The sequence below is a fragment of the Mauremys reevesii genome, linkage group 15 (assembly GCF_016161935.1).
Source record: "Mauremys reevesii isolate NIE-2019 linkage group 15, ASM1616193v1, whole genome shotgun sequence".
Taxonomy (NCBI): Eukaryota; Metazoa; Chordata; order Testudines; family Geoemydidae; genus Mauremys; species Mauremys reevesii.
Genome location: NC_052637.1, coordinates 10,094,444 through 10,238,622, shown reverse-complemented (window position 1 = coordinate 10,238,622; position 144,179 = coordinate 10,094,444). Strand labels below are relative to the sequence as shown.

Here is a 144,179-nt window from a genome sequence, read left to right as displayed (position 1 = left end):
TTGTTTTCTTCTTATTTATATGGCTATAGAACCTTTTACTATTGGTTTTAATTCTCTTTGCAAGGTCCAACTCTACATGGCTTTTAGCCTTTCTCACTTCATCCCTACATGTTCTGACCTCAATAAGGAAGCTTTCCTTGCTAATCCCGCCCATCTTCCACTCCCTGTAGGCTTTCTGCTTTTTCTTAATCACCTCTCTGAGATGCTTGCTCATCCAGCTTGATCTACAACTCCTGCCTATGATTTTTTTCCCCTTTCTTGGGATGCAGGCTTCTTATAGTTTCTGCAACTTTGACTTGAAGTAATTCCAGGCCTCCTCTGCCTTTAGATTCACAAGTTCTTCAGGCCAATCCATTTCCCTAACAAATTTCGTTATTTCTTTAAAGTTAGCCCTTTTGAAATCAAAAACCCAAGTCCCAGATGTATTTTTGTTTATCCTTCCATCTACTTTGAACTGAATTAACTCATGATCACTCGAACCAAGGTTGTCCCCTACAACCATTTCTTCTATGAGGTCCTCACTACTCACCAAAACCAAATAGAAAATGGCATCCCCCCTTGTTGGCTCTTCAACTACTTGATGAAGAAATCCATCAGCTATCACATCCAGAAAAATCTGAGCCCTATCACTACTACTAGCACTTGTCCTCCAGTCTATATCTGGGAAGTTAAAGTCTCCCATGATCACACAATTCCCATTAGTGTTTACTTCATTAAAAACATTAAAGAGGTCTCTATCCATATCCAAATCAGATCCCAGCGGTCTGTAGCACACCCCAAGCACTATCTCAGGGAAGGCTCTAGTAGCTTTCTTTCCCAATGTGATTTTTGCCCAGACAGACTCTGTCTTATCCATTCCGTCCCTTCTTATTTCTTTACAGTTAACCTCATCATTGACATACAATGCTACTCCACCACCTTTGCCTTTATTTCTGTCTTTCCTAAACAGCACATAGCCTTCAATACCCATATTCCAGTCATGACTACTATTCCACCATGTTTCTGTTATCCCTATAATATCCGGTTTCACTTCCTGCATCAGTAGCTCTAGTTCCTCCATTTTGTTTCCTAGGCTCCTCGCATTAGTGTACAGACAGCTTAATTTTTGCCGTTTGGCTTCACTGACATTCTTTATCTGGTTAGGCACAGACATTCTACCACCAGTATCACCTATTAGACTGGTATCTACACTACCCTTCCTCCTTATGTCCATTCTTCTGCTCATGGCTGTACCCTCTCTTAGTTTGTTTTCTTCCCTCTCGGTGTTAAATTCTGGCATGGAGATTACCTGGAGATCTCCCAACCATCTCCCCCAAATTCCTAGTTTAAAGCTCTCTTAATCAATAATGAAGGTAAGGCATTGAATATACTAAAGGCAAGCTGGCTCTATGAGCTACACCACTCCCCAGTGTTGTCAGAGTGCTACCGATGTGGTGCTCTGCTCTGTTCAATGTTGATATCACTCGGCTGTGTGCGTATGTTCCTCTGTGTGCTGTCCCAGCTCTTTGAAGATAGCTGACACAGCAGACCCGAAGAGAACCCCCAATGACCACAGAGTCTAGTAAGGTACGAAGGTACTTCGGCCAGGTTTATTGCCATATTGGACACAATAATAATTCCTTGTAGATTTCTTAGTCTAACTCGGGGCATACTACGTGTATGCGCCCACGGTCAATGGACTTGGCTCAGTCAGTGGCGGGATTTTCCACTGCCCCCTCGGCCGGACCAAGACACCACCCCAGGGATACATTCTTATACACAGGTACAAACAAGTTACACATCACTCCTGACGTATTGAGGTGCAACCCCTCTACGCAGCAAGGTACAACCCCTCTACATGGTAAGGTGCTGCCTCTCACCTAGTACATGTTGGTTCGATCAAAACAACTCTATCCATCATATTACCCTTTTGGCCTTGTCATTGGGATGGGTCGGCCTGTTCCTTGTTATCTGTGGAATGTTCCAGTATAGTGTGTTCTGGTACTGTGTTTATACTTTACTACACTAGGTGAATATATGTTTATGCAACATCAGCCCTTTTCTTGCCAGCTTCTGTGAGCAGGGCCTGCCTCTGGCTCACAGCTTAACTTTGCTTTATGTTAGCAAAGTCTTGACCATTACTTTAGTTCAGGTCTTAGGCCTCATACCAGGCCTTCCTCTTACTACACCCAGTTCCATGGGATATTTGGAAGACTATCAATTTCAGGAACTCAAAAAGGGCAATCAGGGCCAAGGGGCAAACCTGAGTCTCTGGGTAGCCAAGGAGTTCATAGTCAGTTCCAGGCCAGTGTCAATACCGAGTATCAGAGCCCAAGTCATGTTTCAGGGTCTGAGTCAGGAGAAAAAGTCCAAAACAAGCCACAGTCAAGCCAGGAGTTCAAGAACATAGAGCCAGAACAGTCAGAGCAACTACAGAAGATCTATACTGTTTCCTGGATCACCCCTTGGGTTTATATAGGGCAGGGAGCCAGTCAGGAGCCATGTGGTTGCTCCCTATCAAACTCTTGATGTGGAACTTCCCATGGTCTGTCTCCACCACAGTCATGGGAAGTTGCATGCAGGCTGGTTACACCTGCTGTTGTGTAGCATTTTGAAGTGCTTAAGTGACTAATAACTCTGCAGACCTGGGTTCTGGACCCATGGGGTTTTACCTTCAAATAAATAGAAATAAGAGTCTTGGTCTGGTTTAAGGTTTTAAAGTCAATGGGAGAATTAATAGGATTTGAGCACCTCTCTTACAATCCTTTAAAATACCAAACCTGATATCTCTAACAATCAGAGTAATCTTCGTTGCTCCTGTAGGCTGAACTGAGTGTTTTCAGTGCAAATGGCTTCTTAGGTTTTCTGAACACACAAAACCAAACAAAAACCCCACAAATGTATACAATAAGAGTCAATGGATGTGACCTATTACTCTGCAATGGATCCATTTGGGACCTCAGGACTGCAAAACCTAGCTAGGCAGGTTGGGCCAGAGTGGGAGTAAGGGGCTTAGCTAGGGGGTGGGGATCAGAGTAGGGGTGAAAGATGTGGCTGCGGGGCCATTTTTCACTTGATTCTAACCAACAGGGAGGAACTGGTTGCAAATCGGAAGGTGGAAGGTGATTTTGGGAGAAAGTGCTTGTAAAATGATAGATTTCATGACTGTAAGGAAAAGAAGGAGTTCTGCAATTTCATATCTGAGTTTCTTCAGGACTCTTGGATGAATGCCATCTGGTCCTGGTGACTAATTACTTTTTAATTTATCATTTTCTTCCAAAACCTCCTCTATCAACAGCTCGGTATGGGACAATTCCTCTAATTTATCACCTAAGCTGAAAAGATCTCCCTCCCATCCTCTGAAGTGAAGATAAATGCAAAGAATTCAATTAGCTTTTCCACAACAGTAATGTCTTTCCTGAGTGCTCCTTTAGCATCTTGATCGTCCAATGGCCTCACTGATTGTTTGTCTGGCTTCCTGCTTCCAATGTACTTAAAAAATTGTAGTTAGTTTTTGTGTCCTTAGCTAATTGTCAATCAGTTAGTCCCTGACTATGTGAGCAAGAACAGTGTAGGCAAATATGTGTGAGAGAGAAAACTTAGTAAAACCTCAGAGCCTTGTCCCATCCCATCCAAGATCCTATCTCCAACTGTGGCCATCCCTGATGCTTCAGAGAAAGGAGAAAAAAAAAGGAAAAAAACCCTCACCCTCCCAGAATACATTGGTGGGAGGAGGAAGGATTCCTTCATGAACCATGGTGTCCGGCTGAAACCCTGAAGCATGTCCTTTAGGAACATAAGACATAAACCAGAAGTGAGCACCAGGGTTGCTGAGCCCTGCCCCATACCATCACACCATCATAATTTTATCCAACACTTTCTTAAAACTAATTAAGTTGTGCATCTCTACAGCTCCAATTAGAAGTTTATTCCAGAACCTCACCCTTCTGAGGGTGAGAAACCTTTCTCTAATTTCCAGCCTGAATTTGTTCATGGCCAGTTATATCAATTTGATTTTGTGGAAATAGGAAGACAGAATTAGGAAGAGGAGCTCCAGTATAACTTTTATCCCAGTGGTTATGGTACTCATTTCAAATGTGGGAAACCCCCGCTTCAAGTGTCTGATGAGGAGAAATGATTGAAACAGAGATCTGTCCCCTCCCAGGTGCATGCCTTGGCCACTGTGTTATGGGATATCTCTCAATTTCTCCTGTTCAAGACCCTTGGTGGGTCTAACTCCAGCACCCATTGGTTCCAATGGACCTATGCTGATTTGCACATGCTAAGGATCTGGCCAATTGACGTCAATGGATCTGCACTGGATCTGTGGAGGATTTTGCCCAAAGTGTCATTTAATTATCTGAGCTGAGAATGTCTCAAACACTAGTTACCCACAAATCTATGCTTTCTGACATTAAAAAAATGAGAGAATCAACACTAATTGAGAAACCTGAATTTCCCCAATATATTCCTTAGAGCTGTTTTCACCTCCTTGTTTTTCAGGCTGTAGATGATGGGGTTTAACATGGGGGTCAAGATGCTGTACTGGATGGAGAACATTTCATCCAGAATCACAGAGGAGACTGAGCTGGGTTTTGTGTACTGGAGAAAACCTGTCACGTACAACAAGGCAACCACAATCAGGTGGGAGCTGCAGGTGGAGAAGGCTTTACGCCTGCCCTCTGCCGAGCGTATCCTCAGGATGGTGGAGATGATGTGAATGTAGGAGATCAGGGTTAGGAGGAAGGAGCTCAACCCAAATACCAAAGCAGAAATAAGAAGCACCACTTGATTGGTGAGGGTGTCAGTGCAGGACAGTTGTAACAGAGGAGGGAGCTCACAGCTGAAATGGCTGATTTGATTGGGCCCACAGAAATGCAACTTGAGGGCAAAAACTGTGTTAAGAAAGGCACAGAAGAAGCCCATGGTCGATGCACCACTTATCAGCTGAACACAGATCCCTTTGCTCATTGTCTGCACGTAATGTAATGGATCACAGATGGCAGCATAGCGGTCATAGGCCATGGCTGAGAGAATGAAAATTTCAGCACCAGCCGAGAGGATAAAAAGGAACATCTGGGCAATGCAGCCATTGACAGAAATAGTTTTGTGCTCTGCTAGGAAGTTCATCAGCATTTTAGGCACCGTGACTGAGTAATAGCAGATATCAACAAAGGATAAATGGAAGAGAAAGAAGTACATAGGGGTGTGAAGGTGAGAATCAGCTCGTATCACCACCATGATCACTATATTACCACCCAGAGTGATTAGGTAAATAAATTAAAAAAGCAGAAAGAGGAAAATCTGCATCTGTGGGTCACTGGAAAATCCCAGGAGGATAAATTCGGTCACTGTGGTTTGATTTTTCATTGTCAGTTATTAGGAAATCTGTGACCTAGAAGACCAGAAAAAAAAAGAAATTAACACTTATCATAAAAATAAATTAAAATAGTATGTGGAGATCATCTGTTCCATAGGATGAAAGTAAAGAGAGTCCTATTCCATTCTGTTAAATATGTATTTTAACTATACTAAATTTAGAGAGAGAGAGAAAGAGAGATGGTATTTGTGTGTTTTAAATAGACAAATTAGGTTGGATACACAAAAGGACTTTGGCACCGAACCACCACTTTACATGCCTAAGTCCCAGAATCAGGTCCTACAGGTATTCACAAATACCCTGCTCAGCTCTGACTAAGGGTTTGTCTGATGTGGGGCTCCCTCAGTCTCTCCTCTTGAAGTTGTACCTCGGTGGATACATCATAAAAGAGGCAATACAGGCTTACTGGATACTTGGTCTTCTGCATGTGGGGTGAGTGTTCAAGCCACCAGGCTATAGAGGAATTTATTCTCTCTTTGCAATCTGGCCTTATGACTTCAATAGAGCTACAGCTGTGTCACACAAGCATGGGATCAGGCAGACTGGTTGCAATGAAACTATGGCCAATTTACAATAGCTGGAGATCTGGCCAAATCTATAAAGATAATTACACTCTGTCAGTTGTTCTAGACTATTTTGTTGAAAACACTATTTAATATCTGTAGTATATAATTGGATTCTTACCTATTACAATCATTTGGATTTTTCAAGAAGAAGAAAAATCACAGAACTGGATGGGACCTCGAGAGGTCACCTAGTTCAGACCCCTGCACTCAAGGCAGGACTAAGTATTATCTAGACCATCCCTGACAGGTGTTTGTCCAACCTGCTCTTAAAAATCTCCAAAGATGGAGATTCCACAACCTTCCTAGGCAATTGATTCCAGTGCTTAACCACCCTGACAATTAGGAAGTTTATCCTTATGTTCAACCTAAACCACTCTTGCCTCAATTTTAGCCCATTGCTTCTTGTCCTATGCTCAGAGATTAAGAAAAACAATTTTTCTCCCTCCTCCTAGTAACAACCTTTTATGTACTTGAAAACTGTTATCATGTCCCCTCTCAGTCTTCTCTTCTCCAGACTAACCAAACCCAATTTTTTTAATCTTCCCTCATAGGTCATGTTTTCTAGACCTTTAATCATTTTTGTTGTTCCTCTCTGGATTTTTTCCAATTTGTCCACATCTTTCCTGAAATGTGGCACCCAGAATTGGACACAATACTCCAGTTGAGGCCTAATCATCGTGGAATTGAGTCGAAGAATTACTTCTCGTGTTTCACTTACGTCACTCCTGCTAATACATTCCAGAGTGATGCTTGTTTTTGCAACAGTGTTACATTGTTCACTCATATTTCACTTGTGATCCACTATGGGCCCCAGATCCTATTCCTCAGTACTTTTTCCTTGGGAGTCATTTCTCATTTTGTATGTGTGCAACTGATTGTTCCTTCCTAAGTTTAGTACTTTGCATTTGCCCTTATTTAATTTCATTCTGTTTACTTCAGACCACTTCTCCAGTTTGTCCAGATCATTTTGAATTATAATCCTATTCTCCAATGCACTTGCAATCCCTCCCATCTTGGAATTATCCTCAATTATCCTCAAGCTTTATAGGTGTCCTCTCTATGCATTATCATAAACCGAACCAAGAACCGATCCCTGTGGGACCCCACTAGTTATACCCTTCCAACAGGGCTGTGAACCACTGATAACTACTCTCTGGGAACTGTTTCCCAGCCAGCTATGTACACACTTTATGCTAGCTCCATCTAGTTTGTATTTCTCTAGTTTGTTTATGAGGTTATGAGAGACACTATTAAGAAGAAATGAATGTGACCATCAAACATTATCTCGATATAGTGACATAATTTTAAAAAGAGGGACCTGATAGAAAATCAGTGAGACTTTTGCTCCTAAGTCACTTAAACTCCGACTCAATGGGATTTGTGACTCAATTTTCTGCATGTCTGAATATCAGGCTATACATACAGTAGAGAAGTTATCCTGCCCTCCTGGAAGTGAATGGCTATTTTGACATCAGTTATTAATGGAAAAGGCAATGAAATCAATGTTCTGTCCAATGTCAAAATTATGTTTGTCCTCATACAACCCTAGAGAGAAACTGAACCTTTCCTCCATTATCAGCTCATAAGACAAATGCCTAAGCAAAGAGATAGACCTTGTACTAGAACCTGAATGTTAACACAGGCAGTTTCTGTGAACAGGAAAATTCAATTCCAAGGGCATTTTCCAGAGAATGCCCTTCCCCTGACCTCCCTCCCACACATACAAACACCTACTCTCCTCTATCTCAGTGCTGCCTTGAGAAAGAGAGAGCTGGGGGACTCAAGTAAATCAGTTTTGCCAACCATGGTCCCTGTGCTGTAACTGAGTCTGTGTCAGCAGACTGCTTCAGCTAGGCAGAAGTCAATGGGACTGAAGATACTCACCCCTAGATAAGGGGGGCAGAATCTGGTCCTTTGAAATGAAAAGGATACAAAAATTTAAAAGAAATAAAAATATGAATCAACTCACCTGCTTTTAAGCACAGATTATAAATATGGTGAGAACATTCTGGCCTGTGATTTTCTCTTTTCTTAGTCTACCTACCTCCTTATTGATTTGTCTATCTAGTCTGTCTTTCTCTGGGATACAGCATCCACGGAGATCAAATATTCTTTTCCCAGAGCAGTGAAACCCCTCAAGTTGTGTTGGGTTATCAGTGGGAGTGAAGCAAAGAACTTTTCCTTAGCTGACTCCAAAGCTAGGAGGTGATTCTCGAGAGTTGTTTAAATACTGTCTTGTTCCCTCTGGGACAAACCCTGGAGTTCACTCTCTGTGACAAGCCCCCAGTAACATTGTGCTGTGTCAGCCCTTGAGCAATGATATATTGTACCTTAGAATGAGAGCATTGAGGCTTGGGTCATCATATGCATCCAAGTGACAGTCAATTTAGGCTCGGATTCATAAAGCAGCTGAAGGAGTTAGATGCACAAATAGCAGCACATTTCCTCTCCCTTAAACTCCTTTGAAAGCCCTAGTCTTAATGTATAATTACCACAAGAGCGTAGTGGAGGAGAATGAATGGGTACTGGCCTGCCATCCTTAAAAAATCACCAACAGCTTGATACACAGGTTAAGGAATGAGAAAGGAGCAAATAGACTGTATAAGATGGTAGGAAAGAACAGGAGATGAGACAAAGGAGGAGCTTCTCTGAATACATCTGGGTAAAATTTTTCAGACAAGTAATATATTCACTGAAAAATACAGTTTGGTTGACCCAATACTATTTGTGAATTAGAAAAAAAAAGCCAAATTGTTTCATCCAGGGCAAAACAAACAAACAAAAAACCCAAGTAAAGTCACAAAGCAGCACAGGGCACCTTAGTGCCTCCCCAGTACCTTTAACCGAGTGGTTAGGGAACTCCTCATGCAATTCCTTCTTGGTCTGATGTAGAGCAGAGATTTGAAGTGAGGTCTCTTATCTTTCAGGAAAGTGCTTTAATCTCTTTTTATAGGCCTTGCTGGAAACCTAAGCCTAAGTAACTATTAATCAAAGGCTGGGAACCAGGGTTGGCCGGGCTTTGACAGAATAGTAATGCACCAGGTAGGCCCATTCCTGACCACAGGGTATGATACAAAAACACACAGATCTCTCAAGTAACTATGTAAACACATTCCTAAGAATTGGTACAAGAGCACACTGACCCCTCATAAAATAAGGATGGGATGACAGGATAATGGGTGAGGATATTTTGTTCTATCTAGCAGGTACCAGGATAAGGGTGGTAACTAACAGCATCCAGAGTGTAATACGTCACTTGTTTGTATCAATGGATAAAAGAAGAAGTCCTATGAGGGGCATATTTGTATCAGCTGAGGGGACAGGACCCTGGTGTCCCATCTTGTCACAGAAATACACGTGTTAGTGTCCCTGTGACCCCTTGGACAGGACACTAGTGCCGTGCTTTGCTGACAATAGACCTGGCCAAGGGCCTTCGCCACCAAACCGAGCCTGTGGTCTTTCTTTAGGAATAAAATTGAGGTCTGCTGAATCGGTAAGCTACATTCCCTGCTCATTCAGCTGGCACCGGAGCTCGAAGAACAGCAGCACTGAGCAGCCTTAACAATTTAGCAGCCTTAACACCTCTCCTCAGCACTAACAACTTGGTCTATAAGGTATTTTGGGGCAGAGTTTTCTAAGCATCTCTGAAGCTGGTTTGCTTTGTAAAGTCATCAGCACATCATAGCAGCAGAAACACATGGCTCTAATGCAGCCATGGTGGCACGTGGAATGGCTTTCCATCTTGAATGGTCCTTTTCAAGTCTTCTTTCTTTCACAAGAGTCAGGATGGGATAATTTAGGTTTCTTAAATCCCACAAAATTACATCTTTCAGTCTCATTCATGGTTACACTGGTGCTCTACATCCTTCTTCCTCATCTCTACAAACCTTCTGTAAAAGCATACTGTCTCCTGAACATTGCACATAACCCCACCATTGCAGTCGTCTTCTTCTCAACTAATGCAAGACTGCATCTTGCTGGGATTGTTTAAGTATCTTCCTGCTTGTGACAAAATCAAATCAATGGATGTCAAGGATATGTCAAAACTTTTGACACTGAAAACTGTTTAATTTCCTCTCCTGAGCTGTTTTTACTGAATATGTTTCTGCTCCATATAACAGAGTTGTCATCACTATCATATTGAATACTTGTCTCTTAGTTTTCACATACATTCTGCCTCCCAAACAGAGGCCCTTGAAGATGCTGAAATGTCATTGGCACAAGACCCATCAGATGTGTGACTTCTTCAGATACAGAAACTCATTCCATCAAACAACTACCCAGATAGAAAAATCTTTTCACCCATTCAATGTGGTTGCCATCTATATGCATCATCAGCAAGTCATGAGTAACCCCATCGCAAAAGAAATTGCCCACCCAAATTGTTATGTTTATAAGTTACCACATGGCTCTTTCTAAGCAAGTATGTTTTATTCATAACGTTAAAGCACTACAGAGAAAACATATTAAAAATAATAAAATAATCAAGACATATGCTAATAGGCTTACCAGTGATCACCACCAACTACAGCCTGGGCTCTGGCAGAAGCTCTCCTTCAATCTCCACCAGGATTTTTCCTGCTGTTTCAAGTACATCATATCCTCAACTCAGAACAAGAACAACTCCTGACTCTGTGAGTGACTCATTTATCCTCTTTAGCTCTTTCAGGAGACCTTGAAAATGTAATCAGCCAGACAATAGGTCTCTGCTCAAAATGCAGCTTCAAAATGCAGGATTCCAGGGGAGTCAGTCACATTCCCTTCCCGTCTTCCCAAGAATTTCCTTGAAAATCCACTTCACATGCCTTGTCCCCAAATGTCCCTTGAAGTTCCTAATGTCTCCCATAGATTGCACTCATCAGAACTTCCTCCTAAATGAGCTCCATAAAATACTGTAGGAGTACATAAATATTCGCATTTTTAATACAACCAACTTCAAAGATATTTACCTTAATTCAATAAGGTTTAACTTAATTCGTTAAAGTTTGTGCAGGATGTTACAGGACACTTTCATATCTGTCACAGTGACAATCTTGAAATATAGTGTCTCAACATTTTAATGCACTTACTGGACTCAATCCTTCTTCCAGCCTTACTCCTGTCTATATGGGATTGAGTCTGTTTCCTTCTAATCCATTCCAGTCTGTCTTTAACACTATTCCTTGGAAACTCTGCAGCTAATGAAATAATTTACTATGACATCCATCTACCTAGTTCTGGGTCTACCTCCCCTCCCCTGTTATCTGATATTCTTTCCACATGGCCAAACCCTCTAAGCCTGGACTCCCTCAGCTTTTCTGTAACTGGTTCCACCTTCACACATCCCCTACTTTTTTCATTCCAAACATGGTCAATCCTTGTAACTACAAGGCCCCATCTTAATGTTTTTATTTTTCCAATGTATTCAAGATCTGCTCCTGTCTCTTGCTCATTACTCAGCATTCAGAGCCCTACCAAAGTGCAGGCCTAATTATCGACTTGTAGATCTCACTCTTCACTTCCATAGGGTTCGTGAAACCTCAGATGTTCATATAAATATTCACATAGTGCCCAGTCTTGCAAAAGGCTTACTCCAGTGAACAGGTAGAACAAATTAAGTGTGAGTACGGACCACTGTCATCACTGTGAATCTCTCTGCAGGATTGGGATGATACACAGTGTTGTTTGGGCTCAAGGCTACAGGTGGTCCAAAAGTGAAAGTCCTGCTCTCCTCAGATGGATATCTACATGCAGAAAGGCTATGGGGATCTGTGCATTTAGTCTAAACACTCTAGTGCATGCAGTATCATGTCTACAGAGAAGAAGAAATGCAAAAAACCCAGAATAGCTGAATGGAAAAAGCCCATTCAGTCAGGTCATCCTTTCTTTCTTTCTTTCTTTCTTTCTTTCTTTCTTTCTTTCTTTCTTTCTTTCTTTCTTTCTTTCTTTCTTTCTTTCTTTCTATAGAATCTGCATAAGATGATGGGGGTGATTTGGTGCAGTAGTGTTGGGATGGTTTTCCATGCATGTGCAGATGGTATGAAGAAGACACATGATTAGATTTTGGTACTCCTTGCCACAGGGATACACTGAGACCATAAATGTAGCAAAATTAAAAAAGAGATAGGGTACGAAAAAACATCCAGCTTTATTATGATTAATTATGATAACATTACTGAAAGGGATATTAAATATCATGTCTATTGTAAGGTTCTTGAATCTTCCTCTGAACATCTGTTCCTTGTCACTGTTAGAAATGGGATAGCGGATTTAGATGGCAGGTCTGTCTCAGCATGGCTATTTTTATGGCTCTGTGACACAGATAATGACATTACAAGAAGAGAGCAGTGTTCTTCAGTAGCATCCTTGCCCCAGAGATCTCAAAATACTTTATGTGCATTAATATATTAACCTCTGCAATACATCTGCGCATTTATTTTCCTCAAATTACAGAAGGTTATTGCTATCAAGCATCTGTTAAACACCAACCAACTTCTAGTCTTTGTGCTTCAGATAAAATTAAAGAAAGTCCATGACCCAAAGGACTTAAATATAACAAATAAAGAACCTGGAAATACCGCTTCTTCTTTTATTATTATTTATTTTATATTACAATTAGGTGAGATTAAGGCCTTGTCATGCTCGGTTCTGTACAAATGTTAGAGATGGTCAGAAAAACAAATTTCCATCACCCAGTAAATTCCATATTTCATCATTTGTTTTAAACCCAAAATAGGACAGAAAGTTGAAATGTCAATGTTTTTTTGACAGCAAAAATCATAAAATATTGGAATGTAGAAATAGCTAAACATTTCATTTTGTCCTTTTTTATTGAAACAAGCCAGCTTTTTGAAGTGTCAATTTCATTCTCAGTCAATATTTTGATCTAAATTACATTGAGATGAGTAATTTTGTAATTTTAAATCGAAATGTTAACTCATTTTTTTTTTATTTCAGCTTGACATTTTGAAAGAAAATCTATGATTTTATTTTGAGAGGTCAAATTGAAATGAAATTTTTGTTTAGATTTTCTGTATGAAAAAATGAAATATTTTACTTCAAAATTCAGATTTTCCAGCCTACACAATGAACACTACATGCAATACTCATTGCCTCATCTCACAAAAAGATATATTAGAATTGGGAAAAGTACAGTGAAGGGCAACAAAAATGATTATGGGTATGGAACAGTTTCTATATGAGGAGGCACTAAAAAGACTGGAAAAGTTTGGCCTGGAAAAGAGATAACTAAGGGGAATGTGACATAGGCCTATAAAATCAAGAATGGTGTGGAGGAAGTGAATAAGGAAGTGTTATTTACCCCTTCACATAATATACAAATCATGGGTCCCTTGATGAAATTAATAGGCAGTAGGTTTAAACCAAACATAAGGAAGCACTTCTTCACATAACACACAGTTGTTACCGAAATATCGGGTCTGCCTAGCTGAGAGCCAATAACAGCCTGACAGGGATAAGGAAAAAATGCTTTATTCTGCAGAAGAAAGGAGAGCTCTGTAAGTAAGTGGCCCTGGAGGTTTTTCGCCTTCCTCCGAAGCATGGGGCAGGGGTCGCTTGCTTAAGGAGTGGGTGGATCGGCTTATGTGGCCTGCATCTTGCAGGAGGTCAGACTAGATGATCATAATGGTCCCTTCTGATCTTGAATTCTATGATTTTATGATTGTATGATTAATACAGGAGACTCTACTGCACACAAGTTTCACAAGCTTTTTATACACTTTCAGACAAAGACCATGCCGTGTTAACACTTCATTGGTGGGTGTCAATCCCCGTAACACCATTATCTGTTCAAGAAAGACTGCCTTGAAGCGGAATCTTTCTCTGTCTCTGACAGAAACAGAAAGATTAGTTACAAAGTTCAAGGCACTGTGTACGTGAGGCCTTGTGGAGGCTTCTGCCTCCACCTACTGGCCGTTTGCAAAACTATGAAAAGGCGGGGGGAGGGCTATAGCTTTCACAGTTCCCCCATTCGGGCCTTACAATCTGAGCTATCAATCTGTCAATCCCTTCCGTGTCCTGGCCGGGTGAGGTTTCCCGGGCCCCCCCCAGCTCAGATTGTCAGGCCCGTTATGTAACTTACGATCAAGCTGAAGAGACAGGTATTGGGTTGTCTTACAGACAGCAGAGCTTTTGGTTACAGTAGTACACAGACATTTTGCACATTGAATCATCATCCAACTAACATATGGGAAGAATAGACAGAAAACAATCCATTTAACAATTGTACGGAAACGGTCAGTGAACCAAGACCCAAGGTCTGGGAGGAGGTCCTCAGAACTAAAAGTGTGATCAAGAGATACAGCATGAAATACAAAGCAGCATTCTTAATAGCTTTTAAATCCCTTTCAATTAAGCCAGAGTGATTAACATAAAAACAACATTTTTCCCCAAGGCGAGCACAAGCCCCCCCCCCCCCATTTCAGCATTCATAGCATCTAACACACGTCTATTTTGCAAAGCCACTTCTGGATCAGTCGCTGCAAGGATTCAACCGCTGGGTGGGGGTTGGCATGTACAAAGGGCAAACTAAAAGCAAGCAACCATTGTCTCACCACCCAGAAATCCATAGTCAGTAAAAGTCTCAGGGCTTATTCCGTCCAAACAGGAGCTTTAGTCCCTCGAGAGGCTCAGCCTTCCAGGTATCGTCTGCTTCAGGCTCTCCCAGGTCGCGGTGGGAAGAGCTGGCGGGGCTCCCCTCGAGGTCCGAAGTCGTCTGCTTCTGGCCCCAGCCTAGGGGCTAGCTTGACTCGGGTGTAATGAATCCAAGTGGTACGCTCTTGCACTCGAACATATCCCTGTGGTAGCCAAGTCCAGGTCAGTTATTCTGCTCTCCCGGTCTCTGGGTCCGTCTGCTGGAATGGCAGTCAGAATTGTGAGAGGATTAGGTATCACATTGTGCCTAGCCTGAACAACTGTATTCACTGCACGCAAGTCCTGCACAAATCGGTATATCGGTTTTCCTTCTGGATCCAGGTCAGGTTTTCTAACAGGCAGAATGGGGGTGTTGAAAGGGGATGAAGTACGAACAAGCACTCCCAACCGTAGGAATGTGTTGATAAGATTCCGGAGGCCAAGCAGAGCTTTTTGGAGGATGGGATATTGTCTGGCTTCAGGGTTATTTGCACAGGCTCTGTCCGGAGAGTGCCAAGGTTTGTTTTGGAAGTCTTATGTGGCCTGCATCTTGCAGGAGGTCAGACTAGATGATCATAATGGTCCCTTCTGATCTTGAATTCTATGATTCCGGAGGCGTGTACCTCTCGCCTGAGTCGTTCAGGCAGGTTCATCGGGCTCGCAGGCAGGATTGGGTCCTCGGTAGCCTGGGTTAATGCGGCACATAGCTGGGGGAGTTGATTTTGAGGCAACCTGAGAATGATTTTATCAGCTGAAGAGAAAATGTGAGCACGTAATTTACACAGCAAGTCTCTGCCTAGAAGATTAACTGGGCTGTCAGGAGCTAACAAAAATACACGGGAGGCTGAAATACCAGAGATTTCTACAGCAGCCTCCTGCAATACAAAACACTCAAATGGCTTTCCGCCTATAGCATTACCGGAATGCTTTTATCTGTGAGGCTTCCTTCCTTTGGCTTGGCAATAACAGTGAAAAGGGCAGCACCCGAATCCAAAAGACAAGAATAAGCGGTTCCTCCCAGAGTTAAACGGACCTGGGGGTCTGTGGAGGAACAAACATAAGTGGTAAAGTCATTTGAGTAAGTAACAAGTGGGCCCCCGGGTCGCCGTCATTCCGCATTATTGACAGCGTCTGTTCTTTCTACTTCCATCTGATATCGAGGTCGGGGCTGTTGTCTGGTACGTCCATTTGGGCACTCTCTCCTCCAGTGACCAAGTTGCTTACAGTAATGGCATACATCATTTGCACGGCTTGGGCCCTCCCCCCAATCTGCCTTTGGTTGCCACTTGGGGGGGTCCCCACCTCCCTCCTTGTCTTTCGCTCCCCGCGTTCACAAGGGCTGCTAGCATTCTCACCTGTTTGGTCTCTTGAATTTTATCTCTTGTGTGATACACACGGGTGGCTACGCTTACCAGTTCCTCCAGGGATTTTCCCTCAGCGCCTTCGAGCTGCTGCAGCCACTTCTTAATGTCCGGAGCTGACTGAGAGATAAAAATAAGCCTGACCGTGGACTGTATGTCCGCAGCCTTGGGGTCTATATTAGTAAAAGTACAAAATGCTTTACAAAGTCTCTCATAAAAGTCAGAAGAGTGTTCTTCTTTCCCTTGCACAGTATTATGGACTTTTGACCAATCTAGAGTTCTTTCTCCTGCTTGTTTTATACCTGTCAAAACATGGGTTAAAAATGTCTTTAAGTTTGCCTGGCGGGTTGAATTATTCGGATTCCATTGTGTGGGTTTAGTGAGAGCTATCAAATCACGCCCGTCACCAGCAGCCTCCGCTGCCTCCCGCGCCCCCCCTTAGGACCCGCTCTTTCTCCTCCGTGCTCAGTAGGCAATCTAAAAGTTGGCCCACGTCTTGCCAATCAGGATTATGAGACTGAAAAATAGCACGGAATCGCCTGTGAACGACGTCCGGGTCATCTCTGAGGCGAGGTGTAGTGTTTTGCCAGTTCATAAGATCTGCTGTAGTAAAAGGGACATAACGGTCTACAACCTCTCCATCTGTAGTGGGTACCAGGATGGTCCGAAGGGGTGCCTGGATTTTAACTGCATCCTCCCCATAGATTACTCCCTGTCTCGTACAAGATGGACTAATGGCGGTAGACAGAACAGAAGTGTACCCACTACCCGTCGCCCCACTAGTGGATTCATTAACTTGAATTGTGGTTTCCTCAATCTTCAGTGGGGGAATCACTGTCTTGGGCCCCGTAGACAAAGAAACCTGATCTGTCACAGCCTGTGATATTGCTGCCGAGGGTGGTCATGGTCTAGGACAATACATTGGGGGGGGGGGTATCTTCCCAACAATCAGCTTCACTTGGGGCAGAAGCTTTCGGGAATAGAGGGGCCTGGATTTTTATCTTCTGTAAACGACGATGAGCCTCATCGTCCCACAAAAACCAATAGTCCATTTGACCAGGCGCTTGAGTCTCTAATATCAGGCGCAAAGGAGTTAAATAAGTCAGAATATCAAAGGAGCCAAATTTGGGTCATGCAGTCCCCAGGGCTGGCCAGTCCTGGGTGCAAAGTTGTACAAAGCGCTTCCTTGATATACCTTTCTGAACACCGGGTAAAGGCCATCTACTTAACATATAATCTAAAGGGCTATCCTTAGAGGGTTTTTCCAGAGACCCACCCATCTGTCTGCTGACACTCAACCTGAAAAGAGAACTACTCAGAGATCAGTGGGAATTACAGTCTAATCCAGGTTTTCCTACTTCTATTACACTGTCCGTTACAGGGGGCGGGACAGAAGGATCTCAATACAACCTCAGAGCTTCATCGCACACATGGCTTCCACTCTGGGGAATTACGAACGAGAAGTTCAGTTCCGCCCACACACCTAACGCCCAAATGAACAGAGCAGAAAAACAACAGTAACCGGTTAAACAGAACAGAACAAAACCAGATAGTGCACGAAAACCAGATAGTGTTTCCTTATTCTATTAGGGCTCACCTTATCGGAACACGAACCCCAGGGGCCACGGTGAAGCAGAGAAAGAGGGGCTAAACACCCCGTTGGCGCCGTTCCCAGTTTGCCGCAGCCGTCTGGAGTCCAATGTCCGAGCTAGGAGAGTCCCGTCTGGAGTCGCCAAAAATTGTTACCGAAATATCGGGTCTGCCTAGCTGAGAGCCAATAACAGCCTGACAGGGATAAGGAAAAAATGCTTAATTCTGCAGATGAAAGGAGAGCCCTGTAATTAATACAGGAGACTCTACTGCACACAAGTTTCACAAGCTTTCTATACACTTTCAGACAAAGACCATGCCATGTTAACACTTCATTGGTGGGTGTCAAGCCCCATAACACCGTTATCTGTTCAAGAAAGACTGGCTTGAAGCGGAATCTTTCTCTGTCTCTGACAGAAACAGAAAGATTAGTTACAAAGTTCAAGGCACTGTGTAAGTGAGGCCTTGTGGAGGCTTCTGCCTCCACCTACTTGCCGTTTGCAAAACTATGAAAAGGCGGGGGGAGGGCTATAGCTTTCACACAGTCAGCCTGTGGAACTCATTGCCACAGGCTGTTGTGAAGGCCAAAATAATAATTGGGTTAAAAAAGAATTAATTGAGTTAATTAGGGTAATTGGCTATTAGCCAAGGTGTCCAAGGACTCATCCCCACTCTCTGAATGTCCCTAAACGTCTGACTGCTAGAAGCTGAGACTGGATAAAAGGGAATGGATCACTTGATACATTGGTCTGTTCTGTTTACTCCTTCTGAAGCATCTGACACCTGCCACTGTTGAAAGACAGGATACTGGGCTAGGTGGACCAGTATGGCCATTCTTATGTTCTTAATAAAGTTAAGAGTCTTCTCCAGATAATGCCTTACCCCTAACATACTCATTCCCTTAAAACAAACACACACACATACACACTGACTCTCCAAAAAAAGAAACTACAGCTGTCGTGCACCAAATGAACTCAATTTTCTCAGTGCTGCCTTGAAAAAGAGAGAGAGAGAGAGATAGAGAGAGGAATTATTCAAGTAGTAGATATGCTCTCATCCATGGCCCCTGTGATGCAACTCACTCTGTGTGAGCATACAGTGGAGTTGTATCTGTCTTGGTCTCAGAATATTCAAGAGACAAGGTGGGTGAGGTAATATCTTTTAATGGATCAACTTCTGTTTTTGAGCCACACAGAACTCTTCTTTCTCATCAACAGAAGCTGGTCCAATAAAAGATATTACCTCACCCACCTTGTCTCTGAGTGAGCAGACTGCTGCATCCAGGTAGAAGTCAATGGGACTCTTACCCCATTAGGTAAGGCAGGGGAGAGGGAAGATAATCTGATCCTTTGGAATTAAAAGGATGAAATAAGATTAAAAAGGAAGAAAAAAATATGAATCAACTCAGCTGACTTTTCAGTGTGGATCATAAATACGATGAGATCATTCTGACCAGTGGTTTTCTCTTTCTGTTTTCTTAGTCTATTTAGACAGACAAATCAATAAGTAGGTAGATAGTCTCTCTATCTGCCTCTGCAATACACCAGGTCAGGATATCAACTCTTCTTTACTACAAACACTTAAATCTGACAAGGTAGGTAGGGTTATCCCTGGGAGTGGAGCAAAGAGCCTTTCCTCATCTGATTCCAATAAGCCCTACCTTCGCCAAATATCTCCCCAAGTCCCTAGACCCCCTTTCCTGTGGAGGCTTGAGAATATATTCTCACCAATTGGGGCAGGTGAACACAGACCCAAACCCTTGGATCTTAAAACAATGAAAAATCAATCAGGTTCTTAAAAGAAGAATTTTAATTAAAGAAAAGGTAAAGGAATTTCCTCTATAACATTGGGATGGTAAGTACTTTACAGAATAACAAAAGACTCAAGATCATAGAGGATCTCCCCTCTAGGGAAAACCTCAACATTACAAAACCAGGGATAAACCTCCCTCCTTCTACAAAGGAAATCACAAGCCAAAATAAAAGTAAGCTAATGCATTCCTTTGCTGGTACTTACTAATACTAATGGAGTTGGATTGCTTGCTTTCTTGATCTGTCTCTGGCAAGCACACACAACAGACAGACAAAGCCCCTCCCCCTCCAGATTTGAAAGTATCTTGTCCCCTTATTGGCCCTTTTGGTCAGGTGTCAGCCAGGTTACCTGAGCTTCTTAACTCTTTACAGGTAAAAGAGGAGTTAACCCCTTACAGGGTAAAGAGAGATTTTATGCTACACTTAGCTGTATGTTTATGACACAGGCTCAGATTTTTAAAGTGTCCTAGGAGCTAGACACCTAGACAACAAACCATTTCATCTCCCATACGCTCCTTTGAAGATGCTAGCCATAATGAGAATGGAGTAAATAGATTGCATGAGGTTGCAGGAAAAAATAGGTGATGAGAGAAAGGAGGAGTTATAGTGTGTAGAGCTGGACAAAATTTTTCAGAACATTTTTTTTGTGAACAAACTAACAGTTTTGGTTGACCTCATATTAGTTGCAGATTTGACATCTATTCACCAAATATTTTCATGGAAGGGGAAAAACAAAGTCTAAATTGACAGCCCAGCATATGGACCCTTAGCACTCACTCTAATACCTTGTGTCTATTGTTTGGGGTATTCGGATGTGGGAGAAACTCATTCACTTTCCACTTCTGTTTGCTGTGGAGCAGAGATTTGAAGCTAGCTCTCCCATCTCTAAGAAAAGTGCTTTATCTTTGGGCTATAATGCAATTCAGGACAGGGCTTTCTCAGGCTCTCCAGATGAAGCTGTTCACATTGTATAAATCAGCAGCAGGAGATATACATCACGATAATGCAGCTATGGTGGCATGTAGAATGGATTATCATCCTGAGGCGTTCCGTGCAAGACTGCTTTTTTCCAAAAGACCTGACCAGAGGAACCAATGGGGGAACAAGATGTTTCAAAAGGAAGGAGGGAAGGAGAGTTTTGTTGAGAGTTTCAGTTTTAGCTGGAGTGAAAAAGATCAAGCAACCAGCCTCTTATCAGAGTAGTAAGTTTAGAAAGGGATAAATAGGTTTATGTTTATTTTCTTTGTAACTTGTCTTGGTACCATTAAGGGAATTATCAAATTTGGGGTATTTTTTGTGTAACTAAATTTGTGCCCAGGGGAACATCCTCTGTGTTTTGAATCTGTTGTCTTTGAGAGTAGCTGGTATGCTAATCTCTCGCAGAGGGTTTTCTCTTACCTTTCTTTTCTTTAATTAAAAGAATTTTTCTTAATACCTGATTGATTTTTCCTTGTTTTTAGATCCAAGGGGGTTGGATCTGGATCCACCAGGAATTTGTGTGGGGAAAGGAGGAGGGATGGTTAAATTCTCCTTGTTTTAAGATCCAAGGGATTTGGATCAGTGTCTACCAGGGAAGTGGTGGAGGAGTCTCTCAAGGCTACCCAGCGAGGGGAAGGTTTTTTGGGGGGTGTTAAGGTTTCCTCCCCCACTCTGAACTTTAGCATCCAAAAGGTGGGGACCTGCATGTACCCTTCTAAGCTTAATTCCTAGCTTAGATCTGATAGCGCTGCCACCAACCAGAAGTAGTGTCTGGTACACTCCCTGTCCCCCCAAAACCTTCCCTGGGGAACACAGACCCAAATCCCTTAGATCTTAACACAAGGAGAAATTAACCATTCCCCACTCTTTTTCCCCCCAGACTTTCCCCTCCCTGGGTTGCCTTGAGAGGCTTTACACAGATCCAAACTCCTTGGATCTTAAAACAAAGAGTAATTAACCATCCCCCCTCCTTTTTTCCCCCCACCAACTTCTGGCGAGTTCAGACCCAATTTCCTGGATCTTAAAACAAAGAAAAATCAATCAGGTTCTTAAAAAGAAAGCTTTTAATTAAAGAAAAAGAAAAGGTAGAAATTATCTCTGTAAAATCAGGATGCTTAGAGGGTATTTAAATTATATAGCCAGAGAAATCCCCCCTAGCTTCAGGTTCAAAGTTACAGCAAACAGAGGTAAAAATCTGTCCAGAAAAATAAACATTTACAGCTTGAGAAAACAAACAGAAGACTAACACGCCTTCCTGACTATGTACTTACAAATTTGAAACATGAGACTGATTCAGAAAGATTTGGAGAGCCTGAATGGATGTCTGGTCCCTCTCATGTCCCGAGAGCGAACAACCCTCAAACAAAGAACACAAAACAAAGACTTCCCTCCACCAAGATTTGAAAGTATCTCATCCCCTTATTGGTCCTCTGGTCAGGAGTCAGCCAGGTTTACTGAGCTTCTTAACCCTTTACAGGTAAAAGAGACATTAACCCTTAACTATCTGTTTATAACAGGGGGGAAAGGGAGTGATCCAGATACTCGGAAATTCTGGATGGTGGCAGCGATACCAGATCTAATCTGGTTATTAAGCTTAGAAGTGTCCATGCAGCTCCTCACATCTGTACCCTAAAGTTCAGAATGGGGAAGGAACCTTGACATAAGGTAATATCATCCTCGTCTTTAAGATCCACTCAAGATGAATCTTTAAATAGTACACCTCTACCTGGGCCACAATCAGTCTTGTCGTCTGATAGTCTATTATAACATTAAATACCAAGGTTTGGAGAAACATACCTGATGCACCCCTGAGTCTACAGAAAACCAGTCTATAATACAACCATTGACCCTCGCACAAGTCAGTGTACCATAGTACTCAGGAGCGCTGGCAGCCTTTTTGGTGCCCTAGGCAGTGGAAGCTCCCGCTCTCAAAATGGTGCCCCCGACAGAGGCAGCAGAAGGTCCCACCCCAGAAATTCCGCCGACAACCACAGTGGCCGAATATCTGGCCACTGCGGTTGCCGCCCCCCAAATGTCAGCGCCCTAAGCCACCACCTACATTGCCTAATAGATTGCACTGGCCCTGATAGTACTGTTCCTCTATTTGGCACACTAAGCCCTCATACACCCCACAATGGTGAAGCCGTATCCACAGCACTGATTGATGCAGTGAGTCAAAACCAGCGACAAAGCCTATAAACATGATGGTAACATCCTTTGGTCACTCTAGGAACTTTTCAGTAACATTCTATCAAGTGTGACACCTGGGTTTTCTCTTTAGTAATTGTAAAGATTGTTTCAGGATCTGTCACTACTATGGTGCTTTTTGTATTACATAATGGAATGTGTATTTCACCCAACAGGTGGAACTACTCCTAGGGGGGAAGGGGAGGAAGAGCCAGTTTAACAACAACTTTGTTACACTAGTGTGTGTGTATAAGTTTCATGTATGCCCAGCTTAGCTTATCTCACTTCACTCACTCATTGTAGCTCTCATTGAGGTAACTCACTCAAAATAGTAATGTAGCTGCTGTAGTACTGTCAGTGGCACGTGTTGGCATGGACTAGGTATGTCAAATACATACCCATGAGGTCTAGTAGTGAATCTCTCCACTCTCTGCACTGCTGTCCATGATACTACTGCTAGCTTTTTAAATTTGCTAGCTCAATGAAAATGGAATCCCTAGCTAGCTCATAGTCTAGCCTTAGCTAATACACTGTTGTGAGTCAATGTTTTTAGGCTGCTGCATGCATGATGGGGGGGACACTGGAAACAGTTTGAACAGGCTGGCTCACACTGGGGTAACCACACTCCCACTGACACACAGGAGAATCTGGGCAGGCCAAGAGGAAGAGAAATCAAATCAGTTGTGTTTGTGTTTTTTTCCTGTAATTTAAAAAGTCAAATTTTTTTAGCTTTTGTTTTAGTGATGTTGAGATTATTTAAATATGTTGCAGGGCTGGGGCAGCTGTCCTTCAACCCCCCCCCAGGGGGTTTTTTTTTTTTCTTCATTCATCAATCATATCACAGCTCAATCTCAAAATCATCTCCTGTGACTCTCTTGACTTCTTCTCAGTATTCTTCTTTTAAGAGACCTTGACTAGGTAACACTTATTTTACAATTTTTGAGAAGTTGAGATAAAGAGATATTGTGCTATTATTTATTATTTATGTATTGTGATGAAATAAAACATGACAATTAAAACAACTGCTACTGTTTCTAAGGTATTTAAATTATTTTTGATTTTTTCTTTGTATATTATGTATATAGTAGAGTTTTAAATAATAAATGTAAGCCTAGATCTTTTCATATGTTTATGGTTTTTTTACATGATAATATTTCACCGGGTCCTTTTATATAACACTAAAAAAAAATCAGCAAAGGTTATATATAAAAAAATTATTATATGAATCAAAAAAAAAAACTATTATGTACATGGTTTAGTCCTATTCAGTGTCTACTCGGAGCTTCTTCGCTTGTCTCTTGTATTCATTAAATGGAACATCTCTTGTCACTGTCCAGCAATAGTCTGCAAGCATTAATGGGCTCCATTTGCCCTGATAGCGTTTCTCCATTGCTGCAATGTCCTGGTGAAATCCTCGCCGTGCTCGTCGCTCACTGCTCCACAGTTCGTTGGAAAAAAATCTAGATGAGAGTGCAAAAAATGTATCTTTAGTGACATGTTGCAACCAAGGCTTTTGTATACCTTGAGGAGGTTTTCCACCAACAACCTGTAGTTGTCTGCCTTGTTGTTTCCGTGAAAATTTATTGCCACTAACTGGAAGGCTTTCCATGCCGTCTTTTCCTTGCCACGCAGTGCATGGTCAAATGCATCATCTCGAAGAAGTTCACGAATCTGAGGACCAACAAAGACACCTTCCTTTATCTTAGCTTCACTTAACTTTGGAAATTTTCCATGGAGGTACTTGAAAGCTGCTTGTGTTTTGTCAATGGCCTTGACAAAGTTCTTCATTAGACCCAGCTTGATGTGTAAGGGTGGTAACAAAATCTTCCTTGATTCAACAAGTGGTGGATGCTGAACACTTTTTCTCCCAGGCTCCAATGACTGTTGGAGTGGCCAGTCTTTCTTGATGTAGTGGGAATCTCTTGCATGACTATCCCATTCGCAGAGAAAACAGCAGTACTTTGTGTATCCAGTCTGCAGACCAAGCAAGAGAGCAACAACCTTCAAATCGCCACAAAGCTGCCACTGATGTTGGTCATAGTTTATGCACCTCAAAAGTTGTTTCATGTTGTCATAGGTTTCCTTCATATGGACTGCATGACCAACTGGAATTGATGGCAAAACATTGCCATTATGCAGTAAACCAGCTTTAAGACTCGTCTTTGAATCAATGAACAGTCTCCACTCATCTGGATCGTGAATGATATTGAGGGCTGCCATCACACCATCGATGTTGTTGCAGGCTACAAGATCACCTTCCATGAAGAAGAATGGGACAAGATCCTTTTGACGGTCACGGAACATGGAAACCCTAACATCACCTGCCAGGAGATTCCACTGCTGTAGTCTGGAGCCCAACAGCTCTGCCTTACTCTTGGGTAGTTCCAAATCCCTGACAAGGTCATTCAGTTCACCTTGTGTTATGATGTGTGGTTCAGAAGAGGAGGATGGGAGAAAATGTGGGTCCTGTGACATTGATGGTTCAGGACCAGAAGTTTCATCCTCTTCCTCTTCCTCGTCTGACTCAAGTGAGAACGATTCTGGTGCATCAGGAACTGGCAGTCCTTCTCCGTGGGGTACTAGGTGTATAGCTGATGGAATGTTTGGATAATGCACAGTCCACTTTTTCTTCTTTGACACACCTTTCCCAACTGGAGGCACCATGCAGAAGTAACAATTGCTGGTATGATCTGTTGGCTCTCTCCAAATCATTGGCACTGCAAAAGGCATAGATTTCCTTTTCCTGTTCAACCACTGGCGAAGATTTGTTGCACAAGTGTTGCAGCATATGTGTGGGGCCCGCCTCTTGTCCTGATCTCCAATTTTGCAGCCAATATAAAGGTGACAGGCTTTCTTAACCATAGTGGTTATACTGCGCTTTTGTGATGCAAAAGTTACTTCACCACAAACATAGCAGAAGTTATCTGCACGGTTCACACAAGTACGAGGCATCTCTGCTCACTTTGGCGAAACAGAAATGTGTCCCTTTGCAAAATCAAACATTGACAAATAAGAGAGCACGACACTGTATGATTTCAAGAGCTGATATAGGGCAATTTGTTCAGCACAGTGATGTAAGCTTCGTTATGATTGCATCATCCATGACTTCTAGGAATAGCATGATGCAATTCATATCATGTATGACGCAATACCAGCTTCAGATTGAATCATTAATTGTTTTGCCTAAAAAGCAAGTACTGTCCAAATCCAGTCATAGATTTATTCATAGATCCATTCAAAGATGTATTTTAGTCATTTCTGGTTTAAATTGAGATCCCTTCCCTTTATAATTCACTTATCCTTCGCTATTCCCAAGTCAAGGGTCATTTATACTGACCCAATAGCATATCTTGAAAACTAGAACCAATCAACAATTTTAAGCATCATTTTCGTTCTCAGTGACCCAGAATTAGTAAAGTTAGACTACATTTATTTCAGAAGCATTTTGGCTGTAGAGCAGTGTAATAAGACAAACAGTGGGTATCTGCTCAAAGTGTAGCTTAAGAAGAATGGATTTTAGGTGGGTCCACCCTGAAGAATTTCCTTGAAAATCCACTTCAAAATTGCCAGTGAAATGAAAAATCTATTATTCGCCCAGAAAGCCCTTTGAAGTCCCCAATATCTCCCAGCAATTGCATTATTCATGTCTTCCTCCTAAAGAAGTGTTGTGCAATCCTACAGAAGTACATAAACATTTGCATTTTAAAGCAATGAAGTCCAAGGATGTGAAACTCAATTCAATAACATTTGTTCAAGGATCTTGTTATAGCTGCAATATAGTGTTTTGCACGCATGCACTCTATATTGCACTCTTGTAATATAGTGTCTGAACATCTTGATGCATTTACTTAACTGGAATCTTCTTCTAACCTTACTCCTATCTATATGGGGTTGGTTCATCACATCCTTCTTCCCGGTTCCAGTCTGTCTTGAATGCGATTCTTTGGAAACTCTACAGCTAATCATGTTCTTTAGTATGACACCCATCCATCTAGTTCTGGGTCTGCCAACCCTTCTCTTTCCCTCCACTTCTAAGTTTCACTCCCTGTTTCCTATATATTCTTCCAATTTTCTTTCACATGGCCAAACCATCTATGCCTTGATTCCCTCAGACTTTCTATAACTATAATATTTTCCCTACCTCTTAGTTCCAAGCAAGGTCCATCCATGTAACTCCAAGTATCCATCTTTACATTTTCATTTCCATTGTATTCAAGATCTGCTCCTGTCTCTTCCTCAATGTCCAGAATTCAGAGCCCAGTGAAAGTGCAGGCCTAATTAATATCTTGCAGATAAGGTTTGGATAAGACAAATATTCAGGGGTATTATAATTAATTATGACAATCTATTTTGAAGGGATATTAAACATCATGTTTCAGGGATTAAGCCACATAACTCAGTCACTGTCCCACATTAAACAGTTTTAAACAAGGTTCAGAGTTCGCTTTGCAGAGACGTCAGTCTGCTTAGTACCTTGGCAAACACACCATTAAAAATCTCTACTTATAAACTTTTATTAAAGACAAGAAGTAAAAATGCATTTGAATTGTAAAATATGAAATCAGGCTTTCATTTTAACATCTCTTGTTCGCTTTTTCTTGAGCTGGAGACAGTTTTTAAAAACAATTAGATAAGTTCATGGAAGATAGGTCATCAATGGCGATTAGTCCAGAAAGTCAGAGAGGCAACCACATGTTCTGTGTGTTCCTAAACCCGAAGCTGGGACTGGGTGACAGGAGATGCATCACTGAATAAGTGTCTGTTCTGTTCATATTCTTTGAAGAATCTGGCACTGGCCATGGGCAGAAACATGATACTGCGCTTGATGGACTGTTGGTCTGACCTGGGATGGTCTTTCATTTGTTCTTATGTTCTAACATGATAATAGGTGGTTCCCTAGTCAATGGGAGATGCTGAGGAGTGGGGTGTGTTATAAGCCCTGCAGCTGTCAAAGAGTTCAGTCTCTATATGACTGTGAGGGAGACAAATCCTTTTGATTGTCATTCTCAGCTAGGAACCCTCTAAGCCCACCTAAGGGTTTTTGTTTCTTTCTTATATGAAGATGCAGCTTGAGGAGGAAGAAGAAGGAATTAGAAGGAGGAGACCACTCATAACTTTTATGCCAAAGGTCAGGGTAGTCACCTGGAATATGACAGCCCCACTTGAAGTGCCTATAAAGAGACAGGATTTAAAAAGGGAATCTCTCCCCACCCATGTGGATGCCCTAACCACCGGGATACGCTTATTTGGGCCTCTCTCTAACTCTCCTGTTCAAGCCTAAATTCCCTGGGGAGTAAACCCATTGGCTCCAATGTTTATTATGTTATCCTTATTAATTACTATTGAAAATCCTTGAGATTTTAGTAGTATAGACTTCAATAAGAGATAATAAATGGAGTTTCAATAAATTAGTCAAAAAAATCAAAATAACGGAGATTACTAGATCAAGAGAGATTATGTTTTTATAGAATTAGCCAGAATCTCAGATGGCATAAATTAGCCATAGATTAAAGAGCTATGGAGATAGAGGAAATGTGTGAGTGACTCTACAGCCAGGTGATCAGAGCACTCACTCTGGATTTAGGAAACCCAAGATCCAGTCCCCCATGCTCCAGTGACTCTTGTACAAATGGGAATCTGGCCCGCAGACTTCAGTGGAGCCACACTCATTTAGACCAACTGAGGTTTTGTCCCAGTTTGTCTCAGTTACCTGAGCTGAGAGTTTCCCAAACACCAGTTATTCACAGTTCTATGCTCTCTGATGTAAAAATATGTAATTTAATTTATTTAAGATCATCAACATTACTTGAGAAACTTTAATTTCCCCAACATTTTCCTTAGAGCTGTTTTCACCTCCTTGCTTTTCAGGCTGTAGACGATGGGGTTTAACATGGGGGTCAAGACACTGTACTGGATGGAGAATATTTCATCCAGCACCACAGAAGAGACTGAGCTGGATTTTGTGTACTGGAAAAAAGCTGTGAAATACAACAAGCCAACCACAATCAGGTGGGAGCTGCAGGTGGAGAAGGCTTTACGCCTGCCCTCTGCAGAGCGTATCCTCAGGATGGTGGAGATGATGTAAATGTAGGAGATCAGCATGAGGAGGAAGGAGCTTGACCCAAATATCACAAAAGAAGTAAGAAGCACCACTTGATTGGTGAAGGTGTCAGTGCAGGCCCGTTGTAACAGAGGAGGGAGCTCACAGATGAAATGATGGATTTGATTGGAGCCGCAGAAATGCAACTTGAGAGTAAAAACAGTGTTAAGAAGGGCATAAAAGAAGGCTGTGGTCCATGCCCCACTCACCAGCTGAACACAGATCCTTTTGCTCATTCTCTGCATGTAACGCAATGGGTCACAAATGGCAGCATAGCGGTCATAAGCCATGGCTGAGAGAATGGAACTTTCAGCTGTACCTGAGAGGAGGATAAAGAACATCTGAGCAATGCAGCCATTGACAGAAATAGTTTTGTGCTCTGCTAGGAAATTCCTCAACATGTAAGGCACTGTGACTGAAGAATAGCAGATATCAACAAAGGATAAATGGAAAAGAAAGAAGTACATAGGGGTGTGAAGGTGAGAATCAGCTCTTATCACCAGCATGATCACTATATTAGCACCCAGAGTGATTAAGTAAATAACTAAAAACACCGAGAAGAGGAAAATCTGCATCTGTGGGTCACTGGAAAGTCCCAGGAGAATAAATTCTGTCACTGTGGTTTGATTTTTCATTGGCATTTATTCAGGAAAACTGTGATCTGGAAGACGAGAGAAAACAAATGAAATGAACAGTTTTAATAAAAGTAAAATGCATGTGAAGTTAATCTCTCTGTAGCATGAATGTAAAGAGAGCCCTATTACAGGCTGCTCAACGTGTATTTTAAATAAAATAAAATAAAGTTGTATCATAACAGTGAATTGAAATGGCATATAGAGATCATCTCTTCACTTGGATGAATAGAAAGAGAGCCCTATTGTATCCTGTAAACTATATATTTTTAAATAGACAAGACTTAAAGAAAGCAACAGTTATAAGCTGGCTGGAATTTGTGTGTTTTACAGAGACAAAATAGGCCAGATGCACAACAGGACTTAGGCCCCTAACTGCCACTTTACGTACCTAAATTGCAGAATTAGGCCCCAAAGATATTGACAAAATCTGCACCCAGCTGGGACTATGGGACAGTCTGATGTGTGCCTCACTTTGTCTCTCCTGTTGAATCGGTTCCACTGTGGTTAAATAATTAAAGAGACATTGGAGAGAGGGGGTCTGGATATTGGATCTCCTGCATTTAAGGTGAGGGCTCTAACCACTGGTACATAAAGCAATTCTCTCACTTGCTGTTTCTCTCCAGCCTTAAAACTCTTTCATCTGTCCCTCTAACATCAGCAGAGATACAGCTGTTTTTACTCCAGCTGCGGATCTGGCCCCTTTACTCCAGTGGAACTATGGCTGAGTCACACCCACTGGGGATCTGGCCAATTCTATAAGTAGCTCTTTGTCTATTAGATTTTGTAATTTTTGTAGGTCAGTGGTTTTCACCCTTTTTTTATTTTGCGTACCCATAAAAATTTTTGAATGGAGGTGCGAACCCATCATCAGTGGACTCCCAGGGGTCTGCAGACCACAGTTTGAAAACCACCATTGTAGAGTATGTAATATCTATAGTATATTATTGGATTCATACCTATTAGAATATCTAGGATTTCTATAATAATAAAATAATAATAAAAAATAATGAAAAAAATAAACCCCCAAGACCTAGAAATATATATTTCCTTAAATATAAAAATAATTTAAGGAAATGTGGGGGAGGAGGGGAGGACTGCCCTCTAGTGGATGGAGATAGATCCTGTCAAATTGCCCTCTTCCACTAGTATCTAATTCAAGTATTCCAGAACTCAGATACTGGTCTGTGCTTTGAGCAGAATGACCCCAGATTTACCTATTCTCTTTCCATAGGAACATCGGAATTGCCAGACTGGATCAGACACTAGGTCCATCTAGTCTAATATCCTGTCTAACAGAGGCCATAACCAGATGTTTAAGAGGAAGGTGGAGGAATCCCATAGGAGGTAGAGGTGGGATAATCTGCCCCCCATATAGCTCTCACCTTGGTCTCTGTTACTTAGAGATTGGCTCAAGCCCTAAAGCAAGAGGTTTAATATCCCTTCCAGAATGTTGGTTGTCATTAATTATGATAACTCTGGACATTACTGATAAATAATAATAATAATAGGGAGCTGGACTCGATGACCTTTCAAGGTCCCTTCCAGTTCTAGGAGATTGGTATATCTCCAATTATTATTATTATAATACTGATTTGGGCATAGGCTGACACCCAATCAAATACTGAGAATACAGGCAAATTAATAAATATTACAAATGGAATAAAGAGGGCCTCAGAAGTGCTTAGCTTATGACAGGCTCCTCCACTGCCAAGGTATGCATGTGGATGTGGGTAACCCCAGGTTCATATCATGCAACTGTCCAAACAATTCAAGAAACTCAGAGATCATTTTGAGCCAAACAGTGGAAAGGACTCATAGTGCAAACCAAGAAGTGATCTAAGGTTGAATTTTGGCAAAAGCAGAAGAGAGAGGCTGGCGGACATGAATGCTCCAAGACTGTGAAGGAGAGAAATGACAACACCGAGAAAGAAATGATTGAGCATAGACTCTCTGGGCAACTGAGAATTTCATAGGAAAGTGGAATTATTGACTCAAATGGAGACTGAAAACCTGAAAAGGGAGATTAGTCGTGTTGACTCACATGCAATTATTTTGGTAGAAACAGGATCAACAGTAGTGTGGTACACTTCCGGGGTGATCAAGTGGAATCAAGGGGATAAGTACAAATTTGAAATCCAGACAAGACAGCTGCTAGTGCTGCAATGAGTACTGAATAGCAATCAAGACATGGACTGGACATTCAACAGTGTGATATGTGAAAAAGTCTGCCATCTGTGGAGGAAGAAGTTGATCATTAAGAATACAACATCAAAACATATTAAAAGTGAGACAGAGAAAGAAGTAATCTTGTGGTGATAAAAACCAATGATCGTGAGTGCATCTCAGCCAAAGATATCATGACAGACAGTAGAAAGGAAATCCCCGCAGAAAGATTCCAAAGTTTTACACAGAAATGAGTGCATGGACAGTGGTGGAGAGAGATCAAACCTATTAGGGATAGAAGATGAATAAACTCATGGCTTCTACAAGGATATCGGAAAAGAGAGATAAAGTGCCTCAATATGAGTGCACAAGTCCTTAAGGGTTATTTATACAGAAGAAAGATCAACCAATGTAACTGCTCCCTGAACTGCAGAATGTGTTCTGAAAAGGAAGAGACTGTGGAGCGCCTGCTGAGCTTGACTAGGAGAGAACAGACACATGAGGCCACCAAGTTCCTGCACTGGAGTCTCTGTGGAAGTGCATATTTAAATGAATTTTGTTTTATTACAACCACCAAATCAAAAGTACTCTAGAGAATGAAGAGGCTAAGATTTTATGGGATCTGGCAAATGTCACAGACTGAGCAGTGCAGAAAAATAGGCCACTAGTTACTAGATAGCACCATACCAGCAGACAGTGTCTTAAAAAAGAAACAAGAAGACAAGATTGCAAAGTATGAACACTTCCACAAAGTAGATTGAATATGGAAACATAGAACACAGATGATCCCAGCAATTATTGGAATACTTAGAGTGATCCCTTAGGGTATGATTGGGAAGCTGAAAAACACATGACGAGTGCAAGACATCATGGTCAGTGACTTCAAGCATACAGTGCTCTTAGGCTTTCTTCTTTTTCTTAATCACCTCTCTGAGATGCTTGATCATCCAGCTTGGTCTACAACTCCTGCCTATGATTTTTTCCCCCGCTTTCTTGGGATACAGGCTTCTGATAGTTTCTTCAACTTTGACTTGAAGTAATTCCAGGACTCCTCTGCCTTTAGATCCGTGAGTTCTTCAGGCCAATCCATTTCCCTAACTAATTTCCTTAATTCTTTAAAGTTAGCCCTTTTGAAATCAAAAACCCTAGTTCCAGATCTATTTTTGTTTATCCTTCCATCTAGTTTGAACTGAATTAGCTCATGATCACTCAAACCAAGGTTGTACCCTACAACCATTTCTTCTATGAGGTCCTCACTACTGACTAAAACCAAATCTAAAATGGCATCCCCTCTTGTTGGTTCTTTAATTACTTCGTGAAGGAATCCATCAGCTATCACATCCAGAAAAATCTGAGAACTGTTATTATTACTAGCACTTGTCCTCCTGTCTATATCTTGGAAGTTAAAGTCTCCCAAGAGCACACAAGTCCCATTAGTGTTTACTTCATTAAAAACATTGAATAGGTCTCTATCCATATCCAAATTGGATCCTGGTGGTCTGTAGTACACCCCAAACATTATCCTAGGGGAAACTCTAGTAGCTTTCTTTCCCAATGTTATTTTTGCCCAGACAGACTCTGTCTTATCCATTCCATCACTTCTTTTTTCTTTACAGTCTATCTCATCATTGATATACAATGCTACTCCACCACCTTTGCCTTTATTTCTGTCTTTTCTAAACAGCACATACCCTTCAATACCCGTACTCAAGTCATGACTACTATTCCACCATGTTTCTGTGAAACCTATATCTGGTTTCACTTCCTGCACCAATAGCTCTAGTTCCTAGGCTCCTCGCATTAGTGTACAAACATCTCAATTTTTGCCATTTGACTTCACTAACATTCTTTACTTGAATAGGCACAGACATTCCACCACCATTATCACCTATTAGACTGTTATCTACACAACCCTTCCTCCTTATGTCCACTCTCATACCCACGGCTGTATCCTTTCTTACTTTGTTTTCTTCCCTCTCAATGTTAAATTCTGGCATGGAGATGTGGAAGTAGGAAAAGAATTAACAAGGATTTGAAGCGGATCTTAATGCATGTCAGTCAGTTTGCAAGAGTCAGGCTAGTAGTTAGCAAGAGTTAGGCCACACTGTAACCCTAATGACGTGAGACTTGTAGAAGCGATGATGGTGTGAGGCGAGAGGGAAAGAACTATGTGAGAAGTTATTACAAACTTGCAACTGATAACCAAATATGTAGACTTGCATCTCCTAGAAGTGAGAAAAATAAGATAGCAGGATGGCTTATGTATAAACAAAATGCAGTTGTTGCTCATTATTGTCTGTATTATTGTTTGTTATTGTCTGTAATAAAGGTATAAATGCTTGCTGTAATTGTTTATCTGTTGAGAGACCTGTCTGGGACTGGGGCGACCCTGTGTCCTAGGGCACTCCCTCCCTCTACTGTAATTACTGGAGAAATAATAAAGTATTTGATTTTGCTGCACCCAAAGAAAAAGCAAGAACTGAGTTTTTCTCTGACAGAGATTACCTGGACATCTCCCAACCATCTCCCCCAAATTCCTAGTTTAAAGTTCTCTTAATCAGTTGTGCCAGCCTCCATCCTAGAAGTCGATTTCCCTTCTTACTTAGGTGAAGTCCATCCTGAAATAACAATCCCCTGTCCACGAATGCTTCCCAGTGGCCATACATCCCAAAGCCCTCCTTATAGCACCACTGCCTGAACCATCTGTTGATCACCATAATCTTGTCATACCTTTGTTTCCCTTCTCTAGCAACAGGCAGAATTCCACTGAAGATCACCTGAGCCTCGATTTCCTTAAGTGTCTCCCCTAGCCTGGAATAGTCTCCCTTGATATGTTTCAGCGAGAATCTGGCCATATCATTTGTTCCCACATGAAGGACAATCAGCAGATTCTTTTCCGCTCCCATTAGGATCCAGCCTCAGGTCCACATCCCATATCTGTTCTCCAGATCAGCACACCCTTCTGTTCTCCAGATCAGCTCTAGTTACAGGCTTGTCTATTCTTCTCAGTAAGGAGTCCCCAATCACGTAGACCTGCCTTTTCCTGGTGATGGTGTGATTCTCTGGTCTATCCCCAGTTCCCTCTGGCTGCAAGTCCTCTTGATTCTTATTGTCCCTTGCAATCCTCTGCAACCTATCCCAGGAGCTCATATTTGGTGTTGTTATCTCCATTGACTCATCCCTTCTTCCTATAGAACTAGCTGCTCCTCTCCTCTTCCTTGCCCTCTCACCTTCAGCTACCACCTGCTGTGCCCCTTCTTAATTTTCAAACTCCAGAAACCTGTTCTTGAGCTCTATTTCTCCTTCACTAGCCCATCTTTTCCTCTGCATGGTTCTCTTAGTCGCGTGCTTCCACTGTCCACTTTCCTCACTCAACAGTCTCCCCTCAGAGTTTTTTGGTCTTGCTTCCATCTGCAAGTCTGAGCTGTTCCCTTCAGCCTCCTCATATCTTTGCTCCATCATCTGCTCAAACCCCCTTCTAAACTCAACCAGAGCTTCCACTTGTGTCTCCAATCTTCAGATCTTTTCTTCCATCAGCTCTATCAGGCAGCACTTCATCCAAATGAAACTCTTTTCAGGTACCCCCTCCAGGATCGTGTACATGCAGCATGCTTCCACATTCAGTCATCTTCATTGTGTCTTCCACTGCTGCCTTTGTATCTGTCATAGCCTTCCCACCTAAAACCTGTTAGTCCAGGAAACACAAACCAAACCAATACACCACCACCTACAGCAACACAAACCCCCAACAGGCACCAGAACGCTGGCAGAACACCACCTACTCCCTTCACCAGCCTATCTATTCCTCTGCCTGGCTCTCTTAGTCTTCCCCACAAACTCCACTTGAAAACTCTCACTGAAACTCCCGTGTTTACATCTCTGTTCGATGGCTCCTGTGCCACTGCAGTTGTCTGAAAGAATTAAATAGACTGTAATATGGCAGGAAAGACTAGGAGATGAGACAAAGGAAATGCTATATTGTATAAAGCCGGGGCGGGGGGAATTTCAGACAAACAGTCAATTCACCAAAAACTGTTGTTTTCATTGACCACATACATTTGTGAATTTGAAACAAGCTTGCCAAATAGTTTCACCAAAGGCAAAGGGGGGGAAAAAGGCTAAATTCACAAAGAAGCACAGGGGACCTCATTGACTTCCAGTACCTTTAATACAATGGCTAGAGAACTCATCACCTGTCACGTGGGAGAAACTCATTCATGACTCACCTCTGTATGTTGTGGAGGAGATCTGAAGTTTGGTTTCCCATCTCTCAGGAAAGTGCTTTAATCCCTGAGCTATACAGTTTGTGGCATTTTATCCTCTTGAACCTGTTCACTTTGTATTAATCAGCAGCACATCAGCATCAGCAGATACGCATGGCTATAATGCCACCATTGCAGCATGTAGAACTGGTTTCCATTTTAAATGGTTCCTTGCAAGTCTTCTTCCTTCTGCAAGAATCAGTATGGGAGGATTAAGGTTTCTTTAATCACACAAAATTGCATCTTCCAATCTTCTTCTTACTCTGCCTTGTGCTCTATTTCCTTTGACCCCAGATATAAAAAGCTTCAGTAAAAGCATAACTTCTGTGAGGTGAACATGACTCCACTATTACAGTCATCTTCTCAGCTGATGCCAGACTGCAACTTGCTGGAATCATCTAAATATCTCCTCATTTGTGACAAATCAAACAAATGGAAGTGAAGAATACATTGTAACTTTTGACAATGAAAACTATTTAGTTTCCTCTCCACACCTATGTTTAATGGATAAGTTTCTTCTGCATATAAGAGAGATGTTATCCCAACAACATCTAACCCTTGTTTCTTAGTTGTCACAGAGGTAATAACAAAAGGTAATAATTGGAGACATACCAATCTCCTAGAACTGGAAGGGACCTTGAAAAGTCATTGAGTCCAGCCCCCTGCCTTTACTAGCAGGACCAATTTTTGGCCCAGATTCCTAAGTGGCCTCCTCAAGGATTAAACTCACAACCCTGGGTTTAGCAAGATAATGCTCAAAACACTGATCTAGCCCTCCCCCCTGCACTGAGCTAACCCTGCAGCCTGCTATGCAAACAGAGGCCTTTGAATTATGCTGAAATACCACTGAAACAAGACCCATCAGACCTGTGACTTCTTCAGATATACACCTCCTGCCATCATCTGACTACCCAGATACATAAAACTATTCACCCATTCAGTGTTGTTGCCATTTACATGCTCTATCAGCAGATCATGAATAACCCTGGGCAAAAAAAATTGCCCATCTAAATTATTTGTCACAGCATTCAGTGAAGTTAGAATGAGTTCACAAATAACTTAAGGGCACAAAACAAGGCCAACATTCACAGCTAACTTTTGACTGATTAATGAAAACCATGGACATGGGTCTATGACTTTTTCAAGAGATCCGAAACTGCCCCCTACATTTTGAACGTTTCCTGATGTGAACAGTATACATTTTTATTAATTGTATAATGTGTTACATCCTCATAGACTTTCAGATTTATTTCTGTGTCATTTATTGTTCCATCAGCATCTCTCTGTCTGTCTGTCTGTCTGTCTCTCTCTCTGTCAAGTCAGACCACTTTTATTAGTAAAAAAGACAAGCTTTCAAGCAACCCAGAGTTCTTTTTCATGTCATTGTTCAATGGGTAGAACATCCTCTGTGGGGCAGGGACTCCATAACTTGTGGACATGAAGTGAGCCAGCACCATACGGAAAATAAACCTGCACCACAAGGACATTGTTTTCCCTAGGAAAGGGAACATGGGACTGGGAGCCAGGAACCTAATGGAGATTCTCAGGGTCTGCTGAGAGGGGTTTGCTCCTTACCTGGGGCTGAATGTGCAATGATTGGTCAAGGTCAGGACAACTGCACATGCATTCCCACACTATGGTCCAGTGAGGCCACCCAGTCTCAGGCTTCCTACTACCCAGCCATTACCTCTCTTGGGTGGAGACCCGCATTGCTCTTCCTTCTGACAGGGGTATTCTCTGGTTGACCAGTTACCTGCCTTCACTGTGTTATTCCTAACAGATCATCTTCACTTCTCTCCTCAGAGATGGTACACAGTGTAAATGCTATGCTTGTAAGTCACCACACGGCTCTTTCTAAGCAAGCATATTTTAGTCTTAAGGTAAATCACTAACTAGAAAAATACATAAAAAAGAATAAAAGAAACCTATACAACAAGCTTAGCAGAGATCACCCTGACTGCAATGTGGGCTTTGGTAAGAGCTGTCCTTCAACCCCACTCAGGGATTTTCCTGTGGATTCATGTCCTTCACACCTTCACCTCAGAACAAGAACAATTCCTGACTCTGAGAGTGACTCATTTATCGAGTTTATCTCTTTGAAGAGACCTTGCATATGTAATCAGCCAGACAATCTCTGCCCAAAGTGCAGCTTCAAAAGAAGGGTTTCCAGGTGAGTCATTTGCATAGACCAAATGGAGCCCCATGCGAGAACCATCTTTGCTGCTCCCCTCCAAATGTTAAACTTTTGAATACATTATTTTTTATTGCATTTGTAGCACATTTCATTACTTTGGTGCATGATTTGCATGAATGATTTATCCCTGTCTTATAAGAAATTATATTTGCACACTAGGATATGTAAATCTGTATTTTGTCACTGACAACAAAAACAGCACCCCGAGCCAAGTACTCCCCAAGCCCTGGGTCGCCTGCCCCTGAATCTGGGCCTGCATTTGCATTCCCTTTTCACCCACAAAATGTCCTAGGACATCCACTTCACTCGTATTGTCCCCAATAGTCCTTTGAAGTTCCTAACAGTTCCCAGAGATTGCATTATTCATTGCTCTTCCCTAAAGAAGCTCCATGCAATCCTACAACAGTACATAAATATTTGCATTTTTAATACAAAAAACACCAAAGAAGCATAAACTTAATTCAGTAATGTTTTTCCAAGATATTACTGGATATTGTAATTTCTTTCATAATGACAATCTTGCAATATAGTGTCTGAACCCCGGCTGAGGTCAAATCCTCTCGGCCTACTCCCATCTATATGAGGTTTATGAGGTTGTGTCTTCAAGTTCTTCTTATCCATTCTAGTCTGTCTTGTATACATTTTCTCTGAAACCCAGAAGCTACTTTTACTTTGACATCCATCCATCTAATTTTGGGTCTTCCAACACATCTCTTACCCTCCACTACTAAATTTAACTCCCTCTTTCTATAAGTTTTCCTGATTTTCTTTTTGCATAGCCAAACCATCTAAACCTGGATTCCCTCAGCTTTTTTTTTAATTGGTATCACCTTCACACTTCCCTAGTTTGTTCTGAACATAGTCCATCCTTGTAATTCCAACCACCGACCTTAAAATTTTCATTTCACTGTATTCAAGATTTCCTCCTTTCTCTTCATCGGTGCCCAGATTTCAGAGTCCTGCAAAAAAAAACTTGTAGATGTTACTTTTCAATTTGGTTGGCTTAGTGAAAACTCAAATGCTCATGTAAATATTCATATAGTGACCAATCCTACAAAAGTGTGACTATGGACCACTACCAAGATTCTGAATCTGTCTGCAGGACTGGGATCACACACAATCTCGATTGGGCTCAGTCCCTCAGGAAGTCTAAAAAAGGAAGTCCGGTTAGCTTCCATTGGGGTTCTGAATGAAGACAGGCTGTAGGGATGCAACCATTTAGTCTATTGCTGCATCTGAATTTAGTCTATTGCTGCATCTGAAGAAATTAGGTTTTTTACCCATGAAAGCTTATACCCAAATAAATCTGTTAGTCTTTAAGGTGCCACCGGACTCATTGTTGTTTTTTTGGATACAGACTAACATGGCTACCCACTGATACTTGAGAATGAGAATCATATAGTCTAAACACTCAAGGGCATGCAATATCATGTCTATAGAGAAGAAGAGATGCATATAAACATAATAGATGAATGAAAAAGCCCATTCAATCAAGTTAGACTTTCTTTCTTTAGGATTTGCTTTAGGTGAGGACGTCTGTTTGGTGAACCACTGTTGGGAGGATGTTCTATGCACAAATAAGACACATAATTAAATAGTAAGCTTCAGGGCTTAAACCAAACTCTAACAATTAGAGACTCTGCTATGGGGGCAGATTATCCCACATCTGTGTACTGACAGGTTATTGAGTCTTCCTCTGAACAGCTGGTTCTGCTCACTGCCAGAAAGAGGATTCTAGACTAGATGGCAGGTCTGACTCAATATGGCAATTCTTATGTTCTCATGACACAGACAATGTCAGTACAAGAGGCAAGCAATTTTCTTCAGCAGCTTCCTTTATCTGAAGATCTCAAAGGACTTTATGTGTATCACTGTATGTTCTATTAATTTAGATGGAATATATGAACCCAAATCTGTTAAGATAACTCAGTTACTGTACAGCATTAAACAAGCTTCAGAATTTGGTATACAGAGAGCTCAGCCTACTTGTTACCATGGCAAACACACCATTAAACATCCTTTTTAGCTTTTACTAAAGACATAGAAAAAGAGGACAATTTATGTCTTTGAAAAGGAAAGTGTAAAATAAGGCTTTTATTTTAATAACATCCATTATTCCCCTCCGCTTTAGCTGAGGGAAGTTTTTTGAAGGAAAAAAAACACACCCTTGTTCGACAGACTTTTTGATGGAATTAAAGATTATAATAACTGTTCTTTTGAGGAAAAGAGGAGAAGTTAGTAGAGATGGGCAGGAGCTATCATTGCTGTTCTTGTTGAAGTCTGATCCCGTTTACTAGATGACAAAACAAGAGAAAAACATACACAAGGGCAGAGAAGGGAACAGCAAAGATAGAAAATGCATCTTCAGTCTTTGGGGTTGACTCTCATTTGCTACCTCACAGCTGGAGAAACACAGACACTGCCCAAAGTCTTATTAGTCACTTAAAGACCTGGCAACCTTGTACCAGCATCCAGCTGTTTAGGGCATTACTTTCAGTGACCTCTTTCTGGTCACAGGCTCACAGCAGTGCTGCAAACTATACAGCCTTGTCCTGCTAAGCCAGACTCTCATTGGACAGAAGGGAAAAGGGGAGGGCTAGGAAAGAGAAGAAATAAAGTGGCGAAGGAAAAGGAGGCAAGGCAAAGGGTAGGAAGTCGGAGTGAGAGAAAGTCTCTCATCTTAGGCAGTATTTGGGATTTAACTGGAGGTAGTGGTGGTGTCATCTTCCTCCCTCTCTCTGGACCAGTCTAGTCAGGACATCTCTCAGGATTAGGATGAAGAAGTTCTAGGATCCCAGGAAACAGTGGGGGTGTCAGCCATGATGGTGACGCTCACTCCAGTAGCCAACTTTTCTACCCTCCAGTAGCCAACTTTTCTACCCAAAGTCTCTTTCTTTAAGAACCCCAAAAGAGACTGCTGGGTGCAATAGCCCATCCCCTTATTACTTTGCTCACCTATTAAGCCTAGTTTGATACACTGATTTTGGTTCACTGATTTTTCGGTCTCACACTGTCTTATTTATGAGGCATGATCTTAGCAGTGTTTGTGAGTTCTATCAGAAGACCTTTTCCTTTGGACGAATTCAGTCTTTCTTTCTCCTTCCCTTTAGTGTCTTTTTCCATCATCATTTGCTGTTATAGGCTATTGTAACATCTGAGAAACTGAAACATACTTTTTTACAGTTGAGCTCACAATGAAGGTAAGTTTGTAGGCCGAATTATTACAAAGTGTATTCAACTCTGCAGTCCATCTGTGAGGTTCTTTCCCCCAAATTATAGAAACTTATTACCACTAATCTGTTAAGCACCAACAAAATACCACTCTGTGCACTTAAAATGAAAGTAAAGAGAGTCTATGACCCAGAGGGCTTAATTGTAATAGACTGACACACTGGAGAAACCACTTATTTTTATATATATATATAATCTGTCCTATGTTCTACAGGAGGTCAGACTAGGGGATCACACTGGTCCTTTCTGGCCTTTGAATCTATGAAATCAGTTCCTTGTTATGCTTGACAGCGTACAAATATTAGAGATGATACAGAAATTTCCATCACACAGGAAGCTCCGTACTTTGACATTTCATTTAATCCCAATGGGGGCCCAAAAGATAATATATCAACATTTTCATGAGATTAAAAATGCTAAAAGGTTTGGATGCAGAAATGTCTAAACATTTCATTTTAAAATTTAATTGTAATGAAACATTTCCTTTTTAAGGTTTCATTTCAAACAAAATCTTTCTTATTGAATGAATATTTTTATTTATAATGAGATTGAGAGGAGTCATTTGATTGTCAATTTAAGTGACAATATCAATTCAAAATGAAAGTTTTTATTTCAGTTGGACATTTTGAAACAAAACCTCTCATTTCATTTTGAAATGTCAAATTGAAATGGAATCTTCCCCCCCACAACAAAAAAAGAAATATATTTATCCAAAATTCAGATTTTCCCACAGAAGATGCCTCTCTTGATGTAGAGGGAGGCATAGCTCAGTGGCTTGAGCATTGGCTTGTTAAACCCAGGGTTGTGAGTTCAATCCTTGAGGGGGCCATTTAGGCATCGGGGGCAAAAATCACTACTTGGTCCTGCTAGTGAAGGCAGGGGGCTGAACTCAATGACCTTTCAAAGTCCCTTCCAGTTCTAGAAGATGGGTACATCTCCAATTATTTAAAAAAAAATATGATGAGATAACCAGCTTTGTGGATGAGGGGAAATCAGTGGATGTGTTATTTCTGGACTTTAGCAAAGCTTTTGATACAGTCTCCCACAGTATTCTTGCCAGCATGTTAAAGAAGTATGGGCTGGATGAATGGACGGTAAGGTGGATAGAAAACTGGCTAGATGGTCGGGCTTAACGGGTAGTGATCAATGGTTCCATGTCTAGTTGGCAGCCGGTATCAAGTGGAGTGCCCCAAGGGTCGGTGCTGGGGCCGGTTTTATTCAATATCTTCATTAACGATCTGGAGGATGGTGTGGACTGCACCCTTAGCAAGTTTGCAGATGACACTAAACTGGGAGGAGTGGTTGATACGCTGGAGGGTAGGGATAGGATACAGAGGGACCTAGACAAATTAGAGGATTGGGCCAAAAGAAATATGATGAGGTTCAACAAGGACAAGTTCAGAGTCCTGCACTTAGGATGGAAGAATCCCATGCACTGCTACAGACTAGGGACCGAATAGCTGGGCAGCAGTTCTGCAGAAAATGTCCTAGGGGTTATGGTGGACAAAAAGCTGAATATGAGTCAACAGTGTGCCCTTGTTGCCAAGAAGGCTAATGGCATTTTGGGTTGTATAAGTAGGGGCATTTCCAGCAGATTGAGGGATGTGATCATTCCCCTCTACTCAGCACTGGTGAGGCCTCATTTGGAGTACTGTGTCCAGTTTTGGGCCCCACACTACAAGAAGGATGTGGATAAATTGGAGAGAGTCCAGCGGAGGGCAACAAAAATGATTAGGGGGCTGGAGCACATGACTTATGAGGAGAGGCTGAGGGAACTGGGATTGTTTAGTTTGCAGAAGAGAAGAATGAGGGGGGGTTTGATAGCTGCTTTCAACTACCTGAAAGAGGATTCCAAAGAGGATGGATCTAGACTGTTCTCAGTGGTAGAAGATGACAGAACAAGGAGTAGTGATCTCAAGTTGCAGAGGGGGAGGTTTAGGTTGGATATTAGGAAAAACTTTTTCACTAGTAGGGTGGTGAAGAACTGGAATGGGTTACCTAGGGAGGTGGTGGAATCTCCTTCCTTAGAGGTTTTTAAGGTCAGGCTTGACAAAGCCCTGGCTGGGATGATTTAGTTGGGTTTGGTCCTGCTTTGAGCAGGGGGTTGGACTAGATGACCTCCTGAGGTCCCTTTCAACCCTGAGATTCTATGATTCTATGAACAATACTTTCTGATTTTGTTTTCCAAACATCGGGAAAAGGATTGACCAGAACTAATAAACATAGAAGTGGTCATCATTCCTGTTCTAAAGAAATTACAGTCCAGCAGATTGATGCTTAGTAGGCAGGACACCCTGCAAAAGCAAGAGGGGCCAATTGTTAAATCATGCTATTTTATATTTGATGAGCTGGTTGCAAAAGTTGGGAATTTTAATGAGAAAGAGGGACATGATTAGTTTGTTCATGAAAATATTCCAATTTTCAACCAGCTCTATTTATTTTTTGTGAAAAATGTGAAAGAAGAAATTCTCCCTTGAAACTGGGAGAAGAGGGTGGTATCTTTCTTAGCAGGGACAGGGAGTGCATTCTGTTATTACTAGGCTGATATGGGATTACCAGTGGCTCATGGATCAAGCTTCATTATCTTGCTCTCCACTGACTTTCTTACTGTCCCTGGGCATGTCACTGGGACGACATTTTCCCCATCCAACAGACCCTTAATTCCTTTCTGCATCTTGGCCTAGCTGGGGATCACACTCATTATTAATTATTATTAGTGGAGACAGAGACATTAATAGTGATGAATCCTAAAAGATACTACAGCTATTAAGTAGGGTTTTCAACAAAACACTCAAGAAGAGCTACAGAATGCAATACTCAGAGATGTTTTTTTCCTAGAAGTGGCCAGATACTCAAGTGGTATGAACTAGCCATAGGTCCATTGCAGTCAGCGGGTCACATTGAAAGAAATATTGGCCTGGGGATAAAGAAAACATCTGCATTAATGGCTCTAGATACTGGTGCTTCTAGTACTCAGCCTAGATGGAGACCCAGGTTTGACAGGTTTGGATCACAGAAACCTCCTTGGGACTGTCAACTGATGTGCCAAGTCTACGTCTGTCCCTCCTCCCCTGACCGGGCAGCTTGGGACTTCAGTTTCCTGCCTGGCTTGAGCCAGACCCACTAGCCTGCTGCAAACCCAGACCGAGGTCTGAGCCACATCCCCCAACACCTGCAGGCTTGAACTGAAAGCAGCTTAAGAAGTGTTCCTGTCCTCAACACTCCCAATGGGGTCCAACTCCCAATGGGGTCCAAACCCCAAATAAATCCATTTTACCCTGTGTAAACCTTTATACAGGGTAAATTCATAAATTATTCAACCTCTGTAACACTCTCTCTTGAGCCAGCTGAAGACAAAATGGAGGAGCTCCCAGGGGCTTAAATAAACTCTCCTTTGTAGGTGGATACCCCTCCATCCCCCTGTGTAGAATTTCAGCTACAAGATGGAGTTTTGAAGTCACATGGGCAAGTCACTTGTCCATGCATGACTAAGCACTTATAGGTAGCAGCTATGGTTCACATGCTACCTTGAACGTCCTCATATAGAATTCTGTGGATTGGAGCCTTTCAAGACCCATTTTCCGTTAAGTGCTTCTTGACTGGGAACTTAACTTGCAAATTCTTTTCTAAAAAAGCTGACCAAATGCCTTACTAAGGCTATTTAAAAACCAAACAAATATACAGCCAATATTCATAACTTTGAATACAACAATTACACCTCCTTGTTTTTCAGGCTGTAGATGATGGGGTTTAACATGGGGGTTAAGACGCTGTACTGGATGGAGAATATTTCATCCAGAATAACAGAGACAGAGCTGGGTTTTGTGCATTGGAAAAAAGCTGTCAGGTACAACAAACCAACCACAATAAGGTGGGAGTTGCAGGTGGAGAAGGCTTTACGCCTTCCCTCTACAGATCGTATCCTCAGGATAGTGGAGATGATGTGAATGTAGACGATCAGGATGAAGAGAAACGAGCTTGATCCAAATATCGCAATAGAAGTAAGAAGCACCACTTGATTGGTAAAAGTCTCAGTGCAGGACAGCTGTAACACAGGAGGGAGCTTGCAGCTGAAATGGCTGATTTGATTGGGCCCACAGAAATGCAACTTGAGGGCAAAAACTGTGCTAAGAAGGGCATAGAAGAAGCCCATGGTCCATGCACCACTTACCAGCTGAACACAGATCCCTTTGCTCATTGTATCCACATAACGCAATGGGTCACAGATGGCAGCGTAATGGTCGTAACCCATGGCTGATAGAATGAAAGCTTCAGTAGCAGCTGAGAGGGGTATGAAGATTATCTGAGGAATGCAGCTAATGACAGAAATAGTTTTGCGCTCTGCTAGGAAGTTCCTCAGCATATTATGCACTGTGACCGAGGAATAGCAGATATCAACAAAGGATAAATGGAAGAGGATGAAATATATAGGGCTGTGAAGGTGAGAATCAGTTCTTATCACCACCATGATCACTATATTACAACCCAGATTGATTAGGTAAATAACTAAAAACACCAAGAAGAGGAAAATCTGCATCTGTGGGTCACTGGAAAGTCCCTAGGCAGTCTTTTCCCTTTTTGTATGTGTTCAACTGATTGTTCCTTCTTACGTGGAGTACTTTGCATTTCTCATTCTATTTACTTCAGACCATTTCTCCAGTTTGTCCAGATCATTTTCAATTATAATCCTATCCTCCAATGCACTTCCAACCCTTCCCAGCTTGGTATCATCTGCAAACTTTATGTGTTCTCTCTATGCCATTATCAAAATAATTGAGGAAAATCTTGAACAGAACCGGACCCAGAACCGATCCTTTCAGGACCCAACTAGTTCTCCACTTCCAACATGACTGTGAACCACTGATAACTAAACTCTAGGAACTGTCTTCCAATCAGCTATGCACCCACCTTATAGTAGCTCCATCTAGGTTGTATTTCTCTAGCTTGTTTATGAGAAGGTCATGTGAGTCAGTATCAAGAAGAAAAGAATGTGACCAGCAAACATTATCTCGACATAGTGACATAATTTTGAAAAGAGGGGCCTGATATAAAATTAAGGGGATATTTGCTCCTAAACCACTTAAACCCTGACTCAATAGGATTTTTTACTCAACTTTCTGCACGTCTGAATATCAGTCCGTACAGACAGTAGATCCTGCCCTCCCAGAAGTGAATCGCTATTTTGACATCAGTTATTATTGGAAAAAAGAATAAAATCAATGTTCTGTTCAATGTCAAAATTTTGTTTGTCCGCGTACAACCCTAGAGAGAACCTGAACCTTTCCTCCATTATCAGCTCATGAGACAAATGCCTAAGCAAAGAGATGGACCTTGTACTAGGACCTGAATGTCAATACAGGCAGATTCTGTGCACAGGGAAATTCGATTCCAAGGGCATTTTCCAGAGAATGCCCTTCCCCTGACCTCCCCATACCCCTAGAAATAAACACACACACACACACACACACACACACACACACACACACACGTGCTCTCAGCTATCTCAGTGCTGCCTTGAGAAACAGAGAGAAAGAGAGATTCAAATAAATCAGTTTCACCAGCCATGATCCTTGTGCTGTAATCGAGTCTGTGTGAGCAGACTGCTGCATCCAGGCAGAAGTCAGTGGGACTCTGCAGAGACTCACCCCTAGATAAGAGGGGCAGAATCCAGTCCTTTGAAATGAAAAGGATACAAAAAATAAAAAGGAATAAAATTATGAATCAACTCACCTGCCTTTTAAGCGCAGATCATAAATATGGTGAGATCATTTTGGCCTGTGATTTTCTCTTTTCTTAGTCTATCTACCTCCTTATCAATTTGTCTATCTGGTCTATCTGTCTCCAGAATACAGCATCCAAGGAGATTCAATATTCTTTACCCGGAGCACTGAAACCCCTCAAGGTGTGTTGGGTTATCAGTGGGAGTGAAGCAAAGAACTTTTCTTTAGCTGACTCCAAGACTAGGAGCTTATTCTTGAGAGTTGTTTAAATGCTGTCTTGTTCCCCCTGGGACATTCCCTGAAGTTCACTCTCTGTAAGAAGCTCCTAGTTACATTGTGCTGTGTCATCCCTTGAGCAATGGTACCTAAGAATGAGAGCATTGAGGCTTGGGTTATCTCATATACATCTAAGTGATTTAGGTACCGAGCCTCAGTGACAGTCATTTAAAAAGTCAAGTATTTAGGCTGAGAGTCTCAAAGCAGCTGAAGGAGTTAGATGCACAAATAGCAGCACATTTCCTCTCCCTTAGACTCCTTTGAAGGTCCTAGTCTTCATGTATAATTAAAACAAGAGTACAGTGGAGAAAAATGAATGGGGACTGGCCAGCCATCCTTAAAAATTCACCAATAGCTGGATACACAGGTTAAGGGATGAGAAAGGAGCCAATAGACTGTATAAAATGGCAGGAATGAACAGGAGATGAGACAAAGGAGGAGCTTTTCTTACTACAACTGGTTAAAATTTTTCAGACAAGTAGTTTAGTCACTGAAAAATGCAGTTTGGTTGACCCAATACTATTTGTGAATTAGTAAAAAAAGTCAAATTGCTTCATCCAGGGCAAAACAAACAAACAACAACACAAGCAAAAGTCACAAAGTAGCACCGAGCACCTTAGTGCCTCCCCAGTACCTTTAAGCTAGTGGTTAGGGAACTCTCCTGGGTCATGGGACATCCTCATGCAATTCCTTCTCGGTCTGAAGTAGAGCAGAGATATGAAGTTAGGTGTCTTATCTCTCAGGAAAGTGCTTTAATCTCTGTGCCATAGGCCCTTCTGGAAACCTAAGCCTAAGTAACTATATTAACCAAAGGCTGGGAACCAGGGTAGGCCGGGATTTGACAGAATAGCAATGCACCAGGTAGGCCCATTGCTGACCAGAGAGGATGGTACAAAACCACACAGATCTCTTGAGTATCTATGTAAATGTATTCCTTAGAGAAGGTACAAGAACACACCAACCCCTTGTGAAGATAAGAATGGGATGACAGGATAATGGGTGAGGATGTTTTGTTCTAATTAGCAGGTACGAGGATAAAGGTGGTAACTAACAACATCCGGAGTGTAGTACAGAACTTGTTAGTATCAATGTATAAAAGGAGAAGTCCTATGTGGGGCATCTTTGTATCAGCACAAGGGACAGGACCCTGGTGTTCTATCTTGTTACAGAAATACACGTGTTAGTGTCCCTGTGACCCCTTGGACAGGGTGCTAGTACTGTGCTTTGCTAACAGTAAACCTGGCGGAGGGCCTTCACCACAAAACCAAGCCTGTGTTTTTTCTTTACGAATAACATTGAGGTCTGCTGAATCTGTAAGCTGCATTCCCTGCTCATGCAGCTGACACCGGAGCTCCAAGAACAGCAGCACTCAGCAGCCATAACAACTTAGCAGCATTAACAACTGTCCATAGCACTAACAACTTGATCTACATGGTGTTTTGGGGCAGGGCTTTCTCAGGCTCTCTGAAGTTGTTTTGCTTTGTAAAGTCATCAGCACTTCAGCATCAACAGAAACACATGGCTCTAATGCAGCCATGGTGGCATGTGGAATGGGTTTCCATCTTGAATGGTCCTTTGCAAGTCTTCTTCCTTTCACAAGAGTCAGGATGGGATGATTTAGGTTTCTTAAATCCCACAAAATTGCATCTTTCAATCTCATTCATGGTTGCACTCATGCTCTACTTCCTTCTACCTCAACTCTTTAAACCTTCCATAAAAGCATACGGTCTCCTGAACATTGTGCATATCCCCACCATTGCAGTCGTCTTCTTCTCAACTAATGCAAGAACGGTACTTGTTGGGGTCATTTAAGTATCTCTCTGTTTGTGACAAAATCAAATCTATGGACGTCAAGTATATGTCATTATTTTTTACACTAAAAAATGTTTAATTTCCTCTTCTCAGCTGTTTCTAATTAATATGTTTCTGCTCCATATAATAGAGTTGTCATCACTCCCATATTGTCTCTTAGTTTTCACATAAACATTCTGCCTCTCAAAGAGAGGCTTTTGAAGGTGCTGAAATGTCATTGGCACAAGAACCATGAAATGTTTGACTTCTTTAGATATAGAAACTCATTCCATCAAACAACTACCCAGATAGAAAAACCTATTCACCCATTCAATGTGCTTGTCATCTATATGCACCATCAGCAGGCCATGGGCCACCTGTAGCCCTAAGGATTAATCCGTTGGTCTGTATAAAATATTTTTTGATAAATTTAAGTGTGTAGGCTTTATAGATTATAGATTTTTGCAATAGCTGAAATGCAAGACAGACATTCAGGTCAGACACCCAGGTCAGACATCCTGTGTAACGCTGAAGGCAACCTTTGAGGACCCTTACTCAGAAAAGTAATAATAGGACAAATTACCTACGCAAAAGTCTGGAGACCTTTACCTAAGCCAATAGCAGTAAAGGGTGAAAAATGGGGATTTTTTGCCCACAAATCTAACAAGTACACCACAAATGTGTACATATCTGTCACTCATACGCACACATATGTTAGCTTATGAGGCATGTGTACCCTAAAATTTCCGTGGGGGAAAGACGAAACTTGGGCATAAGAGGGAGGATTTCCGAATAAATGCTCTATAAAAAGGTGTGACAATTCACCATTAGGCAGGCGATACACCCATCTTTCAGTTCCTGTCTCTCCATTGCCTCAACTATGCATCGATGCCCCCCCCCACCTGTGAAGGCTGTTAACTATTGACAGGTTGTAGTATTATTTCTTTTCAAAGCTGTAAGTATAAAGAAATCTAATTTCTGCTTTATCTTTAAAAAGCATCTAGTTTATATAGGGTTAAAGTCTTACCCATTTTCTCACTTCCTTTATCATAAGTGTAAACAGCACCCAAAAGTGCTACTGCACAGAGTGAGGTTATAACAGTATTATCATAAATATATCTCTTAAAGAACTGTAATATTTGTAACTTTGTGATCTCAAACTCTTTTTAACATTTTTACATTTACTTATTGTTTCATTGATTTTAATAAAAGGTCCTTATGACTATTTCTGTCTCAGTGTAAGTTCCTGTCATATACCCCGAAGCTCCTTGTATAAACTCTGTAAAGCCTGATTCAAGACAAACTTTATCTTCTGATCACACACATTGGCAAGCCATACCCATATTATTAATATCTATTAATTATTATTAATATTACTAATTAATTAGAAAATTAATTATCAGATAAAATAAAATTAAGTAGATAAATTCCACCAACCCTACTAACCCACCCCAAATCAGGCTACACACCCCTGGGCAAAAGAAACTGGCCATCCAAATTATTTGTCAAAGCATTCAGAGAAATCAGGATGACTTCAGAAATAACTCAAGACCAACATTCACCGCTAACATTTGACTGACTAATGAACGTGTCTATGCGTTTTTCAAGAGATCAGAAACTACTCCATACATTTCTGAGCATTTTCTCATATGATTGCTATGCATAACTGTGAATTGTATAATATGTTACGTCACAGTACACTATCAGCATTATTTCTCTTTGTTCCTCTCTGTGTGGCATTTATCCTTCCATCAGCATCTATCTATCTAATGTATCTATCTTCCTCCTAAATGAGTTCCATAAAGTACTGTAATAATACATAAATATTTTCATTTTTAATACAATCAACTTCAAAGATATTTACCTTAATTTAATAAGATTTAAGGTAATTCATCAGGGTTTGTGCAGGGTGCTACAGGATACTTTCATATCTGTCACAGTGACAATCTTGAAATACAGTGTCTCAACCTTTTACTGCACTTACTGGACTCAATCCTTCTTCCAGACTTACTCCCATCTATATGGGATTAGCTCTTTGTATCCTTCTAATCCATTCCAGTCAGTCTTGACAGCTATCCCTCGGAAACTCTGTAGTTAATCAAATCCTTTACTATGACATCCATCCACCTAGTTCTGGGTCTACCTACCCTCCCTTTCTAATTTTATCCCCCTGTTATTCTATCTTCTTTTCACATGGACAAACCCTCTAAGCCTGGACTCCCTCAGCTTTTCTATAACTGGTTGCACCTTCACACTTCCCCTACTTTCTTCATTTCAAACATGTTCAATCCTTGTAACTCCAAGCACCCATCTTAATGGTTTTCTTTCCACTGTATTCAAGATCTGCTCCTGTCTCTTTTTCAGTACCCAGCATTCAGATGCCTACCAAAGTGCAGGCCTAATTATTGACTTGTATATCTCACTCTTCACTTCTACAGGCTTCATGAAACTTCAGATGATCATATAAATATTCACATAGTGCCCAGTCTTGCAAAAGGCTTACTCCAGTGAACAGGTAGAACAAATTAAGTGTGAGTATGGACCACTGCCATCACTGTGAATCTCTCTGCAGGATTGGGATCACCAGGGGCGGCTCTAGGCCCCAGCATGCCAAGCACGTGCTTGGGGTGGCATGCCGCGGTGTGCGCTCTGCCGGTCGCTGGGAGGGTGACAGGAGGCTCCGGTGGACCTCCCGAAGGCATGCCTGCGGCAGATCCGCTGGTGCCGCGGCTGGGGTGGTCCACAGGAGCCGCAGGACCAGCGGACCCTCCCCAGGCACGTCTGCGGGAGGTCCGCCATAGCTGTGGGACCGGCGACCAGCAGAGCGCCCCCCCTCGGTGTGCCGCCGTGCTTGGAGCGGCGAAATCGCTAGAGCCGCTCCTGGGGATAACAAACCGTGTTGTTTATACAAACCTGCAGATGGTCTAAAAGTGAAAGTCCTGCTCTCCTCAGATGGATATGTACATGCAGAAAGGCTATGGGGATCTGTGCATTTAGTCTAAACACTAAAGTGCATGTAGTATCATGTCTATAGAGAAGAAAAAATGCACAAAACGCAGAATAGCTGAATGGAAATAGCCCATTCAGTCAGGTCATTTTCTTTCTTTCTTTCTTTCTTTCTTTCTTTCTTTCTTTCTTTCTTTCTATAGCATCTTCATAAGATGGTGGGTGTGATTTGGTGCAGTAGTGTTGGGGTGGTTCTCCATGTATGGGCAGATGGCATATAGAAGACATATGATTAGATTGTGGAACTCCTTGCCACAGGCACTGAGACTGATACACTGAGACCATAAATGTAGCAAAATTCAAAAAGAGACAGGGTATGAAAAAATATCCAGAGTTATTATGATTAATTATGATAACATTACTGAAAGGGATATTAAATATCATGTCTATTATAAAGTTCTTGAATCGTCCTCTGAACATCTGTTCCTGGTCACTGTCAGAAATGGGAGAACGGATTTAGATGGCAGGTCTGTCTCAGCATGGCTATTTTTATGACTCTGTGACACAGACAATGGTATTACAAGAAGAGAGCAGTGTTCTTCAATAGCACCCTTATCCCAAAGATCTCAAAATACGTTATGTGCATTAATATATAAACCTCTGCAATATATCTGCCCATTTATTTTCCTTAGATTACAGAAGATTGTTACTATCAAGCATCTGTTAAACACCAACCAACTTCTAGTCTTTCTTCTTAAGATAAAATTAAAGAAAGTCCATGACCCAAAGGGCTTAAATATAACAAATAAAGATTCTGGAAATACCGCTTCTTCTTTTATTATTATTTATTTTATATTACAATTAGATGAGATTAAGGCCTTGTCATGCTTGGTTCTGTACAAATGTTAGAGATGGTCAGAAAAAAAAAATTCTATCATGCAGTAAATTCCATATTTCAACATTTGTTTTAAACTCAAAATAGGCCAGAAAGTTGAAATGTCCACGTTTTTGTGAAAGGAAAAATAATAAAATATTTGAATGCAGAAATATCTAAACATTTCATTTTGTCCTTTTTTTATTGAAACAAGCCAGCCTTCTGAAGTGTTAATTTCATTGTCAATCAATATTTTAATCTAAATGACATTGAGATGAATAATTTTGTCATTTTAAATTGAAATGTAAAATCTTTTTTTTTAAATTTCCGCTTGACATTTGGAAAGAAAATCTATGACTGCCACTGCATATTGAGCCAATGTTTTCAGAGAATTATCAGAAAACAAATTTGATTGTGGCCCAGGTAGAGGTGTACTATTTAAAGATTCATCTTGAGTGGATATTAAATACGAGGATGATAGTGCATTACTTGGAAAGACTACTAACCATGAGCTGAGAAAAACTGCTTTATCTATGATGATAAAACGCAAACTATCCATGCCTCCGATAAAATGGAAATGAATGACCAGGTGATGTGTATGAAGGTGGTAAAGACATTGAATGGGTGAATAGTTTTAACTATCTGGGTAGCTGGTTGACAGCACGAGGGACTATGTTCGAAGAGGTCACATGTATGATCAGTCTTGCATCAGTGGCATTTAAGCATCTTCAAATGTCTCAGTTAGGGCAGCAGAATGTCTATGTGACAACTAAAAGATGAGTGTTCAACATGGTAGTGATGGCAACTCTGTTATATGGAGCAGAAACATATCCATTAGATAGCTGAGGAGACAACATTAGACAGGTTTCAGTGTCAAAATTACAGAAGATTCTTAACATCTACTGGTTTGATTTTGTCACAAATGAGGACATGCTTAGATGATCCCAGCTAGTTGCAGTTTTGCATCAGTTGAGATGATGACTGCAATGGTGGGGCCATGTTCAATGTGCAGAAGAAGGTACACTCTTACTGAAGGTTTAGAAAGCTGAGGTAAAGGCAGTAGAGCATAAGGGTGACCATGAATAAGATTGGAAGATGCAATTCTGGGACATTTAGGAAATCTAAATCCTCCCATATTGACACTTTTGGAACCAAGAAGTCTCACAGGGGATGACTCAATATGGAAATTCATTCTACATGCAAACATGGCTGCATTATCATGATGTATATCTCCTGCTGCTGATTTATACAATGTGAACAGCCTGGGAAAGCCCTGCCCTAAATTGCCTTATAGCCCAAAGAGAAAGCACTTTCCTAAGAGATGGGAGACCTAGCTTCAAATCTCTGCTCGACAGCAAGCAGAAGTGGAAAGTGAATGAATTTCTCCCACATCTGAATACCCCAGCCAATAGACACAACTATTAAAATGAGTGCTAGGGGTCCATATTCTGGGCTGTCAATTTAAACTTTGTTTTTCCCCTTGCATGAAAATAATTGGTGAATACATGTCAAATTTGTAAATACTGTTAGTTTGTTCACAAATGATAGGCCTCTGTCACATTCCCCTTAGTCATCTCTTTTCCAGGCCAAACTTTCCCAGTCTTTTTAGTGCCTCCTCATATAGAAGCTGTTCCATACCCATAATCATTTTTGTTGCCCTTCACTGTACTTTTCCCAATTCTAATATATCTTTTTGTGAGATAAGGCACTGAGTACTGCATGTAGTGTTCATTGTGTAGGTGCACCATGGATTTATATAGAAGCATTATGATAGTTTCTATTTTATTCTCGCTCCCTTTCTTAATGGTTTCTAACATTCTGTTACTTTTTTGACTGCCGCTGCATATTGAGCCGATCTTTTCAGAGAACTATCCACAATAACTCCAAGACTCCAAGATTGGTAACAGCTAATTTGTTTTCCAATGCCTTTTTTTACTTTGCATTTATGAGCATTTAATTTCATTTGCCATTTTCTTTGTCCAGTCACTTACTTTTTTGAGATTCCTTGGTAACTCCTCATAGTCTGCTTTGTATTTAATTATCTTGAATAATTTTGTATAATCTACAGACTTTGCTACCTCATTGTTTAACATATTCATAAATGATCTGCGAAAAGGGGTAAACAGCTGGTACTGAATCTTTCATTCTCTCAGCCATGACTTATGACTGCTACTCTGCCATCTTTGACCCACTGCATTACATGAAGCCATTTCAGCTGTGAGCTCCCTCCTCTGTTACAACTGTCCTGCACTGAGACCTTCACCACTCAAGTGTTGGTTCTTACTTCTGCTGTGATATTTGGATCAAGCTAGATCCTCCTCACCCTGGTCTCCTACATTCAAATCATCTCCACCATCCTGAGGATACGCTCTGCAGAGGGCAGGCATAAAGCCGTTTCCACCTATAGCTCCCACCTGATTTCGATTGGCTTATTCTTCCTGACAGGTTTTGTCCGGTACACAAAGCCCAGCTTGCTCTCTATGATTCTGGATGAAATGTTCTCCATCCAATACAGCATCTTGATCCCCAGGTTAAACTCCACCCTCTACAGCCTGAAAACAAGGAGATGAAAACAGCTGTAGGGAAAATGTTGGAGGAAATTTAAGTCTCTCAATTAGTGTCATTGTTCTTAAATCTCTTCTCCTCATCAGGCCGTTGAACCAGGCGTCTCCTCCCTCTTGAGTGACTACCAGAACCACTGAGCTAAAACTAAGGAGGGACTTCTTCCTCCTAATTCCTTCTCAGTCTTCTCTGTCACACGACACTCCGGCTTATTGCAAAATACACCTTACTGGGGATTAGAGGTTTCACAGATGGAAATCTCAAGCAGAAAAATTGTTTCCCCCACAAGGATTAAGGCAATACACACCTTGAAAGATTGGGGTAGCTAGGACACACCCATCTCCTCAGCATCTCCCATTGGCTAATTTAGGAAGTGACCCACCAATCAAGCTGGCTTTTTCAAATCCCATTCTTAGGCACCTATCTGTCCTCTTCCATTGTGGAGGGAGCCAGGGTGCCAAATTCTGGCTTTGTGAATCTCTATGATTTTCCAGGCACTTCAAAGATAGGCACTGCAATGCTCAGCATCAGAACATCTATGTGCCTTTGTGAACCTACCCCTTGGTGTAAATTGACATGGTGCTGTTAAGTCAATGTAGGTATATGGATTTACATCAAATGAGGCTCTGACCATAGTGTTCATGTACTAAAGTGATTTTGTTTTCCTCAAATTTCACTCACTGTCAAGTTGGAAAGCCCTGTGTATTGCTGAGTGTCCACTGACATCATAAACATAGTAGGAAGTGGTGCAGCTACTCTGCAACCATGTGAAATTCACCTTCAGATGCAAAATCCCAGCTGGTGAAGAGCAGCATAGTTCCACTGAAATAAACTGGGCTACTCCACTACCTGCCAGCTGAGGATCTCATCTCAGTGAAAAAAGATATGACTTTGAATTCGTCCATAGCCAAAGTTTGGATTATAGAGATATGGTCTGATCTAAATGAAGTCTCCATCAATAGCTTGAGCTATTTGAAAGAGTCTAGGGGAGTCAGGTGCCCAACTCCTATTGGATGGGAACAACTTAGTCCCAGCCTCGTGCCCAAGGTCAGTCAGAAAGTCTGTGGAGAACAAGATATGGAATCCTGATCTCTTCATTCCTTGCCTAGAGTGTTCAGCCACAATTCCATGCATGTGCCCACTTCCATCACTCTTCCCATCCCATCCTAGTACTGATAGCATCCACTCTCTGCCCCATTTAAGAAAGACACCACCCTCTGCTCCCATTTTCACAGGGAGAATTTCTTCTTTCAGATTCTTCACACAAAGTAAATAGAGCTAGTTGAACAATGGGACTATTTGTCCATCTTTGTTATCCAAATTCAAAACTTTTGCAACCTGCTTACTAAGCATCACTCTCTTTGTTTTTCAAATTTCAAAATGTGATTTCACTATAATAGAATGTTCTTTTTTTTTTTCTGGAAAATCTATTATAATATTAAATATCAAGGTTTGGAGAAACATACCTGATGCACCCTTGTTTCTACAGAAAACTAGTCTGTAATACAACCATTGACCCTTGCACAAGTCAGTGTTCCATAGTATTGTTCCTCTATGTGGCACACTAAGCCCTCATGCACCCCACAATGGTGAAGCCGTATCCACAGAACTCATTGTTGCAGTGAGTCAAAACTGGCAACAAAGTTTATAAACATGATGGTAACATCCTTTGGTCACTCTAGGAGCTTTTCAGTAACATTCTATCTATCAAGTGTGACACATAGGTTTTCTGTTTAGTAACTGTTAAGATTGTTTCAGGATCTTTCACTACTATGGTGCTTTTTGTAGCATATAATGGAATATGCATTTCACCCAACAGGTTTATCTAGGAACTAGAACCTACCTCCTTAGGGGAAGAGGGAGGAGGCCCTTTCTAACAGTTGCTTAAAACCTTACACTTAGTGTGTCTACAAATCAGCTAGGGGTGTGATTCTCAGCTTATGCAGACTCACTCACTGTAGCTGTCATTGAGGTAACTCACTCAAAATAGTAATGTAGCTGCTGTAGTACAGGCAGTGGCACGTGTTGGCATGGGCTAGGCATGTCAAATACATACCCATAAGGTTCAGGAAGGTTTCTACTCAGTGAAACTAGTCTGTGCCTCCAATCACTGCTGTCCATGATACTACTGCTACACTGCTAATTTTGGAATGCTAGCTTGATAAACTGGGAATCACACATCTAGCTCATAGTGTAGACGCAGCCTGAATGAACATTGTGAGTCAATGTGTTAAAGGCTGTAGCATGCTGCCTGGGGGGCACTGGAAATAGTTTGAACAGGCTGGGCCACACTGGAGTAACCCACTGAGAGTTATAGAGACACACAGGAGAATCTGGGCAGGCCAGGAGAATGCAAATCAGACAGATTGTATTCCTGTAATTTAAGAGCAAAGCCAAATTAATTTAGCTTTTAGTGTAGTATGAGATTAGATGAGTTTAAGTATCTGTGCAGGGCTCTGGTAGGAGCTGTCCTTCAACCCCTATCTTATGGTTTCAAATTCATCATATCTCAACTCAGACCAAAATCATCTCCTGACTCTCTGCCATTGACTTCTCCATTTTGGCTCTTTGAAGAGACCTTGACTAGGTAATCAGACAGACAATTGGTATCTGCTCAAAGTGTAGCTTCAGAAGAATGGATTTTAGGTAGGTCATTTGCATAATCTACACCCCCAACAATTTCATTGAAAATCCACTTCACACGTATTATCCCAAAAAGTCCTTTGAAGTCCCCAATATCTCCCAGCAATTGCATTATTCATGTCTTCCTCCTAAAGAAGCACCATACAACATAAACATTTGCATTTTTAATGCAATGAAGTCCAAGGATGTGAAACTTAATTCAATAACATTTGTTCAAGGATCTTGTTATATCTGCAATATAGTGTTTTGCACGCTTGCACTCTATATTGCACTCTTGAACCTGTTGCTGAACTTACTTAACTCAAATCTTCTTAACCTTACTCCAATCCATATGGGGTTGGTCCTTCACTTCCTTTTTCTCCATTCCAGTCTGTCTTCAATGGTATTCTTTGGAAACTCTGCAGCTAATCATGTCCTTTAGTATGACACCCATCCATTTAGTTCTGGGTCTGCCAACAATTCTCTTTCCCTCCACTTTTAAATTTAACTCCCTGTTTCCTATATATTCTTCTGATTTTCTTTTCACATGGACAAACCATCTATATGCCTTGATTCCCTCTGCTTTTCTATAATTGGTACCAACCTCACATTTCCCCTACTTCATTCGTTCCAAACATGGTCCATCCACGGAACTCCAAGTATCCATCTCTACATTTTCATTTCCATTTCCATTGTATTCAAGATCTGCTCCTGTCTCTTCCTCAGTGCCCAGAATTCAGAGCCCTGTGAAAATGCAGGCCTAATTAACATCTTGCAGATCTCACTTTTCAGTGTGGTAGGTTTAGTGAAAATACAAATACTCATATAAATAGGCATATAATGCCTAATCCATCAAGAACATTACTCCTGTGAAGATGTTATACACATGAATAATTTTACTGAAATTACGTTTGAGTACCGACTCCTAGCACGATTGATTAGATTCAGTCTTGCAGGTGGTCTATAAGTGGAAATCTTCTAAGCCTCAGTTGGAGGCAAACAGGCTGTAGGGGTATGTCCATTTAGTCTAAACATTCAAGTGCATGCAGTATCATATCTCTAGAGAAGAGATTCACAAAAATATAATAGGGAAATGAAGAGCCCACTCAGTGGTGACCTCCTCCCTTTCTTCCTGTAGGGTTATTATAATTAATTATGACAACATATTTTGAAGGGATATTAAGCATCATGTTTCATGGATTAAGCCACATAACTCAGTCACTGTCCCACATTAAACAATTTTAAACAAGGTTCAGAGTTCGCTTTTCAGAGACTTCAGTCTGCTTAGTACGTTGGGAAACACACCAAAAAAAAATCTCTTTTTATAACCTTTTATTAAAGACAAGAAGTAAAAATTAATTTGAACTGTAAAATTTAAAATCAGGCTTTCATTTTAACAACATCTCTTTTTCTTGAGCTGGAGACAGTTTTTAAAAAAACAATTAGATAAGTTCATGGAGGATAGGTTATCAATGGTTATTAGTCCAAAAGGCCAGAGAGGCAACCCCCTGCTCTGGGTGTCCCTAAACCTCTGACTGCCAGAAGCTGGGACTGGATGACAGGGGATGTATCACTCAATAATTGTCTGTTCTGTTCATTCTCTTTGAAGTATCTGTCACTGGCCACTGGCAGAAACATGATACTGGGCTAGATGGACCGTTGGTCTGACCTGGGATGGTCTTTCATTTGTTCTGATGTTCTAGTATGATAATAGGTGGTTCCCTAGTCAATGGGAGATGCTGAGGAGTGGGGTGTGATCTAAGCCCTGCTGCTGTCAAAGAGTTCAGTCCCCCTGTCCCGATGAGGGAAACAAATCCTTCTGCTGGTCATTCTCAGCTAGGAACCCTCTAACCCCACCTAAGGTTTTTTTCACGTGAAGCTGGGGCTGGAGGAGGAAGTAGAAGGAGGAGACCACACATAACTTTTATCCCAATGGTCAGGGTAGTCACCTGGAATATGAGAGAACCCCAATTCAAGTGCCTGATAAAGGGACAGGATTTAAACACTGGATCTGTCCCCACCCACATGAATGCCCTAACCACCAGGATATGCTTATGTGGGTCTCTTGCTAACTCTCCTGTTCAAGCCTAATTCCGTTGTGGATCTAGTCCTCCCTGGGGAGTAAACCCATTGGCTCAAATGATTATTATATTATTCTTATGAATTATTATTGAAAATCCTTGAGATTTTAGTAGGATAGAATAAGATAACTGATATTAAATGGAATTTCATCAATTAGTCAAAAAAAAAAAAAAGAACAGAGATTAATAGATTAATAGAACTTGCCAGACTCTCAGCTGGCATGAAGTGGCCATAGATCCCCTGAAGTCAGTGGGCCAGATTAAAGAGATATGGAGATAGAGGAAAGGAAGAAATGTGTGAATGACTCTACTGCCAGGTGCTCAGCGCACTCACTCTGGATTTAGGAGACCCAAGATCCAGTCCCCTGTACTCCAATGGCTCTTGTACAACTGGGAATCTGGTCTGCTGACTTCAATGAAGCCATGCTCATTTAGACCAACTGAGAATTTGTCTGAATTACCTGAGCTGAGAATTTCCCAAACACAAGTTATCCACAGTTCTATGCTCTCTACGGTAAGAATATGTAATTTAATTTATTTAAGATCAACAACATTACTTGAGAAACTTTAATTTCCCCAACATTTTCCTTAGAGCTGTTTTCACCTCCTTGTTTTTCAAGCTGTAGATGATGGGGTTTAAAATGGGGGTCAATACACTGTACTGGATGGAGACTATTTCATCCAGCACCACAGAAGAGACTGAGTTGGGTTTTGTGTACTAGAAAACAGCTGTCAGGTACAACAAGCCAACCACAATAAGGCGGGAGCTGCAGGTGGAGAAGGCTTTATGCCTGCCCTCTGCAGAGCGTATCCTCAGGACGGTGGAGATGATGTGAATATAGGAGATCAGCGTGAGGAGGAAGGAGCTTGACCCAAATATCACAACAGAAGTATCAAACACCACTTGAGTGGTAAGGGTCTCAGTGCAGGACAGCTCTAACAGAGGAGGGAGCTCACAGCTGAAATGGCTGATTTGATTGGGCCCACAGAAATGCAAATTTAAGGTAAAAACAATATTAAGAAGGGCATAAAAGAAGGCTGTGGTCCATGCCCCACTCACCAACAGAACACAGATCCCTTTGCTCATTCTCTCCATGTAACGCAATGGGTCACAGATAGCAGCGTAGCGGTCATAAGCCATGGCTGAGAGAATGAACATTTCAGCACCAGCTGAGAGGAGGAAGAAGAATATCTGAGCAATGCAGCCATTGACAGAAATAGTTTTGTGCATTGCTAAGAAGTTCCTCAGCGCGTTAGGCACCGTGACTGCAGGAATAGCAGATATCAACAAAGGATAAATGGAAAAGGAAGAAGTACATAGGTGTGTGAAGGTGAGAATCAGCTCTTATCACTCCCATGATCACTATGTTACCACCCAGAGTGATTGATTAGGTAAATAACTAAAAACAAAAGGAAGAGGAAAATCTGCATCTGTGGGTCATTGGAAAGTCCCAGAAGAATACATTCAGTCTCTGTTGTTTGATTTTTCATTTTCATTTAGACAGGAAATCTCTGACCTAGAAGACCAGAAAAAATGGAATTAACACTTATTATGAAAATAAATTGAAATAGTATGTGGAGATTATCTGTTCCAGAATGCAATAGACTCTTATTGCATTCTGTAAAATGTGTGTTTTAACTATACTAAATTTAGAGAAAGAGAGAAAGAGAGACGTGAGATGGTATTGTGTGTTTTAAATAAGCAAAATAAGTTGGATACACAAAAGGACTTGGGCACCTAACTGCCACTTTAGATGCCTAAATCCAAGAATCACATGCTATTGGTATTCACAATTTCCCTGCTCAGCTGTGACTAAGGGATATTCTTATGCGAGGCTCCGTCAATCTCTTGCCTTGAAGCTGTACCTTGGTGGATACATAATAAAAGAGGCAGTGCAGGGTTACTGGATACTTGGTCTTCTGCATGTGGGGTGAGTGTTCAAGCCACCAGTCTATAGAAGAATTTATTATCTCTCTGCAATCTGCCTTTATGACTTCAGTAGAGCTACAGCTGCATTACACCAGCATGGATCTGGCAGACTGGCAGCAATGAAACTATGGCCAGTTTACAATAGCTTGACATCTGGTCAAATCTATAAAATAATCTCCTTCTCCATTACAGTCGGTCAGTAGTTCTAGACTATTTAGTTGAAAACAATATTTAATATCTGTAATATATAATTGGATTCTTACCTATTAAAATTATTAGGATTTTTTAAGAACAAGTGTAATAGAATCATAGAACTGGAAGGGACAGTCCAGACCCCTGCACTCATGGCAGGACTAAAGTTTTATCTAGACCATCGCTGGCAGTATTTGTCCAACCTGCTCTTAAAAATCTCCAATGATGGAGATTCCACAACTTCCCTAGGCAATTTAACCCAGTGCTTAACCACTCTGACAGTTGAGAAGTTTTTCCTAATGTCCAAACTAACCCCCTCTTGCTTCAATTTAAACCCATTGGTTCTTCTCCTCGCCTCAGAGGTTAAGAAGAACAATTTTTCTCCCTCCTCTTTCTAAAAACCTTTTATGTACTTGAAAACTGTTATCGTGTCCTCTCTCAGCCTTCTCTTCTCCATACTAAACAAACCATATTTTTTCAATCTTCCCTCATAGCTCATTTTTTCTAGACCTTTAATAATCTTTGTTGCTGTACTCTGGACTTTTTCCAATTTCTTCAAATCTTTACTGAAATGTGGCACCCAGAACTGGACACATTAGTCCAGTTCAGGCCCAATAAGCGCAGAGTGGAGTGGAAGAATTACTTCTTGTGTTTTGCTTACAACACTCCTACTAATATATCCAAGAACAATGTTTGCTTTTTTTGCAACAGTGTTACACGGTTGACTCATATTTAGCTTGTGGACCACTTTGACCCCCAGATCCCTTTCTGCAGTACTCCTTCCTAGGCAGTCCTTTCCCATTTTGTATGTGTGCAACTGACTATTCATTCCTAAGTGGAGTACTTTGCATTTGTCCTTACTGAATTTCATTCTATTTACTTCAGACCATTCCTCCAGTTTGTCCAGATCATTTTAAATTATAATTCTGTTGGTGTCATCAGGCATCTATACTAGGCCTGAATGAACCAAAGTTATTTTAGGTTTGTCCAGAGTGCTTCCATGTTAAACTCTGATTAACCTTGCAAGTCAGAATTAAGAATGGAATGTGTAACTGCTCCTTATCAGTGCAACACTGGTACCGGGAGATAATAAAGAGGCCTGTTTGTATCTGGCTTAGAGGGAGGAGGGGGGGGGGGGCAAAGTAATAAATTCAAAAGTAAACCAAGCTAACAGCCTTGAAAAGTTACTAACAAGATGAATTGTTTGCTGATCTAACCTGCTTAGTGTAATTACTATACAGTGTGTCTACTATATGGGAGGGGATTAGAGGAAGGGGGGAAAGGTGGGGGTGATGAGAATGCCTAGCTGAAATCATGTATAAGAAGGGAGAAACAGCTTGTGTGTGGGTGCTTGATTTGAGACGTGTGTGTCTCCTTGCATGAGCTTTGAGATCTCAAATAAATTTTGCCTGCTTCTCCACCTTGGTGTGTTTATTGGAGTGAAGCACACCGGGCAATGAACCACTGTTGCTGCCTTGAGCATTCTGTGCTGGCAACAGTTTTGGCGTCCCTGGGTGGGCTCGAGGCTAAAATCTAGCCTTGCCCGGACCCCTCCTGGAGGTCGACGGATTGCGGTGATGACCGACACCCAGTGCGCTCCGATGACTTCATCGTGGGCCTCAGCAGAGACGCAGTGTGGTCGACCCTGGAGGGCATCACGGTGCAACGCACTCGAATAGTGGAGAAACAGCTGTGGGCGACGGTGGGGAACCGGTCTCGTGGATAAGGTAGGAACAGTCCAGTGCTGTTAACCTTTTGTTTGCCTGTTAAGACCTGGGGACGCCCAGTGTCTTCCCATAGGTATGGGGCAGGGACAGAGTACAGGTAGGACATGGTGTACACCCTTAGAATGCATTCTATTAAATTGGAAAGTGTTTGAAAAAGATCCATTGACTAAAAGTAAACTGAAAAGATTCTGTACAGTAGACTGGCCTCCGTACCAGCTAGAGGGCTAGGAGAGGTGGCCACTGGAGGGATCACTTAATTACAACACGATCCTTCAATTAGCTTTGTTTTGTCAGCGAATTAATAAATGGAATGAATTTATGTATGCACAGTTGTTTATGACGTTAAGAGATAAGTCAGATCTCTTGTTAAAGTGTAATTTGACTCCGACAGGTTCGGTAGTCACTAGTGTTAGTTCCCCAAACCCCTCCCTGGTTGTAATTGCAGAGTCGGTGTCCCCTTCGGCTCCTATACCCCCACCATATAAAGAACAGGTACTCCGTGCTCCGGGGATTTCCCCCTCAGTGGGACTTTATCCGTTGATCACTGAGACTGTGGTAACCCGCCATGGAGCAGAAAATTGCCAGGCCACCACTATGCAGGTCTACATGCATGTGCCTTTCAACCCGGTGGACCTAGCAGCCTTTAAGGCACAGGCAGGAGAATTCTCCACGAACCCCAGCAAGTTTATTTCGGTTTTTGAGGGATGTTTTCCCAGCCATAAGCCTGACTGGGATGATTGTAATAGCCTTATGAGGACTCTGTTGTCTGAGGTGGAAAGGAATCAGGTTATAGCCAAGGCAAGGGAGGAGGCACAGCAGAGGCATGATCGGGATCAGGTTCATGTCCCCATTCCTGCCGACATGGTCCCCACGGCAGATCCTGGGTGGAATCCTAATGATCCTAATGTCAGACCCGCCTCACCGTGTAAAAGGAGCTGCTTTTGCACGGACTCCGACGCTCAGCTGTTCGCCATAACAATTGGGCCAAACCTTACGAGCTCATACAGGAGCCTAAGGAAAGTCCGGTCGCTTTTCTGCAGCGCATTCGGGATGCCATTCGGCAACACACTAATGCAGACCCTGACGCTGAGGCAACTGAGGCAATTATAAAGGGTATCTTTACCAGCCGTGTGGCCCCTGACATTAAAAAGAAATTGCAGAAGAAGGAGGATTTAATGGGCATGTCTATGGCTCAGATTTTGGAAACTGCAAACAGGGCTTACAGCCTTAGAGAGGGAGAGAAGGAAAAGAGGCAAGTGAAAATGATGGTTGCAGCAGTACAGGCTGGTGGCAGAAGAAAGTTTCAGGAAGGAGGTGGAAGGGGCAGGGGAATGAGAGGCCGTGGACGTGGGCACCCTGGCCCACAGGAAAGGCGTTTGGGTTGCAACCAGTGTGCCATATGCCGGAAGGAGGGACACTGGAAAAATGAGTGCCCCGAAAGGGGAGATACCCCTATGATGGCAGCAGAGAATCAAGACTAGGGGTGTCAGGGGAGACGGACTATCCTGCCCCCAGAACCCGAGTAAAAATGCGGGTGGAAAATTCGGAAATAGACTTTTTAACAGACTCTGGAGCAGCTTGAACCGCTGTAAATCAACCCCTTCAGCTGCCCGTAGCAGATTCCCTCACTGTGGTAGGTGCCACAGGGATAGGAACCAAGTGTCCAGTGTATGCCCCAGCAGAATGTGCCTTGGGAGACAGAACTCTATCCAACAAGCTGGTTTACCTCCCCGACTGTCCAACGCCTCTACTGGGACGGGATTTGCTTTGTCACTTAGGTGCCACCCTGCACTTCACCCAAGATGAAATCACCCTTACCCTGCCCCCAGAGAATTCCTGGATAATGACTCTTGCAGTTGAGCCCTCAGCCATGCAAGCCCCAGAGTGGAGCCAGTGGGAGGACCAGGTTTTTCCTCTAGTATGGGCATCGGGGGTCCCAGGAAAGGCAGCCCATCACACCCCCATTAAGGTTCAGCTCCTGCCAGGAAAAGGTCCAGTGCGGATCAAGCAGTACCCGATCAAAAGGGAAGCCAGAGAAGGGCTGCAGGAAACTATAGATCGGTTTCTGAAGTATGGGATACTGCAAGAATGTCAATCAGCCTGGAACACCCCCATCCTGCCTGTTCTAAAGCCCAATGGCACATATCGGCTGGTCCAGGACCTGAGGGCGGTTAATGAGCGGGTTAAGACTCTGCACCCCCTTGTTCCAAACCCGTATACACTGTTGGCATCTATAGGGGGGCAGTACACCCACTTTTCGGTCCTGGACTTAAAAGATGCTTTCTTCACAATTCCGGTTGATACTCAATCTCAGGAGATTTTCTCCTTTGAGTGGGAGGACAAGAAAAGGGTTAAAAGGCAGCTTTGCTGGACTGTATTAGCTCAGGGGTTTAAAAACTCCCCCACCCTTTTCAGCCAGGCTCTGGCTAGAGACTTGGAAGAATGGGATAATGCAGACAAAGTCCTCCTCCTGCAGTATGTAAATGACTTGTTAATTGCTGCTGTGGGTCTAACTCCTTGGCTTAAGGCTACTGTGAGCCTCCTGAACTTTGCTGGACTCCGAGGATATCGGGTAGCTCGGAGCAAGGCTCAAATTGCCCTCTCAGAAGTACAGTACTTAGGGTTTCACATATGGCAGGGAGAGAGACAGCTTTCAAATGAAAGGAAGGAAGCAATGTGTCAAATTCCTGTCCCCAGCAATCGTAAATGGCTCAGGGCTTTTCTGGGCATGGCAGGCTTCTGCAGAATATGGATCCCAGAGTTTGGACTGTGGGTTAAACCTTTGTATGAATGTGTTAAGGGAGCGGACCACGACCCCTTTCACTGGTCCTCAGAAGCCGACAAGGCATTTAAAGTGTTAAAGAGAAAACTAATGGAAGCCCCCGCCCTCGGTCTGCCAGACCTCTCTAAGCCATTTCAACTGTATGTGCATGAAAGAAAGGGAATAGCCCTGGGAGTGCTTACTCAATTACTAGGCACCTGGAAATGTCCTGTGGCATATTTCTCTAAACAACTGGATCAAGTTGCCAAGGGGTGGCCAGCATGCTTGCGGGCGGTTGCGGCGACTGCCCTAGTGCTTGGGGAAGCAGAGAAACTGACTTTGGGGGGAACTGTGCAGGTGTATACCCCTCATATGGTCCAAGCCTTGCTGGACACTAAGGGTGGTCTCTGGCTCACCCAGGCTCGGGTGGCTCAGTACCAGGCTAAACTGCTAGAAAATCCTGAGGTTTCCCTGCAAACCTGCCCCTCTCTTAACCCAGCCACTATGTTACCAGAAACAGAAGAGCAGGAACACGACTGTTTAGAAATCATAGATACCCAATACTCCAGCCGTCCAGACTTAAAAGATCAGCCACTCCCGAATGCAGAGTATGAGTGGTACACTGACGGCAGCAGCTTTGTCACAGACAGACAAAGGAGGGCGGGTTATGCTGTTGTAACTCTCCACGAAACTGTGGAACCGGAGTGTTTGCCTGCTGGAACGTCAGCCCAGCTGGCTGAATTGGTAGCTTTAACCCGTGCACTTGAACTGTCAAAAGGAAAAAGAGTTAACATTTTTACTGATTCCAGATATGCCTTTGGAGTGCTACACGCTCATGCAGCTCTGTGGAAGCAAAGAGGAATGCTGAAAGCTGAAGGTTCTCCGGTTAAGCATGGGACACAGATTCTCCGGCTTCTGGAAGCAGTACAGCTCCCCTCAGAGGTAGCAGTTGTACACTGCAAGGCTCATCAACGAGAAGACCAAGATGTGGCCAAGGGCAACGCCAGGGCAGACAGGGAAGCCAAGCGAGCTGCCACCCTGGAACCATTGGGAGCTGAGGAGACTCATTTGCATGCCCTTATCCCATCAGTGGGTGAGCTCCCAGCCCCTCAGTACTCTCGCGAAGAAAGGAACCTGGCTAATTCACTTGGGCTCCAGGAGAAGGAGGGATGGCTCCACTCCACAGAAGGGAAAATCCTCCTACCTAAAAGCCTAATATGGCCAGTGCTACAGAAACTACATCAGACCACTCATGCTGGAAGGAAGGCTCTCACTCAGCTTATGAATAAGTATTTTCTAACCTCTGGACTTAGACCCCTGGCTTCTCAGGTACAGGCTGAGTGTTTAGTCTGTCAAAAGAACAACCCTCGACCAGGAGTGTTAGTGCCACCCACCACTCTGGAACCTACCCCAGGGCCAGGATTAGTATGGCAAATAGATTTCACTGAATTCCCCCGGACCCAAGGGTTCAGATACCTCCTCGGCTTGGTGGATCGATTCAGCGGATGGCCTGAAGCCTTCCCATGCTGTAACAACACTGCCAAAACGGTGGCTCTCAAATTTGTCAAGGAGATCATTCCTCGCTTTGGAATCCCCCAGTGGATGGAATCTGACAACTGAACACACTTCACATCGCAAGTCATTCAGGGGATTTCAGATGTCCTACAGATCCCCTGGAAGCTCCACGCTCCATGGAGACCACAGGCTAGTGGAGTAGTGGAACGCACTAATCAGACACTCAAGCGGCATCTCTCAAAGGTCTGCCAAGAGGCTTCTCTTCGATGGCCTGATGCCTTACCCCTTGTTTTGCTCCGAGTTCGCGCTCTCCCAAAGGGCAGGTTAGGGCTTAGTCCCTTCGAGATTATGTTTGGGAGGGCATGGCCTATGAATGGTACACCGGTTCTGTTAGGGGAGTGGGAGGTAGGCTGCGGTTTCTTATCTCAGTACATGTGCTCTCTGTCTGCTGTTCTCTGTTCTCTCCACAGGTATACCAAAGATTTGCAGCCTCTCCCGCTGGATGCCCCTGTCCACTCCCTGCAGCCCAGTGACTCTGTTCTCGTTCGTACCTGAAAGGATGAGCCTCTTCAAGAGAAGTGGAAGGGACACCACACCGTCCTGCTGATCTCCCACACAGCAGCAAAGGTCGAGGGATACAAGAACTGGATCCACCACTCTCGTCTGAAAGCAGTGCCAGCTCCTGAACGGTGGACCGTCCAGCCCGCGGAGAAGACTGCCAACGACGATCTGGGACTTAGACTGTTATTTAAGCGGCAGTAAGGCCTGCTGGGAATGCCCTGTGACCCCTTTGGACAGTTACAGCACACTCCCCATGAAAACTCTGAGCGTTGGCTGTGTTTATTTTCACAGGGCCAGCCTAACTTGTGGGCCTTTGTTTTTTAATCTGTTTGTTATTGGTAGTTGTTATATTGTGGGTATTTGGGGAATTGTAATTGTTAGGCCTTAGAGTTATTTGCCCAGTATGGATTCAGGCCTAAGGTTTGCCATAGTGTTACTCTTTGCTATGGGAACACTCCTCTCGTTAACTCCCGTTTCTCCTCAGGTACATGCGGGATGGAGGGGAATCCCTAACAAATTAGAAGCAAATATGTACGAGGGCCTGAAGGTTTGCTTTGCCCAAGAGTTTAATCTCTCTAACTGCTGGATATGTTCCCAAATCCCGCACCATGCAGCTGGGTTGCCCTGGAGGGTGGTCCCCCAAAATTGGTCAGATCTCTGTTGGGGATGGTTCAGTAGGGGAAGAAACACCTCGGGTACCCCCTTGTTACAAAACTGTACTATTGAATCCCAATATGCATTGAGGGATGACCCCTGGGAACCGCAGGCCAACTCTACGCATATTCCTACCCCATTAGGCTGCGGTCAGTGGACCCCGGGCTGGTGTGCTATCGACAGTTCCAGTCTGACAATCACACCTGGTCCGCTGGAAATAGCACCTGTCAGTATTATTTTCCCCCTGACAGGAATGATTCTCTCCCGGTCTAAGTTAATGGCAAATCTAACTCTATCGCCTGGTTTGGAACTCTTAGTGTGCCCAAGCAGAAAAATGGAGTAGTGGTTATAATGGGTTTGTAGGAAATGGCCACTCCTTTTATGTTTCTGGTACCTCTGCCTATAAGTGGCTACCGCATCGGTGGTATGGAAGCTGTTACGTAGGATATCTTGCCCCTCCCCTTCGAGTGCTCCCTAAACTGCCTCCTGGACGCCCCAGGCAGCGTAGGTCCTTGTATGCCACCCCAGAGCCCATTAAGGAGGGAGACAGACTTGGCATGATCCTCCTCCCATCTTCTGGGGTGGGACGGCTGTCTCAAATTTATCGTAGGCTCTCTACGTTTCTCACTAAGTTTGCCATTGAGACCCTGGCCATAGAGAAAAGCCTTAACTCAGAGCTTTATGAGCTCCAGTTGCTGGCCTTGCAGAACAGACAGGCCCTGGATTATGTTTTAGTCTCCCAGGGCGGGGTGTGTGCCCTTATTGGGAACGAATGTTGTACTTATATCCCAGAAAACTCACAGGACATTAACAAACACACCCTGTCAGCTGAACAGGCTTTCAAGCAGTGGAAGGCCCAGGAAGGGCAACCCACAATTTTCGATTCCCTTTGGAGTTGCTTGCCCAACCTAGGAGGACTGGGAAGTGGCCTTGTGCGTCTGCTCCTCACAGGTATGTTACTGTGCCTGGTCACCCTCCTCTTAATTGTTTGTTTTAAACTGCTCCTCCGTAATCTTTGTGCCCCCCGTGCCCCAAAGGTTCCTATGTACCCTCTCATTGAGAGCCCCAGCTCCAGGGCACTCAATCACATTTTGTCCACAGTATATGAGAACACTCAGCCAAAGGTTTGTTGAGTATTCTCAAAGGAGGGAATTGTTGGTGTCATCAGTCATCTATACTAGGCCTGAATGAACCAAGTTATTTTAGGTTTGTCCAGAGTGCTTCCATGTTAAACTCTGATTAACCTTGCAAGTCAGAATTAAGAATGGAATGTGTACCTGCTCCTTATCAGTGCAACACTGGTACCAGGAGATAATAAAGAGGCCTGTTTGTATCTGGCTTGGGGGGGGGGGGTGGGCAAAGTAATACATTCAAAAGCAAACCAAGCTAACAGCCTTGAAAAGTTACTAACAAGATGAATTGTTTGCTGATCTAACCTGCTTAGTCCACTCACGCCCCTTCTCTACCTACGCTACATTGATGACATCTTCATCATCTGGACCCATGGGAAGGAGACTCTGGAAAAATTCCACCATGATTTCAACAGCTTCCACCCCTCCATCAACCTCAGCCTGGACCTATCTACACGGGAGGTCCACTTTATGCCTACCTTCATGCCTCCAGCTTCCATCCCGGCACACCACAAGATCCATTGTCTACAGCCAAGCACTGAGATCTGCTCTAACCCGCAGACAGAGACCAACACTGAGAAAATCTCCACCAAGCATTCTCAAGACTACAGTACCCACATGAGGAAATAAGGAAACAGATCAACAGAGCCAGATGTGTACCCAGAAGCCTCCTACTGCAAGACAAGCCCAAGAAAGAAACCAACAGGACTCCACTGGCCATCGCATACAGACCCCAGCTCAAACCCCTCCACCGCATCATCAGGGATCTACAACCCATCCTGGAGAATGATCCCACACTTTCACAGGCCTTGGGTGGCAGGCCAGTCCTCGCCCACAGACAACCTGCCAACCTGAAGCATATTCTCACCAGCAACTGCACACCGCACCATAGTAACTCTAGCTCAGGTACCAACCCATGCAACAAACCTCGATGCCAACTCTGCCCACATATCTACACCAGCAACACCATCACAGGACCTAACCAGATCAGCCACACCATCACCGGTTCATTCACCTGCACGTCCACCAATGTAATATATGCCATCATATGCCAGCAATGCCCCTCTGCTATGTACATCGGCCAAACTGGACAGTCTCTAAGGAAAAGGATAAATGGACACAAATCAGACATTAGGAATGGCAATATACAAAAACCTGTAGGAGAACACTTCAACCTCCTGGCCACACAATAGCAGATTTTAAGGTGGCCATCCTCCAGCAAAAAAACTTTAGGACCAGACTCCAGAGAGAAACTGCTGAGCTCCAATTCATCTGCAAATTTAACACCATCAGTTTAGGACTAAACAAAGACTGTGAATGGCTTGCCAATTACAGAACCAGTTTCTCCTCCCTTGGTTTCACACCTCAGCTGCTGGAACAGGGCCCCATCCTCCCTGATTGATCTAACCTCGTTATCTCTAGCTTGCTTCTTGCTTGCTTATATATACACACCTGCCCCTGGAAATTTCCACTGCTTGCATCCGAAGAAGTGGGTATTCACCCACGAAAGCTCATGCTGCAAAACATCTGTTAGTCTATAAGGTGCCACAGGATTCTTTGCTGAACCTGCTTAGTGTAATTGCTATACAGTGTGACTACTATATGGGAGGGGATTAGAGGAAGGGGGGAATGATGGGGGTGATGAGAATGCCTAGCTGAAATCATCTATAAGAAGGGAGAAACAGCTTGTGTGTGGGTGCTTGATTTGAGACGTGTGTGTCTCCTTGCATGAGCTTTGAGATCTCAAATAAATTTTGCCTGCTTCTCCACCTTGGTGTGTTTACTGGAGCGAAGCACACCGGGCAACGAACCACTGTTGCTGCCTCGATCATTCTGTGCTGGCAACAATTCTATCCTCCAAAGCACTTCCAACCCCTCCCAGTTTGGTATCATCCACAAACGTTATAAGCGTACTCTCTATGAATTATCTAAATCACTGATGAAGGTATTGAACAGAACCAGACCAAGAACTGATCCCTTCAGGACACCACTCATTATGCCCTTCCAACATGTCTGTGAACCACTAACAAATACCCTCTGAGAACTGTTTTCCAACCAGTTATGCACCTACCTTATAGTAACTCCATCTAGGTTTTATTTCTCTAGTTTATGAGAAGGCCATGCAACACTATCAAGAAGAAATGAATATGACCATCAAACATCTCAACACAGTGACATAATTTTGAAAAGAGAGGCCTTTTCCTGCTAAGTCACTTAAACTCCAACTCAGTAGGATTTTTTACTCCGTTTTCTGCATGTCTGAATATCAGAAGAGAAATTATCCTGCCCTCCTGGAAGTGAATGACATCAGTGATTAATGGAAAAAGGGAATAAAATCAATTTTTTCTCAAATGTCAAAATTATGTTTGTCCCCATACACTAGAGAGAAATTAAAGGTTTCCTCCATTATCAGCTCATGAGAAAAATGCCTAACTGCGCACACATGCACACAAACAATTGCTCTCAGCTATTTCAGTGGTGCCTTAAGAAAGAGAGAGAAAGAGAGAGCTGGGTGATTCAAGTAAATCAGTTTCACCAGCCATGGTCCCTGTGCTGTAACTGAGTCTGTGTGGGCAGACTGCTGCAGCCAGACAGAAGTCAATGGGACTCTGAAGAGACTCACCCCTAGATCAGAGGGGCAGAAGCCGGTTATTTGAAATGAAAAGGATACAAAAATTAAAAAGGAATAAAAATATGGATCAACTCACCTGCCTTTTAAGAACAGATCATAAATATGGTGAGATCATTCTGACCTGTGATTTTCTCTTTTCTCAGTCTATCTACTTCCTTATCGATTTGTCTATCTAATCTGTCGGCTCTGGAAAACAGCATCCAAGGCAATCCAATATTCTTTACCCGGATTAGTGAAATCCCTCAAGGTGTGTAGGGTTATCAGTGAGAGTGAAGCAAAGAGCCTTTGTTTAGCTGACTCCAAGACTAGGAGCTGATTCTTGAGAGTTGTTTAAATGCTGTTCTGTTCCCCCTGGGACTTTCCCTGAAGTTCACTCTCTGTAACAAGCTCCCAGTAACATTGTGCTGGGTCAGCCCTTGAGCAATGGTCTACGGTGCCTAAAAATGAGGGCATTGAGGCTTGGGTTATCATATGCATCCAAGTTATTTAGGTACCCAATCTCAGTGACAATCAATTAAAAAGGCATGTGTTAAGGCTGAGATTCTCAAAGCAGCTGAAGGAGGTAGATGCACAAACAGCAGCACATTTCCGCTCCCTTAGACTCCTTTGACGGTCCTAGTCTTAATGTATAATTACCACCGGTGCAGTGGAGGAGAGAGAATGGGGATTGGCCAGCCATCCTTAAAAAATCACCAACAGCTGGATACACAGATTAATGAATGAAAAAGGAGCAAACAGACTGTATACGATAGCAGGAAAGAACCGGAGATGAGACAAAGGAGGAGCTTTTCAGAATACAAGTGGTAATTTTTTTTCAGACAAGTAGTTTATTCACTGAAAAATGCAGTTTGCTTGGCCCAATACTATTTGTGAATTGGAAAAAAAAGCAAAATTGTTTCACCCAGGGCAAAACAAACAAACAAAAAACCAAAGTAAAGTCACAAAGCAGCACAGGGAACCTTAGTGCTGCTCCACAGGTGTCTGATGAAGTGGGTATTCACCCACGAAAGCTTATGCTCCAATACGTCTGTTAGCCCATAAGGTGCCACAGGACTGTTTGTTGCTTTTAACCTAGTGGTTAGGGAACTCACTTGGGTCATGGGAGAGCCTCATGCAATTCCTTCTCTGTCTGATGTAGAGCAGAGATTTGAAGTGAGGTCTCTTATCTCTCAGGAACATGTTTAATCTCTGTGCTGTAGGCCTTGCTGGAAACCTAAGCCTAAGTAACTATATTAACCAAAGGCTGGGAACTAGAGTAGGCTGGGCTTTGACAGAATAGCAATGAACCAGGTGGGCCCATTCCTGACCAGAGAGGATGGTACAAAAACACACAGATCTCACAAGCCTGTGCTTTTTCTTTACGAATAACATCAAGGTCTGCTGAATCGGTAAGCTGCATTCCCTGCTCGTGCAGCTGGTATCGGAGCTCCAAGAAAAGCAGCCCTGAGCAGCCTTAACAATTTAGCAGCCTTAACAACTCTCCTCAGCACTAACAACTTGGTCAAAAAGGTATTTTGGGGCAGGATTTTCTAAGCATTCAGAAGCTGATTTGCTTTGTAAAGTCATCAGCACATCATCATCAGCAGAAACACATGGCTCTAATGTATCCATGGTGGCACGTAGAATGGGTTTCTATTTGAATGCTCCATTCCAAGTCTTCTTCCTTTCACAAGCATCAGGATGGGATGATTTATGTTTCTGAAATCCCACAAAATTGCATCTTTCAATCTCATTCATGGTTGCACTCGTGCTCTACTTCCTTCTACCTCAGATCTTTAAACCTTCTGTAAAAGCATACGGTCTTCTGAACATTGCACATAACCGCACCATTGCAGTCGTCTTCTTCTCAAATAATGCAAGACTGCAACTTTCTGGGATCATTTCAGTATCTCCCTGTTTGTGACAAAATCAAATCAATGGATGTCAAGGATATGTCTAAAACTTTTGACACTGAAAACTGTTTAATTTCCTCTTCTCAGCTGTTTCTAATTAATATGTTTCTGCCCATATATCAGAGTTGTCATCACTACCATACTTGTCTCTTAGTTGTTACATAGACATTCTGCCTCCCAAAGAGAGGTTTTTGAAGGTGCTGAAATGTCATTGGCACAAGACCCATCAGATGTGTGACTTCTTCAGATATAGAAACTCACGTTGTCAAACAAGTACCTAGATAGAAAAACCTATTCACCCATTCAGTATGGTTGCCATCTATATGCACCATCAGCAGGTCATGAGTAACCCCATGGCAAAAGAAATTGCCCATCCAAATTATTTGTCAAAGCATTCAGAGAAACTCAAGACCAACATTCACTGCTAACATTTGACTGAGTAATGAACAACATGTGTCTATGCCTTTTTCAAGAGATCAGAACATTACATTTCTGAGCATTTCCTTATGTGATTGCTACACATAATTTTGGATTGTAAAATATGTTATGTCGCAGTACACTTTCAGCATTATTTCTCTTTGTTCCTCTCTGTGTGGCATTTATCCTTCCATCAGTATCTAATCTATCTATCTGAGTGTCAAGATAGGTGAGCTAATACCTTTTATTGGGCCACTTCTATTGGTGAAAGAGGCAACCTTTCGAGCTGCACAGAATTTTTTTTCAGGTCATTGTGGAATGGGTAGGACATCCTCTATGAGGCAGATACTCCATATCTTGTGGACATGAATTCGGCCAGCACCTCATGGGAGATAAACCTGCATTGGGAGGACATTGTTTTCCCTAGGAAACGGATCATGGGGCTAGGAACCAGCAACTGGATGTCGGCTCTCAGGTTCTGCTAAATGTGGTTTGCTCCTTACATGGGGCACATTGTAAAATGACTGTCACAGTTCAGACCAACTGCACCTGTATTCCCCCTCTATGATCCAGCCAGAGCACCTACTCTCAGGCTTCCCGCTCCCCAACCATTGCCTTTCTTAAGAGGAAACTTCCATCTCTCTCCCAGCTGGGGAGGGTATTTTGAGGATGACCTGTTCCCAGCCTTCAGCTTGTTATTTCCAGGAAAAGACAGCGTGCATAACAGATCAGCTTCACTTCTCTCCTCACAGACTGCAGCCTGGGCTCTGGCAGAAGCTCCCCTTCAATCACCACCCAGGATTGGTCTCACAGACAACAGATTTAAAACACAGGATGTTCCCCTCGGCAAAAACCTTAGTACACACAAGAATACCCAAATTTGACTACTCCCCTAATTGCACAAAGACAAGTTACAAAAGAAAATAAACATAAACCTATTTATTACTTTCTAAAACTTACTACTCTGATAAGAGGCTGGTTCCTTGATCTTTTTCACTCCAGCTGAAACTGAAACTGACTCTAAACAAAGGAAACATCCCTCCTTCTTTTGAAACATCTTGTTCCCCCATTGGTTCCTCTGGTCAGGTGTCAGCTGGGCTAGGTGAACTTCTTAATCCTTTGCAGGTAAAAGAGGCATTAACCCTTAACTATCAGTTTATGACACAGACCAACTGAGCTTTTGTCCCAATTTGTCTCAGTTACCTGAGCTGAGAATTTTCCAAACACTAGTTGTGATGATGCGGTTCTAGCAGGACCCAACTGAGAGTGCCAATTCAGGACAAATTGCTTAAAACAGGGCAGTTGCAGCCCAAGGCAGGTGTTTTTCCACATCTAAGGCAAACCAAACCAGCCAGACAAAGAGGACTTTGGTCTCACCCCACTGTCTAATTACAGGTCACATAAGCAATTTCATTAGACACTCGTTGCCCAGTATCACCACCAGTCCCACTCGTCCTGGGGATGAATGGTTATGAAAACCAACACCACAGTAAAAGAAAAAAGGTTCTCTCGATCCCAAGGAATCAAGCCCCAGACCCAAGTCAATATACACATCAGATCTTGCCCACAAATCATGCTGTTTCCAGTCCTTTAGAGTCTAAAATCTAAAGGTTTATTCATAAAAAAAAGATATAAATGAGAGCTAGAATTGGTTACATGAAATCAATTACATAAGAACATAAGAACGGCTGTACCAGGTCACACCAAAGGTCCATCTAGCCCAGTATCTGTCTACCGACAGTGGCCAATGCCAGGTGCCCCAGAGGGAGTGAAGCTAACAGGCAACGATCAAGTGATCTCTCTCCTGCCATCCATCTCCATCCTCTGACGAACAGAGGCTAGGGACACCATTCTTACCCATCCTGGCTAATAGCCATTTATGGATTTAGCCACCATGAATTTATCCAGTCCCCTTTTAAACATTGTTAAGGCAAACCAAACCAGCCAGACAAAGAGGACTTTGGTCTCACCCCACTGTCTAATCACAAGTCACATAAGCAATTTCCTTAGACACTCATTTCCCAGTATCACCACCAGTCCCACTCGTCCTGAGGATGAATGGTTAAGAAAATCAACACCCCAGTAAAAGAAAAAAGGTTCTCTTGATCCCAAGGAATCAAGCCCCAGACCCAGGTCAATATACACATCAGATCTTGCCCAGAAATCACACTGTTGCCAATCCTTTAGAATCTAAAATCTAAAGGTTTATTCATAAAGGGAAAAAGGTAGAGATGAGAGCTAGAATTGGTTAAATGAAATCAATTACATACAGTAATGGCAAAATTCTTAGTTCAGGCTTGTAGCAGTGATGGAGTAAACTGCAGGTTCAAATCAAGTCTCCGGAGAACATCCCCCATTGGGATGGGTCATTCAGTCCTTTGTGTAGAGCTTCAGTTTGTAGCAAAGTCCCTCCAGAGGTAAGAAGCAGGACTGAAGACAAAATGGAGTCTGGAGTCACATGGGCAAGTTCCTGCACACCCTTCTGAGTTACAAGGCATATCTGCCTCCTCTCAATGGGTCAATTGTATAGCTGATGGTCTTCAATAGCCATCAAGCAGGCTAGGCAGAGCTAACAACAACTTGTCTGGGATGTCTCCCAGAAGCACAGCACAGCACAAATTTGAAATACAGACAGTATAGAGCCAAAACTCATATCTTCAACTACAAAATGATACATACATATAGACAGCATAATCATAACCAGCAACCCATAACCTTGTCTTAGACACCTTATATGACCCCCTTTACATAAGATTTGGTGCCACTACAGGACCTTTGTTACAACCAAGTTCTATATGGTCCTAGATTATATCAATAATGTCACACAAGTTATTCACAGTTCTATGCTCTCTGAGGTAAAAATATGTAATTTAATTCATTTAAGATATTCAACATTACTTGAGAAACTTTAATTTCCCCAACATTTTCCTTATAGCTGTTTTCATCTCCTTGTTCTTCAGGCTGTAGATGATGGGGTTTAACATGGGGGTCAAGATGCTGTACTGGATGGAGAACACTTCATCCAGAACCAGAGAGGAGATTGATCTGGGTTTTGTGTACTGGAGCAAAGCTGTCAGGTACAACAAGCCAACCACAATCAGGTGGGAGCTGCAGGTGGAGAAGGCTTTATGCCTGCCCTCCGCAGAGCGTATCCTCAGGATGGTGGAGATGATGTGAATGTAGGAGATCAGGGTGAGGAGGAAGGAGCTTGACCCAATTATCACAACAGAAGTAAGAAGCACCACTTGATTGGTGAGGGTGTCAGTGCAGGACAGTCGTAACAGAGGAGGGAGCTCACAGCTGAAATGGCTGATTTGACTGGGTCCACAAAAATGCAACTTGAGGGCAAAAACAGTGTTAAGCAGGGCATGGAAGAAGCCTATTGCCCATGCTCCACTCACCAGCTGAACACAGATCCTTGTGCTCATTGTTTCCATGTAATGCAACGGGTCACAGATGGCAGCATAGCGGTCGTAAGCCATGGCTGAGAGAATGAAAGCTTCAGTAGCACCTGAGAGGATCATGAAGAACATCTGAGCAATGCAGCCAATGACAGAAATAGTTCTGTGCTCTGCTAGGAAGGTCATCAGCATATTAGGCACTATGACTGAGGAATAACAAATATCAACAAATGATAAATGAAAGAGGAAGAAGTACATAGGGATGTGAAGGTGAGAATCAGCTCTTATCACCAGCATGATCACTATGTTACCACCCAGAGTGATTAGGTAAATAACTAAAAACACCAGGAAGAAGAAAATCTGCATCTGTGGGTCACTGGAAAGTCCCAGGAGGATAAATTCGGTCACTGTGGTTTGATTTTTAATTTTCATTTATTCAGGAAATCTGTGACCTGAAAGACCGGACAAAAATGAAATTAACACTTATTATGGAAATAAATTGAAATAGTATGTAGAGATTATCTGTTCCAGAGGATGAATGTAAAGATGTAAAATGCGTGTTTTAAGTAGACTAAATTTAGAGAGAGAGAGAGAAAGAGAGACACGAAATATATTTGTGTGCTTTAAATAAGCAAAATAAGCTGGATACACAAAAGGACTTGGGCACCTAACTTCCACTTTATATGCCTAAATCAATGAATCACATCCTACTGGTATTCCCAAATTCCCTGCTCAGCTCTAACTAAGTGATAGTCTGACGTGGAGCTCCCTCATTCTCTCCTTTTGAAGCTTCTCCTCCATGGATAAATCATAAGAGAAGCGGTGAAGGGATACTTGGTCTTCTGCATGCAGGGTGAATGTTCTAGCCACCAGGCTATCGAGGAATGTATTCTCTCTCTGCAATCTGGCCTTATGACTTCAATAGAGCTACAGCTGTGTCATACCAGTATAGGATCTGGCAGATTGGCTGCAATGAAACTGTGGCCAATTGAAAATAGCTGGACATCTAGCCAAATCTATAAAAATAATCTCCTTCTCCATTACAGTCTGTCAGTTGTTCTAGACTATTTAGTTGAAAACACTATTTAATATCTGCAGTATATAATTGGATTCTTACCAATTAAAATTATTAGGATTTTTCAAGAAGAAGTATCATAGAATCATGGAACTAGAAGGGACAGCAAGAGGTCATCCAGTCCAGACTCGTGCACTCATGGCAGGACTAAAGTTTTATCTAGACCATCCCTGGCAGTGTTTGTCCAAGCTGCTCTTAAAAATCTCCAATGATGGATATTGCACAACCTCCCTAGGCAATATATTCCAGTGCTTAACCACTCTGACAGGAAGTTTTTCCTAATGTTCCAACCTAAACTGATCTTGCTGCAATTTAAGCCCATTGGTTCTTGTCCTATTCTCAGAGGTTAAAAAGAACATTTTTTTCCATCCTCCCCTTTTATGTACTTAAAAACTGTTATCATGTCCCCTCTCAGTCTTCTCCAGACTAAACAAACCATTTTTTTTTCAATCTTCCCTCATAGGTCATGTTTTCTAGACCTTTCATCATTTTTGTTGCTCTTCTCTGGACTTTTTCCAATTTGTTCACATTTTTACTGAAATGTGGAACCCAGAACTGGACACAGTACTCTAGTTGAGGCCTAATCAGCACAGAGTAGAGCGGAAGAATTACGTCTCATGTCTTGTTTACAACACTCCTGCTGATACATCCCAGAGCGATGTTTGCTTTTTTTGCAACAGTGTTACACTGTTGACTCATATTTAGTTTGTGTTCCACTTTGACCCCCAGATCCCTTTATAGACTCATAGACTTTAAGGTCAGAAGGGACCATTATGGTCATCTAGTCTGACCTCTTGCACAATGCAGGCCACAGAATCTCACCCACCCACTCCTGTAACAAACCCCTAACATATGTCTGAGCTATTGAAGTCCTCAATTCGTGATTAATCTCATCGGGCCTGAGGTTACAGTACTGGAGTGGGACTCAGGGGAGCTGGATTTAATCCTCTTACTGTTTTCTGCAGTACTCCTTCCTAGGCAGTCCTTTCCCATTTTGTATGTGTGCAACTGAATGTTCATTCCTAAGTGGAGTACTTTGCATTTGTCCTTATTGAATTTCATCCTATTTACTTTAGACCATTTCTCCAGTTTGCCCAGATCATTTTCAATTATAATCCTATCCTCCAAAGCACTTCCAACCCCTCCCAGCTTGGTATTGTCCGCAAATGTTATCAGTGTACTCTTTATGGATTATCTAAATCACTGATGAAGATATTGAACAGAACCAGACCAAAACTGATCCCTTCAGGACCCCACTCATTATGCCCTTCCAACATAACTGTGAATCACTGACCAATTCTCTCTGGGAACTGATTTCCAACCAGCTATGCACCCACCTTATAGTAGCTCCATCTAGGTTGTATTTCTCTAGTTTATGAGAAGGCCATGAGACACTATCAAGAAGAAATGAATGTGACCATCAAACATTATCTCGACACAGTGACATAATTTTGAGAAGAGGAGCCTGATAGAAGATTAATGGGACTTTTCCTCCTAAGTCACTTAACTCCGACTCAGTGGGATTTTTTACTGTTTTCAGAATGTCTGAATATCAGGCTGTACTTACAGTAGAGAAATTATCCTGCCCTTCTGGAAGTTAATGGCTTCAGTTATAAATGGAAAGGGAATGAAATCAATGTTCTGTCCAATGTCAAAATTATGTTTGTCCACATACAACCCTAGAGAGAAACGAAACTTTTCCTCCATTATCAGCTCATGAGACAAATGCCTAAGCAAAGAGATGGACCTTGTACTAGAACCTGAATGTCAGCACAGGCAGATTCAGTGCACAAGGGCATTTGCCAGAGAATGACCTTCCCCTGACCTCCCCAGCACACACAGAACAGAAACTACTGCACCAGCTGATCTCAGCTATCTCAGTGCTACCTTAAGAAAGAGAGAGAAAAAGAGAGCTGGGCAATTCAAGTAAATCAGTTTCACCAGCCATGGCCCCTGTGTTGTAAGTGACTCTGTGTGAACAGACTGCTGCAGCCAGGTAGAAGTCAATGGGAATCTGCAGAGACCTACCCCTAGATAGGAGGGACACAATCTGGTCCTTTGAAATCAAAAGGATACAAAAATTAAAAAGGAATAAAAATATGAATCAACTCACCTGCCTTTTAAACGCAGATCATAAATATGGTGAGATCATTCTGTCCTGTGATTTTCTCTTTTCTTAGTCTATCTACCTCCTTATTGATTTGTCTATCTAGTCTGTCTTTCTCTGGGATACAGCATCCACGGAGATCAAATATTCTTTTCCCAGAGCAGTGCACAACCCCTTGAGCACAACCCCTCAAGTTGTGTTGGGTTATCAGTGGGAGTGAAGCAAAGAACTTTTCCTTAGCTGACTCCAAAGCTAGGAGCTGATTCTCGAGAGTTGTTTAAATACTGTCTTGTTCCCTCTGGGACAAACCCTGGAGTTCACTCTCTGTGACAAGCCCCCAGTAACATTGTGCTGTGTCAGCCCTTGAGCAATGATATATTGTACCTTAGAATGAGAGCATTGAGGCTTGGGTTATCATATGCATCCAAGTGACAGTCAATTTAGGCTCAGATTCATAAAGCAGCTGAAGGAGTTAGATGCACAAATAGCAGCACATTTCCTCTCCCTTAAACTCCTTTGAAGGTCCTAGTCTTAATGTATAATTACCACAAGAGCGTAGTGGAGGAGAATGAATGGGTACTGGCCTGCCATCCTTAAAAAATCACCAACAGCTTGATACACAGGTTAAGGAATGAGAAAGGAGCAAATAGACTGTATAAGATGGTAGGAAAGAACAGCAGATGAGACAAAGGAGGAGCTTCTCTGAATACATCTGGGTAAAATTTTTCAGACAAGTAATATAGTCACTGAAAAATACAGTTTGGTTGACACAATACTATTTGTGAATTAGAAAAAAAAAGCCAAATTGTTTCATCCAGGGCAAAACAAACAAACAAAAAACCCAAGTAAAGTCACAAAGCAGCACAGGGCACCTTAGTGCCTCCCCAGTACCTTTAACCGAGTGGTTAGGGAACTCCTCATGCAATTCCTTCTTGGTCTGATGTAGAGCAGAGATTTGAAGTGAGGTCTCTTATCTTTCTGTCCATCTGTCTCTGGAATACAGCATCCAAGGAGATCCAATATTCTTTACCCGGAGCAGTGAAACCCCTCAAGGTGTGTTGAGTTATCAGAGGGAGTGAAGGAAAGAGCCTTTGTTTAGCTGACTGCAAGAGTAGGAGCTGATTCTTGAGAGTTGTTTAAATGCTGTCTTGTTCCCCTCGGGACAATCCTTGGAGTTCACTCTCTGTAACAAGCTCCCAGTAACATTGTGCTGTGTCAGCCCTTGAACAAAGATCTATGGTACCTAAGAATGAGAGCATTGAGGCTTGGGTTATCATATGCATCCAAGTGATTTAGGTACCGAGTCTCAGTGACAATGAATTAAAAAGTCATGTGTTTAGGCTGAGATTCTCAAAGCAGCTGAAGGAGTTAGATGCACAAACAGCAGCACATTTCCTCTCCCTTAGATTCCTTTGAAGTTCCTAGTCTTAATGTATATTTAGCACAAGAGCGTAGTGGAGGAAAATGAATGGGGAATGACCAGCCATCCTTAAAAATTCACCAATAGCTGGATACACAGGTTAAGGAATGAGAAAGGAGCAAATAGACTGTATAAGATGGTAGGAAAGAACAGGAGATGAGACAAAGGAGAAGCTTTTCTGAATACATCTGCATAAAATTTTTCAGACAAGTAGTTTGTCACTGAAAAATACAGTTTGGTTGACCCAATACTATTTCTGAATTAGAAAAAAAAGTCAAATTGTTTCATCCAGGGCAAAACAAACAAACAAAAAAACCAAGTAAAGTCACAAAGCAGCACAGGGCACCTTAGTGCCTCCTCAGTACCTTTAAGCTAGTGGTCAGGGAACTCACCTGGGACATGGGAGATCCTCATGCAATTCCTTCTTGGTCTGATGTAGAGCAGAAATTTGAAGTTAGGTCTCTTATCTCTCAGGAAAGTGCTTTAATCTCTGTGCTGTAGGCCTTGCTGGAAACCTAAGCCTAAGTAACTGTTTTAACTAAAGGCAGGGAACCAGGGTTGGCCGGGCTTTGACAGAATAGTAATGCACCAGGTAGGCCCATTACTGACCACAGGAGATGATAAAAAAACACACAGATCTCTCAAGTAACTTTGTAAACACATTCTTAAGAGATGGTACAAGAGCACACTGACCCCTCATAAGATAAGATTGGGATCACAGGATAATGGGTGAGGATGTTTTGTTCTATCTAGCAGGTACCAGAATAAGGGTGGTAACTAACAGTGTAATACGTCACTTGTTTGTATCAATGGATAAAAGAAGAAGTCCTATGAGTGGCATATTTGTATCTGCCGAGGGGACAGGACCGTGGTGTCCCATCTTGTTACAGAAATACACATGTTAGTGTCCCTTTGACCCCTTGGACAGGACACTAGTGCCGTGCTTTGCTGACAATAAACCTGGCCGAGGGCCTTCGCCACCAAACCGAGCCTGTGGTCTTTCTTTAGGAATAAAATCGAGGTCTGCTGAATCAGTAAGCTGCATTCCCTGCTCATGCAACTGACACCAGAGCTCCAAGAACAGCAGCACTCAGCACCCATAATAACTTAGCAGGCTTAACAACTCTCCTCAGCACTAACAACTTGGTCTATAAGGTATTTTGGGGCAGGGCTTTCTAAGCGTCTCTGAAGCTGGTTGGCTTTGTAAAGTCAGCAGCACATCAGCACGAGCAGAAACACATGGCTCTAACGCAGCCATGGTGGCATGTGGAATGGGTTTCCATCTTGAATGGTCCTTTGCAAGTCTTCTTCCTTTCACAAGAGTCAGGATGGGATGATTTAGGTTTCTTATATCCCACTAATTGCATCTTTCAGTCTCATTCATGGTTGCTCTGGTGCTCTACTTCCTTCTTCCTCATCTCTATAAACCTTCTGTAAAAGCATACGGTCTGCTGAACATTGCACATAACCCCACCATTGCAGTCATCTTCTTCTCAACTAATGCAAGACTGAAACTTGATGGGATCATTTAAGTATCTCCCTGTTTGTGACAAAATCAAATCAATGGATGTCAAGGATATGTCTAAAACTTTTCACACTGAAAACTGTTTAATTTCCTCTCCTGAGCTGTTTTTAATGAATATGTTTCTGCTCCATATAACAGAGTTGTCATCACTACGATATGGAATACTTGTCCCTTAGTTGTCATATAGACATTCTGCCTCCCAAAGAGAGGCTTTTGAAAGTGCTGAAATGTCATTGGCACAAGAATGATCAGATGTGTGACTTCTTCAGATACAGAAACTCATTCTATCAAACAACTACCCAGATAGAGAAACCTATTCACCCTTTCAGTGTGGTTGCCATCTATATGCACCATCAGTAGGTCATGAGTAATCCCATGGCAAAAGAAATTGGCCATCCAAATTATTTGTCAAAACATTTGGAGAAATCAGGATGACTTTACAAATAACTCAAGACCAACATTCACCGCTAACATTTGACTGACTAATGAAATCCAGCAACATGGGTCTGTGCCTTTTTCAAGGGATCAGAAACTGCCCCCTACATTTCCGAACATTTCCTCATGTGATTGCTATGCATAACTGTGGATTGTATAATATGTTTTGAGGATGACCATTCCCAGCCTTCAATTTATTATTTCCTAACAGACCAGCTTCTCTTCTCTCCTCACAGAGTCTAATTGCTATGTTTGTAAGTTACCACATGGCTCTTTCTAAGCAAGCACATTTTATTCATAAGGTAAAAGCACTACAGAGAAAACATATTAAAAATAATAAAATAATCAAGACATATGCTAATAAGCTTACCCGTGATCACCCCCAACTGCAGCCTGGGCTCTGGCAGAAGCTCTCCTTCAATCTCCACCCAGGATTTTTCCTGCTGTTTCAAGTACATCATATCCTCAGCTCAGAACAAGAACAACTCCTGACTCTGTGAGTGACTCATTTATCCACTTTAGCTCTTTCAGGAGACCTTGAAAATGTAATCAGCCAGACAATAGGTCTCTGCTCAAAATGCAGCTTCAAAATGCAGGATTCCAGATGAGTCAGTCACATACCCTTCCTCCCTCCCCTAGAATTTCCTTGAAAATCCCCTTCACGTGCCTTCTCCCCAAATGTCTTTTGAAATTCCTAATGTCTCCCAGAGATTGCACTCATCAGACCTTCCTCCTAAATGAGCTCCATAAAATACTGTAATAGTACATAAATATTTGCATTTTTAATACAACCAACTTCAGAGATATTTACCTTAATTCAATAAGGTTTAACTTAATTCATTAAGGTTTGGGCAGGATGTTACAGGACACTTTCATATCTGTCACAATGACAATCTTGAAATATAGTATCTCAACCTTTTACTGCACTTATTGGACTCAATTCTTCTTCCAGCCTTACTCCCATCTATATGAGATTGACTCTTTGTGTCCTTCTAATCCATTCCAGTCTGTCTTGAACGCTATTCCTTGGAAACTCTGCAGCTAATCAAATAATTTACTATGACATCCATCCCTTTAAGCCTGGCCTCCCTCAGCTTTTCTATAACTGGTACCACCTTCACACTTCCCCTACTTTCTTCATTCCAAACATGGTCAATCCTTGTAACTTCAAGCACCCATCTTAATGTTTTTTTCCCAATGTATTCAAGATCTGTTCCTGTCTCTTTCTCTGTACCCAGCATTCAAGGCCCTTACCAAAGTGCAGGCCTAATTATCGACTTGTAGATCTCACTCTTCACTTCCATAGGGTTCGTGAAACCTCAGATGTTCATATAAATATTCACATAGTACCCAGTCTTGCAAAAGGCTTACTCCAGTGAACAGGTAGAACAAATTAAGTGTGAGTATGGACCACTGCCATCACTGTGAATCTGTCTGCAGGATTGGGATGATGCACAGTGTTGTTTGGGCTCAAGGCTGCAGGTGGTCTAAAAGTGAAAGCCCTGCTATCCTCAGATGCATATCTACATGCAGAAAGGCTATGGGGATCTGTCCATTTAGTTTACTCCATTGCATGCAGTATCATCTCTATAGAGAAGAAGAAATGCACAAAACCCAGAATAGCTGAATGGAAAAAGCCCATTCAGTCAGGTCTTTCTTTCTTTCTTTCTTTCTTTCTATAGAATCTGCATAAGATGATGGGGTGATTTGGTGCAGTAGTGTTGGGATGGCTTTCCATGCATGTGCAGATGGTATGAAGAAGACACATGATTCTACTGCGGAACTCCTTGCCACAGGGATACACTGAGACCATAAATGTAGCAAAATTCAAAAAGAGACAGGGTATGAAAAAACATCCAGATTTATTATGGTTAATTATGATAACATTACTGAAAGGGATATTAAATATCATGTCTATTGTGAGGTTCTTGAATCTTCATCTGAACATCTGTTCCTGGTCACTGTCAGAAATGGGAGAACGGATTTAGATGGCAGGTCTGTCTCAGCATGGCTATTTTTATGGCTCTGTGACACAGACAATGGCATTACAAGAAGAGAGCAGTGTTCCTCAGTAGCATACTTTTCCCAGAGATCTCAAAATATTTTATGTGCATTAATATATAAACCTCTGCAATACATGTGCCCATTTATTTTCCTCAAAATACAGAAGTTTATTACTATCAAGCATCTGTTAAACACCAATCAACTTCTAATCTTTGTGCTTGAGATACAATTATAGAAAGTCCATGACCCAAAGGACTTAAATATAACAAATAAAGAATCTGGAAATACCACTTCTTCTTTTGTTATTATTTATTTTATATTACAATTAGGTGAGATTAAAGCCTTGTCATGCTTGGTTCTGTATAAATGTTAGAGATGGTCAGAAAAAGAAATTTCCATCACCCAGTAAATTCATATTTCAACATTTGTTTTAAACCCAAAATAGGCCAGAAAGGTGAAATGTCAATATTTTTGTGAAAGGAAAAAAACAAAAAATATTTAAATGCAGAAATATCTAAACATTTCATTTTATCCTTTTTTATTGAAACAAACTATGCTTTCGAAGTGTCAATTTCATTGTCAATCAATATTTTGATCTAAATTATATTGAGATGAGTAATTTTGTCATGTTGAGAGGACAAATTGAAATGAAATTTTTGTTTAGATTTTCCCTATGTGAAAAACAAATATTTTACTTAAAAATTCAGATTTTCCAGAAAAAAAAACAAAAAACAAAAATAAGTCTATCATGATGAAACCACACTTTGATATTTGAAAAACAATCATGGTAAAAATTTTGACCAGAGGTAACAAACTTTAAAGTACCCATGATTACTGCCATGAAGAATTGAGAGTACCATAGAGTGATGCTTAGTAAGCAGGTTGCAAAAGTTTATTTCAGTGGAGCTATGTTGCTATTTGCCAACGGGGGTTCGGCATCTAAAGGTTCCTTAGTGTTCCACTGACAATTCAGCAAAGAGGGAGGGCTCCTTGGCTGGCCCCCACCCTTCCTGGTCCCTTTCCTTGAGCATTTCTTTCAGAGTTGTGAGATGGCCACAATGTCACTAACAAAAATGGTTCATTGGAAAAAAGCAGTATCGGAGTTCAGACAAGCAGGCAAGCAACAGATAAAGAAACTGAAAAACATGGAAGCCCTAAGGGCACAGTGTCAGGAGTAAGAAAAGCAGTAAGTGCAGGCATGAATCCCTGGGACAATATTTAAAATGGTGATATCTGAGTTGATAAAGGTGTCATTTTGGGAGATAAACAAGTGATTTAAGGAAAGAGAGTGAAAAGTTAACTCTACAGAGGTTGGAGAGAATTAAGCAGTTAAACTTTGTGAATTTGTTAAAAAGGATCATGTTAAAAAGAGAGAATTCTTGGTTTCTTTGCAGCCATTCTGAAGGGAAAATGGGCCCTTTTCCAAAAGAATGCCTGTAAATAATCCAAATAAAAAGACTATCTGATTGAAATCATTAGACTATGAACAATTTAGTCAAATTCACCAAAAAAAAACAAGAGAGGTTTCTATTGTTTCTTGCACGGTGCTCACATTATCTGGGTGTCATTAGCAGAGCGCTGTGCTAATTAGCAGAGTGGTCTGACAAACTGTGAGACCTGAGTCTAACTCTGACAACACTTATCTCTTAGTTGTCACAGACATTCTGCCACCGAAAGAGAGGTATCTGAAGATGCTTAAATGCCACTGATGCAAGACAGATCATACATGTGTCCTCTTCAGACATAGTCCCCTCTGCTGTCAACCAGCTACCCAGATAGATAAAACTATTCACCCATTCAATGTCATTACCATCTTCATACACATCACCAGGTCATTCATTTCCGTTTTATCGGAGGCATGGATGGTCTGCGTTTTATCATCATAGATAAAACAGTTTTTCTCAGCTCATGGTCAGTAGTCTCTCCAAGTAAGGCAATATCATCCTCGTATTTAAGATCCGCTCAAGATGAATCTTTAAATAGCACACCTCTACCCGGGCCACAATCAATCTTGTCGTCCGATAGTCTATTATAACATTAAATACCGAGGTTTGGAGAAACATACCTGATGCACCCCTGAGTCTACAGAAAATCAGTCTGTAATACAACCATTGACTCTTGCACAAGTCAGTGTACCATAGTAATCAGGAGCGCTGGCAGCCTTTTTGGTGCCCTAGGTGGCGGAAGGTCAAACTCCCAAAAATGACGCCCCAACAGAGGTGGCAGAAGGTCCCGCCCACGAAATACCACCTACGACAGCGGCGGCAGAACATCCAGCCGCCGCAGTTGCCGACCCGCAAATGTCAGCACCCTAGGCAACCATCTAGGTTACCTAATGGGTTGTGCCAGCCCTGATAGTAGTGTTCTTCTATGTGGCACACAAAGCCCGCATACACCCCACAATGGTGAAGCCGTATCCTCAGCACTGATTGATGCAGTGAATCAAAACCGGCAACAAAGTCTATAAACATGATGGTAACATCTTTGGTCACTCTAGCAGCTTTTCAGTAACATTCTATCAAGTGTGACACCTAGGTTTTCTCTTTAGTAATTGTAAAGATTGTTTCAGGATCTGTTACTACTATGGTGCTTTTTGTACTACATAATGGAATGTTTCAGAGTAGCAGCCGTGTTAGTCTGTATCCGCAAAAAAAACAGGAGTACTTGTGGCACCTTAAAGACTAACAAATTTATTAGTCTTTAAGGTGCCACAAGTACTCCTGTTTTTTTTTTATAATGGAATGTGTATTTCACCCAACAGATTTCTCTAGAAACTAGAACCTACCTCCCTAGGGGAAGAGGGAGGAAGCCCTTTCCAACAATTGCCTAACACCTTACACTTAGGCCTGGTCTACACTAGGACTTTAATTCGAATTTAGCAGCGTTAATTCGAACTAACCGCTCAACCGTCCACACCAGGAAGCCATTTAATTCGAACTAGAGGGCTCTTTAGTTCGAATTTGGTACTCCACCCCGGCAGGTGGAGTAACGCTAAATTCGACATTGCTAGCTCGAATTAGGCTAGGTGTGGATGCTAATCGAACTTAGTAGCTCCGGGAGCTATCCCACAGTGTACCACTCTGTCGGCGCTCTGGACAGCAGTCCGAGATTTGATTCTCTGACCAGCCACACAGGAAATGACCCGGGAAAATTTGAATTCATTTTCCTGTCTGGGCACTTTGAATCTGACGTCCTGGCTGGACATCGGGGCGAGCTCCGCAGCACCTGCAACGCTGCAGAGCTCTCCAGCAGAGGAGTTCATGTAATCTCTGAATAGAAAGAGGGACCCAGCATGGACTGACTGGGAACTCTTGGATCTGATCGGTGTGCGGGGAGAGGAGTCTGTGCTTTCGGAGCTGCGCTCCAAAACAGGGAATGCGAAGACCTATGAGAAGGTCTCCAAAGCCATGAGAGACAGAGGATACAGCCGGGATGCAACGCAGCGCAGCGTGAAAATCAAGGACCCCAGACAAGGCTACCAAAAAATCAAAGCGGCAAATGGACGCTACGGAGCCTGCAACCACTGCACCGCCAGTGACCGTGGACTCTGACGATGGGACAGTGTCGATGCACAGTTCCTCGGCGATGTTCACGGACGGGGAAGATGAGGAAGGGTTTGTGGAGGACGAGGCAGGCGACAGCGCTTACAACGCTGGTTTCCCTGACAGCCAGGATCTCTTCATCACCGTCACGGAGATCCCCTACCAACCCTCCCCGGCCGTTAACCCGGACCCTGAATCAGGGGAAGGAGCAGTCGGTAAGTGCTTTAAACATGTAAACTTTTATTCTTAATATAACAGGAATCTGAAGTATGTGAAAAGGAGGTCTCTATATATATGGGGATAGAACAGAAATCCTCCTGGGAGATCTCCACGAAGCTCTCCTGGAGGTAATCGAAAAGCCTCCGCAGGAGGTTCCTGGGGAGAGCTGCCTTATTGGGTGCTCCGTGGTAGCACAGTTTTCCGCGCCAGGCTTTCATGAGGTACTCAGGGAGCACTGCCTCCCCGAGCACGGCTGCATCGGGCCCTGGTTCGTGCGAGCTTTCACGCAGCATGCGCTCTCTATCTCCTTCAGTGACCCTCCTCAGGGTGATCTCGCTCGGAGACTCCTGCATCTAATTAGGGTAATTACTGTAATGTTACGCCTGGTCCAAAGTATTTTTAAAAAACCTACGGACACACGGCATAGCACAGACTCAGCACGCAGCTGCGTGACGAGCGTAACGGAAAGCCAAAGAATATAATGGATGCTCATGGAGGGAGGGGGGAATGAGGACGCAAGGTATCCCACAGTTCCTGCTGTCTCCGAAAAGTATTTGCATTCTTGGATGAGCTCCAAATGCTACTAGGGTCAAACACAGTGTCTGCGGTGGGTCAGGGCATAGTTCGGCAATTTGCGCACACACCACACCCACCACCAGAAGTGAAAACAATCCTCTGTTGAGTCTTTTACATGTCACCCTATCTTTACTGAATGCTGCAGATAGACGCGATGGTGCAGCACTCAACACCAACATCCTTGCTCCCCCCACGCTATGGATGGCTGATGGTAGAAAATGATGGAAATCCGTCCTCATCATCAGCCTCTTGGCACATGGGGCAGTGCAAAAGGGCTGGTAACCATGCCTACTAGTATCAGTAAGGTTGATCAAGGGCTCCTGTCCCTAATTTTTGATGGCTGATGGTACAATATGGCTGGTAACCGTCCTCATCATTGCAACAGGGGGCTGAGCTCCATCAGCCCCCACCCTTCATTGTAAATAAAAGATTCAATTGCCCCTGGACTAGCAGAGGGATGATGGGCTCCTTCATCCACACTCCTTAATGTCCTGCCTGGACTATCATTGCAGCTGGAGGCTTCCTTCCAGTCATTTCTCACAAACAAGTCACTGTGTCTTATTCCTGCATTCTTTATTACTTCATCACACAAGTGGGGGGACAATGGTATGGTAGCCCAGGAAGGCCGGGGTAAGAACGGAATGAACAGGTGGTGTTGTTGCAGGAGCACCCCCTGTGAATAGCATACAGCTCATAATTTATGCAGGATCAGACACAGAGCAGCTGTGCTCTCTGGTTCTATGATACAGTGGTTCTCTAGTACACTTGCCCATAATCTAGGCAGGACTGATTCTATTTTTAGATACCAAAAAGGAGGGATTGACTCAGGGAGTCATTCCCAGTTTTTGCTTTTGCGCCCCTGGCAAATGGTGCAGTGCAAAAGGACAGGTAACCATGCCCATCTTATTACCATCTTATTACCAATTTATGGTATGGTTGATGGTACAATATGGCTGGTAACCATCTCTGCTGTCATGCAAAAGCAAACTCATGCTGCTGTGTAGCGCTGCTGGCCCGCCTCTGTCAGCGGCATCTAGTACACATACGGGGACATACACAAAAGGCAAAACAGTGTCCATGGTTGCCACGCTATGGCGTATGCCAGGGCAATTCTGGGAAAACGGGCTTGAAATGATTGTCTGCCGTTGCTTTCCCGGAGGAAGGAATGACTGGCGACATTTACCCAGAATCCACCGTGAAAATGATTTGTGCCCCAGCAGGCACAGGGGTCTCAACCCAGAATTCACAGAGACAGCCTAGACTCAGTTAATTGTTCGCCAAAATGTATCTTTGCAAGGAATTCACTCCCTGTTTCCCATCTCACAGCTTCCACTGTCTCCAGACCTGCCACAGCATCCCCCTCGCAGAGGCTGGCAAAGATTAGGTGGCGAAAGAAAAGACAAGGGACAAGATGTTCGAGGAACGTATGGGCTGCTACCTAGCAGAGGCAGACCAGCAGAGCCAGTGGAGGAGACCGTCTTTCTGTGCCAGCGCTCACACAGCGAACGGGAGGAGAGGTGGCGTGAGGAAGACAAGCAGGCGACTGAAACGCTGCTTGGACTAGTGAGGGAGCAAACGGACACGCTCAGGCGCCTTGTGGATGTTCTGCAGGACCACAGGAGGACAGAGACACCCTGCAGTGTATCTGCAACCGCACTCCCCTGCCACAAAGTCCCATACCCCCCTCAACGAAAGTAATCAGGAGGAGGGGCGGCCGGGGACGTGAATACTGTCACTGCACCACAGCACAGTGCTCAAGTACCCAAAAGCTCTCATACCCTACCTTTGCCGAAGTCCTTCACTTCCACACTCACAGTAGTCCCAATCCCAGTCCCATCCCCTAACTGTGTACTTAATTAATAAAAATGCTTTGCTGGTAATTACTGTTTCCGTTCTGTTTTTTCAAAGAAGACTGTGTTTGAATGGGGGGCATGGGGAAGGGGGTGGTTAATTGCATAGGACAGTCACCTTTCCCAGGGTACAGACACGGGGGCAGGATCAGCAGCGGGTCACACACACGGTGCAGTCAGTAGGCACCCTGGTCGGTTTTTGGAGGTGGTTTCCAGGATCTGTGTGGGCGGGGGAGATGTGACTTTGCAGCGGGGGAGGGCGGTTACAGATCTTATACAGCGGTCCTTGTCCTGGACCGCTGAGTCACGCAGCTGAGGAATCTGTATCCGTCCTCCTCCACCACAAGGTCACATATCCGCCTGCACACAGAATTCCATAAAGAGGAATGGCAGGCTCCATTGAAAGAAGCATTCCGGCACTGCGGACCGCTCTAGGAGGAGGAGCCTGTCATTCCTTGAGTTTAGAGGCGGTCTTTACATCACCGCACACCCTACCCAGCACAGCCTGCGTCCCAGTTTCAACCCTTTCACGAAAAGTCATGAATAAAGAAACCTTTGTTAAGTAATAATGGGACATGTATTTTATTTTTACACGTGTGCTGGAAGTGGGGGTAACGGGGTGAATGGGGTATGTAACCGAAGAGGAGAGTCAACAGTAACTGGGTAAAGAAACAGGGGCAGGTTCAGCTTCTCTGTAAAGAAACTGAACAGTCACAGGTCACGCTGCTCGCTGCTCGCTGGTATTTGAAGAGTTCCTTGTCGCTGTCCCAGGCGCCTGTATAGGGCTTCATGAGCAAGTGCATTAGCGGGCAGGCTAGGTCCCCGAGGATGACTATAGGCATCTGCACATCCACAACAGTTATTTCGTGGTCCAGGAAGAAACTACCTTCCTGCAGGCGTCTGAGCAGCACACAGTTCCTGAAAACACACGCATCATGAACCTTGCCCGGCCACCCGACGTTGATGTTTGTAAAACGTCCCCTATGGTCCCCCAGTGCTTGCAGCACCATTGAAAAGTGGCCCAATTTCTCAGCAGCTGACTGTGGAAGAGGTGGACGATAAAGTGAGAGGAGGAGAAAACAGCGATGATCGCAGCGGGCTCCATGCTTGCAGTGCTGTGGCGTCCACGCTGTCACTGACCAGAAAAGTGCATGAACAGATTGCCCGCAGGCGCTTTCAAGGAGGGAGGGAGGGAGGTTGTGATTGACGGTTCAATGACGACACTTACCCAAAACCACCCTGGACACATTTCTCCCCCCAGCAGGCATTGGGGGCTCTACCCAGCATTCCAATGGGCAGCGGGGACTGCGGGAACTGTGGGATAGCTTCCCACAGTGCACCGCTTCCAAAGTCGACGCTGGCCCCGTGAATGTGGACTCAGAAATTCGAATTAGTGTATTTAGTATGGATACACAAATTCGACTTCATAAGGTCGAATCCACAAATTCGAACTAAGTTGATTCAAAATAGTCTTGTAGTGTAGACAAGGCCTTAGTGTGTCTACAAGTCAGCTAGGGGGGTGATTCCCAGCTTATGCAGACTGACTCATTGTAGCTCTCATTGAGGTAACTCACTCTAAATAGTAATGTAGCTGCTGTAGTACAGGCAGCGGCACGTGTTGGCATGGGCTAGGCATGTCAAATACATACCCATGAGGTTCAGGTATGTTTCTACTCAGTGAAACTAGTCTGTGCATCCACTCACTGCTATCCATGATACTACTGCTACACTGCTAATTTTGGAATGCTAACTCAATGAACTGGGAATCACACATCTAGCTCATAGTGTAGACGCAGCCCTAATGAACATTGAGAGTCAATGTATTAAAGGCTGTAGCATGCTGCCTGTGGGACACTGGAAACAGTTTGAACAGGCTGGGTCATATTGGGGAAAACATGCTGAGAGTTAAACGGACACACAGGAGAATCTGGGCTGTCCAAGAGAATGCAAATCAGACAGGTTCCTGTAATTTTAGAGCAAAGCCAAATTAATTTAGTTTTTAGTGTAGTATGAGATTATATAACATTAAGTATATGCGCAAGGCTCTGGCAGGAGCTGTCCTTCAACCCTTACCAGGGATTTTCTTGTGGTTTCAAAGTCATTATATCACAGCTCAAACCAAAATCATCTCCTGACTCTCTGTCATTGACTTCTCTGGTATGGCTCTTTGAAGAGACCTTGACTAGATAATCAGACAGACAATGGGTATCCACTCAAATTGTAGCTTCAGAATAATGCATTTTAGGTGGGTCTACCCCCAAGAATTTCCTTGAAAATCCACTTCACGCATATTATCCCAAAAAGTACTTTGACGTCTCCAATAACTCCCAGCAATTGCATTATTCATGTCTTCCTCCTAAAGAAGCACCATGCAATACTACAGAAGTACATGAATATTTGCATTTTTATTGCAATGAAGTCCAAGAGTGTGAAACTTAATTCTGTAACATTTGTTCAAGGATCTTGTCATATCTGCAATATAGTAATATAGTTTCTGAACCTCTTGCTACACTAACTTAACTCAAATCTTCTTCTAACCTTATGCCCATCTATATGGAGTTGGCTCTTCACATCCTTCTTCTCCATTCCAGTCTGTCTTGAATGCTATTCTTTGGAAACTCTGCAGCTAATCAGGTCCTTTAATATGACACACATCCATCTAGTTCTGGATCTGCCAACCCTTCTTTTTCCCTCCACTTCTAAGTTTAACTTCCTGTTTCCTATATATTCTTCCAATTTTCTTTTCACATGGCCAAACCATCCATGCCTCGATTCCCACAGATTTTATATAATTGGTACCAACTTCAGAATTCCCCTTCTTCATTAGTTACAAACATGGTCCATCCACATAACTCAAAGTATCTATCTCTATGTTTTCATTTCCACTGTATTCAAGATCTTCCTCTTCCTGTCTCTTCCTCAATGTCCAGAATTCAGAGCCCTGTGAACGTTCAAGCCTAATTAACACCTTGCAGATCTAACTTTTCAGTGTGGTAGGTTTAGTGAAAATACAAATGTTCATATAAATAGGCATATAATGCAAAATCCAGCATGAACATTACACCTGTGAAGATGTTGTACACATCAATAATAAAGTGGAATTCTTCTCAGCCTCAGTTGGAGGTCTGAATGCAGACAGGCTATAGGGGTATGTCCATTTAGTCTAAACATTCAAAGGGCATGCAGTATCATGTCTCTAGAGAAGAAGAGATTCACAAAAACATAGTAGGGAAATGAAGAAGCCCACTCAGTGGAGACCTCCTCTCTCTCTTCTTGTAGGATTTTCACAAGGTGAGGGTGATGGTTTGTTGAACCACTGTTGGGAGGGTGTTCCATGCATGTGCTGATGGCATGAAGAAGAAACATAATTAGACAGTGGAAATTCTTGCCACATTTACACTTTGAAGACCAAAAAATGTAGCAATATTCTGATAAGGTTTGGATAAGACAAATATTCAGGGTTATTATAATTAATTATGACAACATGTTTTAAGGGATATTAAACATCATGTTTCAGGGATTAAGCCACATAACCCAGTCACTGTCCCACATTAAACAGTTTTAAACAAGGTTCATAGTTCGCTTTACAGAAACCTCAGTCTGCTTAGTACCTTGGGAAACACACCAAAAAATCTCTTTTTATAACCTTTTATTAAAGACAAGAAGTAAAAATGCCTTTGAACTGTAAAATATGAAATCAGGCTTTCATTTTAACAACATCTCTTGTTCCCTTTTTCTTGAGCTGGAGACAGTTTTTAATAAACAATTAGATAAGTTCATGGAGGATAGGTCATCAATGGCTATTAGTCCAGAAGGCCAGAGAGGCAGCCCCCTGTTCTGGGTGTCCCTAAACCTCTGACTGCCAGAAGCTGGGACTGGTCGACAGGGGATGTATCACTCAATAATTGTCTGTTCTGTTCATTCTCTTTGAAGAATCTGGCACCGGCCACTGTCAGAAACAGGATACTGGGATAGATGAACCATTGGTCTGACCTGGAATGGTCTTCCATTTGTTCTTATGTTCTAACATGATAATAGGTGGTTCCCTAGTCAATGGGAGATGCTGAGGAGTGGGATGTGTTCTAAGCCCTGCCGCTGTGAAAGAGTTCAGTCTCCATAGCCCTGTGAGGGAGACAAATCTTTCTGCTTGTCATTTTCAGCTAGGAACCCTCTAACCCCACTTAAGGGTTTTGGTTTTTTTACATGAAGCTGGGGCTGGAGGAGGAAGAAGAAGGAATTAGTAGGAAGAGACGGCTCATACCTTTTATCCCAATGGTCAGGGTAGTCACCTGGAATGTGAGAGCCTCACTTCAAGTGCCTGATAAAGAGACAGGATTTAAACAGGCAATCTGTCCCCACCCATGTGGAAGCCCGAATCACCGGGATACGCTCATGTGGGTTTCTCTCTAACTCTCCTGTTCAAGCCTAAATTCCTTTCTGAATCTTGCCCTCCCTGGGGAGTAAACCTATTGGCTTCAATGATTATTATATTATCCTTATTCATTATTATTGAAAATCCTTGAAATTTTAGTAGGATAGAATAAGATAACTGATATTAAATGGAGTTTCAAGAATTAGTCAAAGAAAGCAAAAGAAAAGACATTAATAGATTAATAGAATTGGCCATAAACTCAGCTGGCATAAACTGGCCAAAGAACCCCTGAAGTTAATGGGCCAGATTAAAGAGATATGGAGCTAGAGTAAAGGAAGAAATATGTGACTGACTCTACAGCCTGGTGCTCTGAGCACTCACTGGATTTAGAAGACTCAAGATCCAGTCCCCTGTGCTCCAGTGACTCTTGTACAACTGGGAATCTGGCCCGCTGACTTCAAGGGAGCCACACTCATTTAGACCAACTGAGGTTTTCTCCCAATTTGTCTCAGTTACCTGAGCTGAGAAATTCCCAAACACCAGTTATCCACAGGTGTTTATTCTCTCTAAGGTAAAAATATGTAATTTAATTTATTTTAGATCATCAACATTACTTGAGAAACTTTAATTTTCCCAACATTTTCCTTAGAGCTGTTTTCACCTCCTTGCTTTTCAGGCTGTAGATGATGGGGTTTAACATGGGGGTCAAGACACTGTACTGGATGGAAAATATTTCATCTGGCAGTACAGAAGAGACTGAGCTGGGTTTTCTGTACTGGACAAAACCTGTCAGGTACAACAAGCCAACCAGAATCAGGTGGAGCTGCAAGTGGAGAAGGCTTTATGCCTGCCCTCTGCAGAGCGTATCCCCAGGATGGTGGAGATGATGTGAATGTAGGAGATCAGCGTGAGGAGGAAGGAGCTTGACCCAAATATCACAACAGAAGTATGAAGCACCACTTGAGTGGTGAGGGTCTCAGTGCAGGCCAGTTGTAACAGAGGAGGCAGCTCACAGCTGAAATGATGGATTTGGTTGGAGCCACAGAAATGCAACTTGAGAGTAAAAACAGTGTTAAGAAGGGCATAAAAGAAGCTTGTGGTCCATGCCCCACTCACCAACAGAACACAAATCCCTTTGCTCATTCTCTCCATGTAACGCAATGGGTCACAGATGGTCATGTAGCGGTCATAAGCCATGGCTGAGAGAATGAGAACTTCAGCATCAGCTGTGAAGAGGAAGAAGAATATCTGAGCAATGCAGCCATTGACAGAAATAGTTTTGTGCTCTGCTAGGAAGTTCCTCAGCATGTTAGGCAACATGACTGACGAATAACAGATATCAACAAAGGATAAACAGAAAAGGAAGAAGTACATAGGGGTGTGAAGGTGAGAATCAGCTCTTATCACCACCATGATCACTATATTACCACCCAGAGTGATTAGGTAAATAACTAAAAACACTGAGAAGAGGAAAATCTGCAACTGTGGGTCACTGGAAAGTCCCAGGAGAATAAATTCAGTCACTGTGGTTTGATTTTTCATTTTCATTTATTCAGGAAATCTGTGACCTGAAAGACCAAAAAAAATGAGATTAACACTTATTATGTAAATAAATTGAAATAGAATGTGGAGATTATCTGTTCCAGAGGATGAATGTAAAGCGAGTCCTATTCCATTCTGTAAAATGCGTGTTTTAACTATACTAAATTGAGAGAGAGAAAAAGAGTGAAGTGAGATGGTATTTGTGTGTTTTAAATAGGTAAAATAAGCTGAATACACAAAAGGACTTTGGCTCCTAACTGCCAGTTTAAATGTCTTCGTCCCAGAATCAGGTCCTACAGGTATTCACAAATACCCTGCTCATTTCTGACTAAGGGATAGTCTGATGTGGGGCTCCCTCGGTCTCTTCCCTTGAATTGCTCCTCTATGGATAAATCATAAAAGAGGCAGTGCAGGGTTACTGGATACTTGGTCTTCTTTATGTAGGCTGAGTGTTCAAGCCACCAGGCTATAGAGGAATGTATTCTCTCTCTGTAATTTGGCCTTATGACTTCAGTAGAGCTACAGCTGCATTACACCAGCATGGGATTTGGCAGATTGGCTGCAATGGAACTATGGCCAATTGACAATAGCTGGACACCTGGCCAAATCTATACAAATAATCTGTCAGTTATTCTAGACTATTTCATTGAAAACATTATTTAATATCTCTAGTATATAATTGGATTCTTTCCTATTAAAATCAATAGGATTTTTCAAGAAGAATAAGAATCACAGAATCATAGAACTAATAGGGACCTCAAGAGGTCATCTAATCTAATCCCCTGCACTCATGGAAGCACTAAGTTTTATCTAGACCATCCCTGGCAGGTGTTTGTCCAACCTGCTCTTAAAAATTTCCAATAATGAAGATTCCACAACCTCCCTAGGCAATTTAATCCAGTACTTAAGCACCCTGATAGGAAGTTTTTCCTAATGTTCCAGCCTAAACCAACCTTGCTGCAATTTAAGCCCATTCGTTCTTGTCCTATCCTCAGAGGCTAAGAAGAACATTTTTTCTCCCTCCTCCTTGTAACAACCTTTTATGTACTTGAAAACTGTTATCATGTACCTTCTAAATCTTTTCTTCTCCAGAATAAACAAACCATATTTTTTCAATCTTGTTATGCCCTTCCAACCAGGTCCGGCTCCAGACCCCAGCGCGGCAAGCACGCGCGTGGGGCGGCATTTGCCTGCAGGGGCGGCAGGCGGGTCCGGCGGACCTTCCGCAGTCATGCCTGCGGGAGGTTCACCAGAACCCCAGGAGCACCGGACCTGCCGCAGGCATGACTGTGGACGGTTCGCTGGTCGCGCGGCTCGGCTGGACCTCCCGCAGGCGTGCCTGCGGAAGGTCCAGTGGAGCAGTGGGACCAGCGAACCCTCCGCAGCTGCGGGAGATCCAGCCAAGCTCCGAGACCAGCGGACCCTCCGCAGTCATGCCCGCGGGAAATCCGCTGCTCCCGGGGTTCTGGTGCACCTCCTGCGCATGACTGCTTGGGGCGGCCAAATTAGTAGAGCCGCCCCTGCTTCCAACATGACTGTGAACCACTGACAAATACTCTCTGGGAAATGTTTTCCAACCAGCTATGCACCCACCTTATAGTAGCTCCATTTAGGTTATATTTCTCTAGTTTATGAGAAGGCCATGCAATACTATCAAGAAGAAATGAATGTGACCATCAAACATTATCTCAACACAGTGACATAATTTTGAGAAGAGGGGCCTGATAGAAAATTAATGGGACTTTTCCTGCTAAGTCACTTACTCTCCGACTCAGTGGGATTTTTTACTCCATTTTCTGCAAGTCTGAATATCAGACTCTACTTACAGTAGAGAAATTATCCTGCCCTTCTGGAAGTGAATGACATCAGTTATTAATGGAAAAGGAAATAAAATCAATGTTCTCTCAAATGTCAAAATTATGTTTGTCCCCATACAACCCTAGGGAGAAACGAAACATTTCCTCCATTATCAGATCATGACACAAATGCCTAAGTGCGTGCATGCACACACACACACGCACACACACCTGCTCTCAGCTATCTCAGTGCTGCCTTAAAAAAGAGAGGGAAAGTGAGAGCTGGGTGATTCAAGCAAATCAGTTTCACCAGCCATGGCCCCTGTGCTGTAACTTAGTCTCTGTGAGCAGACTGCTGCAGCCAGACAGAAGTCAATGGGACTCTGAAGAGACAAAGCCCTAGATAAGAGGGGCAGAATCCGGTCCTTTGAAATGAAAAGGATATAAAAATTAAAAAGGAATAAAAATATTAATCAACTCACCTGCCTTTTAAGCACAAATCATAAATATGGTGAGATCTTTCTGACCTGTGATTTTCTTTTTTCTTAGGCTATACTCCTCCTTATCAATTTGTCTATCTAGTCTGTGTATCTCTGGAATACAGCATCCAAGCAGGTCCAATATTCTTTACCTGGAACAATGAAACACCTCAAGATGTGTTGGGGAGTGAGGCAAAGAGCTTTTCCTTAGTTGACTCCAAGAGTAGGAGCTGATTCTTGAGAATTGTTTAAATGCTGTCTTGTTCCCCCTGGGACATTCCCTGAAGTTCACTCTCTGTAACAAGCTCCCAGTAACATTGTGCTGGGTCAGGCCTTAAGCAATGGTCTACGGTACCTAAAAATGAGAGCATTGAGGCTTGAGTTATCATATGCATCCAAGTGATTTAGGTACCCAATCTCAGTGACAGTCAATTAAAAAGGCATGTGTTTAGGCTCAGATTCTCAAAGGAGTTAGATGCGCAAACAGCAGCACATTTCCTCTCCCTTGGAATCCTTTGAAGGTCCTAGTCTTAATGTATAATTGCCACAAGTGCAACAGGGAGAAAGAATGGGGACTAGCCAGCCATCCTTAAAAAATCACCAGTGGCTGGATGCACAGGTTAAGGGATGAGAAAGGAGCTAATAGCCTGTATACGATGGCAGGAAAGAACAGGAGATGAGATGAAGGAGGAGCTTTTCTGAATACATCTGGGTAAAATTTTTCAGACAAGTCATTTACTCGCTGAAAAATGACCAACCATTTCCTTTTACTCTTCTCAGCTGTTTTTAATGAATATGTTTCTGCTCCGTATGTTTGGTTGACCCAATACTATTTAACAATGTCCAGAATTCAGAGCCCTGTGAACGTTCAAGCCTAATTAACACCTTGCAGATCTAACTTTTCAGTGTGGTAGGTTTAGTGAAAATACAAATGTTCATATAAATAGGCATATAATGCAAAATCCAGCACGAACATTACACCTGTGAAGATGTTGTACACATCAATAATAAAGTGGAATTCTTTTTATTAAAGAAAAGAAGTAAAAACACATTTGAACTGTAAAATATGAAATCAGGCTTTCACTTTAACAACATCTCTTGTTCACTTTTTCTTGAGCTGGAGACAGTTTTTAAAAAACAGTTAGATAAGTTCATGGAGTATAGGTCATCAATGGCTATTAGTTCAGAAGGCCAGAGAGGCACCCCCCTGTTCTGGGTGTCCCTAAATCTCTGACTACCAGAAGCTGGGACTGGATGACAGGGGATTGATCACTCAATAATTGTCTGTTCTGTTCATTCCCTTCGAAGAATCTGGCACTGGCCATTGGCAGAAAGATGATAGAGGGCTAGATGGACCATTGGTCTGACCTGGAATTGTCTTTCATTTGTTCTTATGTTGTAACATGATAATAGGTGGTTCCCTAGTCAATAGGAGATGCTGAGGAGTGGGGTATTTTCTAAGCCCTGCCACTGTCAAAGATTTCCGTCCCGATATGCCTGTGAGAGATACAAATTCTTTTTCTTGTCATTCTTAGCTAGGAACCCTCTAACCCCGCCTAAGGGTTTTTATTTTTTTACATGAAGCTGGGGCTGGAGGAGGAAAAAGAAGGAATTAGAAGGAGGAGACCGCTCATACCTTTTATCCCAATGTTCAGGGTAGTCACCTTGAATGTGAGAGAGCCCCACTTCAAGTGCCTAATAAAGACACAGGATTTAAACAGGGGATCTCTCCCCACCCATGTGAATGCCCTAACCACCGGGATATGCTCATTTGGGCCTCTCTCTAAATCTCCTGTTCAAGCCTAAATTTCCTAGGGAGTAAACCCATTGGCTCCAATTATTATTATATTATCCTTATTCATTATTATTGAAAATCCTTGAGATTTTAGTTTGATAGAATAAGATATGTGATATTAAATGGAGTTTTAATAAATTAGTCAAAAAAAAACAACAGAACAAGAAAGATTAAGAGATTAAGAGATTTTTTTTTTATAGAATTGGCCAGAATCTCAGCTGGCATAAATTGGCCATAGATCCCCTGAAGTCAGTGGGACAGGTTAAAGAGATATGGAGATAGAGGAAAGGAAGAAATGTGTGACTGAATCTAAAACCTGGTGCTCAGATAACTCACTTTTGATTTAGGAGACCCAAGATCCAGTCCCCGATGTTCCAGTGGCTCTTGTACAACTAGGAATCTGGCCCGCTGACTTCAATGGAGCCACAGTCATTTAGACCAACTGAGGTTTCGTCCTAACGTGTTCATCAGTTAACTCAGCTGAAAATTACCCAAATACCGGTTATCCATAGTTCTATGCTCTCTGATGTAAAAATATATAATTTAATTCATTTAAGATCGTCAACATTAATTGAGAAACTTTAATTTTCCCAACATTTTCCTTAGAGCTGTTTTCACCTCCTTGTTTTTCAGGCTGTAGATGATGGGGTTTAACATGGGGGTCAAGACACTGTACTGGATGGAAAATATTTCATCTGGCACTACAGAAGAGACTGAGCTGGGTTTTGTGTACTGGAGAAAAGCTGTCAGGTACAGCAAGCCAACCACAATAAGGTGGGAGCTGCAGGTGGAGAAGGCTTTACGCCTGCCCTCCGCAGAGTGTATCCTCAGGACGGTGGAGATGATGTGAATGTAGGAGATCAGCGTGAGAAGGAAGGAGATTGAGGCAAATGTCAGAACAGAAGTATAAAGCACGACTTGATTGGTGAGGGTTTCAGTGCAGGACAGTCGTAATAGGGGAGGGAGCTCACAGCTGAAATGGCTGATTTGACTGGGTCCACAAAAATGCAACTTGAGGGCAAACACAGTGTTTAGGAGGGCATGGAAGAAGCCTATTGCCCATGCTCCATTCACCAGCTGAACACAGATCCTTGTGCTCATTTTTTCCATGTAATGCAACGGGTCACAGATGGCAGCATAGCGGTCATAAGCCATTGCTGAGAGAATGAAAGCTTCAGCAGCAGCTGAGAGGAGCATGAAGAACATCTGAGAAATGCAGCCATTGACAGAAATAGTTTTGCGCTCTGCTAGGAAGTTCATTAGCATATTAGGCACTGAGGCTGAGGAATAACAAATATCAACAAATGATAAATGAAAGAGGAAGAAGTACATAGGGATGTGAAGTTGAGAATCTGCTCTTATGACCACCATGATCACTATGTTACCCCCCAGAGTGATTAGGTAAATAACTAAAAACACTAGGAAGAGGAAAATCTGCATCTGTGGGTCACTGGAAAGTCCCAGGAGGATAAATTTGGTCAATGTGGTTTGATTTTTCATTTTCATTTATTCAGGAAATCTGTGACCTGGAAGACCAGAAAAAAATGAAATTAACACTTATTATGAAAATAAATTGAAATAGTATGTGGAGATCATCTGTTCCAGAGGATGAATGTAAAGATGTAAAATGTGTGTTTTAAGTAGACTAAAGAGAGAGAGAGAGAGAGAGAGAGAGAGAGAGAGAGAGAGAGAGACGTGAGATAGCATTTGTGTGTTTTAAATAGGCAAAATAAGCTAGATATACAAAAGGACTTGGGTACCTAACTGCCACTTTAGATGCCTAAATCCAAGAATCACGTCCTACTGGTATTCACAAATGCCCTGCTCAGCTCTGACTAAGGGATAGTCTGACATGGAGCTCCCTCAGTCTCTCCTCTTGAAGCTTTTCCTCCGTGGATAAATCATAAAAGAGGCAGTGAAGGGTTACTGGATACTTGGTCTTCTGCATGCAGGGTGAGTGTTCTAGCCACCAGGCTATAGAGGAATTTCTCTTCTCTCTGCAATCTGGCCTTATGACTTCAATAGAGCTACTTCTGTGTCACACCAGTATGGGAGTTGGCAGATTGGCTGCAATGAAACTGTGGCCAATTGACAATAGCTTGACATCTGGCCAAATCTATATAAATAATCTCCTTCTCCATTACAGTCTGTCAGTTGTTCTAGACGATTTCGTTGAAAACTTTATTTAATATCTGCAGTATATAATTGGATTCTTACTTATTAAAATTATTTGGATGTTTGAAGAAGAATCATAGAATCATAGAACTGGAAGGGACAGCAAGAGGTCATCCAGTCCAGTCCCCTGCACTCAGGGCAGGAATAAGTTTTATCTAGACCATCCCTGGCAGGTGTTTGTCCAACCTGCTCCTAAAAATCTCCAGTGATGGAGATTGCACAACCTCCCTAGGCAATATATTCCAGTGCTTGAGCACTCTGACAGTTAGGAAATTTTTCCTAATGTTCCTGTCTAAACTGACCTTGCCGCAATTTAAGCCCATTGGTTCTTGTCCTATTCTCAGAGGTTAAGGACAACAATTTTTCTCCATCTCCCCATAGCAACCTTTTATGTACTTGAAAACTGTTATCATGTCCCCTCTCAGTCTTCTCTTCCTCAGACTAAACAAACCATTTTTTTCAATCTTCCCTCACATGTCATGTTTTCTAGACTTTTAATATTTTTTGTTGCTCTTCTCTGGACTTTTTCCAATTTGTTCACATTTTTACTATAATGTGGCACCCAGAACTGGACACAAAACTCCAGTTGAGACCTAATCAGCACAGAGTAGAGTTGAAGAATTACGTCTCGTGTCTTGCTTACAACACTCCTGCTGATACATCCCAGAACAATGTTTGCTTTTTTTGTAACAGTGTTACACTGTTTATTCATATTTAGCTTGTGGTCCACTTTGACTCCCAGACCTCTTTTTGCAGTTCTCCTTCCTAGGCAGTCCTTTCCCATTTTGTATGTGTGCAACTGACTGTTCATTCCTAAGTGGAGTACTTTGCATTTGTCCTCATTGAATTTCATCCTATTTACTTCAGACCATTTCTCCAGTTTGTCCAGATTATTATCAGTTATAATCCAATGCTCCAAAGCACTTCCAACCCCTCCCAGCTTGGTATTGTCCGCAAATGTTATAAGTGTACTCTCTGTGCATTATCTAAATCACTGATGAATATATTGAACAGAACCAGACCAAGAACTGATCCCTTCAGGACACCACTCATTATGCCCTTCCAATATGACTGTGAACCGCTGATAAATACTCTCTGAGAACTGTTTTCCAACCAGCTATGCACGCACCTTACAGTAGCTCCATCTAGGTTGCAGTTCTCTAGTTTATGAGAAGGCCATGAGACACTCTCAAGAAGAAATGAATGTGACCATCAAACATTATCTCTACACAGTGACATAATTTTGAAAAGAGGGGCCTGATAGAAAATTAATGGGACTTTTCCTCCTAAGTCACTTAGCTCCGACTCAGTGGGATTTTGTACTCCATTTTCTGAATGTCTGAATATCAGGCTGTACTTACAGTAGAGAAATTATCCTGCCCTTCTGGAAGTTAGTGATATCAGTTATTAATGGAAAAGGGAATAAAATCAATGTTTTGTCCAATGTCAAAATTATGTTTGTCCCCATACAACCCTAGAGAGAAACTAAACTTTTCCTCCATTATCAGCTCATGAGCCAAATGCCTAAGCAAAGAGATGGACTTTGTACTAGAACCTGAATGTCAACACAGGCAGATTCTGTGCACAGGGAAATTCAGTTACAAGGGCATTTTCCAGAGAGTGCCCTTCCCCTGACCTTCCCCCCCCCCACACACACACCTGCTCTCAGCTATCTCAGTGCTGCCTTAAGAAAGAGAGAGCTGGGTGATTCAAGTAAATTGGTTTCACCAGCCATGGCCCCTGTGTTGTAACTGAGTCTGTGTGAGCAGTCTGCTGCAGCCAAGTAGAAGTCAATGGGACTCTGCAGAGACCAACCCCTAGATAAGAGGGACATAATCCAGTCCTTTGAAATGAAAAGGATACAAAAATTAAAAAGGAATAAAAATATGAATCAACTCACCTGCCTTTTAAGCACAGACCATAAATATGGTGAGATCATTCGGTCCTGTGATTTTCTCTTTGCTTAGTCTATCTACCTCCTTATTGATTTGTCTATCTAATCTTTCTGTCTCTGGAATACAGCATCCTAGGAGATCCAATATTCTTTACCCAGAGCAATGAAACCCCTCAAGGTCTGTTGGGTTATCAGAGGGAATGAAGCAAAGAGCCTTTGTTTAGCTGACTCCAAGACTAGGAGCTGATTCTTGAGAGTTGTTTAAAGGCTGTCTTGTTCCCCCAAGGACAATCCTTGGAGCATACTCTCCATAACAAGCTCCTAGTTACATTGTGCTGTGTCATCCCTTGAGCAAAGATCTATGGTACCTACGAATGAGAGCATTGAGGCTTGGGTTATCATATGCATCCAAGTGATTTAGGTACCCAATCTCAGTGACAGTCAATTAAAAAGGCATTTATTTAGGCTGAGATTCTCAAAGCAGCTGAAGGCATTAGATGCGCAAACAGCAGCACATTTCCTCTTCCTTTGACTCCTTTGAAGGTCCTAGTCTTAATATATAATTACGACAAGAGCGTAGTGGAGGAAAATGAATCAGGACTGGCCAGCCAAACTTAAAAAATCACCAACAGCTGGATACCCAAGATAAGGAATGAGAAAGGAGCAAATAGACTTTATAAGATAGCAGGAAAGCACAGGAGGTGAGACAAAGGAGAAGCTTTTCTGAATACATCTGCGTAAAATTTTTCAGACAAGTAGTTTAGTCGCTGAAAAATGAAGTTTGGTTGACCCAATAATATTTGTGAATTAGAAAAGAAAGCCAAATTGTTTCATCTAGGGCAAAACAAACAAACAAAAAAAAACAAGTTAAGTCACAAAGCAGCACAGGGCACCTTAGTGCCTCCTCGGTACCTTTAACCTAGTGATTAGGGAACTCTCCTGGGTCATGGGAGATCCTCATGCAATTCCTTCTCGGTCTGATGTAGAGCAGAGATTTTAAGTTAGGTCTCTTGTCTCTCAGGAAAGTTCTTTAACTGTATTAACCAAAGGCTGGGAACCAGGGTCGGCTGGGCTTTGACAGAATAGCAATGCACCGGGTAGGCCTATTCCTGACCAGAGAGGACGGTGCAAAAACACACAGATCTCTCAAGTATCTTTGTAAATACATTCTTAAGAGATGGTACAAGAGCACACTGACTCCTCATAAGATCAGATTGGGATCACAGGATAATGGGTGAGGATGTTTTGTTCTAATTAGCAGGTACTAGGATCAAGGTGGTAACTAACATCATCCGGAGTGTAGTACAGAACTTTTTTGTATCAATGTATAAAAGGAGAAGTCCAATGAGGGGCATCTTTGTATCAGCCAAGGGGACAGGACCCTTATGTCCCATCTTGTCACAGAAATACATGTCTTAGTGTCCCTGTGATCCATTGGACAGGGAGCTAGTATTGTGCTTTGCTGACAATAAACGTGGCTGGGGGCCTTAGCCACCAAACCGAGCCTGTGGTCTTTCTTTAGGAATAACATCAAGGTCTGCTGAATCAATAAGCTGCATTCCCTGCTCATGCAGCTGACACCGGAAATCCAAGAACAGCACCGAGCAGCCTTAACAATGCTCCACAGCACTAACAACTTGGTCTATAAGGTATTTTGGGGCAGGACTTTCTCAGTATCTCTGAAGGTATTTTGCTTTGTAAAGTAAACAGCAGATCCTCAGCAGCAGAAACACATGGCTCTAACATAGGTGGGTTTCCATCTTGAATGGTCCATTCCAAGTCTTCTTCCTTTCACAAGAGTCAGGATGGGATGATTTAGTTTTCTTAAATCCCACAAAATTGCATCTTTCAATCTCATTCATGGTTGCACTGGTGCTCTACTTCCTTCTTCCTCATCTCTATAAACCTTCTGTAAAAAGAAACAGTCTCCTGAACATTGCACATAACCCCACCATTGCAGTCATCTTCTTAACTAATGCAAGACTGCAACTTGCTGGGATAATTTAAGTATCTCCCTGTTTTTGACAAAATTGAATCAATGGATGTCAAGGATATGTCATAATTTTTGACACTGAAAACTGTTTAATTTGCTCTTCTCAGCTGTTTCTAATTCATATGTTTCTGCTCCATATAACAGAGTTGTCATCACTACTATATTGAATACTTGTCTCTTAGTTGTCACATAGACTTTCTGCCTCCCAAGCAGAGGCCCTTGAAGATTCTGAAATGTCATTTACACAAGACCCATCAGATGTGTGACTTCTTCAGATATAGAAACTCATGTCGTCAACAAGTACCCAGATAGAAAAACGTATTCACCCATTCAATGTGATTTTCATCTACATGCAGCATCAGCAGGTCATGAGCAACCCCTGGGCAAAAGAAATTGCCCATCCAAATTATTTGTCAAAGCATTCATAGAAATCAAGATGACTTCACAAATGACTCAAGACCAACATTCACTGCTAACATTTGGCGGACTAATGCAATCCAGCAACATGTGTTTATGCCATTTTCAAGAGTCAGAAACTGCTCCTGTCTCTTGCTCAGTACCCAGCATTCAGAGCCCTACCAAAGTGCAGGTCTAATTACTGACTTGTCAATCTCATTTTTCACATTTTCCCTACCTTATTAGTTCCAAACCTGGTCCATCCATCTTTCTATTTTCATTTCCACTGTATTCAAGATCTGCTCCTCTCTTTTCCTCACTGTCCAGAATTCAGAGCCCTATGAAAGTGCAGGCCTAATTAACAATTTGGTAGATTTAGTGAAAATACAAATGTACATATATATAGGCACATAATGGCAAAATCCAGCAACAATGTTACTCCTGTGAAGCTGTTGTACATATGAATAATTTTATTCATTTAATTTAATTAATTAAATTCTTAGCATGAGTGTGAATCTGTCTGCAGGATGGGGATCATGCATAATGTTGATTAGATTCTGTCCTGCAGGTGGTCTGTAAGTGGAGTTCTGAATGCAGACAGGCTGTAGGGGTATGTCCATTTATTCTAAACATTCAAGTGCATGCAGTATCATATCTATAAAGAAGAAGAGAATCACAAAAACATAACAGAGAAATGAAGAAGCCCACTTAGTGGAGACCTCCTCTTTGTCTTCTGTAGGATTTTCATAAGGTGAGAGTGATGGTTTGGTGAACCACTGTTGGGAGGGTGTTCTATGAATGTGCGGATGGCATGAAGAAGAAACATAATTAAACAGTGGAACTTCTTGCCACATTCAGACTTTGAAGACAAGAAATGTAGCAATACTGAGATAAGGTTTGGATAGGACAAATATTCAGGTTTATTATAATTAAATTATGAAAACATATTTTGAAGGGATATTATACAACATGTTTTAGGGATTAAACCACATAACTCAGCCACTGTCCAACAGTAAATAGTTTTAAACAAGGTTCAGAGTTCAGTTTGTAGAGACCTCAGTCTGCTTAATACCTTGGCAAACACACCATTATATATATATAACACCCAGAACTTGGGGTTGCCTCTCTGGCCTGGACTAATAGCCATTGATGGACCTATCCTCCATGAATTTACCTAATTCTTCATTCAAAACTGTCTCCACCTAAACAGAAAGGGAACAAAGGATGTTGTTAATATGAAAATGAAAGTCTGATTTAATATTTTACATTTCAAATATATATTATAGACAAGGAGGAAAAAAGGCATTTGAAATGTAAAATATTAAATCAGACTTTCATTTTCATTTTAACATTTTCATATTAACAACATCCTTTGTTCCCTTTCTGTTTAGGTGGAGACAGTTTTGAAAGAAGAATTAGGTAAATTCATGGAGGATAGGTCCATCAATGGCTATTAGTCCAGGCCAGAGAGGCAACCCCAAGTTCTGGGTGTCCCTAAACCTCTGACTGCCAGAAGCTGGGAATGAGTGACAGGGGATGTATCACTTGATAATTCTATGTTCTATTCATTCCATCTGAAGAATCTGGCACTTGTCACTGGCAGAAACAAGATACTGGGCTAGGTGGTCCATTGGTCTGGGATGGTCTTTCAGTTGTTCTTATAGTCTAACATGATGATAGGTGGTTCCCTAGTCAATGGGAGATGCCAAGGAGAAGGGTGTGTTTTAAACCGTGCTGCTGTCAAAGAGTTCAGTCTCCATATCCCCAGTCACCTGGAATGTGGGAGGGCCCCGCTTCAAAGTCCTGATAAACAGACAAGATTTAAAAAGGGGATCTCTCCCCACCCATGTGGATGCCCTAACCACTGGGATACACTCATGTGGGTCTGTCTCTAACTCTCCTGTTCAAGCCTAAGTTTCTTTGTGGCTCTAGCCCTCCCTGGGAATAAACCTATTGTCTCCAATGAGAATTATATTTTCATTATTAATTATTATTGAAAAATCCTTGAGATTTTAATAGGTTAGAATAAGATAAATGCTATTAAATAGAGTTTAAGCAAATTACTCAAAAAGAATGAACATAAATTAATAGATGAAGAGATTCTTTTTATATAATTGGCCAGATCCTCAGCTGGTATAAATTGGCCACAGCTCCCCTGAAGTCAGTGAGCCAGATTAAAGAGTTATGGAGAGAAAGGGAGAAATGACTGAATGACTCTAAAGCCTAATGCTCAGAGCACTCATCTGGATTTAGGAGACCCAAGATCCAGTCCCTCATGCTCCAGTGATTCTTGTACATCTAGGAATCAGGCCCGCTGACTTCAGTGGAGCCACACTCATTTAGACCAACTGAGGTTTTGTCCCAACATGTCCATCAGTTATCTGAGCTCAGAATTTCCTAAACACAAGCTGTCTACAGTTCTATGCTCTGATGTAAAAATAAGTTATTTATTTAAGATCATTGACATTACTTAAGAAACTTCAATTTCCCCAACATTTGCTCTAGACCTGTTTTCACCTCCTTGTTTTTCAAGCTGTAGATAATAGGGTTTATCATGGGGGTCAAGACACTGTACTGGATGGAGAATATTTCACCCAGCACCACAGAAGAGACTGAACTGGATTTTGTGTACTGGAGAAAACCTGTCAGGTAAAATAAGCCAACCACAATCAGGTGGGAACTGCAGGTGGAGAAGGCTTTATGCCTGCCCTCCGCAGAGCGTATCCTCAGGACGGTGGAGATGATGTGAATATAGGAGATCAGGGTAAGGAGGAAGGAGCTTGATCCAAATATCAGAACAGAAGTAAGAAGCACCACTTGATTGGTGAGGGTGTCAGTGCAGGACAGTTGTAACAGAGGAGGGAGCTCACAGCTGAAATGGCTGATTTGATTGGGCCCACAGAAATGCAACTTGAAGGTAAAAACAGTGTTAAGCAGGGCATGGAAGAAACTTATTGCCCATGCACAACTCACCAGCTGAACACAGATCCCTTTGCTCATTCTCTCCATGTAACGCAATGGGTCACAGATGGCAGCGTAGCGGTCATAAGCCATGGCTGAGAGAATGAGAATTTCAGCTCCACCTGAGAGGAGAATGAAGAACATCTGAGCAATGCAACCATTGACAGAAACAGTTTTGTGCACTGCTAGGAAGTTCCTCAGTGCGTTAGGCACCGTGACCGAGGAATAGCAGATATCAACAAAGGATAAATGGAAAAGGAAGAAGTACATAGGGGTGTGAAGGTGAGAATCAGCTCTTATCACCACCATGATCACTATATTACCACCCAGAGTGATTAGGTAAATAACTAAAAACACCGAGAAGAGGAAAATCTGCAACTGTGGGTCACTGGAAAGTCCCAGGAGAATAAATTCAGTCACTGTGGTTTGATTTTTCATTGCCAGTTATTCAGGAAAAATGTGACCTGGAAGATGAGAGAAAACAAATTAACATTTATAATAAAAGTAAATTGAAAAAGCATGTGAAATTAATCTCTCTGTAGCATAAATGTAAAGAGAGCCCTATTCCAGGCTGTACAATATGTATTTTAAATATACTAAATTCAGTGAGAGAGAAACAGAGAACTGGCTGGAATGTGTGTGTTTTTAATAGACAAAATGGGCTGGATACACAAAAGGACTTGAGTACCTAACTGTCACTTTAGCTGCCTAAATAGCAGTATCTGGTTCCATTGGTGTTCATAGAAGCCCTGTTCAGCTGGGACTAGCAGACAGGCTGATGTGGGACTCCCTAAGTCTCTCCTCTTGAAGCTGATCCAATCTAGCTCAAATATTAGAGAGGAAGCACAGTTACTGGGTATTTGGTCTTTTGCATCCGGGATAGGACTCTAATTACCAGGCTATACAGTCTCTCTCTCTCTCTCTCTCTCTCTCTCTCTCTCTCTCCCCTAATGTTTCTTTAATCTGGCTTTATGACTTCAGCAGAGCTACAACTGAGGTACACCTGCATGAGAACTGGCAGATTCACTCCAATGAAACAACTATGGCCAATTTACAATAGCTGGGCATGTGGACTAATGTATAAAAAGAATCTCCTTCTCTATTGCTTTTTGTCACTTGTTCTAGACTATTTCGTTGAAAACACGATTTAATATCTGTAGTATATAATTGGATTCTTATCTATTAAAATCATTAGGATTTTTGAAGAAGAAGAAATGAATGTGACCAGCAAACATTCCCTCGGAACAGTGACATAATTTTGAAAAGAGGAACCTGATAGAAAATTATTGAGACTATTGTTCCTAAGACGTTTAAACTACTACTCAATGGGACTTTTGATTCATTGTTCTGCACATCTGAATGTCAGGCTTTACATATAGTAGATAATCTATCCTGCCCCCATGGAAGTCAGTGGTTATTTTGACATCAGTTTTCACTGGGAATGGGAATGAAGCCAATGTTCTCTCCTATGTCCAATTTATATTCATCCCCATATGATCTCAGAGAAAAAATAACCTCTCCTTCATTATCAACTCATGAGACAAATACCTAAACATAGAGGTGGACCATGTACTAGATTCTGAATATGAACACAGGCAGATTGTGTGCAAAGGGAAATTTGCCCAAATTTATAAGAAGTATCTTTTTCTATTACATTTTGTAATTTTTGTAGGCCAGTGGTTTCTAACTTTTCATTTGCAGACCCCTAAAAAATTTAAAATGCAGGTGTGGACCCCTTTGGAAATCATAGGCATGGTCTATGGACCACCAGGGGTCTGCGGACCACAAGTTGAAAGCCACTGTTGTAGAGTATTTAATATCTATAGTACCTTATTGGATTCATCGCTATTAAAATATCTAGGATTTCTATAACAAAATAATAACAAACTCCTGAAAACTAGAAATACTGGTTTGGGCATACGCTGACAACCCAATCAAATATAGAGAACACTGGCAAATCGATAAATATTACAACTGCCATGAAGAGAAACTCAAAAGAGCTTAGCTGTATGACAGGCTCCTCCACTGCTAAGGTGTGTGTGTGTAAGTGGGTAACCCCAGGTTGATATCATGAGACTGTGCAAACAATTAAAGAAAACCAGTGACCATTTTCAGCAAAACAGTGAAAAGGACTCATAGTGGAAACTAAGAAGTGAACTAAGGTTGGATTTTGGCAAAACCAGAAGAGAGAGGCTGGAGTCCATGAATGCTCCAAGACTTGAAGGAGAGAAATGACAACACCGAGAAAAAAATAACCTTTCTTTCATTATCAACTCATGAGACAAATATCTAAGCAAAGAATTGGACCTGGTACTAGAATCTGAATGTCAACACAGGCAGATTGTGTGCAAAGGGAAATTTCACAGTTAGAGATGTAAATATTTGGGTATCCCAAGAATCTATACTGGGACCATTGCTCTTCAACATAGTCGTAAATTATTGGGAAAAAGTTGTAAATGATACCAAATGTTTGCATATGGTACAAAATTATTCAAGATAGTTAAGCCCAAAGCAGACTGAGAAGAGTTACAAAAGGATCTAACAAAACTGGGTAACTGGGTGACAAATGGCAGATGAAATTCAATGTTGATTGATGCAATGTAATACATATTGGAAAATGTGATCTCATCTATACATAAAAAGCATGTGGTCTAAATTATCTGTTATCCCTTAAGAAAGAGATTGTGGAGTCACCATGGATAGTTCTCTAAAAACATCGCCTCAATGTGCAGTGGAAACCAAAAAAAGCTAACAGAATGTTAGGAACCATTAAGAAAGGGATAGATAATAAGACTGATAGTATCAGAATGTCACTATATAAATCCATGGCACATCCACACCTTGAATACTCTGTGCAATTGTGACAGCCCCATTTCAAAAAACAATATATTAAAAATTTAAAAAGTAGAGAAGGGCAACAAAAAAAGATGATGGGCATGGTACAGCTTCCATATGAGGAGAGATTTAAAAGATGTTTAGCTTGGAAAAAGGCGACTGAAGGGGGACATGATAGAGGTCTGTAAAATCATGAATGGTGTGGAAAAAGTGAATGGGAAGTGTTATTCACCCCTTCACATACCACAGAAACCAGACAAGTTCATGGAGGATAGGTCCATCAATTTTCTATGAGCCAAGTTGGTCAGGGATGTCACCCCATGCATTGGGTCTCCCTAAACCACTGCCTGCTGGAAGCTGAGACTGGACAACAGGGGATGGATCAATCGATAAATTGGCATGTTTTGTTGACTTCCTCTGAAGCATCTGGCACCAGCCACTACTGAAGACAGGATACTGGGCTAGATGGACTATGGGCCAGGATACTGGGCTAGATGGTCTGAACAAGTAGGGCCATTTTTACATTCTTATTAAAACTAAGTGTCTTCTCCAGAGAATGACCTACTCCTAACCTACACCAATGCCCCCCCCCCCCCCACACACACACTCCAAAAATAGAAATTCCTGGTAACATTCACCAACTGTCTTAGTTGCCCTGCCTTGAGGAATAGAGAGAAAGTGAGCTGTTTGATTCAAGTAGTAGCTGGGCTGCTAATCATGGCCCCTATGCTGTGACTGACTCTGTGTGAGCAGACTGCTGCTTCCCAGCAGAAGTCAATGGGAGGAGATAGAGAGATCCACCCCAAGATGAGAGGGGTGGGGGGTAGAATCAGGTCTCTTGAAATGGAAAGGATAAAAATATATAAAAAGGAATAAAAATTTGGATCAACTCACCTGACTTTTTAATATGGATCTTAAATATGGTGAGATCATTCTGACTTATGGTTTTCTCTTTCTGTTTTCTTAGTCTGTTTACCTACATACTTATTGATTTGTCTACTAATCTCTCTATCTACCTTTGGAATACAGCATCTAAGGAGATCCAATATTCTTTATCCAGAGCAGTGAAACTCCTCAAGATGTGTAGTAGGAATTGAGCAAAGTGCTGTTCCTTAGCTGACTCCAAGACTAAGATCTGATTCTTGAGAGCTGTTTAAAAGAGTTGGCTTGTTCCCCTGGGACAAGATCCCTGAAGTTCACTCTCTGTAACAAGCTTCCAGTAACACGGTGTTGGTTCAGCCCTTAAGTACCGCTCTACCATGTGTAACAATGACAGCAATGATACTTGGATTATCAAAAGAGCCTAATGGATTTAGGAATCTGTAGTGGTGCCGGACTCACTCCTGTGGCGCTACCTACTGCTTACCTCAGGGAATTAGCATTTCCAGCCTCTGGAGAGACCTCTGCAGGCCGGTGTCCCGCTGCTGCTGGCCCCTGTGTCCCTCCCAGGACCCGGTGCCCCTTGTCTTTGGGGTGCTTCCCCCTGGCAATACCCCCACAGTCTCAGGGTCTCCCCACCCAGGGGAACCCCCAACCCTCTATCCCCACCTTGGTTCAATAGTGGGGTATGGCCAGTCACCATCTAGCCCCTGCTCACTGGGCCAGACTGCCATGTAAAAGCCACTCATCATAGGTAAGAAGGGGGTTGACCTGCTGCCTTTCCCTGCAACCCAGTACCTCTAGGGGTCTTGTACAAGGCCGTGCAGCCTTGAGAGTTGCTCGCCCAGGGCTCCCCAGCTCCTCTGGCCTTTCCCCAGCCCCACTTCACTCCAGTACCCTTTAACACTCAGGCAGCAAGGTCCTTCTCTCTCCTCAGCTAGAGAGAGCCTGCCTGCTCCTGGCCCACTGCCCTCTTATAAGGGCCAGCTGGGCCCTTATTAAGCCAGCTACAGCTGTGGCTGCTTTCCCAATCAGTACATAGGGGTGTGCAGGTGAGAATCAGCTCTTATCACCACCATGATCACTATGTTACCACCCTGAGTGATTAGGTAAATAACTAAAAACACCGAGAAGAGGAAAATCTGCACCTGTGGGTCAGTGGAAAGTCCCAGAAGAATAAATTTGGTCCCTGTGGTTTGATTTTCCATTGATATTTTTTCAGCAAGAGCATGACCTGTCAGACAAATCAATAAAATTAACACATACCATAAAAATGAATTGAAATAGCATGTAGAGATCATCTCTTCAGTAGGATGATTATAAAGGGGGCCTTATTCTATCCTGTAAAATAATAAGCTGGTTGGAATTTGTGCATTCCACAGAGACAAAATGGGCCAGATACACAACAGGACTTAGGCCCCAACTGCCACTTTAAGCACCTAAATCATAGAATCAGGCCCCACAGGTATTCACAAAATCTCTGCCCAGCTGAGACTATGGGAAAAGTCTGATGCGGGCCTTGCTTCTCCCCTCCTGTTGAATCTGTTCCACTGTGGTTAAATAATTAAAGAGGCATTGGAGAAAGGGGACTGGATACTGGATCTCCTGCATCCCAGGTGAGGGCCCTAACCACCAGGCTATACAGTCATTGACTCACTTGCTGTTTCTCTCTGGCCTAATAACTCTTTAATTTGTCCCTCTAACATCAGCAGAGATACAGCTGTTTTTACTCCAGCTGGGGATCTGGCTCCTTTACTCCAATGGAGCTAAGTCTGAGTCACACCCACTGGGGATCTGGTCAATTCTATAAGTACCTCTTCAGCTATTACATTTTGTAATTTTTGTAGCCAGTGGTTTTTGGCCTTTTCATTTGCGGACCCCTAAAACATTTTGAATGTAGGTGCAGACCCCTTTGAAAATCTTAGACATGATCTACGGACCCCCAGTGGTCTGTGGTCCAGAAGTTCAAAACCACTGTTATTGAGTATTTAATATCTATAATATATTATTGGATTCGTCCCTATTAAAATATCTAGGAGTTCTATAATAATAAAATAATAACAAAAATAACCCCCCGGGACCTAGAAATACTGGTTTGGGGATAGGCTGACAACCAATCAAATACAGAGAACACTGGCAAATTGATAAATATTACAAATGCCATGAAAAGGGTCTCAGAAGAGCTTAGCTGTATGACAGGCTCCTCCTATGCCAAGATGTGTGTGTGAAAGCGGGTAAAGCCAGGTTGATATCATGCAACTGTCCAAACAATTCAAGAAAACCAGAGATCATTTTCAGCCAAACAGTGAAAAGGACTCATAGTGCAAACCAAGAAGTGATCTAAGGTTGGATTTTGGCAAAAGCAGAAGAGAGAGGCTGGAGGACATGAATGCTCCAAGACGTGAAGGAGAGAAATGACAACACTGACAAAGAAATGACTGAGCATAGACTCACTGGGCAACTGAGAGCTTAATAGCAAAGAGGCGTTATTTACGCAAATGGAGATAGAAAGCCTGAAAAGGGAGATTAGTCATATTGACCCACATGCAAACATTTTGGTAGAAGCAATGACACAGGATCAACAGTAGTGTGTCACACTGTCGGGGTGATCAAGTGGAATCAAGGGGATAAGTAAAAATTTGACATCCAAACAAAACAGCAGCTAGTGATGCAACAAGTTTTGAATAGCAATCGAGACACAGACAGGACGTCCGACAGTGTGATAAAGGAAAAGGTCTGTTATCTGTGGAGGAGGAATTTGATAATCAAGAATACAACATGAAAACATATTAAAAATGAGAGACAAAAAGGTCATCTGGTGGTGATAAATAGCAATGACTGAGAGTGCATTCCAGCCCAAGAAATCATGAAAGATAGTAGAAAGGAAATCCCCACAGAAAGACTCCAATGTTTTACACAGAAATGAGTGCATGGACAGTGGTGGAGAGAGATCAAACACATTAGGGATAGACGATGCATAAACTAATAGCATCTAGAAGGATATTAGAAAAGACAGCCTCAGTATGAGTGCACAAGGGGAGTCCTTAAGGATTATTTACATAGAATTAATATCAACCAGCATAACTGCTCCCTGAAATGCACAATGTGTTCTGAAAAGGAAGAGTCTGTGGAGTGCCTGCTGAGCCTGGCTAGGAGAGAACACACACATGAGGCCACCAAGTTCCTGCACTGGAGTCTCAGTGGAAGTACGGATTTAAACAAATCATGTGTTAACACAACCACCAAATCAAAAGCACTCTTGAGAATGAAGGGACTAAGATTTTATGGGATCTGGCAATTGTTACATACTGTGCAGTGCAGAAAAAACATGCCAAATTTTACTAGATATCACCATACCAGCAGACAGGGTCAAAAAATAAAAATAAACATGGAGACAAGATGGCAAAGTATGAAGAACACTTCCACAACGTAGATCGATTATGGAAAAATAGAACAAAGATGATTACAGCAATTATTGAAATACTTAGAGTGATCCCTAAGGGTCTGATTGAGCAGCTGAACAACACATGACGAGTGCAAGACATCATGGTCAGTGACTTCAAGCAGACAGAGATCTCAGACACTGAGAAAACTTTAAGGAAAGTCAAAGGAAAGAGTATTTGAGCATCTAAAATGTAGGAATTTTGCAAAGGCTTAGGTTTAAAACTCCTGAGTACCCAAACCTACAGAGTCAGTCCAAGGCAGGATTTACTGGTGACTCATGGGGTAATTTTTAGACAGTAACTTTTCCCTTTTTATGCATAAAGATATTGTATATTGTGAAAGCTATTTGTTTTAAAAATCCCATGTATGTAATATTAAAGGACAGTAATAATGATCATACTAAATGAATGTGCCCAGCAAACACTCTCTAGGCTGACATGATTTTAAAAAGAGGGGTCTGATTGTAACTTAATGGGAGTTTTGTTCCTAAATCATGTAACCCCAATGGGACTTTTGATTCAGGATCCTGCACATCTGAATATCAGGCTGTTCCTACATAAGAGAATCTCTCCTGCCCTCATGGAATTGACATTTATTTGTAGTGGAAATGGGAAGGAAGCCAATTTTCTGACCAGTGTTAAATCTATGTTTATCCCATATGTATCCCAGAGAGAAAATAAATATTTTTTTCAATTATCAGCTAATCAGACAAATGCCAAAGCAAAGAGATGGACCTTGTCTGAGTGGTAACAAAGGCACTGTGCACAGTGATACCAAAAGCTAAGTGCCTTCTCTAGAGAATGCCCTGCCCCTAATCTACTCACCCCGCAACACACAGACTCCGGAAGCAGAAACTACTGTTATCCTGTACCCGTTGATCTCAGTTTTCTCAGTGCTGCCTCAAGAAATACACAAAGAGAGAGATGGCTGGGTTGCCAGCCATAACTCCTACACGGCTACTGACTGTGTGTGAGTCAGTCAGTAGCAGTCAGATACAGACTGCTGTATCCAGGCAGAAATCAAAGGGACTCTGCAGAGAGACCCAATCCTAGATAATTGGGGGCAGAACTTGGTCTGTTGAAGTTAAAAAGAAAATAAAAGATTATAATGAATAAAAACATGAATCAACTAACCTGCCTTTTTAATGTGGATCATAAATATGGTGAGATCATAGGTTTAGGTGCTTTACATTTTCAATCTCAGGGACGATCAGTTAAAAAGGTATGTATTTAGGCTCAGATTCTCAAAAGAAAGCTAAGGAGTTAGACCTCCACATAGCAAATTATTTCATCTTCCTAGACTCCTTTGAAGGTGATAGCCATAATGTATAATTAGCAGAAGAGGGCAGTAGAGGTGAAAGCATGGGAATTGGCCAGTCATCCTTAAACATCACCATTAGATGGATACATAGGTTAAGAAATGAAAAAGAAGCAAATAGACTGTAAGATGGCAGGAAAAAACAGGAGATGAGATAAAGGAAAAGCTATATTGTATAGAGCTGGGCGACATTTTTCAGACAAACAGCTGATTCATGGAAAAGTGTTGTTTTCATTGACCTGATACATTTGTGAATTTGAAACAAGCTTGCCAAAGAGTTTCATCCTAGATAAAGCGGAAAAAAAAGGCTAAAGAGGCACAGGGAACCTCATTTACTTCTGGTACCTTTAACAAAGTGGTTAGGGGACTCATCACCTGGTACGTGAGAGACATTCGTACACGACCTATGGAAGGATTAAGATTTCCTCAATCCCCAAAATTGCATCTTCCAACCTTTTTCTTACTCAGCCTCGTGCCCTATTTCCTTTGACCCCAGATATAAAAAGCTTCCGTAAAAGCATAACAACTTCTGCAAGTTGAACATAACTCCACCATTGTAGTCATCTTCTCAACTGATGCCAGACTGCAACTTGCTGGGATCTTGTAAGTATCTCCTCATTTGTGACAAATCAAACAAATGGAAGTGAAGAATATGCTGTAACTTTTGACACTGAAAACTGTTTAGCTTCCTCTCCTCTGCTGTTTTTAATGGATATGTTTCTTCTGCATGTAAGAGATATGTCATCACAAGGTCTAAAACTTGTTTCTTAGTTGTCACATAGACATCCTGCTACCCAAACAGGGGCCTTTGAATGATACGGAAATGCCATTGACACAAGACCCATCAGACCTGTGACTTCTTCAGATATAGAATTTCCTGCTGTCATCTGACTACCCAGATACATAAAACTATTCACCCATGCAATATTGTTCCCAGTTACATGCTCCATCGGCAGGTCATGAATAACCTCGGGCAAAAGAAATTGCATATTCAGATTATTTGTCATAGCATTCAGTGAAAAAGGAATGAGTTCACAAATAACACAAAGGTACAAAACAAGGCCAACATTCGCAGCTAACGTTTGACTGACTAATGAAAACCACTGACATGTGTCTATGCTTTTTTCAAGAGATCAGATACAGTCCTCTACATTTATGAACATTTTCTGATGTGAATAGTATGCATTTTTATTAACTGAATAATGTGTTACATCATGATAGACTATCAGCATTATTTCTCTTTATATCTCTCAGTGTATCGTTTATCGTTCCATCAGCATCTCTCTCTCTCTCTGACAAGTTGGATAACTTTTATTAGTGAAAAAAAACTTGCTTTCGAGACAGTACACAGTGTAATTGCTATGCTTGTAAGTTACCACATGGCTCTTTCTAAGCAAGTGTATTTCAGTCTTAAGGTAAATTACTACCCAGAAAAAAAATAAAAGAAAAGAAACCTATACAACAAGCTTAGCAGAGATCACCCCGACTGCAACATGGGCTTTAGTAAGAGCTGTCCTTCAACCCCACTCAGGGATTTTCCTGTGGATTCATGTCCTTCACACCCTCACTTCAGAACAAGAACAACGCCTGACTCTGTAAGTGACTCATTTATTGAGTTTGTCTCTTTGAAGAGACCTTGCATATGTAAACAGCCAGACAAACTCCGCCCAAAGTGCAGCTTCAAAAGAAGGGTTTCCGAGTGAGTCATTTGCACAGGGTTGGCCCTAGACCAAATGGCACCCCAGGCAAGAAGCATCTTAATGGTCGCCCCTCCATTTGTTAAATGTTTGAATTATCATATTTTTTATTGCATTTGTATCACTTTTCATGACTTTGGTGCACGTTTTGCGTGCATGATTTATCCCTGTCATAGAAGATAAATTTGCACACTAGTATTTGTAAAAGTGTATTTTGTCGCAAACAACAAAACAATACCCTGAGTGCTGTGCCCTCCCCCCCAAGCCCTGGGTCATGTGCCCCTAAATCCAGGCATGCATTTGCATTCCCTTCCCCCCCTACAAAATGTCCTAGAACATCCACTTCATTCGTATTGTCCCCAATAGTCCTTTGAAGTTCCTAATAGCTCCCAGAGATTTCATTATTCATGACTTCCTCTTAAAGAATCTCCAGGCAGTCCTACAACAGTACATAAACATTTGTATTTTTAATACAACAAACGCCAAAGATGTTAGACTTAATTCAGTAAAGTTTTTTACAGGATACTGTCATTTCTGTCACAATGACAATCTTGCAATATAGTGTCTGAACCCCTGGCTGAACTTACTCAACTCAAATCTTCTATCTTTACTCCCATCTATATGTGGTTGTGTCTTCAAGTTCTTCCTATCCATTCTAGTCCGTCTTGTATATATTTCCTCTGAAACCCAGAAGCTAACTAAATCCTTTACTATGTCATCCGTCCATCTAATTTTGGGTCTTCCAACATTTCTTTTATCCTGCACTTCTAAATTGAACTCTCTCTTTCCTATATGTTCTCCTGATTTTCTTTTTGCATAGCCAAACCATCTAAAGCTGGATTCCCTCAGCTTTTTTTTTTCATAATTGGTACCACCTTCACACTTCCCCTACTTTGCTTTTTCTGAACATGGGCCATCTTTGTAACTCCAACCACCCATTTAAAATTTTCATTTCCACTGTATTCAAGATTTCCTCCTGTTTCTTCCTCAGTGCCCAGAATTCAGAGCCCTGCAAAAATGCAGATCTAATTACTATCCAGTGCATAAGATGAACACATGAATAATCATATTTCAGTTAAGTGTGACTATTGACCACTATCATGATTCATAATCTGTCTGCAGGATTGGGATCATACACAATCCTGATTGGGCTCAATCCCTCAGGAAGTCAAAAAGAGGAAGTCCTGTTAGCCTCCATTTATATTAGGCTGTACGGATACAACCATTTAGTCTAAACACTCAAGTGCATATAATATCATGTCTATAGGGAAGAGGAGATGCACATAAACATTATAGATGAATGAAAAAGCCCATTCAGCCAAGTTATACTTTCTTTCTTTCCATAGGATTCACATAAGGTGAGGGTGTCTGTTTGATGAACCACTGTTGGGAGGATGTTCTATGGACAAATAAGACACAAATATAAATGGTGGTCTCTATAACTCCTTGCATAGGGAGATATAGAGACCAAAAATGTAGGAAGAATCAGTAAGGGATTGCAGAAGAATACCCAGAGCTATCATAATTCTTTATGATAAGATTTTTGGAAGGGATATTGCTGCATCTAAAGAAATTAGGTTTTTTACCCAAAAAAAGCTTATACCCAAATAAATCTGTTAGTCTTTAAGGTGCCACTGGACTCGTTGTTTTTGTGGATACAAACTAACACGGCTACCCACTGATACTTGAGAATGAGAATCATATAGTCTAAACACTCAAGGGCATGCAATATCATGTCTATAGAGAAGAAGAGATGCATATAAACATAATAGATGAATGAAAAAGCCCATTCAACCAAGTTAGACTTTCTTTCTTTAGGATTTGCTTTAAGTGAGGATGTCTGTTTGGTGAACTACTGTTGGGTGTTCTATGCACAAATAAGACACATAATTAAATAGTAAGCTTCAGGGCTTAATCCAAACTCCAACAATTAGAGTCTCTGCTATAGGGGGCAGATTATCCCACATCTGTGTACCGTCAGGTTATTGACTCTTCCTCTGAACAGCTGGTTCTGGTCACTGCCAGAAAGAGGATTTGAGACTAGATGGCAGGTCTCACTCAATATGGCAATTCTTATGTTCCCTGATACAGACAATGGCAGTACAAGAGGTGAGCAGTTTTCTTCAGCAGCTTCCTTTATCTAAAGATCTCAAAGTACATCATGGGTATCATCATATGTTCTATTAATTTAGATGGAATATGTGGCCCCAAAGGTGTTAACACAACCCAGTCACCGTCCAGCATTAAACAGTGTTAAACAAGCTTCAAAATTTGGTATACAGAGAGCCTACTTGTTACCATGGCAAACACACCATTAAACATCCTTTTTAGCTTTTATTAAAGACACAGAACAGAAGGAGAAACAATTAAAACTTTTGAAAAGGAAAGTGTTAAATAAAACTTTCATTTTAACATTATCTGTTATTTCCCCCCCCCCCCCCCGCTTTAGCTGAAGCAAATTTTCTGAAGGAAAAAAAAATCTTGTTTGTCAGACTTTTAGATGGCATTAAAGATGGTAATGACTGTTCTTTTGGGGGAAAGAGAAGAAGTAGTAGTGCTGGGCGGGAGCTATTGTTGCTGTTCTTGTTTAAGTCCGATCCCGTTTCCTAGAAGACAAAATAAGAGAAACACACACACACAACAGGAAAGAAAGGAACAGCAAAGATAGAAAATGCAGCTTCAGTCTCTGGGGTTGACTCTCATTTGCAACCTCACAGCTGGAGAAACACAGGCACTGCCCACAGTCTTATTAGCCATTTAGAGACCTGGCAACCTTGTACCAGCATCCAGCTGTTTAGGGCATTACTTTCAGTGGCCTCTTTCTGGTCACAGGCTCACAGCAGTGCTGCTAAGTATACAGACTTGTCCTGCTAAGCCGTTAGATAGAAGAGAAAAGGAGGGGTAGGAAAGAGAAGAAATAAAGTGGTGAAGGAAAAGGAAGCAGGGTGAAGGGGAGGAAGACAGAATAAGGGAAAGTCTCACATCTCAGGTGATATTTGGGATTTAGCTGGAGGCAGTGGTGGTGTCATCTTCCTTCCTCTCTTTGGGACTGTCTGGTCAGGACATCTCTCAGAATTATGATGGAGAACTTCTGGGGCCCCAGAAAACGGTGGGGGTGTCAGCCACGATGGTGACTCTCACTCCAGTAGCCAACTTTTTTACCCAAAGTCTCTTTCTTTAAGAACCCTTAAAGGGACTGCTGGGTGAAATAGCCCATCCCCTCATTACTTTGCTCACCAATTAGGACTAGTTTGATACACTGATTTTGGGTCACTGATTTTTCGGTCTCCCACTTTTTTATGAGGCATGATGTTAGCACAGTTTGTGAGTTCTATCAGGAGACATTTTCCTTTGGACTAATTCAGTCTCTCTTTCTCCCTCCCTTTAGTGATTTTTTTTCTACCACCATCTGCTATTATAGGCTACTGTGACATCTTATGAACTGTCACATACTTTTTACACTTGAGCTCACAATGAGGGTAAATTTGTAGGCTGAATTACTACAACAATCTGCAGTCCATCTGTGAGGTTCTTTTCCCCAAATTACAGAAGGTTATTACCAACAATCATCTGTTAAACACTAACAAAATACTAGTCTCTGTGCTTAAAATTAAATTAAAGAGTTTCTATGACCCAGAAAGCCTTACATATAATAGACTGAGACATTGGAGAAACGACTTATTTATTATCTATATATAGATATATAATCTGGCCTAGCTCAAACTAGGGGATCACAGTGGTCCCTTCTGGCCTTTTAAATTATGAAATCAGTTCCTTGTTATGCTTGGCAGTGTACAAATATTAGAGATACAGAAATTTCCATCACACAGGAAGCTCCATATTTTGATGTTTCAGTTAATCCCAACAGGGGCCAAAAAGATGAAATCTCTTGCAGAATGTCTAAACAGATGCAGAAATGTCTAAACATTTCATTTTTAAATTTGACTGTAACAAAACATTACATAGAATCATAGAATCATAGAATCTCAGGGTTGGAAGGGACCTCGGGAGGCCATCTAGTCCAACCCCCTGCTCAAAGCAGGACCAAACCCAACTAAATCATCCCAGCCAGGGCTTTGTCAAGCCTGACCTTAAAAACCTCTAAGGAAGGAGATTCCACTACCTCCCTAGGTAACCCATTCCAGTTCTTCACCACCCTACTAGTGAAAAAGTTTTTCCTAATATCCAGCCTAAACCTCCCCCTCTGCAACTTGAGACCATTACTCCTTGTTCTGTCATCTTCTATCACTGAGAACAGTCTAGATCCATCCTCTTTGGAACCACCTTTCAGGTAGTTGAAAGCAGCTATCAAGTCCCCCCTCATTCTTCTCTTCTGCAGACTAAACAATCCCAGTTCCCTCAGCCTCTCCTCATAAGTCATTTCCTCTTGAAGTGTCCATTTCAATGAAATCTTTCATGCTGAATTAATATTTTTATTTACAATGAGCTTGAGATGAGTCAATTTAAGTGAAAATATCAATTCAAAATGCATGTTTTCATTTCCATTGGACATTTTGAAACAAAAACTTTCATTTTGTTTTGAGCTGTCAAATTGAAATGGAATCTTCCCCCTTGCAACAAATAACTAACTAACTAAATAAATATTTTTCTTCCAAATTCATATTCAAACAACATTTTCAGATTTTGTTTTCCAAACATGGGAAAAACTTTTGACCGGTATTAACAAACATAGAAGTGGTCATCATTTTTGTTCTAAAGAAATTACAGGCCAACAGAGTGACGCTTAGTAGGCAGGACACCCTGCATAAGCAGGAGGTGAGAGTAGCTAAATCATGGTATTTTCTATCCAATGAGCTGGTGGCAAAAGTTGTGAATTTTAATGAGAAAGAGGGACATGATTTTTTTTCTTGAAAATATTCACATTTTCAAGCAGCTCTATTCATTTTTTGTGAAGAATGTGAAAGAAGAAATTCTCCCTTGAAACTGGAGGAGAGGGTGGTATCTTTCTTAGCAGGGACAGGGGGTGCATTTTGTTAGTACCAGGCTGACATGGGAAGAGATATGGGACTACCAGTGGGCACATGGATGATTGTGTGATTCAAGGCAGAGGCAGGGATGGAAGAGATCAGGCTTCATTATCTTTTTCTCCACCAACTTTCTGACTGACTTTGGACATGTTACTGGGACTACATTTTTCCCATCCAATAAGAGTAGGGCACCTAATTTACCTTTTCTGAGAATCCCAGCCTGCTGGTTGACTCTTCATTTACCTGAGACCATATCTCTGTAAGTCCAACTTTGACAAAAGGTAGATTCTGAATCACAACTTTATTCTCTGTGTAGCCCTGTTTCTTTCAGCAGAGTTATGTTGCTTTCCACCAGATGCTGAATTTCATTGGGGTGCATAGTGCCAGCGCCACTTCCTATTTCGTTTAGTGGAAATGTGATGATACATGGGTCTTTCCAATTCAATGGTGAGTGAAATTTGAGGAATGTAAAAAATCACTTAAGAATATGGACACTATGGGCCAGATTCCTAGTTCATCTAAATTCACCTAGTTCCATTGATTTAATGGTGCTATGTTACTTTACACCCAGAGTTAGATTCACAAAGGGACGTTGCTGTTCTGATGCTGAACACTGCAGTAGATAACTTTTAGGTAATTTTTTTTAATTACTTGGTTTGCAGAGCCTGAGTTGTGCAGACAGGCTCCCTAGACAGTGAAAGGGGAGACATAGGCACCGAAGAATGGGATTAAAAGAAGCCAACATGATAGATGGCTCCTTAGCCAATGGGAAAGGCCAAGCAGAGGGTTGTGTTCTAAATCCCGCAGTTGTCACAGAAGTTCAGTTCCTATCTCCTCTGGGGGAAGGCACCTGCTTCGACTTGGGATTCTCAGCTGGAAGCCTCTAACCCCACCTAAGGTAGCAAGAAACCATGGTGAGAGAAGGGAGAGAAGAAGAAGGAATTAGGTGGAGAAAACCCCTCAGCTTTTATCCTAGCAGTTAGGGATGTAGCAGACCCTCTTCAAGTGCCCGATAAGGAGAAAGGTTTTAAAAAGGGATCTGCTTTCTCCCATGTGGGTGCCCTAACCACTGCGATATGGGATTCATAGATTCATAGACTCTAGGAATGGAAGTGACCTCGAGAGGTCATCGAGTCCAGTCCCCTGCCCTCATGGCAGGACCAAATACAGTCTAGACCATCCCTGATAGACATTTATCTAACCTATTCTTAAATATCTCCAGAGATGGAGATTCCACAATCTCCCTAGGAAATTTATTCCAGTGTTTAACCACCCTGACAGTTAGGAACTTTTTCCTAATGTCCAACCTAAATCTCCCTTGCTGCAGTTTAAGCCCATTGTTTCTTGTTCTATCATTAGAGGCTAAGGTGAACAAGTTTTCTCCCTCCTCCTGAATACACCCTTTTAGATATCTGAAAACTTCTATCATATCCCCTCTCAGTAATCTCTTTTCCAAACTAGACAAATTAGAGGATTGGGCCAAAAGAAATATGATGAGGTTCAACAAGGACAAGTGTAGAGTCCTGCACTTAGGACGGAAGAATCCCATGCACTGCTACAGACTAGGGACCGAATGGCTGGGCAGCAGTTCTGCAGAAAAGGACCTAGGGGTTACGGTGGATGAAAAGCTGAATATGAGTCAACAGTGTGCCCTTGTTGCCAAGAAGGCTAATGGCATTTTTGAGTTGTATAAGTAGGGGCATTTCCAGCAGATCGAGGGATGTGATCATTCCCCTCTATTCAGCACTGGTGAGGCCTCATTTGGAGTACTGTGTCCAGTTTTGGGCCCCACACTACAAGAAGGATGTGGATAAATTGGAGAGAGTCCAGCGGAGGGCAACAAAAATGATTAGGGGGCTGGAGCACACGACTTATGAGGAGAGGCTGAGGGAACTGGGATTGTTTAGCCTGCAGAAGAGAAGAATGAGGGGGGATTTGATAGCTGCTTTCAACTACCTGAAAGGGGGTTCCAAAGAGGATGGATCTAGACTGTTCTCAATGGTAGAAGATGACAGAACAAGGAGTAATGGTCTCAAGTTGCAGAGGGGGAGGTTTAGGTTGGACATTAAGAAAAACTTTTTCCTAGGAGGGCGGTGAAGCACTGGAATGGGTTACCTAGGGAGGTGGTGGAATCTCCTTCCTTAGAGGTTTTTAAGGTCAGACTTGACAAAGCCCTGGCTGGGATGATTTAGTTGGGTTTGGTCCTGCTTTGAGCAGGGGGTTGGACTAGATGACCTCCTGAGGTCCCTTCCAACCCTGAGATTCTATGATTCTATGATATATGTGCCTAAAATCACTGTCACCTGTATTTTTGAAGGAAAAGATCCCTAGACACCTATGTTTCTGCCTCTGGGCATGTACACAGCTGCTTCCCTCTAGGCATCCAGAGCGCTATGCCAGAATGTGATTCAGGAATCGGGGGAAGATAGGCATTCCTCTGCCTAACTCAGCTGTGGGGCCTGATCCCATAGGCAGGCTCAGAGACTGATGACCTCCTGAGGTCCCTTCCAACCCTGAGAGTCTATGATTCTATGATTCTATGAAACTAAACAAATCCAATTCTTTCAGCCTTCCTTCATAGGTCATGTTCTCATTTAATCATCCTTGTTGCTCTTCTCAGGACCCTCTCCAATTTCTCCACATCTTTCTTGAAATGTGTTGCCCAGAACTGGACACAATACTCCAGTTGAGGCCTAACCAGTGCAGAGTAGAGCAGAAGAATGACTTCTCGTGTCTTGCTCACAACACACCTGTTAATGCATCCTAGAATCACGTTTGCTTTTTTTGCAACAGCATCACTCTGTTGACTCATATTTAGTTTGTGGTCCACTATAACCCCTAGATCCCTTTCTGTGATACCTGATCTGTGTCTCAATCTTTCCTAATAGAGCATTAATTCCTTTGTGCATCTTGGCCCAGCTAGGGATCACACTCATTATTAAGTATTGCTGGAGACAGAGATATTAATATGGATGAATACTATAAAATAATACAGATATTAAATAGGGTTATCAACAAAATACTCTAGAACTACAGAATGCAATAGACAAAGATATTCTTTTCATAGAACTAGCCAGACCTTCAAGCGGTATAAATTGGCCATAGCACCATTGAAGTCAGTGGGTCAGATTGAAAGAGATATTGGCCCAAAAAGAGAAAGAGAGCAAATGAAAGGCTGTAGATACTGGTACTTCTAGCACTCACCCTAGATGGAGACCCAGGATCCCGTCCCCTTGGCTCCAGTGTCTCTTCTACCCAATGGGGATATGGCCTGATGAGTTCAATGGAGCCACACTGATTTAGACAAGCTGAGACTTTGGCCCAAAGTGTCAGATGCCTGAGCTGAGAATCTTCCAAACACAAGTTATCCACGGTTCTATGTTCTTTGTTTGTTTGTTTAAATAAAATCGACACTACTTGAGAAAATTGAATTTCCCCAACATTTTCCCTATAGCTGTTTTCACCTCCTTGTTTTTCAGGCTGTAGATGATGGGGTTTAACATGGGAGTCAAGATGCTGTACTGGATGGAGAATATTTCATCCAGCACCACAGACGAGACTGAGCTGGGTTTTGTGTATTGGAAAAAACCTGTCAAGTACAACAAACCAACCACAATCAGGTGGGAGCTGCAGGTGGAGAATGCTTTATGCCTGCCCTCTGCGGAGCGCATCCTCAGGATGGTGGAGATGATGTAAATGTAGGAGATCAGCATGAGGAGGAAGGAGCTTGATCCAAGTATGACAGCAGAAGTAAAAAGCATCACTTGATTGGTGAGGGTCTCAGTGCAGGACAGACGTAATAGACTAGGGAGCTCACAGCTGAAATGGTTGATTTGATTGGGCCCACAGAAATGCAGCTTGAGGGCAAAAATAGTGTTAAGCAGGGCATCTATGAAGCCTATCGCCCATGCACCACTCACCAGCTGAAAACAGATCCCTTTGCTCATTGTATCCACGTAACGTAATGGGTCACAGATGGCAGCGTAGCGATCATAAGCCATTGCTGAGAGAATATAAACTTCTGTAACAGCTGGCATGAAAATGAAGAACATCTGTGCAATGCAGCTATTGACAGAAATGGTTTTGTGCTCTGCTAGGAAATGCACCAACATATTAGGGACAATGGCTGAGGAATAGCAGATATCAACAAAGGATAAATGAGACAGGAAGAAGTACATTGGGGTGTGAAGGTTAGGATCAGCCCTTATCGCCAGCATGATCACCATGTTTGCCAAAAGCGTGATTAGGTAGACAACTAAAAACACAAGGAAGAGGAAAATCTTCATCTGTGGGTCACTGGAAAGTCCCAGGATAATAAATTCAGTCACTTCGGTTTGATTTCCCATGGATCCTTACTCAGGAAAACTGACCTGTCAGACTGGAAAAAATAAAATTAACACACAAGTAAATTGAAATGGCCTGTGAAGATCATCTGATCACTGATCAGTAGGTGAATGTAAAGAGGCCTATTACATCCTATAAAATGTGTGTTTAAAATAGACAAAAATGTGCTACATGCAGAAAAGGACTTTGGTGCCAAACTACGACTTTAGTCCCCTAAATCCCAGGATCAGGCCCCACTGGTACTCACAGAAACTCCGCTCAATTCTATAAATATTGTACAAAAACTACAGAATGTAATATCTGTAGTATCTTACTGGATTGATCCCTATTAAAATCTCTAGAATTCCAGAAGAAGAGGAAGAAACCTGTGAGGTCTAGAAATTCTGGTTTTCTACCCAACAGGGTGTTTAGCCTGTCAACCCAAACCAGTATGGAGAATGTGGCATTCATAATAATTATTAATATCCTCCAAAGTGGGCCTTGGAAGACCGAATCTGGATGACAGCCTCCTCCCCACCAGAGTGTTTGTGTGAGGTGGGCAACCTCATGAATCATGCAGCTGTCCAAACAACCAGAGATCATTTGTGACAACAGAGTGAAAAGGAGTCTTCTTATAAAACAAGAAGTGATCTGCGGTTGTTTTTTGACAAAACCAGAAGAGAGAGCTTGGAGCAAACAAATGCTACAACACTGGAAGGAGAGAAATGACAACACCAAGAAAGAAATGACCAAGCATTGACTCACTGCACAGCTGAGAGCTTTATTACAAAGAGGAGAATTTACAGAAACGGAGATAGAAAGCCTGAAAACGGAGATGAGTCATGTAGAACTATGTACAAACATTTTGGTGGGAGCACTGACATAGGCTAAACAGAAACCAGAAATGGAAGTAAATTTGAGGACAAATATGAGTGAAAGAGCACCTGAAGAAAATACAGAAAATATGAAGGATTTGTTGATCAAGATCATGCAAAGCCTAAGAGACATTGAGCATCAGCCCTACCAACTGTGAAATTTATAGACCATCACACACTGGATGATACAATGAAAGTACTTAATGAAATGGTCAAGGAAACTGGAGAAAAAACAACGAGGATTAGCCTGTACAATTATATAATTTATGCTACAGTTACAGTAGCAGTTCTTTGGTTTAGCATCAAGCCATCTGAACATATGAACCATTGGAAAACTTCCTATCTTCAAGAACCTCCATGAAAATGAATGTTAAAACAGAAGAGTACGTTTTTTCATTGAGATACCAGCCTACTGGATGAACATGAGAAAAATCATTTGAAGAGAAAAAAGCAGCAAACAGCCTTGGAGATGAAATATCAGCTGAATAAAAGGATGTGAGAGCTATGAAGTAACAATGTAAAGAAAAGCTGATCGCTTAGTGTCATGGACTTGAAAGATTTCAGCACAAAGTTATTAGTATCAAGAGAACAGCCACTTCACCAGAAATCATAGGAGATTCTTTCATCTGATTGATATTGAAAAAAAGAATAGGCAAAAATAGAGAGCCAATAAATGATGTTGGAGAGTTACACTGTTTCTGGAAGAAAATCTGGTCTGAGACTTTACAACATGAGCAGAGAGCAAACCGGATTAGAAATGAAAGAAAAGGTTTACAAAACACACCACAGAGGAATACAGAGAAAGAGCAAAGAAATAAATGAGGTACTAAGATAAATGAAAAAATGGAAATCAGCTGGACCAGACGAGATGCATGGATTCTGGCTGAAACGCCTTACAATACTCCATAATTGTTTATTTGAACAACTTAATAAATGTTTGAAGAATGGATTTCCAAGATGGATGGTGACAGGGACAACTCTTCTCATTCAGTGGGAAAAAAAGAATGAAAGAAGCAGGTTGCATTATAGACTGACCACATGTTTACCAACTATGTGGAAACTTCTAACAATAATTCTGGCAAAGAAGATCTGGATAGGGCTAGCTCACAAATGGAATGCTGGTTCCTGACCAAAAAGGCAGCACAGTAAACCTGAAAGGAACAAAACTCCACCTCTGGCTAAACAGGAGGATCACAGAAGATGCAAAACAAAGAAAGAAAAAAGTTATCGATTGTGTGGGTAGACTACCAGAGAGCATCCAACAGCGTCTCACAATCAAGGATCACTGATACACTGAAAATGTCCAAGGTTCATCCACAGATCATTTCCTTTCTGCAACAATCTATGTTTAACTGGAGCACTAGACTCTCCCAGGAAGGGACTCATTGATGAAGTTCAAATTAAAAGAGAAATCTTTCAAGGGGATTCCTTAACACCAGTGCTGTTTGTGGTAACCATGCTGCCACTGACATGGATGCTTGTTGAGATAACCACAATTTACCATATCAGCAAAGAGCAACAACCAGTTAACAATTTGTTAGACATGAGCAATCTGAAACTACATGAACAGTCACAAAAAGGAGCTACAGAGATTGATGATTCCAAAGCTAAACTCCTTCTCCAGAGAATGCCCATCATACACACGCTCACACACACACGTGCACACCCCTCATTTGACTCAGTTCTGTCCTGCACAAGAGAGAGAGAGAGAGCTGGGTGATTCAAATAGTAGCTGGGTTGCCAGCCATGACCCCTGTGCTGTAACTGACTCTATGTGAGCTGACTGCTGCATCCAGGCAGAAGTCAGTGGGACTCCACAGAAAGACCCACCCCTAGATAAGTGGGGCAGAATCTGGTTCTTTGAAATTGAAAGAATAAAGAGATTAAAAGGATTAAAATTATGAATCAACTCACCTGCCTATTAAACATGGATCATAAATATGGTGAGATCATTCTGACCTGTGGTTTTCTCTTTCTGTTTTCTTAGTCTAGCTACCTACTTATTTATTTGGTTATCTAATCTGTCTATCTGTGTCTGGAATAGAGCATCTCGAGACATCCAGTAGTTCTATGGATGTGGTCCTTGGGCCTTTCACTAGGAGGAGTGAAAGCACTGAAGGTGTGTAGGGTTATCTGTGGGAGTGGAGCAAACAGCCTTTCCTGAGCTGACTCCAAGACTAAAAGCTAATTTCCTGAGAACTATTTAAATGCTGTTTTGTTCCCCCTGGGAAAGTTCCCTGAAGTTCAATCTCTGTAACAAGCTCCCAGTAACACTGGGTTGGGTCAGTACTTAAGCAATGCTCTGTAGTGCCTAAAAATGAGAGTAATTAGGCTTGGATTATCAAAGGATTTAGGTACCCAATCTCAGCAACAGTCAATAAAAAAGGCAGGTATTTAGGCTCCTATTTTCAAAACAGTCTAAGGAGCTAGACATCCTAATAGCAAATCATTTCATCTCCCCTACACTCCTTTGAAGCTCCAACCATAATATATAATTATCACAAGACGACAACATAGACAGATAGCCTTAAACTTCCCTAATAAATGGACACAGTCTAGGGAATTGGGAAAAGGAGTAAATAGACTATATGATGGCAGTAAACAGCTATTGAAACAGAGGAGATAAATTGTATGTTTTTTAGATGAATCATTTATTCACCAAAAAGGAAGTTTTGGTCAACCCCAAATTATTCATGATTTTACCAGAAATTTTACTGAATTGTTTCAACCAGAAAAATAAATATTGGGCTAAATTCACAAAATAGCAGGAGGAAGCTGAGTCCCTCTGCTGCTGCTTTTCTTGTAACTTCAGTCCATTGGTTAGGTTACTCTCCTTGAATGTGGGGGACCATGGTTCTCTTCCCATGGCTACCTGTTTGGGGGGCAGAGATCTCCCATCTCTGAGGAAAGTGCCTTAATTTCTGGGCTATAAGGTATTCTGGAGTATCAAAGCTGTTCCATGTTGTATATATAATTTAATAAAATACTCAATGGATCACAGAGTTGAACCTACCAAAGGAGTCACCTAACATTGAGCTTCAGTGTAATTTTCCTCAAGCTTTCTAGCCCAATGACTGCTTCGTTAGGAAAGCTTGAGAAAACTCCACTCCAGTGTACCTATATACTGGTGGTTAGGGCCTTCAGCTGGGAGGTAGACGTTTCAGTCCCTGCTCTACAGGTGGTAGAATGAGGAAATGAACTCTCATCTTCCAGAACACCAGTAATTAACACTGGGCAATGGTTGGAAGAAGGAGCACCACCTCCTCTTTCAGACATTTTGGTCAACCAAGACCCATTGACTTGTGCTCTACATAATTCAGGTGCTTCTGGCAATGCCACTTGCAGTTTCCGTTTCATGAGGGAAAATGCTGTAGTTTGTTAAATTGGGGAAACACTCATGGTGCTCTCAGGCAACTTTGACTTTGTTTTTCCTTGTTTTGTTGTTTGCCTTAAGGTCCTCCTGAGAAGAGTGTGATTGTGATTTATGTGTGTAAAGCAATGGAGGCTGGGATTTTTCAAAAGAGCCGATGGGATTTAGGCACACAACTTGCAGTGGGAGTTTTAAAGGGAGTAGGGCCTGAGTAAAAGGTGAGATCAAACCTAAGGATTTCAGTATTAAAAAGTACATTGGATAGGAATCTTGTTCATGAAGACTCATCTTGTTCAAGGAAGAAACCAACATCTATCGTCCAGCACAGCTGATCTCAAACAGTGATTCATTGTCCTCCAAAGCTCTATGGGCCAGATTTTTAAAAGGAATTTATGTGACTGAACACACAGATAATTACCTAGAAGTGCCTAGCTCCCATTGATTTTGAAAATCCCAGTAGGCATCAATCTTTATAAATCTGGCCCTATGGTAATCTTCTTTCTGGTCCGGAGAGAGGTATATTTTGAAAACCAAGAACTGGGGAAACTGAAATATTGGAAGAAGTCTCTCTCTCTCCCAAAGTGGAGATGAAAAAACATTGGAAGACAACTGGCCTATAAGTTAGAAGGCTCAGGGGGAGGAAGGCATGATTCTATTTCAGAAAACTTTACAGGGAGAAATGCAAAGAAATTAAGGAGAATATTTAAAGTCTGAGTCTAAGGGAGACCAGTTGCATGTGGTCTTATATTTTAAATGGAGCTTAAGGGAGTTAGGTACTCAGATCCCATTGACTGTCAACTAACTCCCTTAGGCTTCTGGAAAAATCCCAGCCAGTGTATATGTAGGTAGACTGGTAGATATCAACAGGGTGAGTTGGAAGGTAGGTCGGCCTACCAGGAGAGTATAAAATGAGGTAAGTTAAAGTAGGCTGCTACCTATTTTAATATTCACCTTTACGGAATCCCTTCAGTGTGCCAGACCCCGACAGGGTCCCACTTTTCTTTAAATCCTTGTGGCCTTTCACACCATGAGCTCTGCACAGCGAATCCAGTTGAGAGAGACTCCTGGTCACACAGACTGTTACACTCTTCAGGGACCCATGCGCCTCAGCAAACATTCACAGTGACACCAGGAAGCCTTTTCAACTGGAACACAGCACCGGAGAATCCTTGTGTTGGCATAGAGAAGCAAAGCTAGCAGTCCATCCTGGCTAAGCCAGCGCTCCACCCAGCCAAGATACCATGGAATCCATTCCTATCTCTCTCTCTCTCTCTCTCTCTCTGTCAGTGCTAGGTGAGGGCTGCTGAGCTGCCCTTAAACCATCCACCTGACACCTCTTGGCCCATCCTCCTCCCCCTGCAGACCCATGCTGAAACAAAGAGTGGAACAAAAGAATAATAAAGGCATCTCAACTTTTCCTCATTTATGTAGGACAGTCTTATAATATGGATCCAGATATCCTCCAATCACACAAGCTGAAAATTATTCCCCTTTACTGCTGTCTGTCAAACCCTGGAGATGGAACTTCCTATGATCTATGTAGACAGAAGGTCATGGGAAGTGGAGTGCAAGCTGGTTATAGCTGCTGTTGGGTCGCACCCTGGAGCTATTAACTGCCTGGTAGCTCTGCGGATCTGGGTTCTGAACCTCTGGGGCTTTACATTCAAATAAAGAGAATTAGTAGACTCGTTCTAGTTTAGGGTTTTAAAGTCAATTGGAGAATTAATAGGATTTAGGCACCTAGCTCCCTTCCAAACCTTTAAAATCCCAGACTTGAGCTCTCTAACAACCAGGTAAATCTTCATTGCCAGGGCTGGCTCTAGATTTTTTGCCGCCCCAAGCAAAAAAAAATTTGGCTGCCCCCTACCCCAGCCCTGGGCTCCCCCCTGCACTCCCATGCTGCCCCAGCCCTGGGTCACCCCCCACACACCTGTACTCTCCTGCCGCCCCAGCCCTGGGCTCTCCCCCACAACCTGCACCCTCTTGCTTTCCCAACCCTGGGTCACTGGTAACTCCTACCCAGGGTGGGTCATTCAGCAGGAATTTTGGATGTGCACACAACACAGACAGGATTGGTTCCCATATGGTTACAGGACTGCAGTAAAGGGGAATAATTTTCAGCTTGTGTGATTGGAGGATATCTGGATACATATTATAAGACTGTCCTAATAAATGAGGAAAAGTTGAGATGCCTTTATTATTCTTTTGTTCCACTCTTTGTTTCCTATCTTCCTTTTAAACAAATATATATATATTTTAAAAAGGGCAATAACTGTTGAAAATAGCAATTCCAGTCCTAAAAACCACTGGGAAGCATTTCTTGCTTCTTCATTTCTTATCCTACTTTTTCTACAGCAAATTACAGTGGATCAGTATATTTGATTTGGGAGAAATGAAGTAACAGCTGTCCAAATTGAGCTTGAGCACTCCTGAATTTTCAGGGTGTTCAAATCTGGAAGGCAGGTGCTAGATTCCCTTTCTCAATATTAGCTAAATCTGGAAAGGAAAAGTCAATTTCTGCTTCCATGGCTCAAAAGTGGAAATCCTCCTACGAGCCTGGTACTGTATCTAAAGCTGCAGAAGTCCCCTAGCAGAGTCTCCCCTCCCTTACTTTTCATTTTAAATTCTAGTGCAGGGTTTGGCAACCTTTCAGAAGTGGTGTGCCGAGACTTCATTTATTCACTCTAATTTAAGGTTTTGCATGCCGGTAATGCATCATAACATTTTTAGAAGGTCTCTTTCTATAAGTCTATAATATATAACTAAACTATTGTTGTATGTAAAGTAAATAAGGATTTTAAAATGTTTAAGAAGCTTTATTTTAAATTGAATTAAAATGCAGAGCCCCTCAGACCGGTGGCCAGGACCTGGGCAGTGTGAGTGCCACTGAAAATCAGCTCGAGTGCCGCCTTCGGCACGTGTGCCATAGGTTGCCTACCCCTGTTCTAGTGGGATCCACATACCTCCCTTGCTAGGCTTCAGATAGAGAGGTGCACTGTCCATTTAGACCACCCACTTCCTTCTTTGTGGGCTGCAAGCTGAGGTCACAATAGTATCCCTAATGCAGTCTATGGAAGTCTTCTGAAGGGGATATCTGGGGCAAAGCCTTCTACTCCTTGGGCACACTTGTTCCCCATTCACAGTGCCACCCCTTTCAACTCGCAACATGGCTCAGCTACTTCACTCCCTACCCCTCCCTTTCCTGTTGATAGCAACCAAGGGATTGCTGGGAAATATAGTTCTTTCCCTGCTCCAGGGCTGCTCTATAGTCAGGGAGCTAGGCAATGAACTACAGCTCCCAGGGTCCCGTGCGTTCTCAGCTCCCATGCTGGATCCCCAGCTGCTCCGTGGCTCCACTTCTACAGGGTTGTGAGAGGGGAGGAAGTGAGTTAAAAAGAAAAAAAGGATGGCCAAAATGCCGACCCCTGGAAATGTGCCGCCCCAAGCACCTGCTTGTTTTCCTGGCGCCTAGATCCAGCCCTGTTCATTGCTCATGTAGGCTGAGCTGAGAGTGTTATCCAATATTTTTGGTGAAAATGGCACTGGTTTTCTGAAAACACAAAACCAAACAAAAACCCCACATATATACAATAAGAGTCCTCACAGGTCCCCATGGAAGGCTGTTCCAGAACTTCACTCCTCTGATGGTTAGAAACCTTTAAAACATGATTGGACATCTCTTTCCAAAAAGCTAAACTCTAGCTCAACCACAGTGTATGGGATTGATGTAGGAATGACCGGGTGGCTTTCTCTGGTTTCAAGTAATCTGGATCTGTAAAGGCAGCAAAGAGTCCTGTGGCACCATATAGACTAACAGACATATTGGAGCATGAGCTTTCGTGGGTACCGACGAAGTGGGTATTCACCCACGAAAGCTCATGCTCCAATACGTCTGTTAGTCTATAAGGTGCCACAGGACTCTTTGCTGCTCTCTCTGGTTTGTGTTACACAAGAGATAGAGCTGAGATGATTGTAATGGTCCCTTCTCGCCTTAAAATCCATGAATTAAACATTGATATTGTCATAGCTCCTAGAAGCCAACAATAACGGATTCTCATTGTGCTAGATGCTGTACAAAGAAACAGTTCTCTAGAACAATCCCTAGTTCTGATTTGCTAGAGATTTACATTGCATTGACATTACAAAGGGACAATGCACAAGGGGGGAGGCCAGGCATAATCAAGACCAATACCTGTAAGAGTGGTGTGCTCTTCCCTCATTCATCTTAATGAGGTGTAAACTCTGAGACCTCATGATCTCAAATTACATACCAGCAATGTCATATTTGCAGAAACATCAAACTCTGTGGGTTTATCTCATCTCTTTGGGGTGTTAAATCTAAAACATAATGATCACAATGCTAATGTCATTGCTGGTCATTTTTGCGTATGTGTTTATCTGTGGCTGCTGAATGTAATATCAAATATTGGGGTGTAGGAAAGTAAGGCTACTGGTTGTGGCAAATAGGAAACTAAGGCCCTTGTTCTGTAAATTGCTTTATTTATGTGTACACCTGCATTCATATGGAACATAGCTGAGGTCAGTGGCGAGGCATGTGGGTACATGGTTGAGGTTCTGCTGGCAATATTTGGATGAAGTATTCCCCATGTCTAATCGCTACCGGCACTGCCCACAAGGGGTAGGACATACAAAATCTGCATCTCCCCTCTGCTGCTAAATATATAATTTGACTCCTGTGTGCCAATCCAGGTGTAAGTACAGCATAGCTCTCTACCCTGTTCTGAAAGTTTACCAAGGGTTGTACTATATTCTCCATCACTGACAATTTTTAAATCAAGCCTGGATTTTGTTTTTTTCCTAAAGATCTGCATTAGGAATTGCATTGGGGATTATTCTATGGCTTGTGTTATACAGGAGATTGGACTAGATTGTCACAATGATCTCTTCTGGCATTGCAGTCTGAGAATTTAGCCAAGCTCACACAGGAAACATGTGCTTGAGCAGGGAACTGAAAGTAGTTTTCCCAACTTCCAAGCTAGTGTCCTAGCTACTGGCACATCCTTCATTTGGTATTAAGTAGTATATGTATAGGGCATCCAAATCCCTTTATCAGCTTTGACAAAGCTTGGACTTTGGGCTATTGACTTCAATGAGACTACTTGTGTGTATAAGATTAGAAAGGATTTAGCAATCAAGATAGGACAGAGCCCCCGGTCATGCATTTAACATGGATTTTTATTGAAAAGCTTTCTCAATGTCTCTTTGACCTCCGTGTTCCTCAGGCTGTATACGATGGGGTTGATCAGTGGGGTCACCACTGTGTACAGCACAGAAAAGGTCTTGTTTAAGTTTGGCCACTGGTTGGCTATGGGAGCCGCGTAGACCACCATAAGTGTGCCATAGAACACAGACACCACAATGAGATGGGAGGAGCAGGTGGAAAAGGCTTTCTGCTTCCCAGTGGTGGAAGGGATCTTCAGGATGGTGGAGATTATGTTGTAGTAGGACAGTAGGGTTAGAAGGAAAGGCAGGAAGGACACAAGGGACGCTATGATGAAAGCCGGTGTCCTGACCATGTAGGTATCCCCACAGGAGAGTTTAATGATGGGTGTCAGGTCACAGAAGAAATGGTCGATCTCCTTGGAAGCACAGAAAGGTAACCTAGAAACCATGGGCATGGTGACCACCAGTGAAAGGAACCCAATGACCCACGATCCCACTGCCAACTGAAAGCAAAGCTGGAAGCTCATGGTGGAGGCATAATGCAGTGGTTTGCATATGGCCAAGTAACGGTCGTAGGACATGGCAGCAAGCAGGAAGCACTCGGCAACCACCAGAGATCCGAAGATGTAGAACTGCAGCAGACAAGCAGAGAAAGAAATGTCTTCTTGCACCACCAGAAGGGTTTTCAGCATCTTGGGGGCGACGCTGGTAGTGTAGCAGACTTCCAGGACAGACAGGTTGCCCAGGAAAAAGTACATGGGGTTGTGCAGGTTGTGGTTATATGATACCGTCACAATGATCAGGATATTCCCAGTGAGTGTTACTATGTAGATAGCCAGGAACACCAGGAATACAGGGATCTTGAGCTCATGAAGGTCACCGAATCCCAGGAGGATGAACTCTGTGATGGTTGTTTGGTTTCCCCCCTCTACATCAAGCATGTCTTCATAGAGAGAAAAAGAATTTCAGAAGAATATTGTTAGCTCTGAGAACAGGGCTTTATTAATAATAATTATTAATTACTATTTATTTTATTACCATATCACATAAAAGTATCAGTACTGGACCAGGACCCAATTGTACCAGATGCTGTGGAAACACAGAACAAAAGGGCAGTTTCTGCCCCAAGGATTTTACAATCTAATTATCAGACTAGGGTCAACAGATGGAGACATACATATAGGAGAGTACAAGGAAACACTGAGATTGTATTCTTTGATTCCAAGGCTGAAAGGAACCATTGCGATCATCTTGTCTGACCTACTGTATAACACAGGCCAGATAACTTCTCCAAAATATTTCCTAGAGCAGATCTGTTAGAAAAAAACGTCCAATCTGGATTTAAAAATGGTCAGTGATGAAGAATCCAATATGACCCTTGGTAAATGGTTCCAATGATTAATTACTCTCATTGTTAAAAATTCACACCTTATTTCCAGTCTGAATTTGTCTAGCTTCAACTTCCAGCCACTGGACCATGTTAGGCCTGTCTCTGCTAGACTGGAGAACCCATTATCAAATGTTTGTTCCCCATGAAGGTACTTATAGACTGTCATCAAGTCACCCCTTATTCTTTTCTTTGTTAGGCAAATAGGTTGAACTCCTTGAGTCTTTTACTACAACTCATGTTCTCAATTCCTTTAATCATTCTCATGGCTCTTCTATGAACTCTCTCCAACTTATCAACATTCTTCTTGACCTGTGGTCACCAGCACTGGACACTGAATTCCAGCAATGGTCACACCAGTGCCAAAAACAGAGGTAAAATAACCTCTCTGTTCCCACTGTTTATGCATACCAGGATTACATTAACCCTTTTGGCCACAGCATCGCACTGGAAGCTCATGTTCAGTTGATAGGCATTGGTCTCTGCATACCAACAGCCTAACCATTGTCAAGTTTTTTGTAGATATCATGATGAGGAAGTGTCTTGAAGAGGGAATTGAAGGTGGATAATGAAGTAGATTTGTGTGACAGCACTGGAGAAAGCATAAAGTTGCCTGTTTTACTTTTATGAATTATTAGTAAACCTGGTCATATATTTTTTTCTCTGCAACATTTTTGAAAACTTTCACTGAAAATCTACAGATTTTTAGTTGAAGCCGATTTTTTTAGTGAAAACCTGAATATTTTCCCCTGAAAACTGCTAAAAATTTTAACATTTTGACCAAAAACTGATAGTGTTTGATTTTCAAATTAAAAATAATGGATCGAGATTATTCTTTTTTCTTGTGGGGGTGTGTTGTTTGTTTAGAGGAACAGACACTTTCCTCTATAATTTTCATTTTGTCAAAAACCCAGTTTTCTGCAGAAAAAATGTTTTGATGGAATTATTTTAACTGGTCCTAATTATTGGTGT

General features: G+C 42.2%; 8 protein-coding genes and 3 pseudogenes across 8 annotated transcripts in view; 1 reads left to right on the top strand and 10 right to left on the bottom strand.

Moving 5' to 3' along the window:
* Positions 1-4,416: 4,416 nt before the first annotated feature.
* On the bottom strand, positions 4,417-5,349 carry LOC120383736 (annotated as a pseudogene).
* A 22,936-nt stretch (positions 5,350-28,285) lies between these two features.
* On the bottom strand, positions 28,286-29,224 carry LOC120383763 (olfactory receptor 5V1-like). The gene has a single exon (XM_039501993.1). It carries the CDS (start codon positions 29,222-29,224, stop codon positions 28,286-28,288), a length of 939 nt encoding a protein of 312 aa, XP_039357927.1.
* Positions 29,225-44,801: 15,577 nt separating this feature from the next.
* LOC120383629 (olfactory receptor 5A1-like) lies at positions 44,802-45,536 on the bottom strand (the record flags this gene model as incomplete). Its single annotated transcript, XM_039501791.1, has 1 exon — positions 44,802-45,536. A coding segment is annotated over exon 1 (735 nt), but the record flags the coding sequence as incomplete, so codon positions are not given.
* Positions 45,537-60,493: 14,957 nt separating this feature from the next.
* Positions 60,494-61,298, bottom strand: LOC120383628 (annotated as a pseudogene).
* A 4,332-nt stretch (positions 61,299-65,630) lies between these two features.
* Positions 65,631-70,647, top strand: LOC120382972 (protein NYNRIN-like). Its single transcript, XM_039500482.1, has one exon. The coding sequence runs from the start codon at positions 65,633-65,635 to the stop codon at positions 68,168-68,170; it is 2,538 nt and encodes an 845-aa protein (XP_039356416.1). The 5' UTR covers positions 65,631-65,632; the 3' UTR covers positions 68,171-70,647.
* A 7,598-nt stretch (positions 70,648-78,245) lies between these two features.
* LOC120383656 (olfactory receptor 5A1-like) lies at positions 78,246-79,184 on the bottom strand. Its single transcript, XM_039501824.1, has one exon. The coding sequence runs from the start codon at positions 79,182-79,184 to the stop codon at positions 78,246-78,248; it is 939 nt and encodes a 312-aa protein (XP_039357758.1).
* Positions 79,185-98,487: 19,303 nt separating this feature from the next.
* On the bottom strand, positions 98,488-99,425 carry LOC120383657 (annotated as a pseudogene).
* A 4,631-nt stretch (positions 99,426-104,056) lies between these two features.
* LOC120383765 (olfactory receptor 1009-like) lies at positions 104,057-104,995 on the bottom strand. The gene has a single exon (XM_039501995.1). It carries the CDS (start codon positions 104,993-104,995, stop codon positions 104,057-104,059), a length of 939 nt encoding a protein of 312 aa, XP_039357929.1.
* A 7,418-nt stretch (positions 104,996-112,413) lies between these two features.
* On the bottom strand, positions 112,414-113,346 carry LOC120383759 (olfactory receptor 5V1-like). The gene has a single exon (XM_039501986.1). The coding sequence runs from the start codon at positions 113,344-113,346 to the stop codon at positions 112,414-112,416; it is 933 nt and encodes a 310-aa protein (XP_039357920.1).
* Positions 113,347-131,481: 18,135 nt separating this feature from the next.
* LOC120383768 (olfactory receptor 5A1-like) lies at positions 131,482-132,414 on the bottom strand. The gene has a single exon (XM_039501999.1). The coding sequence runs from the start codon at positions 132,412-132,414 to the stop codon at positions 131,482-131,484; it is 933 nt and encodes a 310-aa protein (XP_039357933.1).
* Positions 132,415-141,819: 9,405 nt separating this feature from the next.
* LOC120383627 (olfactory receptor 6F1-like) overlaps positions 141,820-144,179 on the bottom strand; it is a 5,022-nt gene continuing 2,662 nt past the window's right edge. The window contains exon 2 of the mRNA XM_039501790.1: positions 141,820-142,763. Coding sequence (XP_039357724.1) covers positions 141,820-142,761 — 942 coding nt within the window. The 5' untranslated portion in view covers positions 142,762-142,763. The remainder of the gene's footprint in view (positions 142,764-144,179) is intronic.

Bases quoted from the DNA above. Each gene is read 5' to 3' on its own strand.
- LOC120383763 (XM_039501993.1), bottom strand. From the start codon at position 29,224: ATGCCAATGAAAAATCAAACCACAGTGACAGAATTTATTCTCCTGGGA.
- LOC120383656 (XM_039501824.1), bottom strand. From the start codon at position 79,184: ATGAAAATTAAAAATCAAACCACAGTGACCGAATTTATCCTCCTGGGA.
- LOC120383759 (XM_039501986.1), bottom strand. From the start codon at position 113,346: ATGAAAAATCAAACCACAGTGACTGAATTTATTCTCCTGGGACTTTCC.
- LOC120383768 (XM_039501999.1), bottom strand. From the start codon at position 132,414: ATGGGAAATCAAACCGAAGTGACTGAATTTATTATCCTGGGACTTTCC.
- LOC120383765 (XM_039501995.1), bottom strand. From the start codon at position 104,995: ATGAAAATGAAAAATCAAACCACATTGACCAAATTTATCCTCCTGGGA.
- LOC120382972 (XM_039500482.1), top strand. From the start codon at position 65,633: ATGACTCTTGCAGTTGAGCCCTCAGCCATGCAAGCCCCAGAGTGGAGC.